The 144,179-nt window shown below is 42.2% G+C and overlaps 2 protein-coding genes, 2 long non-coding RNA genes and 7 gene segments (V, D, J or C); 7 read left to right on the forward strand and 4 right to left on the reverse strand.

Moving 5' to 3' along the window:
- Positions 1 to 583: 583 nt before the first annotated feature.
- On the reverse strand, positions 584 to 1,170 carry LOC130083256 (immunoglobulin lambda constant 7-like). The segment is given in 1 exon segment: positions 584 to 1,170. A coding segment is annotated over 1 exon segment (450 nt).
- Positions 1,171 to 3,179: 2,009 nt separating this feature from the next.
- On the forward strand, positions 3,180 to 4,054 carry LOC130083266 (immunoglobulin kappa variable 3-15-like). The segment is given in 2 exon segments: positions 3,180 to 3,266; positions 3,368 to 4,054. Coding segments are annotated over 2 exon segments (372 nt in total).
- Positions 4,055 to 32,561: 28,507 nt separating this feature from the next.
- Positions 32,562 to 38,239, forward strand: LOC130083216 (uncharacterized). The gene is made up of 8 exons (XM_056248281.1): positions 32,562 to 32,655; positions 32,768 to 32,902; positions 33,028 to 33,158; positions 33,732 to 33,868; positions 33,962 to 34,055; positions 34,614 to 34,785; positions 35,053 to 35,177; positions 35,365 to 38,239. The coding sequence occupies exons 1-8, from the start codon at positions 32,562 to 32,564 to the stop codon at positions 35,695 to 35,697; spliced, it is 1,221 nt and encodes a 406-aa protein (XP_056104256.1). The 3' UTR covers positions 35,698 to 38,239.
- A 1,870-nt stretch (positions 38,240 to 40,109) lies between these two features.
- On the forward strand, positions 40,110 to 40,855 carry LOC130083268 (Ig kappa chain V region K16-167-like). The segment is given in 2 exon segments: positions 40,110 to 40,196; positions 40,298 to 40,855. Coding segments are annotated over 2 exon segments (372 nt in total).
- A 6,497-nt stretch (positions 40,856 to 47,352) lies between these two features.
- LOC130083253 (E3 SUMO-protein ligase ZBED1-like) lies at positions 47,353 to 48,975 on the reverse strand. The gene is made up of 2 exons (XM_056248309.1): positions 48,347 to 48,975; positions 47,353 to 48,169 (listed from the first exon to the last, which is right to left on the reverse strand). The coding sequence occupies exons 1-2, from the start codon at positions 48,452 to 48,454 to the stop codon at positions 47,435 to 47,437; spliced, it is 843 nt and encodes a 280-aa protein (XP_056104284.1). The 5' UTR covers positions 48,455 to 48,975; the 3' UTR covers positions 47,353 to 47,434.
- A 10,523-nt stretch (positions 48,976 to 59,498) lies between these two features.
- Positions 59,499 to 111,136, reverse strand: LOC130083217 (immunoglobulin lambda constant 7-like). The segment is given in 3 exon segments: positions 59,499 to 60,032; positions 110,802 to 110,853; positions 111,065 to 111,136. Coding segments are annotated over 3 exon segments (441 nt in total).
- LOC130083267 (immunoglobulin kappa variable 3-11-like) lies at positions 63,426 to 64,145 on the forward strand. The segment is given in 2 exon segments: positions 63,426 to 63,512; positions 63,633 to 64,145. Coding segments are annotated over 2 exon segments (372 nt in total).
- Positions 111,137 to 111,837: 701 nt separating the features above from the next.
- LOC130083274 (immunoglobulin kappa variable 1-8-like) lies at positions 111,838 to 112,539 on the forward strand. The segment is given in 2 exon segments: positions 111,838 to 111,904; positions 112,020 to 112,539. Coding segments are annotated over 2 exon segments (375 nt in total).
- A 7,979-nt stretch (positions 112,540 to 120,518) lies between these two features.
- On the reverse strand, positions 120,519 to 121,095 carry LOC130083218 (immunoglobulin lambda constant 7-like). The segment is given in 1 exon segment: positions 120,519 to 121,095. A coding segment is annotated over 1 exon segment (381 nt).
- A 12,439-nt stretch (positions 121,096 to 133,534) lies between these two features.
- LOC130083278 (uncharacterized) lies at positions 133,535 to 133,989 on the forward strand. Its single transcript, XR_008806821.1, has 3 exons — positions 133,535 to 133,650; positions 133,759 to 133,832; positions 133,935 to 133,989. It is a non-coding gene; the product is annotated as an uncharacterized LOC130083278 (long non-coding RNA).
- A 7,352-nt stretch (positions 133,990 to 141,341) lies between these two features.
- LOC130083277 (uncharacterized) lies at positions 141,342 to 142,876 on the forward strand. Its single transcript, XR_008806820.1, has 3 exons — positions 141,342 to 141,565; positions 141,698 to 141,910; positions 142,037 to 142,876. It is a non-coding gene; the product is annotated as an uncharacterized LOC130083277 (long non-coding RNA).
- The last annotated feature ends 1,303 nt before the right edge of the window (positions 142,877 to 144,179 follow it).

Genomic DNA, 144,179 nt, shown 5'->3' on the forward strand with positions numbered 1-144,179 from the left:
TCTTCCTCTTGACTCTGCCAGTGTTTAGTCCAGGTTTGAACAATGATTTATGATTGTATTTTCAAACACTAATAACACTATATCATTACAATCAACATCAATCTTGTGTTTATGAAGAGAATGAGTCAGTGTTTTAATATGATCATCATGTTTTAGGTGTAATATATGATCCCTGTCAATCAAACTGAACACACTGCATTCAGTCACTTCAATTATTTTTATTATATATATATTTTTTTTTAAATAGCAGCACCTTCTTTTGCAGAAATGAAACTGTTGTGTTCCAGTCCAGATCATGTAACCAATCAGAGAGTGAGACTGAAAAGCCCATTTGCATTGTCAGGGTGGAGTGATTGTGATCTCTCAGAATAGAGCAGCTCTGTCTCCAGAGACCATGTTCAAACCCCAAGAGCTTTATTTGACATTTACTGCGACATCAACCTTCTGAAAAGCTCCTGCATCTTCATCTGTTAGTTGAATGATGTTGTCAGACACAAAGTGAACTTGTTGAGAAGCTTTATTGAATGTTGCAGCAAACACAGCAGATTGAAAGATCTCACAGACACACACACACACACACACACACACACTCACACACACTCTCTCAGTATGGAGTTGTAAAGCACTACAGCTGCAGCACTAGACTCATGTGAATCCTGCCTGACACAGGACACTCAGATACGGCTCATCTTCAGGAGAGAAACATCAGCACTCAGAGCTCTTGTGGAACGAGACCTCATGAGGAGCTCCATCATGTGTTACTCTGCAGACGTACAGCTCTCCCTCTTCCCAGCGTGCTTTGCTGAGGGTCAGGACGCTACTGCGGCTGTAGCGGCCGTCCTGCTGGCTCTCTGCGCTGGTCAGAACCCCCTCGGTGACCTCTGACCCGTCCAGTGTCCAGCTCACCAGCGCCCCCTGTGGAGAGTAAGAGCTGAGCAGGCAGAGCAGTGCGGCTGAGTCTCCAGAGATCTGCAGAGAAGAGGGCGGCAGCAGAGACACTGAGGGCTTCACTGTGGGACCAGCTGCAGGAGACAAACACAACACATTCACAAACACACACACAACACACTGCACTGCACATTCACAGCATTTCAACAGGACTGAAGCAGCAGACATGAGGAATGCAGGACAAATCTCCAGCATCTGATCCTTCATGCCATTCAGCTTCACTACAGTCAATATATATATATATATATATATATATATACAATATACACACTACACAATCACTATATACATTTAAATCAAATGAAACTAAAGATACTTAATTCTAGCTTTTAACTCTGAACATAAATATCTTAAATTTTATATACATGTGATACTAAACTCAAAATGTAACTCATTTTTAAAACAGAATTGAAAAACAATTGAATCATTAATACATTGTGTTTGTATTATAAAGCACTGAATTATAAGCACAACATGAGCAAAAGAGATTCGGTATCATTGACTGAACTACAGAAAGTAGCAACATTTACATTCTGATGTCAAATCTCTTTTTACATGTATGATTTCTACAATAAAAGATGAACTAAATATGAACTCGGTGTAGAAATAAATGAAGGAAAAACAAACCTGTAATAAACTGAATAAACTCATAGTGAGACACATTATGGAAAAATGTTTAGACATTTCTTTTTCTTCTGAATGTATAAACATGACAATATCATTGTTTTAGATTAAATAAGTCTACAACAATATTAGTAAAACCTTTCCTAAAAGCTTTATATATATATATTGCATTATAAAAGTATTTTAATGCAATAATTAAGCCTTGTTATACATTATAATGCATGTATGATCTCATCAATAATTGTAGCCGCAGTTTTAACACATTATAATATTATATATTCATTGATACACCTTCAAAAATGTATAATACACTAAAACACACGATAAACAACTAATTTCGGACGAAACAAGGAATTTGCAAATATTATAATGCATTTGTAACTTTGGTTACAGTTATTTATTAAAATATAAAAGGCATTAAATTCTACATTATTGATACCTTTATAATGTATCATACATAAAGGCTTCAAGTAAAGTTTGCCACAATATATAATAATCATTTTTATAAAAAAAAATGTTGTTCTTGTTTCAACTGTTAAACACTTTCTGAAATCTAAATTGTATGTTTTATTAGGTGATTAAATCGACAGACTTACCAATCACCAGTTTAGTTCCTCCACCGAATGTCCACCACAGTGATACAATCTAATGAAACGCTCGTACAAAAACCTCTATTCCACTCGAGTGAACACACTCCAGCAGAGAGAGAGAAACAACACTTCAACACACTGATATTAGAAGATCCTCAGCTCTTCTCAACACTCACTCATTCAGATTTGACTAAATGCTTTCTGATATAACACTGTTTAAAGAAATATATGTGATGAGCTGTGACCTCTGAGGTGACCTTTGACCTCTTTGATCATGGATGATGTTGTGGAGTTTCTCATAATGATGCTTCTGTTCTTCATATGCAGATCAATCATCATGATTCACAGAAAAACCTGCAGCTTCACACTTCAATCTTCAGTGAGAATCTGTTCAAATAATGACTTTATTGAATATTAGAGCCAAAGTCAATAGAAAGTGTGACAATGAAGATATAAAAGGTGTTTTGCATGTTCTACACAGTCAAGCATGTTTTCATATTCAAGGTGTGTTATAAAAGTATCTGGACTGGTTCTGAATCTCCACACAAGATCATGAAACGTGAACAAGCTCTAATATGTGTCCATCTTTAACAGCCTGTTTCTTCTCCATCTGATGATTTCAGACACACATGAGGCTTCATGATAGATGGAGTGACACCATGAACTCTGATTAGAGATTCACAATCAGTCCTGATACTTTCTGAACACACTCATGATTCATGATCTTACTTTAGTGATGGCGCTTCATCTAGTGGAAGTGTAGCAGTGATGATGGTCACATGACTGAATATGGACACAGAGATGGACGTTCATCTGCACATCCTCAGTGTCTCAGGAGTCACAATAAACATACTAAATAAAGTCATGATTGTGTAACTCTAGTGTATATGAGTTTGTTCTCAGCACAAGCTGTTGTAAATCCTGCCCACTTCTTTGCATTGTCAGCACATGCTTCAGTGCTCTGAGAGTGTTTATAGTGCTGTGAGTTTAACACTTCATGACTGAGAGCAGAACACAACACACTCTTCATCATCACACAAGACTAAACTACAACTATGAACAACATCATCATCTTCATCTGGACCATTGCACTGTTTATTCAAGGTTTGTGTAATACAGTTTTGAAATATATGAAATGTACAGCATATATTTATCATATATATGTATATAATCATATATTAATTTTCGTTTGTGTTTTCTTTTAGAGTGTAGAGGACAGTATACTGTAACTCAGAGTCCATCAATATCAGCAGTTCAACCAGGAGAAGAAGTCAGAATAAACTGTAAAACCAGCAGTGATGTGTATAGTAATAATTACTTACACTGGTACTCACAGAAACCTGGAGAAGCTCCTAAACTCCTCATATATCTGACATCAACCCGTAATACTGGAACTCACTCTAGATTCAGTGGCAGTGGATCTGGCAGTGACTTTACTCTGACCATCAGTGGAGTCCAGACTGAAGATACAGGAGATTATTACTGTCAGAGTTTTCATGTCACTAGTCAGTATTGGTTCACACAGTGATAAAGAGTCGTACAAAAACCTCTGTCAGTCAGACGTCACAGTGACTGCACTGATACAGCTGAGAGAAACTGCAGCTGCTGATGGAGGATCACAAACTACACAATATCAAACCTTTCACACACTTTATTCATTTATTATGATGTACTAAGTAAACATATAATCTTATATCCCTTACTAAACTGGACTAAAATGTGTATAAATGTGCGTGGTGCTTGTTCTTGTAAAACTTGTTGTTCTTGTAAAGCCTCTTCAATGTAATAATTGCACTTCATGCTTCACCACTAGAGGACACATCTTTATATGACTGAGTTCCTCTCTGTCAGCGAGAGAGTTTCTCTGGACACTTCAACGAGCATCTAGTAAGAGAAATCGATACTCGGTTACTAACGTAACCTCGGTTCTCTCTAGAGAGGGAACGAGTATTGCGTAAGTTTAGCTTACGCTACGGGAAAGATTCATCTTCTCGAGATATTGAAGCCAAAAAAATTATCCTTAATTTTGTATTCATTGTCAAAGTCTGGTCATTCATTCAGGTCTGGACCCGCGGACATGCGGGGTGGCGCATCTGCTCTCCTTCCTACAAGAGCTGTTGGATAAGGGAAGGTCCCCATCCACGCTCAAAGTACGTGGCGGCCGTGGCAGCGTTCGCAGAATCGACGCACGGCCAGTCTTTAGGAAGACATGAGTTGGTCATCTGTTCCTTAGAGGAGCTAGGAGGATGAACCCGCCGCGCCCCCTGTCGGTTCCCATGTGGGATCTTTCACTGGTCCTAGAGGCCCTGAAAGCTTTTCCCTTCGAACCACTGGATTCCGTGGGGTTGAAATATCTATCACTGAAAACCGTCTTTCTGACTGCACTGACGTCAGTAAAACGTGTGGGGGACCTGCATGCGCTGTCTGTCAGCGCGTCGTGTCTTGAGTTCGGGCCGAATGACTCTAAAGTCATCCTCAGACCTAGACATTAGGGGTGGAACGGTACACAGAAGTCACGGTTCGGTTCATACCTCGGTTCAGACGTCACGGTTCGGTACGATTTCGGTACAATGGAATAGCAAAACAAAAATGCAGAAGGCTTTTTTATAAATGTCTTAAGCCTTGTATTTTTATTAATAAAGGCATAGAACCAGTTTATTTGTAGTGCACTGACAGTAGTTTTATATAATTAGTTTATTAATTAAATTATTAAAAAGACGAAAAGACCTTGAGATATGTTTGGTAATTGTACCTGAATGAATTTAAAATTAATTAGCTATTTCAGATCAATATATTTGTTTTCCTTCATTTTAATTAACCCTAACTTTATTCTCATCTGAATTATAAATAATTGACTTCCGTATAAAATAATACTACCATTAAAAACTTTTGTTAACAGTTGTAGGTTACAGTTTGACAAGAGTTTAGAGTGTGACAAAAGCACAATGTTGTGTTTTATTGCGAGTGTACACAAATATAAGTAAACAATTTGCAGTTTTAATGATGTCCTGTATGAAAAAAATGACGGAGTATGTTTTTATGTTTCCACTGTTCGATCGCCCGTGCCTCTCTCTCACACACACACACACACACACACAGTTCGATCGCGCGGGATTCGCGCCCGCGCCTCTCTCTCTCTCTCTCGCACACGCGCGCACACACTGTTCGATCGCGCCTCTCTCTCTCACTCTCAAACACACACACTGTTAATCGCGCCTCTCTCTCTCTCTCTCTCTCTCTCTCTCTCTCTCTCTCTCTCTCTCTCGCACACACACACACACACACACAGTTAATCGCGCCTGTCTCTCTCTCTCTCGTGCACACACACACACACAAACACTGTTAATCGCGCCTCTTTCTCTCTCTCTCTCTCTCTCTCTCTCGCGCGCACACACACTCCAGCATTGCAATCTCTATCGCAGCCTGTTCATTGCTGCGTTCACAGTCACACCAAAAGCGAATAGAGCGAAATGTATCGCTATTTAAGAGTTTTTTTTTATTTGTACCGTGTATTCTCCGTGCAAATTCGTGCACCGAACCGTGACGCCCGTACCGTTTCGGTTCAATACGAATACATGTACCGTTCCACCCCTACTAGACATGGCTACGTTCCTAAAGTGATGGGCACTCCGTTCAGAGCGCAAGTTATCTCGTTGTCAGCTCTGCCAGCATCTGACAGCGAAAGTGATGTGAACCTCCTCTGCCCTGTCAGAGTGCTGAGGTTTTACATTACGCGCTCCGCCTTATTCAGGCGTTCGGAACAGCTGTTTGTTTCGTTCGGTGGGCGCACCAAAGGTGTCGCCTCCTCGAAACAGAGCCTGTCCAGATGGATAGTGGACGCTATAGCAGCCGCTTACGCGTCAAAAGGTCTGCAATGCCCTCTGGGCATCAGGGCTCATTCCACGAGAGGCGTGGCCTCTTCGTGGGCATGGTCCAGTGGAATTTCTATCCATGACATATGTGTAGCGGCGGGCTGGAGCTCCCCGTCTACCTCTGTCAGGTTTTATAACCTAGAAGTTCCTGCCTTGCAGGCTGAACTGTTGTCAGTTTAAAGGAGAGGTGTATTCTGCCCAGACCTCCTGCTCAGATCACTCTCACATGACTCAGCTCTCCTGGTTGAGCTGCACTAAGTAGGGTATGTGCCATGTGCCTATACAGACCGGCGCGCTGCTCTGTATTCCCTATGTGTGCGTATGTACAAGTGATGGCCCGCGTGGCTGGCCACCTTATTCTCCACCTTACAGGGTTCCCCTGAAAGTTCGGGGTCTCATGGTGGATGCTTGGCGCGCACGGCGTTGACAAAGTGTTCCCGTAGCGTAAGCTAAACTTACGCAATACGAGAGAACCTCTCGTAAGAGAACGATACTCGGTTACTAGCGTAACCTCGGTTCTCTCTAGAGAGGGAACGAGTATTGCGTAACCGGCCATGCTCGCGCCACGAGCGACTTCGCTTCAGTCGTCGAAAAACCAGGGAAGTCAGCCTACAGCCCCTTCTTTTATACGCTAAGCCACGCCCATTCTGGCGGGCTGTGACGCTATGAAGGCGCGAGCGCCCTTCATTGGGCGTGATGTCACGCGGGGCTCACTGGTAGGCTGCAGCAGATGCCAGCAGGGCAGCCAATAAGCACGCGAGATGGCCTGCTCTAGGTCTGCTAGCTGCTGCACTGCGTTGACAATGAATACAAAATTAAGGATAATTTTTTGGCTTCAATATCTCGAGAAGATGAATCTTTCCCGTAGCGTAAGCTAAACTTACGCAATACGAGAGAACCTCTTGTAAGAGAACTCACACTTCACATCAGAAGGCCTACTCTCTCATCCCTGTGTAGAAAGACACACGTACCAATGAGACGCTGAAATTAAAATGGTTAAAAGCATTTGGTTAAACAATTTACTAATCACACTGATGCACATTATGACAGAAACTCTTAACAATGTTCTAAAACCATAAATGCAGTGATTATGATACAAATTGAGAAAGAAAAAACGACCTTTGCAATGTATATTCCTGTGGTGTCTCTATAATTAAAGTCCCATCACAACAATTTAAATCAGAATCACTAGAGCAACATGAGTTTGGTTCATTTTTAAACTGATAACAGCAGACTATCTGTTAGGTCTGGATGTGATGCTTTCCATTTGAGTCACAGAAACTTTAACATTCTTACACAAATACTGTCAGAATGATGGGTTCTTGATTGGTGTCCATGTTTTTTTAAAATGATTTTTATTTTATTTTATATATATTAAAGTTCGCCACCTTCTTTAAATGTAAATGTGCAGCAGAAGTGACCTTTGGTAGAACTATTGAAGGTAAAGATTTTTTTCCTGATGAAAATAAATTCATTCATACAGTGAAATTGTTGCAGAGAAATGTTAGCTATGAGACTTTAAGGAAACAAAAATGTTCAGGTTGAGGAAGATGTTAACAAAGATAAGAAGGGATAAAGCGAATGCTTCACAAAACAAATCAAATGTTTAAGTCTCAAGGGGTGAATATTTCTCTTTGCTTTTTTGTTCTTTTTCTGTCCTCTTCATATTGTCTTTCTTCTATGGGGCTGTTAAGGGTGGGCTCTTTAAATATGAATGGGGTAGAGATGGTAATAAATTAGCAATGGTATCAGAGTTACCAGAGTTAAAATAAATGTAGTTATCTTACAAGAAACACACACTAGTTTAGATAATGAATCTGAATGGAGTAGATGGTGGGAGGGAAAAGTGGTTTAAGTCATGGGACAAATACAAGTGCTGGCATAGCCATTTTATTTTCTAAAGAAATGAATGTTAATATTTTGGTTGTCGAATAAATTGTAAAAGGAAGAATATTGCTGTTAAAAATGGAATATGAAGGATGTGTGTTTGTACTGATATATGTTTATTTACATTTCATTTATTCATTTAGCTGACGCTTTTATCCAAAGCGACTCACAATTGCTATGTCAGAGGTCGCACGCCTAGTGGAGCAACTAGGGGTTAAGTATCTTGCTCAGGGACACATTGGTGTCTCACAGTGGACTCGATCCCGTGTCTCTCACACCAAAGGCATGTGTCTTATCCACTGCGCCATCACCACCCACCACCATGTTTTTGCACCCAATAATGTACGTGAGAGTGTGAGGTATTGTTGAAAGTTAAGGAGTGCTATTCAATGTTTGTACTATCATTGGAGGTGACTGGAACTGCACTATTGATTTTATTATTAATAGAAATGGAGAAGAACCCCATCAGATAGATATTTGGAGAAGAAGAAACACAGGAATTAAACAGTATATCTGGCTCAACGCATCTAACAATAGGGTTAGTGGAGCGAGATTAGACAGATTGTATATAGGTAGAGAATGGAACAATAAAATTACAGATGTTTCAATTTTACCCGTTGGGTTTTCAGATCACCATTTGATATTATTTGCTTTGAATATGAAGAGAACTTCAAAACCAAATTATTTTTGCCATTTTAATACTAAACTATTGCAGGATGCTTTATTTTGTGAGAATTGTAATTCCCTCTGTGAGGCATATAATGGCAGTCAAAGGGAGACATCTATTTGAGTCCAAAGAAAGCTGAATTGACATAGGCTTATGCCTTTTTGCATCTGTATGTGTTTCCTCCAAATATCTCTCCAGCTCAACCTTAGATGCTTTTAATGTGCTATTCTTCTCACTGGTGAAGAACTTCTTTACGCATTTGAATGGGTCTTTATAGAAATTAGCTCTCGCACGCTCCTTCTATTATGGAAATGACAACACAGATATTTTATCCCTTATATTAAACATTAGTGGTTCACTCATTGGCTACCTCTTACAGTCTGGAGTTTGTATTGGTTAAGTTGGTGAAAATGAATTTAGTCTTTTAACTGTTATTGAAGCTAGAGTGGTCCATGCAAGCACTGGAACTGAAAGTGTTGAGTCCAATGGAGTGCTTGTCGAGACACAGACATGAAGACAGAACTGGCCAAACGAAACTACAGCCGTGGGAGAGGTTGATTGAAGGCTTATTCTAGGACGCTGTTTCCGAATCTCTAACTTGAGCTCAAGATGTTTTCAGCGTAAACCATATCTAAGCACCACTCGGTACAGTGAGATTCAAGAGATTGATCCATTGAGTGATCTGGGATCAGAAGTTAACTTCATTGTGGATGAAGGAGAGGTGACACGGTTGTGGCCAAGATCTGTGCTGTCGAAGCAACCATTTCTCTGCGCTGTCCAATATGCCAGCTTGTGTTTGATAGCAAAAACATTTCCATCGGTGTGGTAGATGTAATAAACTACAAAGTGTAGGTAGCTTTCAATCAATCTCGTGGGGAATGCTGAGGATGTGGCCCTCTCCAATACACTCATCAAAAAGTATCTGCCAAAAGAGAGTGCGCTTCATCTGCTCATGCATCAGCAGGATTTGGAGGAGCGTTTCATTGAGACTGAATTGTTCAAGGTGAAGATTCAGAACAGTAAAGTCATGGAAACTGACCAAGCTGTCGCTGCTGCAGGAACACCTGTGGAGGGAGAGACTTAAACAGGGACGTGTGCTTTGATTCAAAAGACTGAACCTTAAAGGGCTTGTTCACTCAGAAATCATACCTTCATAGGATATCCAGAAATATGGACATTTTAATACAGTTATTTGAGTTAATATTTGTTTTATTTATATTTACATTTAACTCCATGTTGTTTGAACATTTATAGAAAGTTAAATTATTGATATTTAGTTTAAAAGTTTAAAATGTAAATTTATTTAAAGAAATATATGTGATGAGCTGTGACCTCTAAGGTGACCTTTGACCTCTTTGATCATGGATGATGTTAACATTAATCAATAATTATGAATGTAGTGATAATCAGATAGGTAATCGAGCCAGCTCTGGTATGTGGAGTAAATTAACTAGATTCTAATTTACTTAGGTTCCCCTCCAGTCTTCCATTCGTGAAACAAAGGGGGCAGTGTTTTGAATTGATTAAATCATTGACTCCATTCGGAGATGCAGCGTCTTTCTCTAATGAATAAAGAAATGCTTTGTCTGTGACATGTGACCAGAAGGACATGTGACTCGAGACGAGATCGCAGAGAACAGCCCCTTAGGGTCTCCCCCTTGATTTAATCACCTCACACACAGAGCATTGTGTAATAATGTGATCACCACCACTCAAATGATTAAACTCATCAACTCAGAGGAGTACGCACACACACGAAACTCCCCGGAGGGGGAGTGAGCGAGAGTCCACCACTCCGGCAAACTCTAACTGAACTCTGCTACACACACACACGCAGAAACACTCATTCATGAACTTTTAAATGCCTACCTCTTTAAACGTATGAAGTGTTTCTCTTGTTGTGTTTTACAATCCCCATGTGACCAAATTGATGTAACTATAAACTTTTATGGTATGTAATCAGTTTGACATTCGTTTAATCACGAAAATCATGTATCTGCATTTTACTAGCCCTAGGAATGTTGCGCTTGGTATGATTGGAATCAGAGGAATCGAATAAGATCGAATCACTGACCCAAAGTGCAACATGAGGCATACTTTTATTAATACCAGTTTAGAAGTGTATTTTTACTAAATGTTATCTTCCATGCACATGACCCGGAGGGCGTGTGTTTTCGCAAACACAGAAGTTTGACAACACGCCTCCTCCCAAACGATTGGATCAGACACGCAAGAAAGGCGTGCCTCTAGCTCCTTCAAAACTCGAACGCCACAATCTGTTCGATGCAGTTTCTACGCCAGACGAGAGCTTTTTCCTGTGAGAGGTTTCTGGATCCATGGCTCCTTAGGGAGCTTTCTCCGTTTTCTTTAATCTTTCTTTCTTTTCGTCTTCGGACTTTTTCTTACGTTTAGTTTCAGTGAAATGAACGTAATCGGCAACTTCAACCTGAAGGAGACTCTTTGAATCTGCAGCGACCACGCTCGCCCAGAAGAGCTGAGAAAGCACGCACCCGCTCTTAAGGACACACACGCAAGACGCGGTTTTCCTCAGCAACACCAGGAGAACCAAAGACCTTTTTTAAGCCTTCATTCAAACTAACGCGCTTTCAACAAGTCCTCCAACCCATACGACCATTTAGGTCGTTTGTGACTACCTTCAAATACGACACATAAAAGCGTTTCCTAAATTTGCGCCCCTACCGGCAGCTGGAGATATGGAGAAATGCATTATAAACTTTGACTTTCGCCTCAATGCATTATGTTTTTTTTTTTTTATCTACCTGCTAACGTTACCAGTTTACGTCAAACTCTCCCAGCTATTCAAAGTAGTTTATTGCTAAAAAAATATATCTTTTTGATGACTTCACACGTACAGGTAGGTTTTCCATCCGTCTATAGTCCCATGTTTATGAATGAAATGATGTCGTGTTTCAAATCTGTATTTATATTTCAAGCTGTGTGACGTTCATTCAAACGGACGCCAGCATTATAAAGTTAGTTTTCATTGTGACATTCAAACATTGAAATTTGCCTGTGTTGGGAAAGGTATCATGCAAAAAGTTCACACATTTACTATGTTTTACCAGTAACTGTCAATCCGCCATGTCATGTGTAGTAAAAGCACAGTAACGTACCATGCTTCTTCCACCGTAACTGTAACCATGGTAACCACAACACTTACAATACTTTTACCACAGTAACTGTGTTTTTATTGTGTACTATTGTAGTTAAAGCACAGTAACACAACACTTAACATGTTTTTTTTAGCAGTTACTGTAGTTGTAATGTGGTATTTGTAATTAAAACACAGTAATTTACCATGATTTTACCACAGTCTGTGTTTTTACTGTCTACTATTTGTAGGTAAAGCACAGTAACCACAGCACTTGCCATGGTTTTACACAGTAACCATAGTTTTACCGTTGTGTTTGTAGTTGAAACAGTAACACAACACTTGCCATGGTTTTACCACAGTAACCATACTTTTACTGTGGTGTTTATAGTTGAAACAGTAACACAACACTTGCCATGGTTTTACCACAGTAACCATACTTTTACTGTGGTGTTTATAGTTGAAACAGTAACACAACACTTGCCATGGTTTTACCACACTAATCACAACACTGGCCATGCCTTTAATACCTTTTTGTAATGTAATTGTAATTCAATATTCTTTTTCTGTCTTGCAGTTACTTCAGATCATATACTCCTCCATCTCCATCTCCCACAACAACCTTTAATCCAACAGATCTTTTAAGAGGCCATCTCTAGCAAAAACTCACTTTCTGTCTGTGTCTGTCTCTCTCTCTCTCTCTCTCTCAGTTTTTTTTAACTGTAATTAATTTACACATATTTTTGATCTCTTTCTTTCTCTTCTTCATCATGGAATATTTAAAAAAATCAAAATTTGATCAGTTCTTTCAGAAAGCTGCTATTAACAGGGAACTTGAACTCAAAGCTCCCAGTGCTGATCTTGAAGAAGCTGCCAGGGAGGCTGAACAGGTCCTTCAAATTAGGTAATGTGAACACATTTAGTTATAGCTGATTTGCTTTAATGAATGTATCCTTATTTTATGTTTTATTAACTTTCCTTAAAGTCCTTCCTCTCAAATAATTTGGTCACGGATCATTTTTAACACACTGTCTCAACATGTATATATTTCTCTTTGTTTCAGCTGAAAAGAAAGTGCTGTCAAGGGCTTGTTAAACCTGTCTTCGTGGAGAGGGATGAATTCGGCCATCTTGTGCGTTTATGGAGAAGGAAAAAAGCTGCAAAGGCAAATGTTTCCAATTGTATATCTTTGTTGGTCTTAACCCTTAATTGAACATTACTGCAGTTACATTTTGCACAGCATTTGATGTTTCTTAAACTTTGTTTTACATACTACACTACCCCATCAGTAAGAACCCACAATAAAGCGTCATGTTGATGTAGTAATAGTTCATTCAACTGACCAAGTCAGCAAATTCATATGATATTGTGCAAGTGCACTCGTACAAAATTGACCATTGCCTCAACTCTCTTGCACATTGTAAGTAGTCGGACCGTTTATATCAGAAAGTTCATATCAAATCCATTGTACTCTTTATTAACCTTTACATATTGGCGCCGTCTCTTCTCGTACCAACAGTACATGATATCTTTCCACATGTTGATTTTTATTGACCACATCTGTTTAAGAAGCAAGAGTCTGGAAATGCTAGTTTATCAAGTTACGTGACACATCAGATCTTCCAATAACTTGTCCTAATCAGATCACTTAAACGATTAGTTCACCCAAAAATAATAAAAGTAATTACTCACCCTCACCCTCATGTTGTTCCAACCCCGTAAGACTTTCGTTCATCTTCAGAACACAAATTAAGATATTTTTGATTAAATCTGAGAGCTGTCTCACTCCTCCATAGAAGCTAAGGGATCGAAACTTGCCGGCCTAGAAAGTTAGAAAAGACAATGTTTAAAATAGTCCAAGTGACTACAGTGGCTCAACCTTGAGTTTATCCAGCGACGAGAATACTTTTTGTGCGCAAAAATAACGACTTATTTAACTCTTCATTTTCTTCTGTGTGGGCCTCTGAGTGAGTTTACGTAGTGTAACAGCGCAGCGCTTCTGTGTTGTACGTCAGAACGTAGGCTCGCTATTGGCCGATACAGGTCATGTGTGTGATGCGTGTGACGTACAACACAGAAGCGCTGCGCTGTTACACTACGTGGCTCACTCAGAGGCCCACACAGAAGAAAATGAAGAGTTGAATAAAGTCATTATTTTTGCTTGTTTTTGCGCACAAAAAGTATTCTCGTGGCTTGATAAACTTATGGTTGATTGACGAAAGTCTTACGGGGTTGGAACTTGGAACAACATGAGAGTGAGTAATTACTGACATTTTTGGGTGAATTAACCCTTTAAGTTCGTTCATAACACCAAGAACAATAACTATAATGATAACTATTTTAACATCCACAACAAACGGTTAAAGTTGGATAGATCTTGATTGGCTGTCAGTGTTTTTATAGTTCATCATGTGATTTAATAAAATTATCTTTTGTCCTTTCTTGCAGGATTTGTCACGAATTACTTAGTCCTGCTCCATCAGCTCTCTACAATATCAAACTCCATCAGCTCTCTACAATATCAAACCCAATGGCTCTTTTAAGACCCAACCCATCCAAAAGCTTTCACATCGCTCTCTGTCTTGTGTGGCACATCTGCTCTCAGCCCTTCACTCTTATTGCTAATTTCCACTCTGACCATGTCTACTTGTAATAATTTATTTTCTACAGTGAACACTCAGATTCTACTGTGAGCACTCCTGTCACCATCCCTCCCACTGTATTCTACTTGCCAACACAGAGAAAGAGGGGGGGGGGGGGGGGGAATGGTAATGTAAAAATAACCTATTTTCTTTCTTTTTAATATCATTTCCTTAATTGTTTCAACATATTGTGTATATATATATTTATTACATGGCTTGGTTGAATTCTAATGTAGAATGCGGTCTGTTGTTTCTTGAAAACAGACCGCTGCTAAGTATAACACACCGTTGCCATGAAAAACAGAGCGTTGCAATGGATTCTAACCGTAGAGACGTAGCGCTAAACGCTATTTTCTTTAGCGGAAGCAATACAATCATTTTTAAACCAATAAACTCCTTTTTAAATCAATATTTTGTGTCAAATTATTGATTTATTTGGTAGGTAGCCATGTAATAAGCGGGATAATGTCCCTTACACATTATCTCTTACATATATCATTCCAGTTCAGTTTTCTCCATCCATCTGAAATGCCAATCAAAATTACATGTTGTATACTATTCATTGTTGTTTTAAAGGGGTTTCGGTTACATATCAGTTACTTTATCAATCAGTGTTTTTTTAAGAGTTTTCTATTTTTCACTATAATTGATTACCTCAATGCAGATATTTTTTTATATAACCAACCTATTTTTATGGTTTCTTTTCTACATAGTGGCGCAAACTGGAGAAGTACCTGTGTGACAGAGGATGCTGTGCTGGGCGCTTATCTTTGTATTTAAACAGTTTGACATAAATAAACATTGGGAAATTACTACAAAATGTGTCCAATCATTATGCTTTTTTTTTTTTATTCCTATATTTATACTAGCTAATAATGGTAATGGGGTCCATTTCCTGGAAACACAGAAGTGATTAAATATTTACCTTTAATACATTGTAAATGTTATAGAAGCACTTCATTTGAATAGTAGCTGAACTTATCTTTGTTTAAGAAATACTGAATGCTTGAATAATTATCAGAGGATTAGTTTTTTGTAAGCAAATGAAACTTTTTGAATTATTTTAATACTTATTTTTCATACAGTATCCAACTGCAACATTTTTCTATTGCGTGTAATCTATTGTTGCATCGGGTTATGCAATGCAATCTGTCATTTTAGTTTTATATTTAATGGGGACAAATAAATGTTTAATTTGTCCATTCACCACAAGAACCTGGAAGATCCTGTCATAAATGACCATATATGGACAAGTAAGTGTGACGCATCTGCTCAACTGGGTTGTCATTGGCTTTGACATTTCCTTGGCACCTACAGGACTGGCTGTGGTTGGACAATCTTTAAACCCATATTACTAAACGTTTAATGTTGCAAAGTACGTTTTGCTGTTATAATTACGTCAGTAATACATAAAGTTAACAATGTTGTGTTGATTTGTTGTGAGAAATTACCCCTTTACCGAGATCCTAACCCTAACCCTAAGTATAAGTTAACTGAACTACAAACAAAGACTATTGCCAAATAGCTTATAATGATAGAGGCTCATGGGTAATGTAGTTTAAAACGTTTAATAAAGAAATAAAAAAAAAATACTATCTTTACTGAACATAGGGATATCTAATCATGGTCATTGTGCAAACCTCTAAGACATAGGTTCTCAAAGTGCGGCCCGCGGGCCAATGGCGGCCCGCCGAAACATTTCTGGCGGCCCGCGATAACATCTGTAAAACTGTTAAAACTATTGCTTTGAAAAAATGAATATCTCCGTTTAGTGGTGTTTAGCGGCATCCATAGGCATAAGCGGTAATTACATGGTCCGACCGACCGATCGCACTTGACCTCACTCCCAAGGCCACCAGGAACAGGTTGTCTACACAGGAATAGGAATCGTGGCCAACCGAAACCAGCACCACAAATCCCATTGCAATTTAAAAGGGTATGTTGACCAAGTAATCAATATTCAATGTGACTTAATAATAATCTTAACAATGTCAAGCTTATTAATAGCCGTGTTTCCATTACCTTTCAAAATGTTCGCGGGCGCGAACACTTGCATTTTCCTATCAACAGTGGAAACAACTTAAACTAGTCTATCATTTCTGGTCATACAGAAAATAATAATGCATTATTCGCAACTACTTTTATTTGTGTAAACTCATAACAAGAAAACGTGCTTTTGTAAAATAAAATAAAACAATCAGTAGCCTAGGCTACTACGCGCTTTCATGATCTCCGTGAACTGGAGCGCGAGAACTGAAACAAAATATAGCCTATGTAGGCTAAAGCTTAAAATGTGCACTTTTAAACAAACAAACTCGAATCGAAAGCAAATACCTGATTATGTAATCCGTATGAAAGGTGGATTTCTCTCTAAAAGTGCATCTGCTTAACAGCGGAGATGGAGATATGTTTTTAGCCGACACTTAGAAAACAATAGTTTATTAACCCTCTGGGGTCTGAGGTGTTCCCCTTCAGTCGCTCACGTTCGACGTGACGTCGACGTGACGACGTTAGGGGATCACTTCAGGGAGCCCTATCAACTTCGAGTATCTAAGAACAAGCCAATGAACGTTGGCGTGCGTGAACGCGTCACGCGCCCCCGCCCCGCAGCGCGGGTATAAAACAGGAAGCGGGCGCGAGCACACACTGTCTTTCATTTCGGAGCGCGAGTTTCCTGTGACTGTGTGTCTGAAGAAAACGCCTTTGAAGATTCAAGGAAGATCTCTGTTCCAGTGTTGGTGTGACGGCGCGATCAGCGGTGGCCGCGAGCAGTCCAGCTCTCAACTGCTGTTCTCACAGCACTTTTGTTTGTGTGTGTGTGTGTGTGTGTGTGTCCACACAGTGGCTACCCCTGGGCGCCTCAGCACTGTGAGAGCAATTTCCTTTTTTATTTTACTAAAAGAGCAACACAAGCGGACCCTGCGTCTTTTTCAAGATGTCATTCCGCTTGTGCGTTTCTGGATGCCGTCGTTCCCTGGCGCCAGCAGATGGTCACAATAGCTGCATCTCGTGTTTGGGCATTCAACACGCTGAGGCAGCTTTTGTGGATGGTTCATGTTCCCATTGCGGGAATATGACTATCGCAGCACTAAGGTCGAGACTCGCTTACCTCAAGGGAGGTGCAGTCCCCTCGCCTATGCCCCGATCTAGTGCTTATTCTGCCCCGCAGAATAGGCCTACTTCGGCGCATGACCAGGGTGACCTGAGGATCACCGTGAGGGCTTCCCCGCCGAGGCAATCTCCGCGGGCCCCTCACGCCTCCCATGTGCTGATGCCATCGGCGCCCCTTTGTGAACGGCTCGGTCCTTCTCCGGAACGACCAGCCCTTTCCTTTGGGGCGCCAGCTGACGATCAGATGTCGATCGCAGCATCGGAGGGGGAGCGGTCCTCTGGAGATGACGACTCGGCTGCGTTGCCCCCTTCGGGGTGTGTAGCGTTGTCCGAGCCGGATCCAGAATGGGCCGCTATGCTCTCCCGGGCCGCCGAGAAGGTCGGGCTTGCGTGGAATCCTCCACCACGTCCCGAACCTTCTCGGTTGGACGATTGGTTTCTCGGGGCGGGCCGTGCTGGTTCTCAGCGCGCCGCCCCGGTGCCTTTCTTTCCGGAGGTGCATGAGGAGCTTGCAAGGTCGTGGAAGACACCGTATAGTGCCCGAAGCCGGCCTTGTGGCTCCTCTCCCCTCGCCACCCTCGACGGCGGGGCAGCTAAGGGGTATGTGGAGATCCCCCCAGTGGAGCGGGCTGTCGCGATGCAGCTGTGTCCGGCGTCCGCCTCCTCCTGGCGGGGTAATCCGCGCCTCCCGTCCAAGGCCTGTAAGTTCTCGTCTGGTCTAACGGCGAGGGCTTACAAGGCCTGTGGACAGGCTGCTTCCGCCCTTCATGCCATGGCGCTTCTGCAGGTCCACCAGGCCCAGGCGCTCATGGACATGAACGAGGCTGGCCCTGACCCAGAGCTCCTCCGGGAGCTCCGTGTGGCAACTGACCTCGCTCTCCGGGCGACGAAGGAAACCGCACGTCCAGTCGGTCAGGCGATGTCCACCTTGGTGGTCCAGGAACGCCACCTTTGGCTCAACCTGGCGGACATGAGGGACACCGATAATTATCGGTTCCTGGATGCCCCTCTCTCCCAGGTTGGGTTATTCGGCGACGCGGTCGAGAGCTTTGCCCAGCAGTTCTCGGCCGCACAGAAGCAGACGGAGGCCATCCGACACATCCTGCCCAGGCGGACCGCTGCTGCTCCCACCCGTCCGCCGGCCACAGCTCCTCCGTCTGCTCGTCGCCGAGGTCGGCCTCCTGCAGCGTCCTCCGCTCCCGCTAAGCCCCAGCAGCAGCCATCACCCAGGCCTCGGCGTGGAGCAAGCCGCAGGAAGCCGACCCCGCCCGTCCAGGCCGCTGCCAATCCAGGAGGCAAGCGTCGGTGCAAACGACCCTGAGACGGGCGGCCCAGAGGTGGATCAAGTTGCTCTTCAGGAGATGGCGGACGAGCCACTCCTTCCCCCGGTGGAGGGCCGGGCGGAGAATCTTTTGTTTCCTTTTCTTTTTGTTCCGCCACTGACCCACGGGTCAGTGGTACCCACCTTTTCAATAAAAGAGCAATTTCTGAAACCTCTGGGCCCCAAGAGGGCGCGCTTGGCAGTCGACGACGCTATGCCTTGTCACTCCCAAGCCCCTCTTTCATCGCCAGCGGGCAGCAGTGGCTGTGTCCTGGACGCACTATCGCCTCCGCACACTCACTCTGCCCTTCGACGGAAGCAGGTACGTGTTGCACCACACCTTCAGACCCCACTTCGGGCCGCTATGCCGTCCGAGTCGGGTCCCTGCATTCCGCCGCGCTGCCCCACTCCGGGTACGTCTGTGGTGCCGTTGGTCCCGCTTGCTCGGTCTCTGGGAGCTTGGTTAACGCTTCCCAGCCCGTCTCGCTGGCTCATCCGTACCATCAGACTCGGCTATGCGATTCAGTTCGCCCGGCGCCCTCCTGCTTTCAGGGGCATCCTGTTCACCCGGGTTCTGGCGGACAGTGCCCCTGTTCTCAGGGCGGAGATTGCAGTCCTACTGGCGAAGGACGCAATCGAGCCAGTCCCTCCAGCCGATATGAAGACCGGCTTCTACAGCCCGTACTTCATTGTACCCAAGAAAGGAGGTGGGTTACGACCAATCTTGGACCTGCGCGTCCTGAATCGGTCCCTGCACAGGCTACCGTTCAAGATGCTTACGCAGAAACGCATTTTCAAGTGCATCCGTCCCCAAGATTGGTTTGCAGCGATCGACCTGAAGGACGCGTACTTTCATGTCTCGATTCTCCCTCGACACAGACCGTTTCTTCGCTTTGCGTTCGAGGGCCGGGCATATCAGTACAAAGTCTTACCCTTCGGGCTGGCCCTGTCGCCCCGTGTCTTCACGAAAGTCGCGGAGGCGGCCATTGCTCCAATGTGCGAGCGTGGTGTTCGCATTCTCAACTACCTCGACGACTGGCTTATTCTCGCCCAGTCGAGAGAGCAGTTGTGCGAACACAGGGACATGGTGCTCAGTCACCTCAGCCACCTAGGGCTTCGGGTCAACTGGGAAAAGAGCAAACTCACCCCCGGGCAGAGGATCTCTTTTCTCGGTATGGAGTTGGACTCGATCAACATGACAGCGCGCCTCACCGAGGCCCGCGTCCAGTCAGTGTTGAACTGCGTGAGTACGCTCAGACGCAGGACAGCGGTACCACTGAAACTTTTTCAGAGGCTCCTGGGGCATATGGCATCTGCAGCCGCGGTTACGCCGCTCGGATTGCTTCATATGAGACCGCTCCAACACTGGCTCCACGATCGAGTCCCGAGATGGGCGTGGCAGAGCGGCTCGTGCCGGGTTCCAGTGACCCCGCACTGTCGCCAAACTCTCAGCTTGTGGTCGGACCCTTCGTTCCTGCGGGCAGGTGTTCCCCTAGAACAAGTGTCCAGGCACTCGGTGGTCTCCACGGATGCCTCTATCACCGGCTGGGGGGCCACGTACAACGGGCATGCAGCTTCAGGTCTGTGGACGGGGCCTCAACTGCATTGGCACATCAACTGCCTCGAGTTGTTAGCAGTACATCTTGCGCTGAGCCGCTTCAAAACATCGCTACTAGGCAAGCATGTACTGGTCCGTACGGACAACACTGCGACCGTTGCGTACATCAACCGTCAGGGTGGTCTACGCTCCCGCCGCATGTCACAACTCGCCCGCCATCTCCTCCTTTGGAGTCAGAAGCATCTGAGGTCGCTTCGTGCCGTTTATATTCCGGGCCTGCTCAACCGTGCAGCCGACGAGCTCTCACGGCAGCGGGTGCTACCGGGAGAATGGCGACTCCATCCCCAGGTGGTCCAGCTGATTTTCAGGCGCTTCGGGACCGCACAGGTAGATCTGTTTGCCGCCCCGGACTCGTCTCACTGCCAGTTGTTCTATTCCCTGACCGAGGGGACCCTCGGCACGGATGCTCTGGCACACAGCTGGCCCCGGGGTCTTCGCAAGTATGCGTTTCCCCCAGTGAGCCTTCTGGCACAGACCTTGTGCAAAGTCAGGGAGGACGAGGAGCAGGTCTTGGTAGTTGCGCTGTATTGGCCCAACCGGACCTGGTTCCCGGAACTAGTGCTCCTCGCGACAGCCCCTCCCTGGCCCATCCCTCTGAGAGAGGACCTGCTCTCTCAGAGACGGGGCACCCTGTGGCACCCGCGTCCAGACCTCTGGAAGCTTCATGTCTGGTCCCTGGACGGGACGCGGAGGTTCTAGGTGACCTACCCCCAGCGGTAGTTGACACCATCACTTCCGCTAGAGCCCCCTCTACGAGGCGCCTCTATGCATTGAAGTGGAACCTATTCGTTGAATGGTGTTCTTCTCACGAGGAGAACCCCCGATCATGCTCGATCAGAGCCGTGCTTTCCTTCCTGCAAGATGGGTTGGAGCGAAGGCTGTCTCCCTCCACCCTTAAAGTGTATGTTGCCGCTATTGCCGCACATCACGACGCGGTTGATGGTAAGTCTTTGGGGAAGCATGACCTGGTCGTCAGGTTCCTGAGGGGAGCGAGGAGACTGAATCCTCCTCGCCCACTCTCTATACCCTCTTGGGATTTGTCTCTGGTCCTTTCGGCTCTTCAGAGACCACCCTTTGAGCCTCTGCAATCAGCTGAGTTAAAAATCTTGTCCTGTAAGACAATTCTCCTGGTTGCGTTGGCCTCTATCAAGAGGGTAGGGGACCTGCACGCATTTTCGGTCGACGAATCGTGCCTGGAATTCGGCCCGGATAACTCTCACGTGATCCTGAGACCCCGGCCCGGATACGTGCCCAAGGTTCCTACCACTCCCTTCCGGGACCAGGTGGTGAACCTGCAAGCGCTGCCCTCGGAGGAGGCAGACCCAGCCCTGGCTTTTCTCTGTTCCGTCCGCGCTCTGCGCTTGTACGTGGACAGAACGCAAAGCCTCAGGACCTCAGATCAGCTCTTCGTCTGTTACGGAGGCCAGCAGAAGGGAAAGGCTGTCTCCAAGCAGAGGATGGCCCACTGGATAGTGGATGCCATCGCCTTGGCTTACGAAGCCCAAGGCGTGCCTTGCCCGCCCGGGTTGAGAGCCCACTCCACAAGAAGTGTCGCTTCTTCTTGGGCGCTGGCACATGGCGCCTCGCTGACAGATATCTGTAGAGCTGCGGGCTGGGCGACACCTAACACGTTCGCTAGGTTTTATAGCCTACGTGTTGAGCCGGTTTCTTCCTGTGTGCTCGCTTCAACCAGCCGGTAACACCGAAGTTCCCGCTCTAGTGTCGGCTTGCTGCGCCACTCCCCTCCACGGAGCGGATACGTGCGCTTTTTTGCTCCAGTCGAGTTCCCCACCTAGGCGAACCCTGTGAGTTCCTCCACACCCCTTCGGCAGTCGGACGTTGCGGAGCGTCCGACGCCAGGCCTAGTGCTCGTATGCTTGTGTAACTTGTGCTAGGCTGGGTTCCGTATGTGTGATCCCTGCGGCGATCCCATATGAGTATTCTTCCACGACCAGCTCCCTGCGGTGAGCCCGTGTCTTTCCCTTGGCAGAGCTCGCTCTGCCGTCACTGTCTGGTGTAGCCTCCCCCTTCTTAGGCTGGAGCCACCCCAGTGACATTCCATATGTTGCACTGCCCTACCGGCCAGTCCATATGTGTATTCTCCACATGGTACCTCCCTTCGGGCAGGATGTGGCTCCGCAGCGTCCCTCTCCTCTGGAGGGGCACGCTTTCCCAGTGTTATCCAAGAGCTCCACTGTGTGGGTTATAATGGAACAGCAGTTGAACTCCTCTACGCAGGTCTTCCGCCCCAGCAGTTGGGGGTCTGAGAGTCTTGCGTAGGGCGCTGGATGTGGCAGCAACCGATGGCGTTTTCCATGGGATCCCCTAACGTCGTCACGTCGACGTCACGTCGAACGTGAGCGACTGAAGGGGAACGTCTCGGTTACTGATGTAACCCTCGTTCCCCGAAGGAGGGAACGGGAGACGTGACGTCCCGCCGCCACAGTTGCTGACCATCGCTGTACGGCCGTCTTTAAACTCGGCTCCTCAGTGAAAAACAGTGTGTGCTCGCGCCCGCTTCCTGTTTTATACCCGCGCTGCGGGGCGGGGGCGCGTGACGCGTTCACGCACGCCAACGTTCATTGGCTTGTTCTTAGATACTCGAAGTTGATAGGGCTCCCTGAAGTGATCCCCTAACGTCGTCACGTCGACGTCACGTCTCCCGTTCCCTCCTTCGGGGAACGAGGGTTACATCAGTAACCGAGACGTTTTCATGGTCCTTGAGATGTTTTGGCATGCTCTGACATTTCTGCTTTTTTCAGTTGCTTATAAACATATTAATGGCACAGGTTAAATTACACTCTATATAGCACACACAGGGCTACCATAATATGTGAACAACATGTTAATACATGTTTGTATTGTTGAGAGAATATTGTTTATGCGTGGTTATTGAAAAAACTAAAAAATAAAGTTTCTAATATAAGGCCACAAATAACATACTAAATATCTGTCCACAAGACTTTTGACTAGTGGATGTTGTCGCCTAGAGTTTTTGCTTCGAATTGATCTGAAAATCATTCTGCCTAATCATTCACATAAAACAATAGATTGTTTTAAATTGTGAAAAACATTTTTTTGTTTGCAAAGGCAATATCCGGATAGCGGGACGGCCCAACCCCCTCATGAATAATTAGGCAGTTCTCACCTGAGCAGACTGCATACTAATGAGCCTTTCATTCAGTGGTGTCACACAAGAAAGAATGCAAGGACAATATATATATAAATAAATAAATAAATATGTATACACACACACACACACACACATATATATATATATATATATATATATATATATATATATATATATATATATATATATATATACACTACCGTTCAAAAGTTTGGGGTCAGTGAGAATTTTATTTTTATTTTTTGGAGGAAAGAAATCAATACTTTTATTTATCAAGGAATAATTAATTTGATCGAAAGTGACAGTAAAGACATTTATAATGTTACAAAAGATTCTAACCCTAACCCTATTAATCAAAGAATCCAAAAAAAAAAAAAAAAAAAAACTATACAACTGACAGACCAACAACTGTTTCAACATTGATAATAATAATAAATGTTTCTTGAGCATCAAATCCTCATATTATACTGATTTGTGAAGGATCATTTGACACTGAAGACACTGACACTGGTGATGCTGAAAATTCAGCTTTGATCACAGGAATAAATTACACTTTACTTTATATTCACACAGAAAACAGCTGATTTACACTGGAATAATATTTAATACTATAACTGGTTTTTGTTGTATTTTTAATCAAATAAGCGCAGCCATGGTTAGCAGAAGAGAATTCTTTTAAAAGTATTTAAAATCGTACCGACCCCAAACTTTTGAACGGTAGTGTGTATATATATACAAACAATCAAAATATAAATGAAAGCCAAAAGCACATTTTTAGTCACACCTTTTAGCCATCCACATACCATTTTTAGCCATCCACCGCGGTCAAAATAAACCAGTCGCATTTCAAAGTCGTTCGCGAAACGACCGCCAGGTGGCGCAAAGGGACATTTAGCAAAACGTAAGTGGGGCTAATGTCTGTAGCCTAAGGATGAAATACTACAAGTTATGGTAATTTCCAAATAAGCCTACAACAAACATTTATAGCCTACTCCGTAATTGTTGGTCATACAGATAAGATATAATCTTTTAAAACTGTAAAAGGCTAACAATTAAAATGCCTCACTGTTTTTTCAGACGCATTTATTATCATTAGCCTATAACTCACCTATAAATCAGGCTAGATCAGACACGTACAGGCTATATGGCTCTTCTCATTCATCACTGCGGGAAAAATATAAATTCCAGGTTCTAATTTGGCCTTAGAAAACCAGTAAAATCAACATGTTTTCCATATTAATTTGTGAATATTTAAAATGTTTAATAAAGGGGCAAAAAGTCATTTAAACAAAAATCGTCTCGGTTACGGATGTAACCCTCGTTCCCTGAGTAGGGAACGGAGACGTTCTGTCGGATGACGACGAATGGGGTTTCGCTTAGAAAGCCAATCGACTTCGAGTACTACAAAACGAGCCAATGGCAAAGAAATGCCATGGGTCTGCGGAATTTGCATAACGTAACTCCGCCTCACCTCGTGGGTATTTAAGGAGAACGCTGGCAGCAAATAGGCATGTTTTCTTCGCTGAGGAGCCAAGACTGAGCTCAGGCGATCCCCGCGGTACAGCGGAAGTGGCAGGCAGACGGAACGTCTCCGTTCCCTACTCAGGGAGCGAGGGTTACATCCGTAACCGAGACGTTCCCTTTAGTTGTCACTCCGAGTTCCGTCGGATGACGACGAATGGGGATACCAGTCTAATCACGCCACTTCTCAGCTGTCTTCCAGTGCCCTGCGTAAATCTGAGATCCCTGTCATGAGACTAGCACGGACGAAGGACTCCTATTTAACACAGGAATACCAAGGTACACTGGGGAGCATATCCCAGATCTTTTAGGGAAGTATGCAATTACTGCCAACCCAGAGGGGGGGGACTTAAACAAATACACATATGACCCGAGGGATGCATATGGGGAATCACTGGGGTGTCCAGCCGCAGGTGGAATATTTCAACCCCAGGGGTGGCAAGGTGGCTTGCCGAGGGAAAGACACATGCTCAAAGAGGCTTACAGTGGAAATACACATGTGGGGGTAGCTCAGAGGAGGTACCATGCACACGGAAGGCACCTAGCCGACGCGCAGGCAATAGACACTGGCGCCAGCGTCAACAGTGCTGGAGGAGCTCAGGGCTTTCGGGGAAGCTCACCTGAGGAGAATATCGCACGTATCCAGTCCGAGGAGTGGCATGGCGAGCAAGCGAAGACACATAACGGATCCCATGTTAGCTTGAAAAAGACAGTACACGGGAGGAGACTGGCTCCACTCGGAGATTGTAAAATCTGGCGAATGTGTTAGGTGTCGCCCAGCCTGCAGCTCTGCAGATGTCTGTTAGCGAGGCGCCATGCGCTAAAGCCCAAGAGGACGCGACACTCCGGGTGGAGTGGGCGGTCACACCAAGGGGGCACGGTCGACCTTGCTGCTGGTATGCCAAAGCAATGGCGTCCAGTATCCAGTGAGACAACCTTTGCTTGGAGAGAGCCTTTCCCTTCAGCTTCCCACCATAACAGACAAAGAACTGGTCTGAGGTCCTGAAACACTGCGTTCTGTCTACATAGATGCGAAGAGCACGTACTGGACAGAGCAGTGCCAAGGCTGGGTCTGCCTCCTCCGGGGGCAGCGCTTGCAGGTTCACCACCTGGTCCCGGAAGGGAGTGGTAGGAACCTTGGGCACATATCCAGGCCGGGGTCTCAGGATCACGTGAGAGTCACCCGGCCCGAATTCCAAGCACGCTTCGTCAACGGAGAATGCGTGCAGGTCCCCTACCCTCTTGATGGAGGCCAATGCAGTCAGAAGCGCTGTCTTCATTGACAGGAAGTTAAGCTCGACTGACTGCAAAGGCTCAAAGGGAGCGCTGCGCAGGGCAGTTAAGACCACTGCGAGGTCCCAAGAGGGTACGAGAGGAGAGCGAGGAGGATTCAGTCTCCTCGCTCCCCTCAGGAACCTGATGATCAGGTCATGCTTCCCCACAGACTTACCTTCTATCGGGTCATGATGTGCTGCAATAGCGGCGACATAGACCTTGAGGGTGGAGGGAGACAGCCTTCGCTCCAACCCCTCTTGAAGAAAGGAAAGCAGGACACTGACCGAACATCTCCGGGGGTCTTCTCGGTGAGAAGAGCACCAGTTGACGAAGAGGTTCCACTTCAACGCATAGACGTGTCTCGTGGACGACGCTCTAGCGGAAGTGATGGTAGCCACCACCGCTGGTGGTAGGGTACTCAAACCTGCCTCGTCCCGTCCAGGAGCCACACGTGGAGGTTCCAAAGATCGGGACGAGGGTGCCATAGGGTGCCCCGTCCCTGAGAAAGGAGGTCCTTCCTCAGAGGAATTGGCCAAGGAGGTGCTGTCGCGAGGAGTATGAGTTCGGAGAACCAGGTCCGGGTGGGCCAGTACGGCGCGACCAGAGTGACCTGCTCCTCGTCCTCGCTGACCTTGCGCAGGAATTGCGCAAGAAGGCTCACTGGGGGAAACGCATATTTGCGGCCCTGCGGCCAGCTGTGCGCCAGTGCATCCGTGCCGAGCGTGCCCTCGGTCAGGGAATAATACAGGGCACAATGGGTCGAGTCGTGAGAGGCAAACAGATCTATCTGTGCGTCCCCGAACTGGTCCCAAATCAGCTGAACCGACTGGGGATGGAGTCGCCAATCTCCCGGGAGGGGCTGAAGCCGTGAGAGCTCGTCGGCTGCACAGTTCAGGGCTCCGGGGATATAAATGGCATGAAGCGACCTCAGATGCTTCTGACTCCATAAGAGGAGGTGGCGGGCGAGTTGCGACATACGGCGGGAGCGCAGACCACCTTGACGGTTGATGTACGCTACGGTCGCGGTATTGTCTGAACGGACTAGTACATGCTGGCCCCTGAGCACGGCTCAGAAGCGGCGCAAGGCGAGCTGTACAGCCAGCAACTCGAGGCAATTGATGTGCCATAGGCGGTGGGGTCCTGTCCAGGAGCCCGCGGCAGCACGTCCATTGCACATGGCACCCCAGCCCGTGGTAGAGGAATCTGTCGTTACGACAATATGCCGGGAAGCTCGTCCCTGTGTTCGCAAAGCTGATCTCGAGAGTGAGCTAGAATTAGCCAGTCGTCGAGGTAGTTCAGAATGCGAACCCCGTGTTCCCGGAGGGGAAAAAGGGCTGCCTCGACGACCTTCGTGAAGACGCGAGGAGACAGGGCTAGCCCGAATGGGAGAACTGCGTACTGATATGCCTGCCCCTCGAAAGCAAACCGCAGGAACGGTCTGTGTCGAGGGAGGATGGAGACATGAAAGTAGGCGTCCTTCAGGTCGATCGCTGCAAACCAATCCTGGTGCCGCACACATTCGAAAACGCGTTTGGCGGTGAGCATCTTGAACGGCAGCCTGTGAAGGGAGCGGTTCAGAACGCGCAGGTCCAGGATTGGCCGTAACCCACCGGTTTTCTTCGGGACAATGAAATACGGGCTGTAGAAGCCGGTCTTCATTTCGGCTGGAGGGACAGTCTCGATCGCACCCTTCGCCAGCAGGGTGGCAACCTCCGCTCTCATGATAGGGGCATTGCCACCGACCATAGTGGAGCGGACTCCCCTGAAGCGGGGAGGAGACCGCGCGAACTGAATCGCGTAGCCGAGCCTGATCGTTCGTGCGACCCAGCGGGACAGGTTGGGAAGCTCTAGCCAGGCTCCCAAGGACTGTACCAGCGGGGTCATGCGAACCACAGAATTCCCGTCGGTGGGGCAGCGAGGCGGTATGGCTGACCCAGACGTGGACGGCATAGCGGCCCGGTGTGGGGGTACAGCCATAGACCGCGTTCTGACAGAGGAGACCAGGGAAGGACGAACGTTCCACGGGGGTCTGCTCTACAGGCTTTGGATGGGTGCTTAGGCTCACCACGAGAAGAAGCGCTCTGAGGACACAGTTGCATCGCAACAGAGCGTTCAACCGGGGGGAGCCCAGTGTACCCACGGGCAGCGGCCTCATCGAGGGGAGGAAAGGTGGATGAAATCATCGAGCGGTCACGGGAAGACATGGGAGTCTTCCAGGACTTCGAGATTTCATCATGCACGTCCGGGAAGAAAGGTATCGGGGCCTGACGGGGACGGGGGTCCGCAGCCTGACCCAAATACCAATCATCCAGCCGCGAGCGCCAGCATGGCCGTCATCTCCGGATCAGACTCTGACACAACTGTATTCACACCCGAAGGTGGCAGCTGTGATGAGTCTTCACTTCCAGAAGATTCAGACCCACCTTGTGATGCCGCGATAGACATCGCGTCCTCCTCTGGAGCGCCAAAGGAAACCCGCGGGGCACCCGAAGATGATCCCGCCGGAATCCCCTGAGCACTCACGGGTTGCAACACTGGAGAGGGTGCGGCTGGGCACGGACTGATAGTCGGCGCTTGGTTCCAAACCGTCACCCTCAGATCACCCTGGCCACCAGCCGAAGTACTAGCTCTATTTCTAGAGTTAGTAGATCGGGGTGTGGATGAGGGGGCTCTCACTCTTGCGAGATCACTGAGTCTTGATCGTAATGTTGCGATGGTCATGTTCCCGCAGAGAGAACATGAGTCATCCACGAGCGCTGCTCTAGCGTGATCAATGCCCAAACACACTATGCAACGCTCGTGCCCATCAGAGTCGGCAACGAGTCTACCGCAACCAGAAGTGCACGGGCGAGGCATCTTTAAAAAGACGTGCCGCATGCAAGCTCTTTTGTGAGAGGAAAAGAAACTCTGACTGTGTTGAAGCGCCCGGGGAGAAACACACTCGCTGTCAAACCACAGACAGATAAGCAGGAAGTGCGCGCTCGCCGGAGATCGCCGTCACACCAACACCAGAGAATCTCGCTCGTCTTGAAGAACTGACAGTACAGGAATGGCTTGTGGAACGAAGGATCACCTTGGCTCCGAAGCGAAAACATGCCTATTTGCTGCCAGCGTTCTCCTTAAATACCCACGAGGTGAGGCGGAGTTACGCTATGCAAATTCCGCAGACCCATGGCATTTCTTTGCCATTGGCTCGTTTTGTAGTACTCGAAGTCGATTGGCTTTCTAAGCGAAACCCCATTCGTCGTCATCCGACGGAACTCGGAGTGACAACGAAAGGGAACTGAAAAAGTCTGTCGATATTTACTTTTTTGCGCAGCAGTTGGTGAAGCCAGTTCAAATTAAAATTTTGTTCAACTTTGCGTTTTAAAAAGACAACAACCGTTCATTTTTCGTTTTTCAGTTACGGGTTAAAAAAGATAGATAGTAATATGCAAATCTGCAATAATGGAAACGCGACTGACAAGCAATGATAGAAATGAATGATGATGATGACTTGTTTGGTAAGCTTCTATTTTAAAAGTTTCTTTCTCTCCCCCCCAAAATGTTCACAAGTTTTGCCAGGTTTAGCCTCAGTTATGAATTAAAATGTGTTTATTGCAACTAATGTAAACTGTAGAGATGCAACCTGGTCATTAAAATAATTTCAAATGGGATTTTCTTTTCAGTTTTTTTTTCTTCGTTTTCTCCCCCGCCACTTTGGCGGCCCTCAGTTCAATGTTGGGTTCCTAAATTGGCCCTCACCTATCAAAACTTTAAGAACCCCTGCTCTAAGACATATTTGAGAGGCAGGCTAAAATTTGGTATTTTACTATAAGCACTTTTTAAAACGCCTTTATACCACCTTTTCATATATATATATATATATATGATTTTTTAAAAAGTGAAGTCAACATCATTATGTAAACATAGCATAAGAATAGTGTTGACAATGAACAAAGACATCAATTTAAACAACCAATACACTTGTGACACTTCATTGTACAACATTGTTTTACTGAATGGCATACTGTCCAAGTACACACAGTGTGTAACTTATGGCTCAAAAGTCTTAACAAAAAATGAATGCACTGCAAAGCATCATAATGTAAAAGTTCTGGACATCAGAAATTTGAATGCTCATCCTGCTTATAGTACAGGATCCATGTTGATCTTTCCCTGGTACATCATCCTCAGTGTGCCTGAAGTGCCCATAACAATATAGCCCATGCAGTCTCTTGTGATGCATCTTTCAGCCTTTCACTTCATGTAACTGAAATTTGGCATATTTACTGTATTTGACACAGCGTCTAAGTCCTAAAACATATACAATGGTAACATTCTAGCAAATGATTGTCCCAAATGTCATTAATATGACAAATGTTCATGTCTCAATTAAAACAATCATGGTTATGTCTTATTACAAAATCTAATTGTGTATTTACCAAACACAATCCTTAATAAATAATATTCACCATATTTTGTTATCCAACACCATGTACAAAACTTTATGTCGAGATCAGGAAAATCAAAATTTTCTCGGGGGGGGGGGGGGGGGGGGGGGGGGCATGGCCCCGAAACCCCCTAGCAATATAATTTATGGGACCTGGGTATTTTGAAAACCCTGCGTACGGCCCTGATATGCAAGAGTACTAGTGATTCTATATGTACTATTGTATTCATTATATTCTATAGTCTTGCATATTCAATACTAATGCAAGACTAGTCTTACATGTCACTGTTTATAACACAGAGCGTTCATCCTTTGCTGGGATGCTTAAAAAAAATATTGGGGGCATAAATTAAGAGTCGACCCACTTTTCCAGGCACCACTACATCACTGGGTAAAACCATTGTAACTGTTGTGTTACTGTGTTTACAAATACCACAGTAAAACCACAGTCTTAAAAGCATGGCGTTGTCTTATTTAACTAAACATACCACAGTAAAACTAATTACTATGGTAAAATTTATGGGCACTGTGCTTTAACTAGCAGGATCGAGCTAATACGTTACTGTGGTAAAATAACATTCATTCAGTGGCATTCGCAACTGATTTGTAAAGATAAAAACATCAAACTACACTTACTTACACATGAATTGCCGACAGTCACAACGATACATTAAATAGATCTTTAAATACAATAAAACAGATATTGATTAAGGCGTTCAGGGTCATTCTTTTTCTTGCCGCATTTTGTTTTTATTGGTAACGACAGTCAAAGGTCATTTGATGACGACACACCCGATAAACGAGACTGTCATATATAAGACTGCTAGAGGGCGCTTCATTTTAAAACGCCACTATAGGTCGTAATACGCTGCATGTACAAACGACATATGGGGTCGTTTTTCGGAGGAGGACAGTCTCCGCGCTTTGCCCGCTCTGAAAGACCACGTGAACGCATGACGCGAGGACAGAGACACACACACATGTTTTCGCTCTCAGCCCACACAGCAAAAATTGGAGTGTTAGAATTTGAGTGTTAAACATTTCCGAGTTGATTTTAACACCCAAAGAGTAATTTTAACACATTTAGAGTAAAATGGTGGTCGGAGTTGGAGTTATTTGACAGAGTTGATCATCAGTGTTAAACCAACTCCTGTAATACACAGTTACACTCCGCCCAGTTGCGCCCGCGCACACGCACACGCAGTCGCATTTCACTTCTTCGTTCGTTGGAGAAAGTGCCGCCAATGTCCTCGTGTAGGTTTGAACGGTAAGTCAAATTAAATCAAACTTCTTAAACATTTATGATTGATGCTATGAATGCAACAGCAGCATGTACAATATGACATATAGTACGTAGCCTTAGAACATGCAGACACGTAAGTTAATAATTTAAATTAAAACGAGGACATGATGAAGGCCTACAACGTGGTCACGATTTAGTTTAGCCTAACGTTAACTGACATAAATCTAAATTGAATTATTTTATTTATAATTAGGTAACGAATTATTCATTCGTGGCCACGGTATCATCTCTCTCTCTCTCTATAACGTTATATAACGTTATATATGCATGAATACACGATATCCATTTATGATCGTGGTCATGTAACTTACTAACAGTTATACGCTCCCTCGTTTTGATTTAACTAACAAGGGATCAAAATGTTACTAGCCAAATTTTAATTAAAATAACTTAAGTGACTTTTGTGCATCCACACATTGATATATTGATGTTTAAAGTATATGTAGTGCAGTGTTCTTCATTTACTCTGATTTACATTGTCATACGCCATTGCAGTTAAAAAAAAATGCTGGTCCAGGTCAAGTACAGCGAACAACAGAAGTATGTGAAACTGGATTGTATTGAAGGACGGTTTGACTTTATGCTATTTCATCTAAAAGGTATGTTTTATTTCACTTAATTAAAATATGATACTTATTTTATATATAAATGTTGTATGATTTTTTTTACATGTAAAAAGTACATTCATTTTTATCTTCTCATCTTTTTCAGTCATAGAGAGATTTTGCTTGCCTCCGGATGCAAAAGTTTCATACAAGGATGCAACAGGGACTGAGGTCGATGCAGAAATATTCAGCGACCTCGTGGGACAAGGCAATGTGGTGCTGACCGTTTTCTCAAACGATGGTAAGTTTTATTGAATTTGAAAGGAGGAAGGTATTATCAAGCACTCTGAATAAATGTATAATAAATTAACTATTTCATGTTTCTGATCCTTTTGCTGGTCATTAAAATATTTTCTAATTCTTTAGAATTTTCAGACTACTCTTCCATATCTGAGACATCTGACTCAAGCAGCTCAAGTGCATCAACTGTAATCTTAGATGAGGTCGCTAACAAAAGACAGAGAACTGAGTATACATCTGCACTGTCTGCTAAACAGGTTAGAACAAAGCTTGATTTTTGTGCTACTCTTAAATGGTTAGTTCACCCAGAAATGAAAATTATGTCATTCATTTGTCACCCTTGTTTCATACCAAATCTGTTGACAACCCACACAACTACCAATTTATAGCTCCAGAAAGGTAGTTAAGTCCTCATTAATGTGACTTCAGTGGTTTAACCTCAATTTTATGAAGAACAAGTGCTTTTTTTACCATAATTTAACCACTTTATTTACAAAATTTTAATCTCCAACGCACGTCCTCAAGAGCACATCGTCATGTTTTGTGTTTCCACGAGTTCTTGCAAAAACGCGTGTTATAGAATAATATTTTGTAAATAAAGTGGTAAATTATGCTTTTTTGCGCACACGTCACTTCATAAAATTGAGGTTTATCCACTACAGTCTCTTGGATTACATTAATGATGTCTTAACATATCTGGGACTTGAAAGTGGTGGTGGGAGTAGACTTAGTGGCAGAATTTACCTAAATTTTTATGTGAACTATCCCTTTTAACACCCCCCTCTGAGTTTTTACAAATGTGTAAATCACCATTCTCATTTTTTTATTAGTTGGTTGAAGATGTGCTTAAATTCAAGTCTGGTGGTGAAGCAGTACTACAGGAGTATCAAGAAACAGAAACTCTTACAGATGCCACAAGAAGACACATGATAAACATTCTGGTGTCTCACATGATTGATACACATGGGTATTTGTTTTAGCGTGTTTTTTTTTTTTTACACACCAATAACTGCATTGTCATTGTGTAAATTACGATAACTAATTTTATACTTTTTCTTAGGCAACTCCCAACTAAAGCAATCAGAGAACAGTATGCTCATGGCATCGTGATGCTGTTCCCTTCCCTCAGAGATCCATATTCTAAGAGAGGCTACGTAAGTCATTGTTATGGTTTGCATGCCACTTTAATGTCCTATTTGCAATGTTATGACACAAGCTGTTTCTATGACATTGAAATTTGATTGTTTGATATTTTAATCCTAACATGACAAAGGATTAAAAAAAAAACTCTTTTTCAGGAACACTTCTATGATGCTGCAAGCAACACAGGATACATCGCCTGGCGTATGAAAACAGTCCACAGGAAGATTCGTCGAGGATCTGTGCTAGCTGACAGCCCTCTTGATGTTTCTCCAGGAGGCCCTAAATGCCAAAGGGCTACTAATTTTGAAGATCAGCTTGATGGGGATGCTTGCAAAGAGGCCATGTCTTTGCTCAACCATGCCACAGACAAGTCACAAATTTTCCAGAAAATGAGACAGACCTTTCAGCATCGCCAGAAGCTTGTTAAAGATCCAGGCTCGAGTCTTGATATCCTCTCTACCTTCCCAAGATTCATGGATACAAAAGGGCTGGTAAGTTTGCAATAACATGTTTTCAATGGCATGCAATTTGAGAGTATTGTTTATAGTTTAATATATTCTTTCTTAAAGGTGGATCAAGACTTCACTCTCCTATTTGATGCGGAGATATCTTCCAGGCTGCTTCAAAAGTGGGACACGTTCTTCAGACCAAATGTCATAAAAGAAGCCAAGCGGCTATCATCAACAGCAGAGTTGAGTCAGTTGTTGCTGTCAGCAGAAGGTGATCTTGATGAGGCAAGAAGTAAGTTGTATTTGATTTAATTGATTTGGAGCATTTAAGAAATTTGCGGTTATAGTTACTTGTATTGTTTTGATGAGAAAATTTTTAAAATGAGCAACATCTATAAGGTGGTTGTTTTTCGGATTAATTTAATTTGGAAAACAAATTTTAGGCTAAACATGAACAAAACAAATTGATGTTTATAATGCTCTCTGTTCTTAATCAAACTTAAAAAGTATTACATTTGACGTTTTTAGTTAATTAATTCATGTGAATCTTTGTCTTCAGTCTACGACCAGGAAATGGCATCCCTTCTGTTACTGATACATCTTCTTCCACCACCACCAGGAGGGCCGAAGTCTCCAAAAATCAGTGCATGTGATGCTGTTGAAAGACTTGTAATCTTTCATAAGGTAGTGGCATTTTAATAATGTGTTGTTGGTTGCTCAAAACATTGAGATTAAAATCAAGTCTTCTTTGGCATTCCCATATTTCACTATTCAATGAGTCAATGTTTGAACAATCACTTTTATAATGTTGTTTTTTCTGTGACTGCACATTATGTTTGTGTCTAATGTTCAGTGTTCATCCTAACCCTAGTCATGCTGCAGTTTGGAGGAGCACCTTCGAAACAACCAGCATCAGCACCCGTACCTCCTTGCAGTTGGACGTCAGAAAAGCAAGATTGACAGCTTCTACATCACCTTGGATAAGCATCTCATCCCATGCCAGGCAAACCGCTTCCTTGGGGCATTTGATGAACTTTTCAAGGCACATTTTGTTTTCAATTTGTCCTATGACAGTGCACTTGTGAGCTTTTACACATTCCTGCAGACAACATTGTATAACATTGATGTAGGGAAAATGAAGGAGTCACCCAGAGTCAAAGATTTGAGAGCCAGACTGCTTAACCAGACAGTAACCTTGTCTTAAAGTCTGAGCATTGTTGAGAGAATGCTGATCTGTTTTATTTGTCAGACACTGCACCACAGCAGTCAACAGTTAATTTCACATTTAAGAGGTGAACATAGTTACTATCCTGGATCTAAGTTCAAATTGATTTGTTCGCAGCAAGGTTGTAGGCATCAGTTTCAAACATATGCAGGTTTTCGTAAGCACCTTAATAATGTTCATAGCAATGTTCAGAAAATTGCTCTAACTTCAACTGTTGGATGTTCCTCGAGTGAGCCACTTGCAAGTTCATCTCGATTAGATACTTTAGACAACCAAATGAATCCCCAGCATGAATCTCCTCTTTCCAGTGTTTCCTCTGAGAACAATGATTCTGAGCTTACTAAAGATTCAACTAAAGAATTGTGTGAATCCATTGTGGCAAAATTACAAGGAAGTGGGATTTCAAACAGTTTAGTGACCTCAATTGTAGGAGATTTAGAGGAACTAACAGATACACTTCACTCACAAGCAAAGCATAACATGCTTTCTGCTTTACCTACAAGTGACCCCTACAAATTTGTGATAAATGAATCTTTTGAGAAATTAGAAAACCCGTTCACAAATCTGAATACAGAATGGAAACGAAATAAATACTTTAAAGAAAAATGGGGAGTGGTTGAACCAGTTGAGATAACGCTCGGACTGAGATATGACAGCAGACTGAATCAGAAATCTGGTACTTATGACCAAGTACCAGTTAAAGATACTTTTATTTATGTGCCAATTTTAAAAACTTTGGAATTCATGTGCAGGAATCCAGACATTTGTGATCTCCTAAGGAAAGACTGTAGATTAGAGACTGACAATATTAAAGATTTTAGCGATGGCTGTTATTTTAAAACTCACCCGTTGTTTACCATCAAGAGACATGCATTACAAATCCAAAAATACTATGATGATTTTGAAACTGCCAATCCCCTTGGCTCCAAACGTGTAATTCACAAAATTGGCTGTCTTTATTTTATTGTAAGAAACTTGCCCCCCAAATTTAATTCAGTACTGATGAACATTCATTTGTTAGCACTTTTTCACACACAAGATGTAAGTAAGTACGGTTTTAATTTCATACTGGAACCGATAATAAATGATATAAAGATACTGGAAAGCCAAGGAATAAGTCTTCCATTTTCAGATGAGCAAATTTATGGCACCATTGCACAGATAACTGGCGATAATTTAGGGATGCACTCAATTCTTGGTTTTAATGAGTCATTTAGTAGCCGTCATTTCTGTCGCCTTTGTTTAATTGAAAAGCAGGATTCTCAAACGGTATACAGTGAGGATGATCCTAAGGTGATCCTTCGTGGAAAAGAAATCTTTGAAATGCATTGCCAGTCTCTCCAGGAAAACCCGCAATTGAGGTCACTGTATGGTTTGAAAAAAAACTCTTCACTTAATACACTGAAGTATTTTCATGTTTGCGATAACTACTCGTTCGATATAATGCATGATCTTCTAGAGGGTGTGGCTCAGTACGAAACTAAATTGCTTTTTGGTTATCTCACACAAAACTTTATCTCTGAAGAGGACTTGCTTTCAAGGATTTATTCTTTTGATTATGGATTTTTAGAACGTAAAAACCGCCCCACAAAGGTTATTTTGGAGAGTGCTGGTAATAACGTTGGTTTAAATTCCATTCAGACATTATGTCTCGTGAAAAATCTCCCTCTTTTGTTTGGTGACATTGTTCCTCCAGGTAACAAACACTGGAGTTTGTTGTTATTGTTACTTCAAATAATGAACATTGTGTTTTCGCCTTGTCTCACTTTAGGCATGACAGTTTATTTGAAGCACTTGATTGCTGACCACCACAAATTATTTAAGTACTTGTACCCACATAAAAATTTAATACCCAAGCATCATTTTATGATCCATTACCCCTCTTCAATCAGGAAAATTGGTCCCTTATTATTTATGTGGTCTATGAGGTTTGAGGCCAAACACAAGATGTTCAAAGATTTTTTTAAAAATTTCAAAAACATAACAAAATCGTTGGCTAAAAGGCATCAGATGGCCATTGCTTATCATTGGGAATCCTTTACCCTCAAACATAACGAGTATGGCCCGATTAAATCATTTACCCTTAGAGATGAAAATGTGGTCAGTAATCATATACTTGAAATGATCTTGTCAAAAGATGTCTTCTCAACCAGTTGGGTTAAAGTTGATGGTGTCGAATATAGAGCTGGACTTGTTATTTGCAGTGCAATGGAAAATGAAATGCCAATCTTTTGTCAAATAAGTGATGTACTTTTGGTTGACAACCTCATTTATCTATTGGTAAACAAACTATTTACAGAGAATTTTGATGAGCATCTTCATGCATTCAGAGTACTGCGAAGTGAGGAAAGGTGTGTTATAAAAATGTCAGAGATTACATTTTGTAAGCCATTTGATATTCAAAGCTCATACAATGTTGCAGATGAAACTTTGTATATCATACCTTCTTTTGCAATGTTTTAAATCAACTTAAAATTGTACTGCAAAAGAGAATTAAAAATAAACAAGTTGATGGAAATTATTTTGTGTGCTGGAGTTTATTTAACTTTTTTGTAGGGTTTTTTTTTTTTAAACTAATTCTACTTAAAACATTAACTCTAAAAGGGATTCAGAAAAACAACACTGTTCAGTGTTATTTTAACACCTTTATAGAGTCAAAGAAGGAACTCTGGCATAGTGAACACTATGCCAGAGTTCCTTCTTTGACTCTATAAAGGTGTTAAAATAACACTGAACAGTGTTGTTTTTCTGAATCCCTTTTAGAGTTAATGTTTTAAGTAGAATTAGTTTTTAAAAAAAAAAAACCTACAAAAAAGTTAAATAAACTTTTGAGTGTGGAGAGTGTGGAGCTATATAAACTCTCAAAAAGTGTTGAAATCAACTCTGTGAGAGTTAATTCAACACTCGACTTTTTGCTGTGCACAAGAAATACCCATGCAAGTATCGTAATTCCTATCGATTTAAATGGTTTAAGATCTGTCTGCCCCATTCAGGGGATTTGATCTGTGTGTCTCTCAAGGTTGTCTGTGACTTTTGCCACAAGAAGATCTCTCCAGATCTCCTTACTCTCAATCTCTCTCTCCCTCAATCTTACTCTCTCTCTCTCTCTCTCTCTCTCTCTCTTCCCAACTCTCTCTCTCTCCCTCATTTTGTCTTCCTCTCTCATCCAATTTATTTCGTGTTTGTAATGTTTTTCGTTTTGTTTGTTTCCGGTGTATACTGTACATATATATATATATATATATATATATATATATATATATATATATATATATATATATTCTGTGTGAATTGTAGTTCAATGTATTATTAGCCCCATTATTAAAGCCATTATATTCTTGATTGCTTTCTGTCTAAAAAAGCTCATCATTTACAAGTCAATGAAATGATTGGTCTAGCTACAAAGCTTTACAATTTGTTACTATTTCAGTAACCTAAATTTTATAAACACCGGAAAATTAATGTTCACGGCCGGAACATTGATATTTCTTGGAGTTTATAAAAAGGGATAACTTTGTTGAGAAGTTGGTAAGTTAATCTTACGGCTGTTTGCTGGACAAACCGATTGTTTGATAACTAAATTAATTCCCTTAAGGTTATCTCATATAATCGATCTGTAATGAGACCATTGATATATGAATGAGGAATTATAATTCGTTATGATTTACCATTCATACATACGATCGATCTGTTTTCAATTTCGATAATTTAACTGTAACATGCAAGATATGAATCATATTCATGATTGATTATTAAAATTCCCTATAAATAATTTGAGCTAATTAAGGGACATCTCGATGTGGCTACATGAACATTTCAGATGCTTGTTGTTTAATATAGTCTCATATATGACCTGATTATGAGAACTGATGAACTTCATGCATGTGGAAAAAGTGGGAAAAATAGACATCATGAAAATATTTCCCAGATTGCAACATGTCAACATTGATTCCAAAGACCATAATGGACTATTTTTGGATTACTCTAAATATAGTAAAACATATTTATTTAGTTCTTGATTTCTCATTGTTAACATGCTTTTAAAGGTGTAGCACATGACTGTACTCATAAAGAGAGATTTCTGAGTTTGACAAATATGTTTAAAATGATCTACATTCATGATTCTCCAGACAAACCCTAGTGTCTTATCAGCCTGACAAACATAAGCACAAATATTCACAATTAATCAATATGTACAATTAATCACTAAATGGGTTCGATAACATTATCCTGAGAGTAAAATCTTCTATGTAGAGTGTATATGAGTTTGTTCTCAGCACAAGCTGTTGTAAATCCTGCCCACTTCTTTGCATTGTCAGCACATGCTTCAGTGCTCTGAGAGTGTTTATAGTGCTGTGAGTTTAACACTTCATGACTGAGAGCAGAACACAACACACTCTTCATCATCACACAAGACTAAACTACAACTATGAACAACATCATCATCTTCATCTGGACCATTGCACTGTTTATTCAAGGTTGTTACTTTTTAATATAAATATATTATGCCATTGTTGTTTTGATCATAATATACAAATATAAGGTGATTAACTAACTGACTTTCTTTTCTCTTCTCCAGAATCCAGAGGAGTGACTCTGACTCAACCTGAAGTTAAAACTGTCCACCAGAGTCAAACAGCAACAATAGAGTGTCATATGGATGTAGGACTAACCAGTAATGACTTATTCTGGTATCAGCAGAAACCTGGAGAAGCTCCTAAACTCCTGATTTATTACATAAGAAGCCTTTATACTGGAACTCCATCTAGATTCAGTGGCAGTGGATCTAACTATGGCAGTGATTTTACTCTGACCATCAGTGGAGTCCAGACTGAAGATACAGGAGATTATTACTGTCTGAGTAGGCACACCATCAACAGTCAGTATGTGTTCACACAGTGATAAAGAGTCGTACAAAAACCTCTGTCAGTCAGACGTCACAGTGACTGCACTGATACAGCTGAGAGAAACGGCAGCTGCTGATGGAGGATCACAAACTACAGAATATCAATGTTTAGCAAACTTTATAAAGACTTTTATGTGATATGAAATAAGAGTTAGTGCTGGTATTGATTATGGCAGCACTGGGATGTTTTATTGTTGGTGTTTCAGATCACAGTATGAGAGCGATGTGGAGAGAAGCAGAAACTGCAGACTTTTTATTTTTTTTAGTTAACCAGGAAGCATTGAGATACAATATCTCTTCTAGCAGAGAGTCCTGCTCAAGATAGGCAGCACAAGACAACAATTACAAAGTAGGGTAACACTTTAGAATACTGTTTCTTACTTACTGCATAACTAATAACTACTTCTTCACTACTGTTAATTACTAAGGAAGATGTGTTAACTAATCAGTATGTATTAGAATTGTATGATTGTGTTAAGTAACAGTTAGTAAATCAATAACTAATGAATTCTGTCATACCTCCTGAAGATATACTACTAATTATCTACTTATTAAGGTTAAAGAATAATAAGTAAGAAGTAACTAATGAAGTGTCATACAAAACTACATTGAGTTGTGACCTTTCTTATTCACTAATATTATTAATAGAAGTAGCAATTTTAACAAACACATATCATGTTAAAGTTAAATGTTTGCCTGTTTGGTTTTGTGAGTGTGTTCTGTAAGAAATCAACTTCAGAAAGGAACCCCACACAAATGCTTTGCCATAACTAACCTCAGATTAGTTTTTATATTTTATACAGTACTGTGTGTGTCTGTTTTCCTCAGCATAGAATGCCATTGAGTAAATTCATGTATTTGAGGCAACGACTGAGGGAAACTGAAAATATAGGGAACCCATTAATAATTAATAAAGAGCTATCAAATAATTATCCAGGAATTAGGCAACTGATAACCTGAAACATTATTCTAAAGTGAACATATAAGGAAATCAATTGTTAATTAATAAATAATTACCACATACTTCTGACTCAAATCAAACTTACTGTAAAAAAAAACACTATGAATGTTACATTCATAGAGCACATTATGATAAGTTTTGCTAATGAAATAAAAAGTTATTTGCTCATCAATATATCATATAGGTAAATGTCTGCACTTTTCTTTCTTATTAGGGCTGAAGAATGACTAAAACTGGCTAGGGGGGAAAAATCAGTGCTTTTTAGTTTTCAAGTACTTTAAAAATGAATTACCTTTGTACTTTTACTAAGGTGATTTTGAAAATGAATATGTCACCGGGTGACTAAGCCAGAACTAAAATTCGGTGCATAGTCCCCCGGGGGGAGCACTTCCGGTGTAACATCAGGCCGGTTCCGGTTTGCCGTCATGGCCGATCTAACGGGAAAACGCGGAGAAATTGTTTACAGCTGAATGAAATGAGAGTTGATTACGGTGGCGAGCGAGAGTGTGTGTTTGCAGAGGATATAAATGGAGCAGTTGAAGGAAGAGGAGACAAGGAAAAAGTGAGAAAGAAAAGCGGCGAGGTACGGGGAGTGGAGGGACTGGCCAGGGGTGGGCGGACGGGCGAGGGAGAAGATTGTCCCCGTGAGTGTGAGGACCGACATTTGTAAGGAGTTGAGTACCCAATTTCAGCTTGCTGTACAAACATTGTTAAGATCGTCTTTTATGAAGAGTTAAGTACCCAATTTCAGCTTGTTGTGCAAACATTGTGATTGAGTTGATGAAGGCATTGTGAAGATCGCCCTTTACGAAGAGTTAAGTACCCAATTCCATCTTTCTGTACTAACATTGTGATTGAGTTCATGGAGGCCGTGTGACCAATTAGAAGATCTGTCCATGTTCGCTGTTCTATTCTCATGAGGTTGAAGCTGGTGATGGGAAGGCACGTTTGTGTTCCTGAATAACCCCCCTGTGCAGCCGCCTCATCATTGCACTTTCTCCCCCCCTTCGGTTGGAACCCGAGCAGCAGTTTGGATGACCCAGGTTGAATGGAGTGAAGGCTTAAACCCACTGTGAGGTATTTGTGGAATTGCAGTGCTTACAAGTAGGGCTGCAACAACTAATCGATAAAATCGATAATAATCGATTATGAAAATAGTTGTCAACGAATGTCATTATCGATTAGTTGGTCTGCTTACGTCACGGGGAGCGTTTACTGGTGATTGGTTGAAACAGGCCAATCAGTATGCTCTCTGTCTTACACGCGCTTCATGAGGCACACACGCAAGGTCTCTCTCCCTCCGTTGCTCTGCCGCGCGCTCGCGCTACACGGTTTGGAGCACAGTCTCTTCTGTCTCGCATGCGCGCTCTTGCTTGCGTGCTCAAATCCCGGGAGTTTGAACTAATTTGCGAGCCGCTATCAATATGCGGGTGACTTCCAGAACTTCCGGGAGACTTGGGATGTCTGTATTTTGCGTCTCGAGCATCAGGTTGTGCAATCAGTTCGCTCGCAACATAAGTGATGGATTAAAATAGTGCTACCGCAGAAATATTAAATTAAAACGGTCTTTACAAAGCGAAGCACTAAATATAAAGGCAGTTAATAACAGCAGCAGTAAATTATTGTTTTTTAGTCACTGTACTCAGTGGTTTTCAGCGAATGTTTGTGCACTAATGCATCATTTTTCCTGTCTTTTTAATAAAGCCTGTTAGCTTGCTGCGTACTTCCATTACGTTCTCTTTATATAGCATTTGTCTACTATTAAGTTTTAATTGTTTTTCAAATGCGATCTACTGCGGCTCTATGTTTACACGCTTGTTTTCAGTCTTTCTATATATATTTTTTTTTTACAAATTATCCTTATAATTCAATTAATTTTAAATAAAAATTAAATGAATTATATATTTGAGATGTTTTTAGTTTATATCTTCACATCTGAACAACATGTCTGTAAATTTGTTTTAACAAAAATTGTGTTAAAACAATATGTTGGATAAATGTTTTTTTTTTTTTTACAATAATTATGGTTGTCAACTTGCCATCAGCAATTATCATTAAAAACAATGCAAATATTGATATTTGTAAAACTCAATGTGTGGCTTTTGCACTTTTTAAAGTACACTTTTACACATAAATATCCTAATTTAGGGTTTTAGGTAACACTTTATTTTACGGTGTCCTTGTTACATATGTTACATGTACTTACTGTAGTAATAACAGTAAATTATGCATAATTACATGCAACTAACCCTTAACCTAATCCTACCCTATTCCTATAGTAAGTACATGTAGTTACTTAATATTACTCTGTACTTAAATATATAATTACACTGTAACAAGGACACCTTAAAATAAAGTGTAACCGGGTTTTATTTAGTCATAATAAACAAAAAATCTAATTGAATTTTTTATCCGATTAATCGATTAATCGAAAAAATAATTGTCCGATTAATCGATTATCAAAATAAACGCTAGTTGCAGCCCTACTTACAAGTTGAAGTGTGCACGTGTGAATTGTGGAGGGATTGCTGTATACACAAGTGTGAAGAAGATTTACCCATTCCGTTCGCTCCAATTTTCCCTGGGATCGTCCAGCCCGTGTGGGGTGGGGAAGTTTATAGTCCAGCTGTCTAGATGTGTGCAGGTGCCGATTGACTCTCATCTTGAGGAAACGAGAAAGCCAGTCACTCACGCTGTCCAGGACTCACCGACCTCGAAGACCGCCACTTCCTGAGTTCCTCACGAGTCCAAAGCTCCTCTACTGCAGGTACTTCAGCTCTATTGCTGTGTTACAGGAACCGAGAAAGTCAGTCACTCACGTCGCCCAGAATTCATCGATCTCGAAGACCGCCCCTTCCTGAGTTCCTCAGGAGTCCAAAGCTCCTCTACTGCAGGTACTTCAGCTCTATTGCTGCGTTACAGGAACCGAGAAAGCCAGTCATTCACGCTGCCCAGGACTCACCGATCTCGAAGACCGCCACTTCCTGAGTTCCTCACGAGTCCAAAGCTCCCCTACTGCAGGTACTTCAGCTCTATTGCTGCGTTACAGGAACCGAGAAAGCCAGTCACTCACCTGAAGGTCCCCTTGCCTGAGCTCCCGAGTTCCACTGCCGTCTGGAAGGAGTAGGAAACGCCAGTCCTCACGTTGTATGGATTTGCTCTTCTGGAGACACTTGTAGCCCGTCTTGAGCTCCACCGTGATCCTATGGAAATAAGAGAGGTCTGTTACTTATCCACTTTGCGTCACTCACCTGAAGGTCCCCTTGCCTGAGCTCCTGAGATCCACTGCCGTCTGGAAGGAGTAGGAAACGCCAGCCCTCACGTTGTATGGAGTTGCTCTTCTGGAGACACTTGTAGCCCGTCTTGAGCTCCACCGTGATCCTATGGAAACAAGAGAGGTCTGTTACTTATCCACTTTAAGTCACTCACCTGAAGGTCCCCTTGCCTGAGCTCCTGAGATCCACTGCCGTCTGGAAGGAGTAGGAAACGCCAGCCCTCACGTTGTATGGAGTTGCTCTCCTGGAGACACTTGTAGCCCGTCTTGAGCTCCACCGTGATCCTAAGGAAACAAGAGAAGTCTGTTACTTATCCACTTTGAGTCTCTCACCTGAAGGTCCCCTTGCCTGAGCTCCTGAGATCCACTGCCGTCTGGAAGAGTGGAATGAGTTTAGCCGTCCAGGCGGACGCCCTTTTAACCCTGTTTTAATATTTAATAAAGACAAATTACTTACTCTACCTTGTGTCCAGCCTCGTGGTGTTCCTGGTGTAGCTCCTCAGAGTGGTAGTTGGTACGGGTCGTGGTTTCTCCCCACCCCCGGCCTGTGACAAATAGGCCTAATTATAATTTTACTGGAGTAATATTTTATTGTGGTATCTGTACTTTTACTCAAGTACTTGATTTGCGTACTTCATTCACCACTCCACTGCTAACATAAAACTGGATTATTGTAGTAACTACTGTGTATGACTGTTCATTAGTAGTTACTTCATAGTTATTTTTTTAACCATAATTAATAGTAGTTCTTCAGGAGGTATGACAGAATTAATTAGTTATTGATTAACTAACTGATACTTAACACAATCAATCACAATCAAGTAAGCAATAAGGTACTCGAGGCTGTGCTGTATCGTGAATAAGTCACGGCTGAAGGGCGTTGTTAGGCTCGACGCGAAGCGGAGTAACCACTTCAGCCGTGACTTATTCACCATACAGCACTTGCCTCGAGTACCTTATTGCTTTTATAAAACGGTTACCACACAATACAAATATTAAAGTAAAAAAAAATGTATTAGTGCAACTTTCATGAAGTAAAATCACTAAAAGCCTTCCTTCCGCTAGAAAAAAAATAGTCCCTGACCGTGAACAGCAAAAACGTTCCAATGTGTATTATGCAGGAAAGCTCAAATAAAAACAACACAGGAACCGCAGTGTTGCGCAGTGATAAATAGAACCGTTGGGTGAAGCGGTCATAGCCGTGTTTTATCATGAATAAATCACAGCTATTGACCAATCAGAATCAAGGATTGGAACTAACCGTTTTATAACACAACATAATAAACAAACGCAAAATACCCATATCTAAAAGACATTACAATTCCTAATCAACTAATTAAAACATATAGACCGTTCTTAAAAAAACTGACTTTGGAGACACGTGATGGCGGCATAAGGGAAAGACGTGTGTGCGGGAGTTAAGCAGAGAGTGATGGAAGCAGCACGGCGGAAAGCGGCGGAGGGCGACATTACTATGGGCAGCAAGAGGATTTCTCTCTACAATGACCTTTCTGCTGTAGTGCTGCGGAGGCGAAAGGAGTTTGCGGAGGCTAAAAAGCGTCTCAGAGATATTGGTGCACAATAGGGCTGTCAAAATTGCTCAAAAATGACGTTCGAATATTCCCTCTAAAAAACACACATATATTCAAACTATTCGAATATCTGGTTGCGCATTTTTTCAATGACGCACATTACGTCAATAACAGGACAAATGAATACAAAGAGACATAACTTCTTGTATAGGTAGTTTATTTAAATTTAAACATATTTAACAATGTATTACCTACACAAAAACAAGTAAAACAACTAATGGCAAAGACCGCAGACCTCACTCTCGCTCGTGCCTGCAATATCTAATCAGTCAGTACAGTACACTAATGTTTCTGTTTAACGTTAAATAAAATGAGGCACACAATTCCGAGAAATGTGACAACGAACTTTTACCCTGAGGTTCTTCAAAAATAGAGTGCTATTACAAACGAAAAAGGCTACTTACATTTGTCACGAACAACCAGTCATCAGCGCCAGATCTTGTCTCTCCACCCACTCGTTCCTCATCCCCGGAGTTTTGATTCTGTACACCTGTCTGCATCAGCTGTCGGCGATCTGCAATCAAGTTCACTCACCTTTATAATCGCCGTCAGTTTTCTCTGTCCTTTGTCTGGTCTCGTCTGCAAAACCCTAGACGTCCTGACTCTCGTCATATTGAGATTCTTCAGTATACGAATCTGATCCTGCAAACTCACCCGCTCTGCTGAGAGTTCTGTTCTTCATCTGAGCCGTCCATCTGTATCCGGGTTCTCCGCCTTCTGATCTCGTCCAGTTTCCCACGCCTGCTTCTGAAAGAGACTTGTATCATTCTGATTCTTCCGTGCACCGTTTATGACGGATTTAAAGAAGGATTACTCACCTGCTGTTTCTGTTTCTGTGATCAATAAATTCCTTTGTTTCACTTACCTGTTGGCATTCTTCTCATCTGTGACAACATTATTGGTGCTTGTATTAAAAAAAGGAAGAAAAAAAAACTGACTGCAATTTATTCCATTGTCTTTTTAGTGCACTGTCACCGTCGGGTCTACAGGTTATTTGCCAAAAACACAAGACAGTCCACATTTGAAGGGGCCAGTGCTGATCTCTTTTTATTTACTATATTCCCAGCGGAGGAAAAGACGCGCTCAGAGCGCACTGAGGATCCGGGGATGGAAAGATATTTCTTTGCCATCTGGGCGACGTGAGGGTATCTCCCAGAGCCCAAAGTTTTCCACCACATGAGAGGATTTTGTTGAGCAGGTATTGGAGACTCTTGTTCACACATCGACATCTCTTTTTGAAGCAGCAGACTGATGTCCTGATCTGGGCTGTATGTGCAATACGTGTCTCCGAAGAGACACCCCATAGCAGATAACGCAGTTTTCTCTGCGGGTTGCTGATCACGGGGCTGTCCGGCAGCGGCCTCACTGCCTGTGCCTCCTGTCACATTCACTTGTTTCATCTCCTCCAGTATAGCCACCTGCACCTGCCGTCTCTGCTCCACTTTCAAATGAACGAGGCGATGAAAGCGTGGATCCAGGTAACTCGCTTTGTTAAGCAGCATAATTGCGCCCTTTTCCTCTCTATAACGCTTCTCCAGATCTGTGACGATCTTTGTCTTCATCTCTGACAATGCAGGTTGTTCTATTTCGTTTGGCGTTCGCTTGTTCAGTTGAGCGAGCAGAACATGTGTTAAAGGCAGTACAGCCGACGCTGTTGGATATTTGTCAGTTGAAAGTGCTTCTGTTGCCACTTTAAATGGTTTAAGGACTTCTTGCACCTGCAATAAATAAGTAAATATAATGCGTTGACATTAGGACAGGTTTGCATTTGTCCAGCTTATTAACATTCACACAAAGTAAATTAGGGCCATCATTCTACCTATTTAAAAAATATATTAGGACAGTTTTGCATTTGTCCAGCCTATTACGGTACATATTTCATACACTATGCTCACCTTTTCCATTAGGGACCATTCGCTTGTGGTCAGCTCCATTCTTGACAGTTTTTTCTCGAAGATGACAGCAGACACAGCTGCTTGCTGCTCCGATGCCCGGCAGATCATTTCATATGTGCTGTTCCATCGCGTCGGACAGTCGTTAATCAGCTTCTCAGTTTTCAATCCCAAAAGTTGTTGTTTCTGCCGAAGGAGCTAGCTGTCGGCGGAAGATTTGCTGAAATGTGAGGCCGCCAATTTCAGCCTACTAACGGGGATTTCAATGGCTCTGACCCCGAGCCCTTTACGCACAGCCAAGTTTATTGTGTGCGCCACACATGGTATATTTACTGTTTGAAGATGTCTCTCCACTGCATTGACGTAATTAGTGGCATTGTCCGTTGTGATGGCAATCACAGATCCCCTTTCTAGGCCAAAAACTTCCAATATCTCTTGAATGCATTCGCCTACATTCTCTGCAGTGTGGCTTACCTTAAACTCTTTTGTTTTTAGCACAATGTTAAGCATTTCCCAGTCATCATTAATCCAATGGGCCGTTGCTGTAACATAGGATGCTGTCGCTAGGGATGTCCACCCGTCCGTGGTAAGAGCCACATCTTTGTCTTTGATTGCTTCCTTTATTTTGGCTGAGGTGCTGTTATACACTTCTACAATTCTATTGATGACTGTTCCACGGCAAGGAATACTGTACCTCGGCTCCATTGACTGACAGAACTCCCTGAAGCTGCCCCATCCACGACACTGATCGGTCTCATGTCCTTACAGATGAACGAAATTAATTTCTGCGTGATGGCCTCTTGTCGTGTTGCAGACAAAGAGCTTGTGGTGGGCGGTGCAAAATAAGTGTCAAGACGCTGCTGTTTAGCTGGAGTTCCACACATTATGCCATGCTCATTTGGGTGCACATTTTCGAGATGTGACCTCATGTTGCTAGTGGTCGAATGGTATGCTAACTGCATCTTGCATAGCTTGCATACAACTTTATCTCGCGGCTCCACAATTTTACCATCCACCGACCAAAATCCGAAGTACTTCCAGACATGGCTTTTTAGATTTTGGGGGGTTAAAATCACTTTCTCTGCTGCAGTCGAGTTGGGCTCTGCACTTTTTGCCATCTTCCATATAAGTCAACTTTCAGCAGTGACGCTGTGCCAGTGCGACTCAGCTGTGACCTGTTCCTGATCCCTCAGGCAGCGCGCGCACACCTCCGCTACCGCGTTTTTTCCCCCACATTCGAATATTAATTTTCACCTTCGAATTTCTGTTTTTTAAAACTATTCGAATATATATTCAAATTTAGAATATTCATTGACAGCCCTAGTGCACAATACTCCATGCTCTACCCAGCGAAGCCACAGGTGTCGTTCAACGGGATAAAGAAAACTTTCCTCTCACCGGCCGATGTTTTCTCTTTTGTGTCCAGTGTTGCAAATCAGGATTGAGAAGCATTTATCTGATATGACGCGGTGAGCTTTACAATGTGTGCTTTCACATAACTAACTTATGAAGACTGGAAGTCAGTCCCTGTTGTGTTTAAGACTTCACTTACGCTCGTATATAACCCTCTTGCATATGTTTATATTATTAATATTGGTTGAGAAAGGGATCTGCATTAAGATTTTACCACATATCTACTTGTGTGGGCTTGCTTTGGTCCCTACCATAGCTGTCAACATTTGGTTTTCAAAATCCGGGAGATTTGTGCTGGGACCGTTCGGGGGGGTTGGGGGTTGCGACTGCGCAACTGGGCAACTGGGGTATAGGTTGCCAGCAGGGCTTGACATTAACACCCGCCAACCCGCCAAATGCGGGTGGATTTTGCTCGTGGCGGGTAACACAGTCACTTCAACTAGCCACTTTGGCGGGTTGAATAATTGTAGTCTTTTCAAAAGGCATCTGAAGCGCACTGGCTGCGTGGCGTGCGCGTCTCCGCTGCGTGGTGTGTCCGTTTTTATTTCGGCTCCCATGTTAACAGGTTAGAACTTGCACACTGCCTGCGTGACGCGCGTCTCGAGCCGCGCCGAAAACGCGTGCATGCTAGAAAAAAAACCGACGCCTATTTCTCACGCGACACGCAAGCCTGTTGGAAGCGTTTCCAGGCTAAATAGAATAGGAAAATATGTCATGTTGACACGAACACATATTAATAAATGGCATTTTTATGTTTGAAAGTCCATAGGTTTTGGCAAATGCAGATATAATTTAAAAAAAATCAAATATTGCACCTGTCAATACAGAACGAAATATTCTTATAGCCTATTTTGCCGTCTATGCTGCAACGCCCGAATCCCGAGATAGCCCTCCATGTACGTTACCAGCAGACACCAGTCAGACACGTTTCTGCTGTGCAAAGACACAGAAAACGCAACGTGTAACAAAGAATTTCCCATCGGGGCTCAATAAAGTAATTCTGATTCTGATATTTAAACAGACAGTGTTTCTAATGCTAAAGGTTTTTTCAGTTTATTTTTTTATATTTTTTATTAATCTTCTACATCCATGCACCACTTTTATTATGCAATAAGAAGCTATGTCTTCATCTTAATACATGGTTTTATAGGAGCTTTAAAGGAGCTTTACACACAACCTTATCAGAGCTAATGATAATGACCTGTATTGTTATACCTAGTCTTGATTTGCGTGTGTACAGTGGTTTTACATTTAAAAGGGTTGTAAATCTAGTTCAAGTAAATTTTAGCACGCCATAGTAAACTTTAATCAGGTAATTTCACAACAACAAAAATGTGGCTAGTAAAAATGCTGTGTGGCTAGTAACTTTGGAAAACCACTAGCCACATTGGCTAGTGAGCAAAAAAGTTAATGTCAAGCCCTGGTTGCCAGGTTGAGATGACAAACGGGTTGAAATTGTATATGATGTGTGGATTGTGTGTAGGGCTGTAACGGTTTAGTACATTTTCGATACAGCAAAAAGATAGAAATCCCAGAGAAATGTCCTATTTATTAAAAGAAAAAAATATTTTTAAATAAGTTTGAGTTTTCCTACATCTTGAAACGTTCAGGTTCATCTTTGAAGGATGAACAAATAATGTTTTGGTCATCACATTAAAAATAACATTTAAATATAGGCCTATATTTATATATATATAATATTTAGATAATATTCGAGTTATGAAGTGCTGGGAAAAGATGTGTGAAGTACTTGAAAGCATTTCACTATTCCAGCCAAACTTCCATGGTTACAGTTAGTGTTACTATATTAAACCCATGGTGAATGTTGCTGATCTGTGGACTTGAAGCCTATAACTAGATCATTCACGGCACAATGTTTCTCCTGGTTTCCACGTCAGCGCTGTTTGATCTAATAGAGATCTACGGTTAATAACAGAGAAATGTGAATGCTTCTCACTAGATCTCGCAGCGATGTTATTACTCCTGTGGCGAATTCAACTGTTTTCTTCACTGGATCTCTTAGCGCTTTGTTGTAACGGTGTCGCTTGATCAAGATCAGCTCGCGCTGCACAGATGTTGCTGGTCCGAACTGATAAACGGTCCGTGAAGCACAATATAACGAGTAGCGCAGTTTCGTTCCGCTTTCATTACGTTTGCCATTTGATGTTGCGCAGCGTTGTGGTGGTTGTGCCGTCGCGCCAGCGCGGATTTTGTCGGCAGGAAAAATGGTCCAAGGAATCGTTCGGTTTGTATGCGTACCGAACCGGAAGCCTCGTACCGGAACGGTTCAATACGAATACATGTACCGTTACACCCCTAATTGTGTGAATATAATGCATTTAATACAAGATCTGGCAACTGGTCAACATTAGACAAACATATTGGTCCGATTATTCATAAAGGAGTTTGGGCCATGCAAATTACGGGAGTTTCCAGGGAGAAATAACAAACTGGGAGGGGTCTGGGAGATAGGGCTAAAAATCGGGAGAAACCCGGAAAAACGGGAGTGTTGACAGGTATGGTCCCTACCACGTTTTGTAACAGTTCTGGTAAGTGTTTATGCACCTTTTTCGGGTGTGTTTAAAGAAGGTGGCCCCCATAAAACCTGGGGGAGGTCTCCCCTCAAAAAAACTTTTATGTTATAGTTTTCTACTGTACTTTACGATCCTAAATTTTTCTTTCTTTTCTTCTTTTTCTCTTTTTTTTTACTATTGTCTTTTACTGTTTTCTTTTTTCATGTTTAGTGAGGTTTGGTTGGTTGTTATGCTAAGCACTGATCTGGTTGTGTTTTCTATTTTTATGACGTATCTTCAGGTTGTCAAAATTGCATTATTGTTCAAGGTTTAATTGCATGTTATATCAATAATCTTGATTATGTCAAATAACGAGGGGTTTGCGAGGCAAGGTTAAACGGAGAAAACCCCTATTTTTTCTCCTTGTGTTTTGAGTAGTGATGTGTCCTCCCGTATCGAGGCTTCGAAGCGTGTGTCGAGTAATCCGGGATGATTTCTGTGAAGCGCGTATCGAGGCTTGTGTCGGTGACGTATGTGGTGACGTTTGAAGCCTCGCGAGCCGCCTGTGCCACGTGACTGCTTCAGGAAGTGGTTCGCGGTTTGGCGGTCTATTTGAAATATAAGGGCCAGCAAAATGCAATAGATTCCCCCTCACATTTTGTGGACTTGGGACTTTGCGAGTTTGTTAGCGATCTATTCAAGCTTATTTTTCTTCATTCAATTCATTCAATGCTTCAGACACCAAAGCCATAGTGTCATTATAATCACACTGCACGTTTTACATTTATTGTCCACTTGATGGCACAATAGAGCAAATGAAGCACCATGAAGCTTCAGCACATGAGTGAACCAATTGGATGAAACGCTTCAATGCTTTATGAAGCTTCATCTCGCCATCACTAGTTTTGAGTCCTGTGCTGTTTCACGAGTTCACATCTAGATATAATTATTATGGTGAGGGCTATGCGTACTTGGCGTGCTGTCCGGGTGGAGGGCTCTGAACTCGGAATTTCTGCCCGAAGTGAGGAGATGGGGTGGAGGTGGGATGCTGATTAACTGTCAAGGAATCAAAGGAGTGTTATGCTGTTATTTAACTTGTCCTGAGTTGATTACTGATTGATCTCCACCTGTGCTGATTGGGTTAATCATCTGCACCTGCTCCTCCCGAACCTTGTTTATAAAACATTTCGTCGTCGTATGTACGTTGAATGTACCCCTCGTGTCGTGTCGTTCCCCCTTCGGGGTAGTTTTTGTATTTTGCTTTATTTTTATTAATAAATAACCCTTATTCCTCTGTACTTGAGTCCTCGGCTCATCTCCTCTACCCCAACCCCTGACAGAAATATCACATTTCAGCCTGTCCCTCATATATGTCATAAAGGTTTGTACAATTAACATATTTAGATATCCAGTTGTCCATTAACAATATTATTTATTTAACATTTGTTTCATTACTAAACTTTTTAAACTACATTACCAACATATCTCTGTCATTCTATCAATAGAACAGGAAACGTGATGCTGTAGTTCATTGAAATGTACAGAAATGGTTAGGGTTGGGAATTTTTCACAACATAGAGACACTTTATAGTGAACTTAATGTATAACTAACATAATAATAACACCAAAACATACTTTGTAACATGAAGCGCTGTTTTATATGGGTTAAAATATAGTCCAATGACAGCGAGTTCTGCGATGATGTCACAGCCAATGACAACCCAGCTGAACAGATCGTCACACTTACTTGCCCATTTATGGTAAATGATGACAGATCTCTTCCGGATCTGTCTCCAAGGATAGATACCTTAAATGTTTAATATTTGGGCTGTTAAACATGTATTCCTTCTATTTAAATAATAAAACTCACATATAAAAACAAAAGACTCCTGTGTGTGGTTACCATCCAAAATGAGTTCACATAATCAATGACTCAAATTTGCTTTTTTGATTAGACTAATGCATACGTTTGAAAGAGAAACTTTTTTCTAAGCAATGTCCTACAGCAGGGACAGTTATGCAGTAATTTAATTAAACAAAATTACATGTACTAAAGTGCTTTTAACATTTACAGTGTATATATGTGGCATCCCCAAGGACAAATAACACTATATGTTTTGATCTAGACTACACCACCCTGGGAATTTCATTAGTTTATTATAATGTATAATGACAAAACCCAGACACAGAAAGGGGACAAGCCTCAAACAATCAAATACAAGTACAATGTTCACAGAAAGAAAGCTGCGGCCTCTAGTTAGAGATGCCCTCGCAAAAGATACATTAAGTCCCCCTCACACACACTACACACTACACACTCACACTCACACTCACAACACAAGAGCCCCAGTGAAGTGATCAGTCACGGCACACGGAGTAGACACCACCACCAAAACAGGGAGAGGAACGATCAATTCCCTAAGCCAAAAAGGCCGCAGCTCCTAAAATAAACACTTTCTCCACACACACCACATACACGCCAAACAGAGGAGAAAAGAAAAATGGTTATACAAGCTGACAAGCAGTAAACATTAGTTGCAGCTGAAGCCTGATTGAGTAATCAGCTGGTTACCTGGCAACCAACAAGCGTTAACACACACCGAACCACACCTACAAACACACCAACAGAAATCCAAAATGAACTCACGGATCAATGAACCGTGACAGTAAAAGCCTGTGCCAGTCCTGGAGACGCCAACTGTGCATATTCTGTAAGTCTCTCTAATCAAACACACATGATTCATCTCATCAGCTCATCAGTAGAGACTCCAACACCTGAAATGTGTGTCAGATTAGAGAGACATTGTTGGGGAAACACTGATCTAGAGTTTCATGACTGAACTCCGTATATATATTTTTTTACCTGTGTGTATTTGTGTGTAAGTGTGTATGTGAGTATATTTAATGTGACTGTGCTTCGGCCATGTAAAGCCGTTCTTTAACCCTGTCAGTAAAGCTGTTTGACTCTGATGAGTCTGAGGTGAGTCTGTATCTCGTCCTGATCTCTCTTCGGTCTCGTCGTGAGCTCACAGTCTACAGCAGCTTTTGCATTCAGAGGGTGTTTTATATGATCAGCACATGCTTCACTCTGCATGTGTTTATAGCTCTATGAACTGAACATGACATGATCAAGAGCTCTTCTTCATCAACCAACAAACATGACTTTCAGCATCATCTTCCTCTTGACTCTGGCAGTGTTTAGTCCAGGTTTGAAGAATGATTTATGATTGTATTTCAAACACTAATAACACTATATAATTGACCCTTCGCTAAGCCACGCCCGAAAACCGCCACTGGCCAATCGTGGCTTAGCAACCGTAACTAGGCGCGGGAGGTCTGTCAAGCTTTCGAGCGAGGCAAACATGCCGACGCGTTGTGCGTATGGATTGTGCAAATCTGATACCCGGTATTCTAAAAGTTTGGACGGTGGGGTGGCATTTTTTCTCTTCCCGAAACCTAAAAGCCAAAGGGGAGAAATCCCGGGTGTGGATCAAGCAGTGTGGGAGACCCATTCACAACTAAATAGATAGATAGATAGATTGTTTATTTAGCCACACGACAATGCCGGTGGAATTCGTTTTCGGTACAGTATGTTTAAGCACTACATCATGTGTATGCATTACAAACAACAGATCGACAATACATTTCACAACAAGTGACAGTGCAAGATACAGTGGTTAAGTGACCGTGCATAGTGTATAGACTACTAAACTAGAGAGAAGAGTTCAGAGTCCTGATGGCTATGGGAAAAAAACTGTTTGTGAAACGTTTGGTCTTGGTAGAGAATGACCTGTAGCGCCTCCCTGAAGGAAGGAGCTGGAAGAGGTGATGAGCAGGGTGTGAGGGATCGGAGATGATTTTCTTTGCTCGCTTAACAGTCCGATGTGTATAAAGGCAATCGACTGAGGGCAATGGTTTTCCTATAATCTTGGATGCTTTGTTGACGATCTGCTGTAATTTTTTCTTTGTTTGGCGGTCTGTGCTCCCATACCATACTGTCATTGATAATGTAATGATAGATTCAATAATAGCAGAGTAGAACAGAACAAGGAGCTGATGTTTGATCCGGTATTTTTTAAGCTGCCTGAGGAAATAAAGCCTTTGCTGAGCTTTTGCAATGATGTGTTTAGTATTAGTTGTCCACTTCAGGTTATTGCTAATGTGTGTTCCTAGGAATTTAAAGGAATCAGTGATGGTGATTGGGTTACCGTTTATATGTATGGGTGTTTTGGGAGATGGCCTACGTCTAAAATCAATAATTAGTTCCTGGGTTTTGGCAGTGTTAAGCTGAAGGTCATTATTCGAACACCAGTTTACCGCTTGATCCACCACCATGCGGTACTGGGTTTCATCGTTTTCTGAGATGAGGCCTACAATGGTTGTGTCGTCCGCATACTTTATTGTTTTAACTGAAGTGTCCATGGATGCAAAATATGCTGTGTAAAGGGAAAAGAGCCAAGGGGAGAGAACACAGCCCTGAGGAGCTCCTGTACTAAGGGAGAGAGGGTGTGAGGTTATGTTATTAACCCTCACCCTCTGTGATCTATTCCACAAGAAGCTCCTTATCCAGTGGTAGATGGCTGGGTCAATGTTCATGTCCAGGAGTGTTGTGAAGAGTTTAGGTGGGCTGATAGTATTAAATGCGGAACTAAAGTCTATGAAAAGGATGCGTGTGTAGGTGTTTGGTGATTCAAGATGTTGCAAAGTATGATGGAGTGTTATGCTGATTGCATCCTCCACGGACCGGTTGGCTTGGTAGGCAAATTGATATGGGCCCATCAGCAAGGAAGTGCAAGATTTCAGGTATGCCAGAATAATCCGTTCAAATGCCTTCATTACCACCGATGTTAGGGCAATTGGTCTGAAGTCATTAAGGCAAGTGGTCTTTGAGGACTTTGGCACAGGAATAATGATGGAGCTCTTAAAGCATTGTGGGACTGAACATTGGCTTAATGAGATGTTAAAAATGGTGGAAAATACAGGCGCCAATTGCACTGCACAATGACTAAGTAAAGCAGGACTAATCTCATCCGGCCCTGCTGCTTTCCCGATCTTGAGCCTCCTAAATGTTGTTCTCACCTCATCCTCCTGGATGCAGAAGGGTGGTGTTGGAATGGGGTCGGGGGGAATGACTGATGGGGTAGGTTTCCCAAATCTTGCATAAAAGTTATTTAATATGTCTGGGAACCCTGGATCATTATTAAGAGCGGTGCTGGGGCATTTTTTGTAATCCGTCATGTCCTTAAGATTTTTCCAAATTAATCTCGAGCTGCTTGATGAAAATTGTTGCTCCAGTTTCGTTCCATAATTGCGCTTTGCTCTCCTTACTGCAGCGCGTAGTTTATATTTGGCAGTTCTATATTGACTCTTGTCTCCATTTTTGTATGCCCAGTTTTTTTCCTTACATAAGAGATGTAATTCTGTGGAGAACCATGGTTTTTTATTACCATAAAAAGTCACTGTTTTGGTGGGGATGCACATTTCCTCGCAGAACTTGACATATGACGTCACAGTATCAGTGAGTTCGTCGAGGGAGTCACAAGCTGCACTGAATATGTCCCAATCAGTGCAATCGAAACACCCTCGGAGCTTTTCAATGGCATCTGTGGACCAAGACCTGACAGATTTGGATGTTTTCTTAATGGATTTAAGTTTTTGTCTGTACTTCGGAATGAGAAGCAACACGGCATGGTCAGACCTCCCAAGTGGAGCCTCCGGGAATGCCCGGTAAGCATCTGAAACTGAGATGTAGCAGTGATCCAGTGTTTTGCTTTCTCTGCTGTGGCAGGTGACTTGTTGCTTGTAGTTTGGGAGTTCGGATGACAGGTTTGTGTGGTTGAAATCCCCTAACACGATGACAGACGTATCAGGGTTGGAGTTTTCAACAGACGAAATGTGTTGGGAGAGATCGCTAATAGCTATATTAGCGTTGGCTTGTGGTGGAACATATACGCCGATTAGTATAATCGAAGTGAATTCTCTCGGAAGGTAATATGGTCTGCATTTCAAACTGATAAATTCAAGATCAGGAGAGCAGTGACGATGAAGGATTGTTGAGTTGTTACACCAGCGCTGATTTATCATGAGAGAAATACCCCCTCCCTTAGATTTGTGAGAAAGTTTGACTGACCTGTCGGCTCTGAAGATAGTGAAACCAGGGGGGGACAGTCGACAGGATTAACAAAAAAAAAAACGCCTATTGCTTGGAAATAATGGCGGTTCTTTGTTCCTAATGCATATATTTGAACGTAAAATAAGACGATTAAAGGCAAGACGGAGGCTCACTGACATACTTTAAAATATGTTTCAGCATTGTGTTAATCGACGGCGGACGGCCTACTAACGTTAACTTTACCCCTGTATCTTTGACCCAATCCGATCGCGGCTCTCCCGGTGTTAGATTGATGGATAAACTGTTTGATTTAAATTGATTTGATATTAGATTATTTTTACATTTCACTTACTCTGCTGTGCATGAACATATCTTTTCAATTTGTGTGTTTCCCATTTGAATGGTCTGCTAAGGAGGCGGCTGCTGCTTGCGCTGGGGCCTAACGTTATAGGCTTTAGCTTCAATTTTGATGAAATTATTCTCTAATCGGTTGCATATTATGTCGTGGATATATCCCTCGAATGCATACTGCTGTCCCTTTTGTCTTGCTCTCTCAGATATTTCACTTGTTCGCCAAAAATGACTAAATATCTCCTTGGGAATGTCTGACACCGGTGCATTCACACTGTAATAGACGTGGCAGCCGTGAAAGCTTGACAGGCGTAGCAACAGTAACTAAGGAGGGCGGGGCTTAGCGAAGGGTCAATTACAATCAACATCAATCTTGTGTTTATGAAGAGAATGAGTCAGTGTTTTAATATGATCATCATGTTTTAGGTGTAATATATGATCCCTGTCAATCAAACTGAACACACTGCATTCAGTCACTTAAATTATTTTTGTTATATTTTTATTATTTAAATACCAGCACCTTCTTTTGCAGAAGTGAAACTGTTGTGTTCCAGTCCAGATCATGTAACCAATCAGAGAGTGAGACTGAAAAGCCCATTTGCATTGTCAGGGTGGAGTGATTGTGATCTCTCAGAATAGAGCAGCTCTGTCTCCAGAGACCATGTTCAAACCCCAAGAGCTTTATTTGACATTTACTGCGACACCAACCTTCTGAAAAGCTCCTGCATCTTCATCTGTTAGTTGAATGATGTTGTCAGACACAAAGTGAACTTGTTGAGAAGCTTTATTGAATGTTGCAGCAAACACAGCAGATTGAAAGATCACACACACACACACACACACACACACAGATTGAAAGATCACACACACACACACACTCTTTCAGTATGGAGTTGTAAAGCACTACAGCTGCAGCACTAGACTCATGTGAATCCTGCCTGACACAGGACACTCAGATACGGCTCATCTTCAGGAGAGAAACATCAGCACTCAGAGCTCTTGTGGAACGAGACCTCATGAGGAGCTCCATCATGTGTTACTCTGCAGACGTACAGCTCTCCCTCTTCCCAGCGTGCTTTGCTGAGGGTCAGGACGCTACTGCGGCTGTAGCGGCCGTCCTGCTGGCTCTCTGCGCTGGTCAGAACCCCCTCGGTGACCTCTGACCCGTCCAGTGTCCAGCTCACCAGCGCCCCCTGTGGAGAGTAAGAGCTGAGCAGGCAGAGCAGTGCGGCTGAGTCTCCAGAGATCTGCAGAGAAGAGGGCGGCAGCAGAGACACTGAGGGCTTCACTGTGGGACCAGCTGCAGGAGACAAACACAACACATTCACAAACACACACACAACACACTGCACTGCACATTCACAGCATTTCAACAGGACTGAAGCAGCAGACATGAGGAATGCAGGACAAATCTCCAGCATCTGATCCTTCATGCCATTCAGCTTCACTACAGTCAATATATATATATACAATATACAAACTACACAATCACTATATTCATTTAAATCAAACCTCATGAATCAAACTAAACATTGTAATACACAGAATGCTTTAATTCCAGCAATTATTAACTCTGAACATAAAAATCTTCAATTTTGAGATAATCAACTTGAAATGTAACTCAATTTCAAACAGAATTAAAACACAATTTAATTATGTTAAAACACATAAATAAATTGTGTTTGTATTATAAAGCACTGAATTATAAGCACAACATGAGCAAAAGAGATTCAGTATCATTGACTGAACTACAGAAAGTAGCAACATTTACATTCTGATGTCAAATCTCTTTTTACATGTATGATTTCTACAATAAAAGATGAACTAAATATGAACTCCGTGTAGAAATAAATGAAGGCAAAACAAACGTAATAAACTGAATAAACTCATTATGGAAATATGTTAGAATTTTTTTGTTGTTGAAAGAAATAATGCCGTTCTTCTGAATGTATAAACATGACAATATCATTGTTTTAGATGAAATAATTCTACAACAATATTAGTAAAACCTTTCCTAAAGGCTTTATATATATTGCATTTTAAAAGTATTTTTAATACATAAATTAAGCCTCGTTAAAACACATTATAATGCATGTATGATCTCATCAATAATTGTAACCGCCGTTTTAACACATAATATTATATATTCATTGTTACACCTTCAAAAATGTACAATACACTAAACACACGATAAACAAATAATTTCGGACGAAACAAGGAGTTTGCAAATATTATAATGCATTTGTAACTTTGGTTACAGTTATTTATTAAAATATATAAGGCATTAAAATCTACATTATTGATAACTTTATAATGTATCATACATAAAGGCTTCAAGTAAAGTTTGCCACAATATATAATAATCATTTTTATAAAAAATTGTTCTTCTTGTTTCAACTGTAAAACACTTTCTGAAATCTAAATTGTATTTTTTATTAGGTGATTAAATCAAACAGACTTACCGATCACCAGTTTAGTTCCTCCACCGAATGTCCACCACAGTGATACAATCTAATGAAACGCTCGTACAAAAACCTCTATTCCACTCGAGTGAACACACACTCCAGCAGAGAGAGAGAAACAACACTTCAACACACTGATATTAGAAGATCCTCAGCTCTTCTCAACACTCACTCATTCAGATTTGACTAAATGCTTTCTGATATAACACTGTTTAAAGAAATATATGTGATGAGCTGTGACCTCTGAGGTGACCTTTGACCTCTTTGATCATGGATGATGTTGTGGAGTTTCTCATAATGATGCTTCTGTTCTTCATATGCAGATCAATCATCATGATTGACAGAAAAACCTGCAGCTTCACACTTCAATCTTCAGTGAGAATCTGTTCAAATAATGACTTTATTGAATATTAGAGCCAAAGTCAATAGAAAGTGTGACAATGAAGATATAAAAGGTGTTTTGCATGTTCTACACAGTCAAGCATGTTTTCATATTCAAGGTGTGTTATAAAAGTATCTGGACTGGTTCTGAATCTCAGTGCCGATCCTGACCTCCCTGGGGCCCTAAGCTAAATTCTGCTAAGGGGCCCTCTACCTGACCCGTGAAGCCGTGAGCTATGTAAACCATTTGCCATTGCCACAGTCACACCTGACACTTCAGTTCTCCCAATACAATCCTCCCTCCTTTAAACCAAACAGTCAAAGAATAAGTACAATAATATAGAACAGAATGATATTTATTGAATAGAGTATTTTCTATAGAATATTAAGATAACAAGTGAATATTGTGTTGCAGATATCAATAATCCCTGTGAGTGATGACATCATTGAAATCAAGAATTAACTTTTGTACAAGTGAACATGTAATTCCTGATATCAGAAATAGACATTGGTAGATAAAAATGTAACTAAGGGGCCCTACTAGTAAAAAATAATCAAGAATTCACATTGCAAATAGTAAAAAAAAAAAATGAATTCTTGATATAAAAAATGCATAAACTGTGAATGAATAAAAGCTAAAATGGCTTGCCATATGTTAAAGGTTTGTTTTAGTATGCATGTTGAAGCAATTCTTGATTTATGGTTATTATTTACTGAGGGATGTGCATCCATATTGACCAGTATGTCCAGCTAATCAACATTTTAAATTCAATATAGCCTATAAATCAATAGTCAATCAATGTCAAATTGTCAATACATTGCTTTCCATCTTGCATAAGCAGTTGTTTAGAGTTTTTAACTACACATTGACTGAGACTAGATAATCAGTGTCTTGTTTTAAAAGTATGTATAATGTGTAATTTGATGAGGAGTGTCATCATTCAGGCCCAAATATTGTAGGCTACAGTATGTCTGGTCTCTCTCCACATATATTTCTGCTTGAAAAATGCGCGTTTCATTTCGTGCACGCGCATATGAACGTATGATAACACACGCGACGCGGTTATCTTTTCCGAGCCGTTGCACTTTAAAAAACACAATAGAAATGCACATAAACTTAACTTTACTTTGCTGACATCAAACTTGGAGAGGAGAGAACACAAGTTTACCTGATTGTTGTTTCCGCAATTCACTCATGTTTTTCCCCCCTCTTTTTGTGACCAGAAGGATAGTTTCGCTTCATTTTGTCATTGATGTTGTAAACATTAATTGACGCGCTATGACACGAGGGGGAGGCGGGGCCTTGAGTAATTTGCGGGGCCCTACGCAGCTTGCGTAGTGAGCGTATAGGGCGGATCGGCTCTGCTGAATCTCCACACAAGATCATGAAACGTGAACAAGCTCTAATATGTGTCCATCTTTAACAGCCTGTTTCTTCTCCATCTGATGATTTCAGACACACATGAGGCTTCATGATAGATGGAGTGACACCATGAACTCTGATTAGAGATTCACAATCAGTCCTGATACTTTCTGAACACACTCATGATTCATGATCTTACTTTAGTGATGGCGCTTCATCTAGTGGAAGTGTAGCAGTGATGATGGTCACATGACTGAATATGGACACAGAGATGGACGTTCATCTGCACATCCTCAGTGTCTCAGGAGTCACAATAAACATACTAAATAAAGTCATGATTGTGTAACTCTAGTGTATATGAGTTTGTTCTCAGCACAAGCTGTTGTAAATCCTGCCCACTTCTTTGCATTGTCAGCACATGCTTCAGTGCTCTGAGAGTGTTTATAGTGCTGTGAGTTTAACACTTCATGACTGAGAGCAGAACACAACACACTCTTCATCATCACACAAGACTAAACTACAACTATGAACAACATCATCATCTTCATCTGGACCATTGCACTGTTTATTCAAGGTTTGTGTAATACAGTTTTTACAATAAATATGAATTCTCTTAAAATGTAATATATATATTTATCATATACTGTATATCATCATATATATAATTTTCATTTTTGTTTGTGTTTTCTTTCAGAGTGTAGAGGACAGTATACTGTAACTCAGAGTCCATCAATATCAGCAGTTCAACCAGGAGAAGAAGTCAGAATAAACTGTAAAACCAGCAGTGATGTGCATGGTGGTAGTTACTTACACTGGTACTCACAGAAACCTGGAGAAGCTCCTAAACTCCTCATATATATTACATCAAACCGTTATACTGGAACTCACTCTAGATTCAGTGGCAGTGGATCTGGCAGTGATTTTACTCTGACCATCAGTGGAGTCCAGACTGAAGATACAGGAGATTATTACTGTCAGAGTTTACACATTCCCAGTCAGTATGTGTTCACACAGTGATAAAGAGTCGTACAAAAACCTCTGTCAGTCAGACGTCACAGTGACTGCACTGATACAGCTGAGAGAAACTGCAGCTGCTGATGGAGGAGCACAAACTACACAATATCAATGTCTAGTTCAAAGTTTCTAAAGACTTTAAAAATCTACATTTATCGGTAGTAACTCATTTTAATTACTCAATTTACATAGTCATTAACTGTTGCATTAGTAGTAACAAAATCATTAATTATATTTATTTATTAGTATTTTTATTTTTGTACACGTGTGTCCGCTACTTTGCCTTGCAGACTCGGCTCCGCCACACAAGCTCTGCAACAAGTGATCAGAAATCAAGAATCAAAAACTGCTCTAATAACTCTCGTTAAAATGACAACATTATGACAACAAATATATGTTTTTTTTTTATAATTATTTTCTATAGTATACTTACTCAAAACCTTTGATTGCAGCATCTAAGGCTGTGTGTGTTCATCGGTCCCTGTTACATCCAAACTAGATTTTGTTAGATCTGTCATTTATGTGATCAAAAGGCTATAAATCATAGACAAATACAATCTAAAAATTAACTTCAGTTATGTAAATCTTTATGTAAATTAGTAGAATAAGCAATTGTGTGTGTAATGTAAAGTGTTGACAAAAGCTTAGGCCAAATGGATGACATTATAGCACACACACAACACACACACGGCTATCTGGTGTGTTTTCATCTGGAAGATGTATTTTTAAGAGTTTCATCTGCCATACTGTACGTCTGTAAAATGTCCCCTGTCAAATATTAAACACACATTTAGGAAACATCTATGTTGCATTTGGTTACGAGTGAATCCGCACTTTTTTTTAAACAAACGTTTATCAGATGTTTGTACACAGTTAAAGCAATACTTTCAAGAAAACGATGTTTAACAAATCTTGAGAAGTATGTGTGCATAATGAAGCATGACTAGCTATATGAAAATGAAACGTTTTACAGCAACTTAATACATTTATATTTACATTTAGTCATTTAGCTTTTATCCAAAGCGACTTACAACTGAGGACTAAAGCAAGCGAGTCACCATGAAGAGGCAAAAACAACACAAGAATTTCTCAAAATAAAAAGTTCAGGCTCTGCTCAGAGTAGCATAAGCCAGACAAGGGAGGATTAAAGGAAAAACAAATAATTGTTATTATTTTTTTTTTTTATAAGGTTAAGTGCTCACGGAAGAGATGAGTGTTCAGCTGTGTTTTGAATGCTGTCAGGGATTCTGCTTTCCGGATGAGGGTGGGAGATCATTCCACCAGTAGCGAACCGTGAATGAGAATGGTCTGGAGAGTGATTTTGAGGCTCTCTGTGATGGGACCACGAGCCGTCGCTCATTGACCGATCGTAGGCTTCTGGTAGGGACGTAGACGCGTAGTAGTGAGTGGAAGTAGGACGGAGCTGAGCCTGTGGTCGATCTGTAAGCAAGTGTCAACGCCTTGAACTTGATGCGAGCAGCGAGTGGTAGCCAGTGCAGAGAGATGAACAGAGGAGTGACGTGGGCCCTTTTGGGCTCGTTGAAGACAAGACGAGCTGCAGCGTTCTGGATCATTTGTAGAGGTTTAGTTGCACATGATGGAAGTCCAGCCAGAAGACCATTGCAGTAATCAAGCCTAGAGATAACCAGGGCCTGGACGAGAAGTTGTGTTGCATGCTCAGTTAGGAAAGGCCTGATCTTCCTGATGTTGTGCAGTGCAAACCTGCATGATCGAGCTGTCTTTGTGATGTGGTCTGTGAAGGTCAGCTGATCATCAAAGATTACTCCTAGATTTCTGACTGACCTTGATGGGGTGAATGAGGAAGAATCTAGCTGGATAGTGAAGTCGTGCTGTAGAGACAGATTGGCAGGGAGGATGAGAAGCTCAGTCTTTGCCAGGTTGAGCTGCAGGTGATGTTCCTTCATCCATGCCGAGATGTCCGCCAGACAGGTTGAGATCCGTGCAGCTACTGTGGGATCATCTGGTTGTAATGAGAGGTAGAGCTGGGTGTCATCAGCATAGCAATGGTAAGAGAAACCATGTGCCTGTATGATGGGTCCCAGTGATGTGGTGTAAATGGAGAAGAGGAGCGGTCCAAGAACTGAACCCTGGGGAACCCCTGTGGTCAGTTGATGTGCTTTGGATACCTCACCTCTCCATGCGACCCTGAAGGACCTACCTGTGAGATAGGACTCAAACCAGTGGAGAGGAGTACCTGTGATGCCCAGTGATGAGAGGGTGGACAGAAGGATCTGATGGTTCACAGTGTCGAAGGCAGCAGACAGATCCAGGAGAATGAGAACTGATGATTTGTAAGCAGCTTTTGCGATCCGCAGGGCTTCTGTGACCGACAGTAATGCAGACTCGGTTGAATGCCCTTTCTTGAAGCCAGATTAGTTTACATCCAGCTGGTTGGGCAGAGACAGGGTGTCCCGGCCTTGTCCTAAGTCTCCTCTAGTTTATATCTGTTTTACAGTTGCTGTCTCGGCCCAGCAATTAGCACAGCAAAAGCAAATAATCAGAAAATGGGACAAATCGAAACTAGCTGTTTGGAGAGCGCTACACTTAAGTGCTTTAAAATTTAAATTGCAATACTTTTAGTAGGATGAAGTAGGAACGCGTCTAATTAAAATACAGATTTGTTTGAAGGTAAAAATTTAAAATAACCAGAGAATCGAAAATAGCCTTAAGTTGTGGCAAATAGTAAACTGAACAACTGGATATTACAGTTTTTCTCGATTGCTTAAACACATTTCTTGAAACTATGCCTCGTATTCTCAAAACAGTAAACACAAATCCATAACGTCTCACCCAATTCCCCAAACATCCTATTTTCAGGTCAAAATGAAGCTCTACACTCAAAACCATTCACTCTTGCTGAAAAACCAAACTTTTGCCCTCAGACAGGACACACAAGCCCTCAAAAATACACACACTACAACATAGTCTTACACACTGGTGCTATAAATTCAAAACTACATTTCCAAAACTGGTAAGTCATGTTGCTTGTGGTCCCCCCTCCATCCCTCCCCCCCATGTACCAACAAGAGTGTTGGTACATGCCTCCACTCAAGGATACAATATGATGAACAAGTCTAAGAATGTTCCACATATGGTTGAAATACCATCATTGGCCTAGAAAGATAACATTCTGTGAGTCAAGACTATAAAGGAGAAAGGATACCCTCCCTTCACTGTCACACTCTGCAGCCACTCTGTGTGACTGTACGACTGCTGGCCTTTTCTTGCAAGAACATAAACCTCATCAAAGACAATTGGAAATGTTTGTCTCTTATTCAGTGATAGAAATTTGTTTGCCACCACACCTCCCTGAAGGTTCTGATGATGGAGGCAACGGTGAAGCGACTCAAATTTGGCTGTACTCTTTGCCCAGCCTCCCTCATAGTCATACCATGGACAAGGACATGGCCAACTAAAGTGGCTTGAATTTCATCTGAGACTGCTTGTCTTCTTGCCCTTGCCCTTCCTCCTCCTTCTCCTCCCCCTTCTCCTCTTCCTCCTCCTCCTCTTCCTCCTCCTCTTCCTCCTCCTCCTCCTCTCCCTCCTCGACCTATTGCTTAATTTCTCTGTGGATCCATTGTTCCAAAACTCAGTAAACTGATTTTTATCTTTTATAAAATATTGTATAACCTTTTATCTATCTATTGAAGGATATGACTGATGTGTGTTCAATTTTGACTCTGAGTGTTTTCACCTGGGTAATTGTGTGCTAACTGAGCTGAAGCTGTGCTGACTTGAGTGAACAATATTGAATGCTAGTGCTTTCTAAATGACCACGTGGTGTAGGCAATGAGAAATGAAGGGATTTGTGTGTAGAGTTTTGCTGTGACAGTTCAACAAATCTGACTAATGTGTCAAAACAGGGGAATAGTGTTCATAGTTCAGTGAAATGGGTGTGCTTTTTGATAAATGGCATTATAGTTTTGAAATTTTAGTTCAAAAGCCTGGTTATAGTGTTTAAACAATCGAGAAAAACTGTAAATACCCAACAAAAGAAATGGGAAGGGGTGATTAAAAAAAATAGAACAAAATGGAAATGGGTTCACTGACAATTGTCATTTAGAGGAAGAGATTTCATAATCAACAACTTGGTTGCCTCTACATTGTGGCATAGATTATCTTGTGTAGATCCACCTGCTGGACTACTGTCCCGATTACAGGTCATTCTAGTGATTTATTTTGGGACTGTTTACACTGGGTTCCTCAAAGTGTGCTCTTTCTTCCGAAAGAAGAGGGAGGACAAGGCTTGGTGCACTAACCAAGCAGACATGCTACCTTTCGTCTGCAGTTTATTCAGAAATTTCTGACTGGTCCTGTTGATCTGGTGTGGAGGAAGATGGCAAAAACGATGTTATACACAGTAGATGCGCTTGGACTGGATGCTGCGCTGTTTCTAATGGATGCTAAACAATTACGATTGGCTGGAGTACCTCGATTTTATTGTGAACTTTTCAAAGTGTGGGGACTTTTAAATGTTTGCAGACTGGAGGAGACCAATTCTTTGTACTGGTTACTTGAAGAACCTCTAATCAAAGGAGCTCGCATGGATATTGCAAGTGAGAATGTTCTGGGACTTACGCAGATACTGTGTGCTTCTAAAACTGTGGCATTGAGGCACATAGTTAATGTGGCTGGACCTGAGATGAGTGATATAAATGCAGTAGCTACTTTGTTGGGTCAGAGGTCAAGGCGCCACACACTAACTATAGTGGTTATGTGGAAAACAAGTCTAACCAATGAAGAATTGAATTTAATAAAAGATTTTAAGAATGGAAAAGTGACTCTGGATATAAGAGACCCATTTCCAAAACTTGGGATTACACCAGACTTAAAAGAAATGTCAGGACCTTTGTTGGACCTCAACGGACTGCAAAATTTAGATCTTAATGAAGTCGAAGGGAAAGTGATGTATAAATGCTTTGTAAAAACATTTAATAAAGGAACACTAAATGGGAGGGTTGATATGGTGTGGGGGGATAAAATGTGTTTTTGTACATGCAATGCTAGCAGAGAGACATGCAGAGGTGGAAAGTAACTAATTACAACAGGGTCCTCAAGTCTCACGCATTGGCCGTGAGACACACGCAATTCAACCAGTTCACACGCTCACACGCCACACCATGTATTTCTCACGCTGAAAAGGCAATGCCAACCAAGTTGTCTTGCAAGCTTTATATAACGTTGTATACGAGGCGCAGGCACACAAAGTGAAGTTTCCTGCCGCCAGCGCGTCCGTATCTCGGCCAGATTGCGTTCGTTACTAGGCAACATAGATGCGCGAACACACGGAAGTTGACGGAACATTCTCGGCCATCGCGCGAACCATAGACATCATGGCGCGAACGTACGCACACACACGGCCACCGTACGTTCGTTACTAGGGAACCAACAATATCGCGCGAACACAGTCGTGATCATTGGTCGTGATGGAGAAGGTAAGTTGGAAGAAAGCTCGTCTAACATTTTTAGCCTAGAACATTTAATATATAGCCAATTGTATGCATTATTATTGATGCAGTCAAAAACTCTACAACTACTTTGCAACCAAGCCAGAAGCAATTGCTAAGGGAAATGTTAGTGGGTATGGGAATGAATGAAGTTTATTGAAGAATTGAATTTTATTTTAAATTATATATTATACTGTATTAATAGTCTTTCTAGTTACATTAAGGCTACATTAAGGCAGAGTGCTCTGGGTAATATTTTATATCCTGTCAAAACATACATTAATCATTGCCATTGCATTTGTATTTTTCAAAGATGTCAGGGAAAAATGCAAAAAGATTTGTTTTTCCAAACTGTTTGGAGCAATTTGTTATATTTTAGTAATTTTGAAATATAACATTAAAGAGTATATTTGATGTGATGAATTGCTCTGTCATTTATCAGATTTACCAATTGTTATAATTTTTATTTGTGCTGGTTAATTATGAACAATGGGTAAAATTGGGGGGCGGGGCTCCACTGGGGCCCCTCCCCTTGGGCTCCTCCCCTAACCGCATGTGATCTCACTCCAAGCTTTTGATAAAACTTGAGAACCCTGTTACAAATACTTTCGTTACAGTACTTGAGTACATTTTTCGATTTCTTCTACTTTCTTGAGTATAATTAAAATATGGTACTTTTACTCCTACTTGAGTAGAATAAAAATAAAGTATTCAACTTCGCTACATTTATTTTTCACCAAAAGTACAAACAATGTTCCCTCTAAGCTGCGCACATGCGCGGCCGCGCACTTCTGAAGCGGCGGCCCACAGAAAAGAATAAAATGCCACGCAGAGGACTGACGCGAAATGTGTGGGGAAATCCATTTGATTGTAGTTTAAGTGAGAAATAATTTCAGTGCTCTGGTCAACCAAGTGAAAACAGGTGAATGCAGTTTACAGGTTTCATAGAAAGAGAACGATGTGAGCGCGTGTGATTGGCAGTGAGTCGTGTGTGCGGACCCAATAGCTCAATACGAGAGGCAACGAGAAACGCATTGACATGTGAAATAAAATCACATCATCATGTTTTAAAGAAGAGTGGTTTGATTAAAGTGGTGGAAATAACGGTTGATGGACACAGAACGGTAACAATTACACACCCACCTGCGTGCAAACTCAAAATACATCATTAGTTTAAATAGATGTTTTTGTGTGTGGGGGAGTTTCAGGGATGGTTAGATTATAAAAGAGTTCACATATTCACTTTTCTTGAAAATATTTAGCTATTAGATCTATTTAAATGCTTCAGTTTGTTTTCATATTATAATAATATAATATGTAAACAAATTGAAGCATTTAAACTGATATATTATATCACTTCAAATACTTCAATTTGTTTTGTTTTTTATATTATATTATATTAGGCCTATATTTTATTATATTATAAGCCTAAATAAAGAATCTCACAAGGGTATTGTTTAGGTTATATTAGGCCTATATTTTATTATATTATAATAAGCCTAAATAAAGAATCTCACAAGGGTATTGTTTAGGGCTCATTACCATTAAAAGGTTTGAAATCCCCTGCTAAAGAAAATATTGGAAATTCATAAGCAATAAACAATCATTTAACTTTGATGGTTTAATGGTTCCTGTACACAATGTATTGACTGTACAAAAACACTTTATGGTTTTCCCAAACCATCTCAGTGCAACAGGTTACTTTTCTTTCATACTATATTCTATTATTGTAAAGAATTGAACTGTCCTGCAGAAGATTTTGTAAATGATTTTTCATAGGATTTCTCGGTAAAGACTGTACAGTTAGCAGCACTGTAAAAAAAAAAATATCAGGTAACCTAAAATGTGCTTCATTTAGTGATTTCTTAATTAACTGCTTGTTTTTCGAAAATATGATTTAATACCAATAAGTTACATCAAGGGTCAAATAAAATAGAAATGGCACATTCAAGTTAAAAGTAACAACTGAATGTTGAAACCATTGTAGGGTTGTGCAATGTCTACCAATTTGGCATCAGACGATGTGTACAGTGAAACATCGCGATGGACGATGATATCGGGAGGAGGGGCGGGGCTAACATTATAATTTTTCACTTAAGCAATAAGCCCCGCAAAGCCGTGTTTTACAGTGGATGTAGAACGGCTAAGGGGCGTAGGAGATATTTTCCTCTACATCTCATCAGCAATTTTGATGTCGGCAGCTCTGCAGCAGCTGAGCACAAGAGCGAATGTACAGTGACGTGACAGAACTGCCAGATTCACACTGTGCTTTCGCGCTGTGGCTGCGCTGAGCCAGAGACGGACGCGCTCAGCGCTTGTCATACATCACAACTATTCAGTGTTTTTAACCACATAATGTTTATATTAGGTTTCAGACATTTAAATGCATATAATTTATAGCAAAACAATACATTTATAGCTTGTAAAATACACAATGGTGTCTATGGAAGCAGCAATTACAACCCATTCAAATATATTTGCCGACGGATTTCATTCATATCAGACACACAGTGTAAGTAACTATAAAGGCCATGTATTTCGGGAGAAACTGATGAATTCACGTGCTGTGCAACATGACATCATGACTTTGCGTAAACATACACGCCACTTTCAATTCAAGTGGCGTGTTATCTATACGCATTTTGAGCTATCCGCGTGTATGTCCACGCCGAAATCTTTTGCGTGTATGTGTACGCCGTTAAATGTCCGAGCGAAACGAAGCAAAATCTATATCTACATCTGTGGAGCGATATTTCTTTTCCTAGGATGGTAGGGGAAGACTCATAAATGGTATTAACCCCAGTGACGGGTAGGTTTAGGGACGGGGTTGGGGTAGGCAGGCCCGTCGGAACAGGACAGGCAAACCAAGCAATTGCTTGGGGCCCCGAGCTGGACTGGGGCCCCAAGACAACGACTGTTTAAGAATAAAATGCAACGACAAACTGTGAGCGCCCCTTTGATAGTCAATGCAGTAAAGTCCAATGACACTGTTATCGGAATCCCCCTCAAGGGGGCCCCTCTCAGTATTCGCTGACAGCAGCCAGCCAACGTGATCTCTGCTGCCGGCAAAATATAAACCTCCTCGGGAGTTATCATGAAGCGGAATTATGCTTCAGGAAGCCAGAAAAGAAAGAAGAGAAAGGAAGAGAAGGTTAAAAAAAAATACCAGATAGTGGTAAAGTAATAAATTACACTGCATAAAAATAGCTCTACTTGTCTTGTACAAATGGTGTAATTTCTAGGCTAGCAAAAATATGTTTATGTTAGCTACCTGCCTGACGGCAAATGCTGTTGAAACGAACAGTTAGTGCACATTTTTTTTTCGAACGGACGGAATATGGTTAACGTTACATACTGTAATATGTTTTTTAATGGTTTAAGGAGTTCCAGAATCACTGTTTATCGTATTTAATGACATGACATTGCTATAGCTAATAGGTTTTGATGAAAGTGGCATAGCATAACTATTCCACCGTGATAATCTATTTACCAATGGGGGTTAGGAAAACCACACAATAAATTCTGCGCATCAAACATTAGCTTGGGATGTTTTTAAGCATTGGTAGTGAAAGCAGCATCCCTTCCCTTCTAATACCAAAATATGGAAATGCTAACATATCTTTAAGTTTTCTGTAACACTTTATAATAACAATCATTAATAGATGGTAAATTGTTAGTTATTTAATATTTAGTTAATTGTCATTTAACTGTTAGCAAACAGTCTTTTTACTTAATAAATAATTTGTAACCTTACCCTTTAAGGTAGTAGAAGCATAAACAGCTTCTACTAAAACCCATTGTTAGAACAAAACAAGTGGAAGCTGCTTTTGAATATTTCGGCGTCCATCTCTGGAACCAGCTTCCAGAAAACATTAAAAATGCTCCAACTATTACAATTTTTAAAAATAGATTAAAGACCAAGCTTTTTTCAGATGCTTTTTGTAGTTAATGCATAATGAATGCATGTGTGTATGTGTATGTATATGTGTGTATATGTATGTATATGTATGTTGGTTCATTATTTAATATTTTTGTGTATTAATCTTTTTAATGTCTTTTGCTGGTGTTTTATATATATATCATTTTAACTATTTATGCCATATTGTGTGAAGCGCATTGTATTGCTGCTATGTATGAAATGCGCTATACAAATAAAATTGCCTTGCCTTGTGTAGCAGAATGAATTAATGAATCGGATGAGTGAGGATGATTGACATTAGTGAGCACCTATCAGCGAGGAATTTCGTCTATTTAAGACCTAGTTGGCTGTAGCCTGGGATGCGTCACGTCCGGCCCCTCCCCTTCTGTTGTTGACGGTAGCTGCAGCCTGTCTTTCCCCTCCGTTTCCTTCGGCTGTCTCGGTGGGTGGATTTGGGACTGCTCACCTCTCCGTCTCCTTGTATTCCAGCTAAACGGCGGCTTATATGAACTCTGAGTATCCGTGCCTGTGAAGTGATAAGCACATTGTGTAAGCACATTGTCCCTTTTCGGATTCTTCCTCGTCTGTGGCGTTTGCTTTTTCGGCTGACGCCAATGTTTCAATTCTTCGTACATCAACTGTGGTTGATTTGTTATTGTTAAAGTTTGTTTATTAATTCTGATTTACTTTCAGGTGCTGGGGTCCCACAGGTGAAGGGTCTCTTGTGGTGGTGGTGCTACTCTGAACATTTGCCGTGTGACACGCTGGAAATGTTGTGGTGTGATCTGATGTGCACGGTGGCGTGTGTGTGTGTGCTTTCAGCTAACTAGTCTAGTGATCACTCCTCCGGTGGTGTACCTCAGCCCTGTAAGTCGGTGACGTTTTTGTTTTGTTTCGTAAGCTGTTTAAATATGAGTGAAGTGTGTTGTGTTTGATTTGCTTTTATTTTGAAACTTTGTCAGCCAAATACCTTTCTGTCCAGCCTTCAGATGCTGTACCATGGTTGCATTTTAATGTGATTTATTTCCTCGCTCTAAATTTTGTATGAATAAAGATTCTGTATTTTTGATACCCATGTTTCTGCCTACCTATTTAAGAGAGTCGAACCTGGGTGACCTAATCACAACAATTTAAGTGTCATTCCTATTTCCCCGGGTGAAATTCCCAGGGTGGCGTAGTCGAAATTTCTTGTCTAAAATCTTACCACTTATGCCACATTTGGCGTAGTCGGCAGGATCTCTATTGTGTAGTGCAAAGACCTGGGTATTGTTTCTGTTGGGTTAGTGTTTTTGGATATTTTCTTTTTCTTTCCTATCTCTTTTGCAGAAACCAGACAGCAGCAGTTTCTTTTGTGGGTTTGTGTGACGAGTAGACCCTGGGAGTTTCAAATTCCCATTTGTATTGGTAAGTGATTTCTTTTTTTCCGTGATTCGCAATCATGGACAGTGAATAGAAAAAAAAGAAAGAAAAAAAAAAGCCAGTTCGTCGCCAACTCACTGCTACGTTGTTGGACGTTTGCAGTGGAGCTATTCGCGGGGAATGGGAGGGAGTGCTGGGGGGAATGGCGACCGCTTCGTTTTCCACCAGCACTGGCAGATTCCTTTTTTTCTTTTTTTCTTTTTTTTATGAGTGCGCAGTCACCATCTTGAAAGTCGTCGGAAAACTAGTTCTTGCTGAACTGTGGGGCCACAGCTTGATTGGGGAAGGACAGGCTCGGGTGTTCTGATGGGTTAAGATTTATTTCCCTATCTTGTCATATGGATAGGTGGATTTTAAGTACCATGTGTGGTTGACATTAGCTCTATGGTATCTACTGTTACAGAGAGCTGTATTCGTAAACTTTTGAACTATGAGGGCTGGAAAGACTGCAGTCGTGTCAGTGGTTGTAGCTGCTGGCTGTTTATGGGCCTGCAATTCCTTATGATTATTCGGGATTGGACAATATGGCTCTGTTCTTTTCGGTCTGTCATTTAACCCTTGAGGCTCCTGGTTTGGTTGGATGGGCATGAGGTTCTGCTTGTATAATGGCAGCAGTGAGTTGAGACGATGATGCCTATCCATTGTTCTCTGAGATTTTAGTACGGTGATGCCTATCCACTGTTCTCTGTAAGTGACTTGAGACGATGATGCCTATCCATTGTTCTCTGAGATTTTAGTACGGTGATGCCTATCCACTGTTCTCTATAAGTGAGTTGAGACGATGATGCCCATCCATTGTTCTCTGTAAATTTTAGTACGGTGATGCCTATCCACTGTTCTCTGTAAGTGAGTTGAGACGATGATGCCTATCCATTGTTCTCTGAGATTTTAGTACGGTGATGCCTATCCACTGTTCTCTGTAAGTGAGTTGAGACGATGATGCCTATCCATTGTTCTCTGAGATTTTAGTACGGAGATGCCTATCCACTGTTCTCTGTAAGTTGAGACGATGACGCACATCCATTGTTCTCAGTAAGATTCGAGTACGATGACTTGGTGTAGGTTCTATTTTTAGTTCACCGCCGGGGCGTCGGTGCAGAAGCTGGGGGTGGATTGTAGCAGAATGAATTAATGAATCGGATGAGTGAGGATGATTGACATTAGTGAGCACCTATCAGCGAGGAATTTCGTCTATTTAAGACCTAGTTGGCTGTAGCCTGGGATGCGTCACGTCCGGCCCCTCCCCTTCTGTTGTTGACGGTAGCTGCAGCCTGTCTTTCCCCTCCGTTTCCTTCGGCTGTCTCGGTGGGTGGATTTGGGACTGCTCACCTCTCCGTCTCCTTGTATTCCAGCTAAACGGCGGCTTATATGAACTCCGAGTATCCGTGCCTGTGAAGTGATAAGCACATTGTGTAAGCACATTGTCCCTTTTCGGATTCTTCCTCGTCTGTGGCGTTTGCTTTTTCGGCTGTCGCTACAATTAATGCTACAGCCCTGTCGCTTTTCGGCGGCCATACTGCGAGAACGTTGTATCTCCCCACTAATAGAAAGGATTGTTGCTGTCTGGTTTTACCGATTTATAGTTCTGTTTTATTGTATTTAGTTTTGGGTTGACGCTTATCTCTATTGGTGTAGAGAGAAGAGAATGCAAACTGTGTTTGCGCTGTGAGTCTGTCTCCCTTTTTGTTTGACTGAGTTAATGTTTCAATTCTTCGTACATCAACTGTGGTTGATTTGTTATTGTTAAAGTTTGTTTATTAATTCTGATTTACTTTCAGGTGCTGGGGTCCCACAGGTGAAGGGTCTCTTGTGGTGGTGGTGCTACTCTGAACATTTGCCGTGTGACACGCTGGAAATGTTGTGGTGTGATCTGATGTGCACGGTGGCGTGTGTGTGTGTGCTTTCAGCTAACTAGTCTAGTGATCACTCCTCCGGTGGTGTACCTCAGCCCTGTAAGTCGGTGACGTTTTTGTTTTGTTTTGTAAGCTGTTTAAATATGAGTGAAGTGTGTTGTGTTTGATTTGCTTTTATTTTGAAACTTTGTCAGCCAAATACCTTTCTGTCCAGCCTTCAGATGCTGTACCATGGTTGCATTTTAATGTGATTTATTTCCTCGCTCTAAATTTTGTATGAATAAAGATTCTGTATTTTTGATACCCATGTTTCTGCCTACCTATTTAAGAGAGTCGAACCTGGGTGACCTAATCACAACAATTTAAGTGTCATTCCTATTTCCCCGGGTGAAATTCCCAGGGTGGCGTAGTCGAAATTTCTTGTCTAAAATCTTACCACTTATGCCACACTTGCCTTACCCATCTATAAACATTATTTAACCTGAAAAAGGCAGAGGAACATGATTTTTTCATAGCTTATGTCACTGTAATTTTTTTTTTTTTTTTTTTCACAGTATGCAACAGCAGTATTTGCACTGTAAACCTTTTTTATTCATATAAAGTGTGTGTAAGTGTGTGTGTGTGGTGTGTGTGTGGGGGGGGGGGGGTGGGGGGGGGCTTGGGGGGCCTCCATGTCCATTTTGCTTGGGGCCCCCAAATTCCTTCAAACGGCCCTGGGGGTAGGTCATATATTTATATATACATAATACAGTAATATAACGTTAAGCAAAAGGCGTTGATAAACACGCTGAAAAGCGATTATGCGTGTTGATAGCACGCCAAAAATGGAAATACGAATTGGCGTGTCATACATACGCCATTTCATGAGATCAGTCTGTGCTGTAATAAACCCAACAGACATGAATCTCTGAACTGCGGTCTGAACAAATTTATGGCGCCCATCTCGCGTTACAGATCAAAATAATTTATAAAGGTTTTTTAAACAACAAAACAAACTCACTTACAAGTATTTGAAAATCGGAATAGAATATAGTTGATGACATGGTAATCAGGTTTGTTAATATTTAGAAATAAAAGCGCTAACGTTAAATCTGTCATACATCTGTCATACTATTTTGGCTGTGGTGAATCATGCGCCAAGCATGACGCGTCACCATGGAAACATGGGGCAGTGTTGCCAGATTGGGTCGGTTGGGCGGTTTTGAATTTGATTGTGCGGGTAAAAAAGGGTTTGGGCGGGTGGTCAAAATTTGGGCTGGTTTGGGATCATTTCGGCGGTTTTCAAACATCTACATTTTAAAGTCTAATTCGTTAAAAAAAACGAAACTAAAGTGCATGTAGTCCATAAAATCAGTCATCATGACATTACTGTACACACACGCTCATGCAGAGTCAGCTGGCGTTAGTGTTGACATCACCGACGAGCACGCACTTTTAGCCAATCAGCGATCCGCAGGCAGACGCGATTGAGCGCGAGAAGTTGTAGCTGTATATTCAAGTGATCGCTAAGGCAAAGTGACATAGCCTCCTATACAAAAGAGTGTACAGTAGTGAGCAACTCTAAAAAACGCACACGTGGAAGGAGATCACTCTATGGTGAATATAACTCTGAGAGGAGAGCACAGTTGAATGACTTGAATTGAAATCAAATATGGGACGATTTCTCTCCATGTCATATGTGCACACTAGCCTAACCAAACATCTGCAACTTTACACCATCCAGACTGCACTCTACTTGTCCCTGACAGCTGCTGAAAAAGGTTTGAATCAACGATGAATCCGTTTTGACTGCTAAATTCTGCTTTAAATTTCTGCAATGTGTACTTCCGGGGGTTAAAGTCATAGGTTCATTTCTTGATTGCCGTTTTGACAGTGTCCACCTGGACAGTTTAGTCATATTGGCGAATTCTCCTTAATTATTGCCCTGTTTTGATCTGTTTTGCTGGAAAATTTATTTATTTATTATTTTATTTTATCATCGTTATGTTGTTTTAAGGAGATACAATTTGTGCTTATCAACCTTAAATGACATGGTAATGAAATTATATCACATTATTTTGGCAGTAAAATTTTGGGCGGTTTTTTCTTGTAGTGGGCGGGTTTTGGTGAGCTTTTGGGCTGGAAATCACCGTCCCAATCTGGCAACACTGCATGGGGGGGTGGGGGGGATCGCGATGCTGGCTTAACATCGTGATGTCTGTCAGCCATCACGATGGACGATGATATCGTCTATCTGCACAACCCTAAACCATTGTGTTTCTATGTATGCTGTAGAGGTCCAGTATAAAGAATATTTTTGCTCAGGTGGCGAAAAATGTCCGCCCAATAGAAAAAAGTTTTGCTCAGCAAGAAAAAAAAAATTGAGGGAACACTGAGTACAGCGTACTATGGTACTACTTTGACAAAGGTGCCGACGGAGCAACAGGGCAAGCTGACATTTGACAGACACTTTTCAAAACTACTGCGGTGGAGCCCTGCGCTTCAGCCAATAACAGTCAGATCTGAAGCGCTTCAGCCAATAACAGACAGATCTGAAGCGCTTCAGCCAATAACAGACAGATCTGAAGCGCTTCAGCCAATAACAGACAGATCTGAAGCGCTTCACCCAATAACAGACAGATCTGAAGCGCTTCGGCCAATAACAGACAGATCTGAAGCGCTTCGGCCAATAACAGTCAGATCTGAAGCTCTTCGGCCAATAACAGACAGATCTGAAGCGCTTCGGCCAATAACAGACAGATCTGAAGCGCTTCGGCCAATAACAGACAGATCTGAAGCGCTTCAGCCAATAACAGACAGATCTGAAGCGCTTCAGCCAATAACAGTCAGATCTGAAGCGCTTCAGCCAATAACAGACAGGTCTGAAGCGCTTCAGCCAATAACAGACAGATCTGAAGCGCTTCAGCCAATAACAGACAGATCTGAAGCGCTTCAGCCAATAACAGACAGGTCTGAAGCGCTTCAGCCAATAACAGACAGGTCTGAAGCGCTTCAGCCAATAACAGACAGATCTGAAGCGATCTGAAGCGCTTCAGCCAATAACAGACAGGTCTGAAGCGCTTCAGCCAATAACAGACAGGTCTGAAGCGCTTCAGCCAATAACAGACAGATCTGAAGCGCTTCAGCCAATAACAGACAGATCTGAAGCGCTTCAGCCAATAACAGACAGATCTGAAGCGCTTCAGCCAATAACAGACAGATCTGAAGCGCTTCAGCCAATAACAGACAGATCTGAAGCGCTTCAGCCAATAACAGACAGATCTGAAGCGCTTCAGCCAATAACAGACAGATCTGAAGCGCTACAGACAGATCTGAAGCGCTTCAGCCAATAACAGACAGATCTGAAGCGCTTCAGCCAATAACAGACAGATCTGAAGCGCTTCAGCCAATAACAGACAGATCTGAAGCGCTTCAGCCAATAACAGTCAGATCTGAAGCGCTTCAGCCAATAACAGACAGATCTGAAGCGCTTCAGCCAATAACAGACAGATCTGAAGCGCTTCAGCCAATAGCAGACAGATCTGAAGCGCTTCAGCCAATAACAGTCAGATCTGAAGCGCTTCAGCCAATAACAGACAGATCTGAAGCGCTTCAGCCAATAACAGACAGATCTGAAGCGCTTCGGCCAATAACAGTCAGATCTGAAGCGCTTCGGCCAATAGCAGACAGATCTGAAGCGCTTCAGCCAATAACAGACAGATCTGAAGCGCTTCAGCCAATAGCAGACAGATCTGAAGCGCTTCAGCCAATAACAGTCAGACCTGAAGCGCTTCAGCCAATAACAGACAGATCTGAAGCGCTTCGGCCAATAACAGACAGATCTGAAGCGCTTCGGCCAATAGCAGACAGATCTGAAGCGCTTCGGCCAATAACAGACACACTCAAAAAATAAACTTTGGCATGTGTTGGATTAGCAAACTGGGAGTTTGCTTAAATTACATGACTTAATTGTGTTTATCTTCATTAAATGATTCATTCTTGTCTGTAAAACGTGGTTAAAAGAATATTCAGATGAATTATAAATATTCATATCAATCAAATGAGAAGTAGATGAATCACACCAACGACCTTGTGGACTGTCAGCTATTGCGCATGCTCCACGCCCTAGACAGGCAGCTGATTGGACGAATGCATCACGTAAGGCTGGTTCCCCTGAATTTCAAAACCGACCATAATGGCGGCTCGTTCGAAATACGATCTCGTATTTTACGAAAATAGTCCATCGAAACTAGTTTCTGATAACATTTTAAGCGAGATATAGACCATACAGTTGCTGAATCTGTCTTCTTTTCAGAGCGACAAAGTTCAGTTTAAGAGATTAGAAGCCGAACCGACCGCTACTCATTTGCATTAGGTTGGCTGGATTCAACCGATTCAACTCGATCCCCTGCTTCTCCAAAGTTCCCGCGTCGCTACCAGAATGCATTGCACGGCTGCTCCCATTGAAATGAATGCTGACGGACACATGCTCATGCTGCACATCGTTTGACATCCTTCATCTACATGTAAGTATTACATATTTTTAAACATAAATTTATGTAATATAACCTGGTGAGTTATATAAATAATAGTTATTGGTCCTTGAGAGACATTTCTCAGTTTAGCTAAGTAACATTAGCTCAGTAGCTAATATTAGCTAACGTTAGTTGCCGTTAGTTTAACTGCGCATTGGTAGGTTTCAATAATTTAGCTACACCCAGGGTACATTATTTCTCGTAATTGATTTCTTGCTTCTTGAATGGCGATACATAAATAATAAAACACAAGTTTGTCAGTTGATCTTCAATTAGACACGGTGTATTGGTGTGCGGTGCGGTGTGGGGCGGGAGGGGAAGAGGGGAGTGCCAGTAATCGTAAATTAGCCATAGTGAAATGTATTTTGAACATGATTTTGAGTGGTTCATGTTAAGTTAAGGCTTGTGCAGACTACTGCGTTCACACCAAACGCGAATAAAGCGTCAAATTCGCGGCTAGTTGGACGCTTGAACATTTTGAATCAATTCGCGCGTTCAAAACGAGATCCAAAGGATTACCCTCGCCCTCACCATTTATTTTTGTTTTGATGGTAAATGGAGCCAGCCTCCAAAAGTGATTAACCTGTTCTGTGATTTTTTTTTTCTCAGACACGAACTATGTTCTTATGCACTAAAGTATGTTGGTTGTCTTTACATTAGAATAATAATGTTTCATATAATCTAGATTAGATATGGAATAAATAGCATTCAATACAAAATTAATATGTCTCATATTGAAATCAAGTTTTTATGTGATAAAATATTTGCTTTGTTGTGCATTAGAACCACACCATGCATTTAGTCATATTACAAAATAATTTATTGAGGCCAAACTTATAAATTAATTTATTGAGGCCAAACATACAAAATAACATTATAATCTGATAAACGGGCCTGTCCCCGTTTATCACGTCATTTCACCACGTGACCGCAGCAAGCAGGTTCCTGATCGGTTAACACGGCTCGAACTGCCCAAAAGTACATATTTTTCTAATTGGGCGTCAAGATGTGCATTTGCGCCAAACATGGAATGCACCAAATAAAATATGTCAGGGAGCTGTTTTGATGCGTCTTAGAATAGTTCACACATAATCACTGGGGACCGCTGCTCGATCACTGATTTACCCCTGATCACAGCCCGACGGTGACCGAGCTCGCTGACCAGCAAATCGGGCTTAAAATCGTGTAGTGTGAACTAGGCTTAAAGCAGAGATGATTTAGTAGTGTCTCTGGCTAAAGTGATTGTAGCTTTAGCGTTAAAATTAATTAAATGTAATTTTTCTCCCTTTAACCTAAGATTAAATCATAAGTATGATTGTTTCCTTGGTACCACATTTTCACTGGTCAGTTATGGAGATCATTTGGCCATTCTAAAAACTATAGATTTCATTATATCTATTTGTGTTAATATAATATTGCTTTTTTAAAAATAAATATGCTCCTGCATTAAACTGAGTAACATCTGTAATGTGTAACTAGATACTAAAATGCTTATTTGCGACATTTTAACATTTTGAAAGTTTATCATAAATGTATTAAAAAAATGTATTTCACCTTTTATTTCTACAGACAAGTGATTTAGAACAAGTTCTGTCCCGGTGTCTGTGCTCTGAGACGTGCATGTACCTCATGCAATACATGTGTCAGGATTCAGACTCGGACAAAGAGGTAAGTGATGAACATAAACTTTTCTTTATTTTAATAGTGAGAGAAACACGTAGGTTTGCAGGTGTTCAATGTTGCTCGTGCAGAGGATTTGTGGCAGGAATCCCAGGTGAGTAAATCCTCTTCATAAAGTATAGCGTGAATAGAGAGGCAAGGCAATGACGTTTCCTTTTTCCCTTTTTCAGATCGCTCGTGGGCAGACCAGATCCAAGGAGAAACTCGACGTGAGTAGATTCCTTGCAGTGCATGCAATGGCGAATTTAACCAGTTCAGTGATACTTGCTTATTTTCCCCTTTTCAGATCATCCAGAAGGGAACGTGACTCAATACAGGATCCAGGGCACAGAGAACGGAACCACGGAACGAGTCCTGGGAACATCAGAGCAAGAGCACAGAGGTTAGTATTACAGGTGAGTATACTTTACGTTCCAGACTCGAGATAACTTTGAGGAAAGCAAGTGAAACTGGTAGTGGTCCTTTCCTGTTGGAGGCTTGACAATGAGTGACTGTGAATTGGGTGCTTTTGTGCTGGTTGTGAAAGGCGTGCTGAATGGAAACAGGTGCAGGTGATTAGTACTCTGGGGAAAGTGATCGTTGCGTGGTGGTTTGTGAGGGTTCTGATTGGCTCCTGACATTACCCCCCCCTCCAGAGTCCGCGCCAGCGGACCCTGGACCTCGACGTCGTGGGGGTCTGCCTCTGGGTCGTGGTGCAGGTTTCTCGGGATGTTGGGCATGGAATTCCAGGAGCAGATTGGGATCAAGAACATCATTCCGATGCACCCAACTTCTTTCCTCTGGCCCATATCCTTCCCAGTCAATGAGGTACTCGAGTTGATTCCCTCGACGTCGAGAGTCCAAAATTTCTTTAATTAGATAGATGGACTCTGGTTCTATGGGTGGTATAGGAGGATTATCCTCTGGTTCAACCTCTGTGACTGACTGGGATACTGGTGGATGGTAAGGCTTCAGGAGGGAAACGTGAAACGTGGGATGGATACGGTATTCTGGAGGAAGTCGGAGCTGGTAAGTAACTGGATTTATTTGGCTGACAACTGGAAATGGTCCAATATACTTGGGGTTTAGTTTCTTACATGACCGGCGAAATCTGATATCTCGAGCCAAACGAGCTGTTCAGGCTGAAACTCTGGGTTGGGTCGGCGGCGTTCATCAGCGAATCGTTGTTGCCGATTGACAGCTTGCTGAATGTGGTGGTGTGTCTGATCCCAGACCTGTTCGCTTTCTTCAAACCATTTGTTAACTGCGGGGACCTCTGAGGGTTCACCGGACCATGGGAATAACGGAGGCTGATAACCCAGGATACATTGGAATGGAGTCAACTGAGTGGATGCTTGTCGAAGAGAATTTTGTGCGTATTCGGCCCAAATGAGATATCTACTCCAGATGTTTTGATTGGAGTGGCAGAATGTCCGCAAGAACCGCCCGATATCTTGGATCTTTCGTTCCGTCTGGCCGTTGGTTTGTGGGTGGTACCCTGAAGACAGACTTACTGTCACATTCATTAACGTGAAGAATGATCGCCAGACTCTAGATATGAACTGGGGCCCCCTATCGGAAACGATGTCCTCAGGAAGACCGAAATTCCGAAAGACGTGCTCCATGAGTAACTCAGCGGTGTTAAAAGCTGTTGGGAGCCCTTTCAATGGAATTAGCTTGCAGGCCTTAGAGAAGCGATCGATGGCCACTAAGATGCAGGTATTCCCCTCTGAGCTTGGAAGATCAGTGACAAAGTCTACACCGATGTGAGACCAAGGTCTATTCGGGACAGGAAGGGGTACCAGTTTACCCACAGGCAGACTTCTGGGGACCTTCGAGATGGCACACGGGATACAGCCTTGAATGAACTGTGTGATATCTGCTCTCATGCTGGACCACCAATATTTGACCTGAAGCGTAGCTAGAGTCTTGTTCACTCCTGGATGGCCAGTGGCTACCGAGGAATGAGCTGATGAAATCAAGGAGGTGCGGAATTCTTCAGGAACGTATATCTTCCCGGCGGGACATCCAGGAACTCTGGGTTGCTGATGGGGCAGTTCTTGGAGTTGTTCGTTTATCTCCCATTGGATGGGGTTCACGAAGAGGCTCTCTGGCAGGATAGTTTCGGGTTCTTCAACAGGGATTTCAGAGACATGAAGACGAGACAGTGCATCTGCTCGGGTATTCTTTGAGCCTGGGCGATAGGCAATCTTGAAGTGGAATCGTGTGAAGAATAACGCCCATCGGGCTTGGCGAGGGTTCAGACGCTTTGCATCTCTCAAGTACTGAAGATTCTTGTGGTCGGTGAGTACTAGAAACGGATGTTTTGCTCCCTCTAGCCAATGTCGCCATTCTTCTAAGGCAAGTTTTACTGCCAGAAGCTCACGATTCCCAATGTCGTAGTTGGCTTCAGCTGGAGAGAACTTCTTTGAGAAGAATGCACAGGGTAAAGGTTTAGAGGAGGACTCAGCACATTGGGATAGAATCCCTCCGACCCCGGTGGTGGATGCATCCACTTCAACCACAAATGGTCTTTCAGGATCTGGATGGTGAAGCAGCGGTGCATTGGTGAAAGCAGATTTCAGGGAATTAAAGGCATATTCCGCTTCTGAGGTCCATTTCAAGGTCTTGGGTTTTCCTTTCAACAAGGAGGTTAACGGTGAGGTGTGCTGACTATACTGGTTGATAAACCGCCTGTAGAAATTTGCAAAGCCGAGGAACCTCTGAAGCTCCTTCACTGATTTCGGAGTTGGCCATGACATGATAGCTTCTGTCTTTCGTTGATCCATCTCTACCCCCCGATCACTAAGGATGTACCCCAGGAAGTCGACAGTGGTCTGATGAAAAGTACATTTTTCCGCTTTGACGAACAAGGTGTATTCTCTGAGTCTTTGGAGGACTAATGACACATGCCGCTGATGCTCCGTTGGATCGTTGGAGTAGATCAAGATATCATCGATTTGCATTTCTTCATCTTGACTCTCGGCCGCGAAGCTCGTAGCATTTTGATGAGGAACAGGAGGATAGTAAGACTGATCGGTGTAGCAACTCTGAGATCTTTGACTCACTCTCATGGCCTGTTGCAAGAATTTCTCGAGTCCTAAAGTGTCGTCATAGATGGCCAATTGGAGGCGTAGAGCTGGATTCAATCCCCGACGAAAAACAGAAATAAGAGCTCGTTCATTCCAACCACTGTTGGATGCTAGAGTGCGGAATTCCACAGAATACTCTGATAATGATTTCTTCCCTTGCCGTAACTGTAACAGTCGTTCTCCAAACGAGGAATCCTCCACAGGTTTACCGAAAACTTCCCTGAAATGTTGCTCGAACTCTTGACTGTTTGCAACCACAGGTGATTCCTTCGTCCACAAAGACTCAGCCCACCTCAAAGCCGCTCCAGATAGTTGTTGGATGACAAATGCTACCTTTGATCGTTCAGTGGGATAGAGCTGCGCCTGCTGTTCCAGAGCGAGCGAACACTGTAACAGGAACCTATTGCAATCCTCCGCCCGGCCAGAGAATGGCGCTGGACGCGACGGTGGATTTGCAAAGCAGGTGATCGAAGAAGTGACGTTCCCGGAAGGACCCGCAGAGGATAACACCGACTGTATTGAAGGAGCGGGGGCTGGTGAGGGACTGACAGCAACGGCTGGTTGATTTGGGTCCATAATGGTCTTCACCTCTTACTGTTGTTAGGTCAAGCCTTCTGTCAGGATTCAGACTCGGACAAAGAGGTAAGTGATGAACATAAACTTTTCTTTATTTTAATAGTGAGAGAAACACGTAGGTTTGCAGGTGTTCAATGGTGCTCGTGCAGAGGATTCGTGGCAGGAATCCCAGGTGAGTAAATCCTCTTCATAAAGTATAGCGTGAATAGAGAGGCAAGGCAATGACGTTTCCTTTTTCCCTTTTTCAGATCGCTCGTGGGCAGACCAGATCCAAGGAGAAACTCGACGTGAGTAGATTCCTTGCAGTGCATGCAATGGCGAATTTAACCAGTTCAGTGATACTTGCTTATTTTCCCCTTTTCAGATCATCCAGAAGGGAACGTGACTCAATACAGGATCCAGGGCACAGAGAACGGAACCACGGAACGAGTCCTGGGAACATCAGAGCAAGAGCACAGAGGTTAGTATTACAGGTGAGTATACTTTACGTTCCAGACTCGAGATAACTTTGAGGAAAGCAAGTGAAACTGGTAGTGGTCCTTTCCTGTTGGAGGCTTGACAATGAGTGACTGTGAATTGGGTGCTTTTGTGCTGGTTGTGAAAGGCGTGCTGAATGGAAACAGGTGCAGGTGATTAGTACTCTGGGGAAAGTGATCGTTGCGTGGTGGTTTGTGAGGGTTCTGATTGGCTCCTGACAACATGGTAAGATTAATATTTTTTACACATTGTTCATCTGGTGCCACACATCAACATTTGAGAATTAGTGATTTAGCTGAAATGCAGTGTTACATATTTTTGCAAACTGACATTACTCTCATTCCATAGAGTGTGAGTCCTTTTAAATATATTTAGTAATGTGTGTGTGTGTGTGTGTGTTTTTATATATATATATATATATATATATATATATAAACACACACACACATTACCAAATATATTTAAATGGACTCACACTCTATGGACTATTATGAGTTTGTATTAAGAGCTAAATTAAGTATCAAAAGTTGAAAAGAGGACACCTTCTAACAAGGAGGCTAGCCTCCTTGTTAGAAGGTTTCCTCTTTTCAACTTTTGATACTTAATTTAGCTCTTAATACAAACTCATAATCACGATCAGTTAAAAGTCCTTTTGCATTTCAATGGAAAATCTTTCTACTCCTGATTGTAGCTTGGAAGATGTTACAGTCAAGTGCTGGCCTGAATTTGGCGTTTTTGTATTTGGAGAAATATAGTACATAAAATGCATGCTAATCTTTTTTCTTTCTTTCAGTGACTTTTATGTGGCAGTGCAAATATTGTGTGGCCAAAGAGAGTAGTAGGTACAAATTACTTAAACATTATAAACTACATCATCATTATGGGAGAGGCCAACAATATCAATGCATATATGTAAATTGTCCATGTACATTCAGGACTTGGACTGGACTCCACACACATGTCTATAAAACTCATTCATTGCAACCTACACAGACTGCTTTGAATTCAGTTACATTTAAATGTGAGGTATGTGAACGTAGCGACCTTTCTACTGAAAGAGATTTTTTTGTTCATATTGGTACACATCTGCGTAGTTGTGAGACAGTTAGTTGTGTATTTCTTGGATGCTCTTTCCAGACAAATATTTACAGTACATTTTACACACACAAAAAGAGAAAGCATCATCCTCACACACTGAAAGATTTAAAAACCAGTATAGTAAAGTTTGTGAATCCCGTCCAAGTATCAGAAGTATACTATCCCGTCCAAGTATCACACAGTACCTCTAATAGTGTGGGGTCTGGCTGTACTGCTGATGTGTCATTTGATGAAGTTGAGACAGTGACAGAAAGTGATGGCGAAGCTGTTGAAAATCTGCCAGAAGTAATTGAGCGTAAAATAGCAGCAATATTGTTAAAATTAGAACATATATTTCATATTCCAGCAAAAGGATTGGATGAGTTATTAGAGGAGTTGCATTTTTTAAGTTCAGCTAGTGTACCTGTCACAAAGTGTGCAATTGCAGACATTTTCAACAGACACAACCTCAGTATTGGTCAGACAGTTGTTGAAGAACTTGCTAATTCTGTGTGTGTTTCTCACCCTGTCATTAAAAGTTTTGAAAAGTGTGGCCCTCTTGCCACATCTTATAAAAGAAAACAATATTACAAGGTAAATTTTAGAGTTGTAGAGCCTATTGAGTACTTTTTATCTGTAGAACAAAGGAGGTTGTTTCAATATGTTCCATTATTACAGTTATTGCAGGAAATACTGAGTCACAATAAATTATTGGATAAAGTGATAGAAGAACACACAGCTCAAGAAAGTAGAGAAGCTTTGCATGGTGATCAGCGAGTTTACAGGTCTTTTCGCGATGGTGACAATTATAAAATAAATAGCTTTCTAGCAGTTGATAAGTTGAGAATTTCCATCAAACTTTATATTGACGAGTTTGAGGTTTGTAATCCTCTTGGGACTTCGCGCAAAAAGCATAAGCTTTGTGGGGTATACTGGGTCTTGGATAATTTCCCGCCTGGCTCTCATTCTGCTCTCTCATCAATTTATTTAGCTGTTCTTTGTAAAAGTGATGATTTGAGGAAATTTGGTTTTGAAGAAGTGTTGAATCCACTTTTAAAAGATCTGGTCATTTTGGAGGAACGTGGTGTGTTCATCAGTCAGCTGAATGAGTGTATCAAAGGCACTGTGAGTTGCATTGTAGCTGATAACCTTGGAGCCCATGGCCTGGCAGGTTTTGTAGAAAGTTTCTCTGGTGACTACATCTGTAGATTCTGTACAGCTAAGAAAACAGAAATTCAGTTGAAGACAGCTAGTTGTTTTGAGCTTAGAACGCGTGAACACCATGATGCACATTTGAAGTGTGCATTGGAAAAAGCAAGTGCATGTTATGGTGTTAAACGTGAATGTGTGTTGAGTAAGAATCTCTCCCATTTTCATGTTACCGCAGGCTACCCTCCAGATCTTGCCCATGATCTATTTGAGGGCATAATACCTGTGGAGCTAGCATATTGTTTTTCTCTTTTGATTTCTAAGAAGTATTTTAGTTTAGAAAAACTTAACAATTTGATCCAAACTTTCGAGTATAAATGAGCAGATAAAACAAATCGGCCTCACACAATACCACAGACTTTCTCAGTTAGAAAAAGCATTGGTGGAAACGCACACGAGAATTGGGCTCTACTTCGATTGTTGCCTCTAATCATTGGCCCACTTGTGCCAGAGGATGAACCTGCATGGCATGTTGTTTTGGATCTGAAAGACATTGTGGAGCTTGTTGTAGCCCCTGTCCACACTGCTGAGTCAATATCTTACCTTGAGTGCAAAATTGATGAACATCGCCAAAGATACCAAGAGCTTTTTCCCAACAACAATGTCCTCCCTAAACATCATTTTTTGGAGCACTATCCTGTTCTGATTCGCCTTTTTGGCCCACTTGTCCATACATGGACATTAAGATTTGAGGCAAAACATAGTGTCTTCAAACAGATTGCTCGTCATACCAACTGTTTTAAAAACATACCTCTCACACTTGCCAAAAAACATCAGCTTGTGATAGCCTCTGACTTGCACTCTCTTGACCATAAGACACCTTTGGCGGTAACAAGTGTCTCATCAGTACCAGTAGATGTTTTGCAAAGTGACATTGCAGCTGCTATTAAGCAAAGATTGCCAGATGAGAACGATGTCCACATTACAAACTCTGTTTCATACAATGGTATGAATTACAACAAGGGGATGATTCTTGTCCATGGGCAATTATTTGGTCTGCCAGAGTTAGCTGAAATTCTGCAGATTTGTATTTTGCAAGGCCAGGTACATTTTATTGTGAAAAAGTTGTCAAGTTGGTATAGAGAGCATTTTAGAGCGTTTGAACTGGACACATCACATGTAAAAGAGGTGTCTCTGATTGAGCATGGGGAACTACTTGATGACTACCCGTTAGCTGCCTATTCAGTGGGAGGCCTGCGTCTGGTTTCTCTGAAGAGACACACTAATGTGCACAGAAAATGGGAGTAATAAGGAAGGTGTAAGTATTTCCCCCCACAATTAACCCAATCATGTACCCATCATGCATAAACTCAATTATTGTAATGTTGTCTTGTTGTTGTGAGCTCCTAACGTTGTGGTTTTATTCTTGATGGTATTATTGTGCTGTTTTAATGCTGTGAAATTGTGTTGTTTTACAGTTGTTAAATCTTGTGTTAGTGTTTGTATACTACAGTGTTAGGTTTTCCTTTCGACAAAGATGTTAGACTTTCTCCTGCTAATGTCAAAAAGTAAAAAAACACACTACCGCACACTGATCTGACTTTACTACCTTTATTGTGAGCAACGCGTTTCGCCCATTGCTTTCGTGTTGCTCACAATAAAGGTAGTAAAGTCAGATCAGTGTGCGGTAGTGTGTTTTTTTACTTTTCATAGACTCATCTTGCTATCTACCAGCACCTGATTGTTGTTGCTGTACTCTGGGAATTTCTTGTTCCCTACTCTGGTACTGTTAAAGGGATAGTTCACTTTGAAATAAATGTTTTATATGTTTTAGCTTACCTCAAGGGCATCCAAGATGTAGGTGTCTTTGTGTCCACAGTATTTTCAATTTTGTTATTTTTAGGTCAAACCGTTCTTGTCTGTCAGTCATATAATGCAGGTCTATGGTCACCACCTCAAAGAGCATGCACAGAGAAGTCCAAATTAAACATGATTTAATGACTCGTAAATGTAAGTACACATTGATGGCCTAAGACACGAAACGAGCGGTTTGTGTGAGAAAACGAACAGTATTTATATCGTTTTTACCTCTTGTAAACACAGCCACGTCCAAGTGATCTGATGGCGGGGACGCCTCTGTCTGCGCAAGCGCCGGAAAGCCCCGGAAGTGATCTCCCGCGCGTGTACGTCACTCATTGTTTACACAGAGATTTCGGACGTTTTACCTTTCACTGTGAAGATCTAAACATATTTAGATATACAGGAAATCACAATGGAAGACGATTTCGGAAAGAAATTAAAATCTCTGTGTAAACAATGAGTGACGTACGCGTGTGAGAGATCACTTCCGGGGCTTTCCGGCAGAGGCGCCCGCGCCATCAGAGTACTTGGACGTGGCTGTGGTTACAAGAGGTAAAAACGATATAAATACTGTTCGTTTTCTCACACAAACCGCTCGTTTCGTGTCTTAGGCCATCAATGTGTACTTACATTTACGAGTCATTAAATCATGTTTAATTTGGACTTCTCTGTGCATGCTCTTTGAGGTGGTGACCATAGACCTGCATTATATGACTGACAGACAAGAACGGTTTGACCTAAAAATAACAAAATTGAAAATACTGTGGACACAAAGACACCTACATCTTGGATGCCCTTGAGGTAAGCTAAAACATATAAAACATTTATTTCAAAGTGAACTATCCCTTTAAGGACCTGTGCATTGTACCTATCAAATTAACATTACAAGGCATAGTTTGTCATAAAAGTTACTCTTTGTTGCATATTTAACCTTTTTTTTTTTAATGTGTGTTCAGGTCTCCACAATGAGCCATCATATGAGACTGAGGATCATTCTTGGTGAAGATGATGCCAGAAAGCTAATCCTGCCAGCAGGGTTACCAAGCTCCATGGAAGAATTTTACCAGACTATAAAAACTAGTTTTGGATTAGAGCAAGATTTTCGCCTTCAATATCAAGATTTTGATTTTGGAAAGGAGTTCATAAATCTCTCTGTGATCTCTGAAATTGATGACCAATCGACCTTAAAGGTGGTCTACTTGCAAAGTTCTTCAGAAGATGACTCAATGACGCGTCAACCTCTAGCAGTCCAGAGCCTTACTGATTCCTCATCAGTCTCCTCGGTTGACACGGATAATACAGAGCCTGCTTCATCATCAGGGTCATCGCCATCTACACGGCTGTGCATTTGGCCAACTGTCTTTACAGTCCCTCCATTCAACTATGAGTCTGAACTGCAACTGGAAACAGCTAATGCTGAATGCAATGCAAGTGGAACTTATTTGAGCCCACCACCAAAGCTGAAATCTCACATTCTGGAACGACTGTCTGAAGAGATTCTTAAGTTCAAAGCTTATCCAACTGACATTGATCTTAATGACGTTGCAGAAGCACTTGTGAAAAAGCACCCTTGTCTGAGGGAGCAAGGGTCATTCAATGGCTGTTATGGTTGGAAGATCAGCCTTAAATACAAAATGGCCAACCTCCGGTCCAAACTGAGAGGCCTAGGATGCCCTGAAGTGATGATAAATTCGCTAAAGAACAAGAACCAAGACAAGCGTTTGGCAGCGTCGAATGTGAAAAAGCCCAGACGGGCTGAAGTCAATTACTGTCCGCAGCATCCAAAAGGAGAATCCACTGAAAGTCTGGAGATGGAAAGAGTCGCACTGCTTTCAGAAATAAAAAAGAGGAACAATGAGCATATTGTGAAGTTGAAAATGGAGAAGACTTTCTCATATAGGAGGCAAGAAATCCTTAAAGGAGAGCCTTTGATTGCAGATGTCAAAAGCAGATGGCCAGCTCTGTTCACTGCGATGGAGGTGATTGCTTTTTTTAATCTCTTCACTGATAGTAATTAAACTACTAATAATTCATTGTTCCTTCTTGTTGTTGTGGTGTACTGACGGGGTTAGTAACGTGCATTAATGATTTCCAGATCGATAGGGAGTTCCATCGCATATCAACTTTACCTCTACTTTCAACATTCTGTGCTGCTCTCGACCAGTACACTACGCGCCTGATGGAGATATTTCAATGCAAAGGTGGAGCAGCTGGAAGAAAAATAAGAAATGTCATGTTGGAGATTTCCGAGGTTTGAATTAAAATGTGTTGATTTATGCTTATACCATGCAAAATAACAGTTAGAAGAGTGCTAAAATATTTATGGTAAACCTTTTGTTAGGAATCAACAAGCTCCACGTGTTGCCTTTTAAAACTGCTCTCAAAAATAAATAATATTGTCTAAATTACTTCTTATTTCCCTCAGGGCGACACAATTCATACGAGACGTGCATGTGTCACGGGCACAAATCCAGGCCCCCCCTGTGCATATACCACCTCGAGGAGTTTACCCAGGGGCACCACAGACGGACAACAAGGTAAGTAACAAAAGTTCAATTTTATTGAATTAAAATCCTATTTACTAAGACACGGGTGGGAGGACTTGATGCCACAGTCGCGACCCAACGGGTAACGAAACAGGGAAGTCGGTGCAATCGTTCGTCTTCCGTGAGGACTGGCAAGTAGCCTTTTAGGCAACGGTAAGGAGGAGGAGGGGTGTCCCACAATGGGTCTTCCTCGGAGCGGGCGATGGTACGGAGTGGGACGGTTAGTGCTACGAGGCCCCCGCAATTCCTTCCTAGAGGCGGTCGATGATGGGTATGGTGGTTCCTCTGCCGACCAGCCAGTGGTCAATACCTGCAGCAACGACAGCACGGGATTCTCACAGCAATTCCTCCTCCGAACAGACAATGGCAGACTGTGGTAAGGACCTTCGTACAGCGGCTTAACGTCGGAACAGGCTGGAGAACAGACAGCAGAAAGTGACACAGACTGTGGTAAGACACTTTTGTACAACAGCTTAACTTCAGAGCAGGCCAGCGGCTCCTCTTCAGAACAGACAGCGACAGGCGGTGGTAAGGACTCCCATACAGCAGCTTAACGTCAGAGCAGGCTGGGGGACAAACGGTAGACAATGGAACAGACTGTGGTACGACACTTTTGTTCAGCAGCTTAACTTCAGAGCAGGCCAGCGGCTCCTCCTCAGAACAGACAGCGACAGGCGGTGGTAAGGACTTTCATACAGCAACTTAACGTCAGAGCAGGCTGGGGAACAGACAGTCGACAATGGAACAGACTGTGGTAAGACACTTTTGTACAGCAGCTTAACTTCAGAGCAGGCCAGCGGCTCCTCCTCCGAACGGACAGCGACAGGTGATGGTAAGGACTTTCATACAGCAACTTAACGTCGGAGCAGGCTGGGGAACAGACAGCAGACAATGGAACAGACTGTGGTAAGACACTTTTGTACAGCAGCTTAACTTCAGAGCAGGCCAGCGGCTCCTCCTCAGAACAGACAGCGACAGGCGGTGGTAAGGACTTCCATACAGTAGCTTAACGTCAGAACAGGCTGGAGAACAGACAGCAGAAAGTGACACAGACTGTGGTAAGACACTTTTGTACAACAGCTTAACTTCAGAGCAGGCCAGCGGCTCCTCCTCAGAACAGACAGCGACAGGCGGTGGTAAGGACTTCCATACAGTAGCTTAACGTCAGAACAGGCTGGAGAACAGACAGCAGAAAGTGACACAGACTGTGGTAAGACACTTTTGTACAACAGCTTAACTTCAGAGCAGGCCAGCGGCTCCTCCTCAGAACAGACAGCGACAGGCGGTGGTAAGGACTTCCATACAGCAGCTTAACGTCAGAGCAGGCTGGGGGACAGACGGTAGACAATGGAACAGACTGTGTTACGACACTTTTGCTCAGCAGCTTAACTTCAGAGCAGGCCAGCGGCTCCTCCTCAGAACAGACAGCGACAGGCGGTGGTAAGGACTTTCCTACAGCAACTTAACGTCGGAGCAGGCTGGGGAACAGACAGCAGACAATGGAACAGACTGTGGTAAGACACTTTTGTACAGCGACTTAACTTCAGAGCAGGCCAGCGGCTCCTCCTCAGAACAGACAGCGACAGGCGGTGGTAAGGACTTTCATACGGCAACTTAACGTCGGAGCAGGCTGGGGAACAGACAGTAGACAATGGAACAGACTGTGGTAAGACACTTTTGTACAGCGACTTAACTTCAGAGCAGGCCAGCGGCTCCTCCTCAGAACAGACAGCGACAGGCGGTGGTAAGGACTTCCATACGGCAACTTAATGTCGGAGCAGGCTGGGGAACAGACAGTAGACAATGGAACAGACTGTGGTAAGACACTGTCATGCAGCAGCTTGACTTCAGAGCGGACAGTAAAGCAGACAGCAGATAGGATGGAAAAAACAGATAATGGTAAACAAATCTTCACCCCGCAGCTTCTCTTCGGAACACACAGCAACGAACTGTGGTATGGTCTTTCATACAGCAGCTTAACTTCAGAGCAGGCGATGGAGCAGACAGCAAATAGGATAGAGAAACAATTAATGGGAACAAATCTTCACTCCACAGCTTCCCTTCGGAACAGACAGCAACAGTCGATGACAATAAATCCTAACAGTAGTTCCTACACAACACCAGCTGAATCAACAATGGTTAGATGGGCCCTCCAGCTCCAACCTCGCAGACTTGCCCACTGGGGCTAACGGGTGGGAGCATAATTATACACCCACACTTGTGCACGCAATAAATCACTTCAAAGAGTCACACGTGTTCACTTCACACTAAGCACTGCAGTACACCTCAACTCACAGTGAATAAGGCTCCCACTCGCGGTCCCGGCCGGCGTCCTCTCCCATTAATGGATCTACTATACAGCACGGTGAAGATTACAATGCTGCTTGGACGATGTGGATGCTCAGCCACTCTTTAATCCTTGTCACTCTTACGTTATGAATCCATTCCTCCAGCCTCCCGAAACGCCGAACATAAAGGCTGCCTTCCCACGTTAATCCTTCCCTTTCTGTTCCTTCTCCTCCTTCATGCCAGAATGGCCTTTTTATAATCCCTGTAAAGGATTCGTGTCCCAATCGCCGTTAGCTTTCCTCCTCTCGCACAGCTGACGCTCGTCTCCTCATTTAGAAGTTACGCCCGGACGCAATACATGGGGAAAACCCCGGAACCAGCCTGGTGTCGCACCAAATCCGCTCCCACTCGGGAACATTTCCGGGAACAATAGTTCCGCTTGGTTCGTCACCCGGTGACATCCTCCCACACTATTTCGGTCTAGTCCCTAGACCGGGGAAGCCGAAGTCCAATCTCCATACCTCTCGGGGGGTTGACCCCGCGTCTCTCGTTGGGAGCGTCTAGGGGGCGAGACAGGGTCCTCTCTTCTCACATCCATATCTGGGCCCCTTGGGACCACCGCCCACCCCACCAGGGGTAGTCTCGGAGGCACCGAGGCTGCCGGAATGCCTGCCGTGGGCTTCGGGTAATTTGGGCAAGGGCGCAGTAGGTTCCGGTGCAACACCCGCTCCGGACCAACCTTCCCTTCGGGCCGAACGGTGTATACCGGTTGGTGAGGTCTTTGTTGTCGCTCCACCACGTACGGCTGCGCCTCCCACCGATCATTAAGCTTCCCTTTCCCGTGGCGCCGATTGTCCCGTATAAGTACCCGCTCTCCCGGTAACAAGGGAGCCTCTCGAGCTGTCCGGTCATACAGCCTCTTGTTCTTAGCGGCCGCCCTACCGATTTGGTCTGTGACTCGTTGGTAGGCCACGTGGAGCTGCTGATGATGCTGATTCACCCAATCCGTAAGACTCGGACGCTCTCCGGCCGCAGCCGTTCCCCAGAGCAGATCCATGGGGAGGCGCACATGTCTCCCGAACATCAGGTACGTAGGGGCATAGCCGGTAGTGCTATGCACACTGTTATTGTATGCCTGTGTCAGAGCAGGGAGGTTATCTATCCAATGGCTCTGGTGGTCTGTGTCCAGGGTTCCTAATAGGCTCAGAAGGGTCTGATTAAACCGTTCGCACCCTCCGTTGCCTTGAGGGTGGTACGGAGTGGTGTGGGTCTTCTTACACCCATAGAGCCGGCACAGTTCCTCCACAACCTTGGACTCGAAATTTGGCCCTTGATCAGAATGTAGGGTTTCCGGACATCCAAACGGTTGAAACACCGTCCTCCAGAGGGCATTCACCGTAGTGATCGCTGTTTGGTCCAGAGTTGGAATCGCCCAGGCATATTTTGTGAATAGATCCGTCACCACCAAGATATTCTGGAAACGATCAGTGGGTCGGCTCAGCGTCAGATAATCCATGGCCACAATATGTAAGGGAGCCTTAGGGCACAATGGAACCAGAGGGGCCCTCACCTCTCTCCGGGCCTTAAAGAGCGTACAGCGAGGACACCCCTGGATGAACAAGTTCACGGACGCCGACATCCCAGGCCAATAGAAACATCTCCGTAGCAGGGACACCGTCCTCTCCTGCCCTTGGTGTCCCAACTGGGCATGATAAGCTTGTAACAGCGGACGAATCTGACCTTCCGGTACTACCACCTGGAGCACAGCTTCGTGGGTTACCGGGTCCTGGACAGAGCGACAAACCACTCCATCTTTTAGGCAGAGACGCTCCCGTTGTCCCAGAAGCTTCTTCACCACCCGTGTATGAGTCCGTCTCTCTGCTGCTCCAAGAGGCATTCCCCGTTCCAGACAAGACCGCACCACCACCAGGTCGCCATCTTCCTTTTGCCGTTCTTTCCATCGCTGTGGGTCCCAGCCCCAACTAGCAGGGGTTTCCTCCGGATGAACTCCGGACGCCTCTACCACTTCTACCCTCAGTTCTTCCTCATGCTCGGCCAACCGCATCGGCGGGGGGCCACCGGTATCAAACGCCGGGAGTCTGGATAGAACGTCAGCGTTAGTATGCTCTCGGCCTGGTCGAAACTGTAGCTGGTAGTCATAATTGGCCAGCTGAGCTACCCACCGCTGTTCGACAGCCCCCAGTTTGGCCGTACGTAAGTGTACCAACGGGCTGTTATCCGTGACCACGAGTACCTGGGCTCCCCACAGGTAATCTCTAAACTTCTCACACATGGCCCATTTCATGGCCAGTAGCTCGATCTTAAAGGAACTGTAATTGGAATCGTTCCGCTCCGCGGGATGGAGGCTCCTGCTCGCATAAGCTATAACCCGTTCTATCCCCTGTTGTCGTTGGGCCAGCACTGCTCCAAGCCCGGTATTACTGGCATCCGTGTAAAGGATAAAGGGCTGGGTGAAATCCGCATAGGCCAGAATGGGGGCCTGCACTAATTCCTGCTTCAGCCGTTGAAAGGCTATTTCACATGCGGGATCCCAAGCAACAGGGGGAGATCCTCGACCACGAGGGCGTCCCGAGCCCGCGAGAAGTTGGTTCAATGGCTTGGCAGTCTTGGAGAAGTCCTTTATGAAGCGCCGATAGTACCCCACGAAACCCAGAAAAGATCTTACTTGTCGCACCGTCTTGGGTGGTTCCCAATCCTGGACAGCCGCCACTTTGTCCGGGTCCACAGAAACTCCAGCAGCACCCACGCAGTGACCCAGGTATTTCACCTCCTTTCGGAACAACTGGCACTTGTCTGGTTGTAACTTTAGACCATATTTCTCCATCGCTTGGAACGCCTGTTCCAGGTGCCGTAGGTGTGAGTCAAAATCCGGGGAATAAACGATCACATCGTCCAAATACACCAGGGTGGAATCCATCAACTGACCACTCAGACACCGCTGCATCAACCGCTGGAAGGTAGCCGGGGCGTTACAAAGCCCAAACGGCATCCGGTCCCATTCGAAGAGCCCAAAGGGGGTAGCGAACGCGGTCTTCTCCCGATCCTCCTCTTCCACCCGCACCTGCCAATACCCGCTGGCGAGATCTAAGGTGGAGTACCATGCGGCCTGTGTCAGACTGGTGAGGGAGTCCTCTATCCTCGGCAAGGGGAAGGCGTCTTTTTTTGTAACTTGGTTCAGCTTCCGATAATCCACACAGAATCTCCACGCTCCTGTTTTCTTCCGTACCAAGACGATCGGGGCAGCCCACGGGCTGCTACTCTCGCGGATAACCCCCTTCTCCAGCATCCCTCGTAACAAGGTACGGATCTCTGAATACAGAGTTGGTGGCACTGGACGGTATCGCTCTCGACTGGGTGCGGCGTCGCCTGTACAGATCGGATGCTTTACAATGTCCGTACATCCATAATCTTCGTCATGAGCAGAGAATATGTGTTGCCACTTTGCCAAGAAGTCCTGGAGTTGTTGCGCCTGGCCCTCTTCCAGACCCTCTCCTCGCAGCGACTCCCCCAGGAGATGGCCCGGCATTCCCCCTCCAATGGGGTCCATCGGCGGATCCACTCGCCCAAGGGCCACCTCGACCACCGTGGAGCTTACTTGACAAAAGCGTACTTCTCTGCTCTCCCGCACTTGGTAAGGACTCACCGAGGTGACTCGGACCAACCGCTGATGGCGGTAGAGGTTAACGGGGTATGGGTTCACATTCCGCACCCTCACGGAAACACGGCCTCGACGGGCCACCGCGAGTCCTCGAGCCACTTCAACACTTTGACAGTCCCAATGGGGCTCTACTAGGACCCAATCCTCCGGCCCATACGACCGAGCGGGTAACCGGGCCCAGACAACAGCTTCGCTCCTGGCTGGGACAGAAAGGACATATCGACAAGCCACTCGGCCAGTATCTTCCCGGTCCCCCTGAGAACTGGCCATTTGGATCCTACGACAATCAGCCACGATCCGCTCCCAGTCCCTCCTCTCTGCTATCGAAGTGGTTCGAGCTGGTCTAACACTAAACACTTCCTCCCAGCAATCCGTGAGGACATTCATGCCCAGAAGGGCTCGACGCACCCCAAGACAGTGGTCTCGTACAACCACAACCCCTTTCTGGGGTACGGTGACTCCATGAATCTTAAAATCAGTTACCAAGTATCCAACGCAGGGGATGTCCAGGCCATTCGCCCCTCTAAGAGTGAGCCACGGAGCTTCCATTCCCTGCAGTTGACGGGCATCAAAGAGTTCCTGGGCCAGACTTTCAGAAAACAAGGTGAGTTGGGAGCCAGTATCGATCAGGCAAGGGAACTCAACGCCATGCACTTGGACCTCCACAGTCGGGCAGTGCCCCACCAAACCGCCTCCAGGAACAAACAACGAAGAAGGGTCCGTCAAGGGGGTCCCGACCACTTGACCCACAGTGGCCGGTGACTCTAAAAACCCCCCTGCGAACTGCGGCGAGGGCCGCACTGTCGACTAATGTGCCCAGGCTCTCCGCAGCTGTTACATATGGGCCGCCCCTGTTCATCCCACTGGAACCTCGGACCAGTAGGCCGGGCAGGACGTCGCCCCGGCTCTCGACTCCCGTCCGAGTAAGAACGTTCCCTGGGTAAGGTCGGGGGATGGGGCCGGCCCCGGTGCAACTCCTCCAAGAGGGTTCTAGACAACTCCGTCATCTGTTCTCGGACGTCATTCATAAGCTCCGTCCGTAAGGTCTGCTTCCAATCGGAGACTTCCGAAGGTGCAGGGGCACAAATCCCACTAGCGGCCATACACACAGAAGGATCAACTGCCTCGGCATGGTCCAGCTCTAGGGCCAAGGCCTCTCGTCGCAGACCCTCGAACGTCAGTGCAGGGTCCCGGCGAAGCTGTAGGCGTAAACTCTGCCGGATGGGCCCCTCACGGAGTCCCAGGAGGAACTGATCCCGCAACAAAGTTTCTTCTTCCCCCAGGCCGTGATCACGTCGCCCCTTCAACCTAGCAAACTGCTCCCGTAGTCGCAAGGCGAAGGCCCGCAGAGTCTGTCTGGGTCCTTGTTTACAATTAAAGAACTGGGCTCTCAGGACAGCCACCGGGGTGGCGTCACCGTATTGTCCGACCAGGAAGTCGAAGATTGCTTGGGCGGTGTTACGGGTGGCTTCGGGCGCGGCTTGTACTTCCCTTTTGGCCTCGCCTTCAAGTGAATTCAACACGAATTGGGTTTTCTGCGAGGCACTCAGCCCCTGTAGTCCCGCCAGGTACTCTACCTGAGCCTTCCACTCCGTCAAACTCAATTCTGATCCTGGTCCTCCATACTTCTGGGCCCAAGGGGCACCAACAAAGACAGGTGTAACAGGAGGCCGGACTGCCGGCAAGTCTTCGTCCGCCATCATGGGCCTCTGGGCGCTCAACCCAAGGTGGAACCCTGCCGACTACGCCAAATGTCACGGGCACAAATCCAGGCCCCCCCTGTGCATATACCACCTCGAGGAGTTTACCCAGGGGCACCACAGACGGACAACAAGGTAAGTAACAAAAGTTCAATTTTATTGAATTAAAATCCTATTTACTAAGACACGGGTGGGAGGACTTGATGCCACAGTCGCGACCCAACAGGTAACGAAACAGGGAAGTCGGTGCAATCGTTCGTCTTCCGTGAGGACTGGCAAGTAGCCTTTTAGGCAACGGTAAGGAGGAGGAGGGGTGTCCCACAATGGGTCTTCCTCGGAGCGGGCGATGGTACGGAGTGGGACGGTTAGTGCTACGAGGCCTCCGCAATTCCTTCCTAGAGGCGGTCGATGATGGGTATGGTGGTTCCTCTGCCGACCAGCCAGTGGTCAATACCTGCAGCAACGACAGCACGGGATTCTCACAGCAATTCCTCCTCCGAACAGACAATGGCAGACTGTGGTAAGGACCTTCGTACAGCGGCTTAACGTCGGAACAGGCTGGAGAACAGACAGCAGAAAGTGACACAGACTGTGGTAAGACACTTTTGTACAACAGCTTAACTTCAGAGCAGGCCAGCGGCTCCTCTTCAGAACAGACAGCGACAGGCGGTGGTAAGGACTCCCATACAGCAGCTTAACGTCAGAGCAGGCTGGGGGACAAACGGTAGACAATGGAACAGACTGTGGTACGACACTTTTGTTCAGCAGCTTAACTTCAGAGCAGGCCAGCGGCTCCTCCTCAGAACAGACAGCGACAGGCGGTGGTAAGGACTTTCATACAGCAACTTAACGTCAGAGCAGGCTGGGGAACAGACAGTCGACAATGGAACAGACTGTGGTAAGACACTTTTGTACAGCAGCTTAACTTCAGAGCAGGCCAGCGGCTCCTCCTCCGAACGGACAGCGACAGGTGATGGTAAGGACTTTCATACAGCAACTTAACGTCGGAGCAGGCTGGGGAACAGACAGCAGACAATGGAACAGACTGTGGTAAGACACTTTTGTACAGCAGCTTAACTTCAGAGCAGGCCAGCGGCTCCTCCTCAGAACAGACAGCGACAGGCGGTGGTAAGGACTTCCATACAGTAGCTTAACGTCAGAACAGGCTGGAGAACAGACAGCAGAAAGTGACACAGACTGTGGTAAGACACTTTTGTACAACAGCTTAACTTCAGAGCAGGCCAGCGGCTCCTCCTCAGAACAGACAGCGACAGGCGGTGGTAAGGACTTCCATACAGTAGCTTAACGTCAGAACAGGCTGGAGAACAGACAGCAGAAAGTGACACAGACTGTGGTAAGACACTTTTGTACAACAGCTTAACTTCAGAGCAGGCCAGCGGCTCCTCCTCAGAACAGACAGCGACAGGCGGTGGTAAGGACTTCCATACAGCAGCTTAACGTCAGAGCAGGCTGGGGGACAGACGGTAGACAATGGAACAGACTGTGTTACGACACTTTTGCTCAGCAGCTTAACTTCAGAGCAGGCCAGCGGCTCCTCCTCAGAACAGACAGCGACAGGCGGTGGTAAGGACTTTCCTACAGCAACTTAACGTCGGAGCAGGCTGGGGAACAGACAGCAGACAATGGAACAGACTGTGGTAAGACACTTTTGTACAGCGACTTAACTTCAGAGCAGGCCAGCGGCTCCTCCTCAGAACAGACAGCGACAGGCGGTGGTAAGGACTTTCATACGGCAACTTAACGTCGGAGCAGGCTGGGGAACAGACAGTAGACAATGGAACAGACTGTGGTAAGACACTTTTGTACAGCGACTTAACTTCAGAGCAGGCCAGCGGCTCCTCCTCAGAACAGACAGCGACAGGCGGTGGTAAGGACTTCCATACGGCAACTTAATGTCGGAGCAGGCTGGGGAACAGACAGTAGACAATGGAACAGACTGTGGTAAGACACTCTCATGCAGCAGCTTGACTTCAGAGCGGACAGTAAAGCAGACAGCAGATAGGATGGAAAAAACAGATAATGGTAAACAAATCTTCACCCCGCAGCTTCTCTTCGGAACACACAGCAACGAACTGTGGTATGGTCTTTCATACAGCAGCTTAACTTCAGAGCAGGCGATGGAGCAGACAGCAAATAGGATAGAGAAACAATTAATGGGAACAAATCTTCACTCCACAGCTTCCCTTCGGAACAGACAGCAACAGTCGATGACAATAAATCCTAACAGTAGTTCCTACACAACACCAGCTGAATCAACAATGGTTAGATGGGCCCTCCAGCTCCAACCTCGCAGACTTGCCCACTGGGGCTAACGGGTGGGAGCATAATTATACACCCACACTTGTGCACGCAATAAATCACTTCAAAGAGTCACACGTGTTCACTTCACACTAAGCACTGCAGTACACCTCAACTCACAGTGAATAAGGCTCCCACTCGCGGTCCCGGCCGGCGTCCTCTCCCATTGATGGATCTACTATACAGCACGGTGAAGATTACAATGCTGCTTGGACGATGTGGATGCTCAGCCACTCTTTAATCCTTGTCACTCTTACGTTATGAATCCATTCCTCCAGCCTCCCGAAACGCCGAACATAAAGGCTGCCTTCCCACGTTAATCCTTCCCTTTCTGTTCCTTCTCCTCCTTCATGCCAGAATGGCCTTTTTATAATCCCTGTAAAGGATTCGTGTCCCAATCGCCGTTAGCTTTCCTCCTCTCGCACAGCTGACGCTCGTCTCCTCATTTAGAAGTTACGCCCGGACGCAATACATGGGGAAAACCCCGGAACCAGCCTGGTGTCGCACCAAATCCGCTCCCACTCGGGAACATTTCCGGGAACAATAGTTCCGCTTGGTTTGTCACCCGGTGACACATGTGTCCTCAAGTCCTTGTGCATCTACTTGAACGAAGACCACGAGAAACTTGTGAAGGAATATATGGTGAGTTACGTATCTTTGGCAAAGAAGCTGTAAACTTCTAAAAAAAGAGCACATATTTACTTGCTTGAGGGGATGAAACGATGCATCGGGAATCGGTTAAAAATCTATTTAAATGTGTTAAGATTACAAGTGGTTGAGATAAAAAAATATATATTAATGCGATCAGCCTAGGGCTTGACTCTAATGTTAGTTAACTTACAGCAGGTAACCTTCGCTGGCTTAAAGGACAACTCCGGCGCAAAATGAACCTATAGTGTAATAACACATTTGTACCGAGTTGACCGTTCTCTGGGATGTGTTTACATGATAATCGAATGTAAAGAGTTTTATCTCTAAAAACTGTTTAGCTTATAACGCTAGTATATGGTGCATCGAATACCGTAAGTAAAAAGAAATCGCTAGTTAATACCACTAACAAGGCTCAAAATAGCCTCACACTAACACTGTAGCAATAACCCTACAAGCAAACCGAAGCATTGAGAACTCTGTAAGTTTACAGACAGTTTAATAAGAAGATACTTTATAAAGACAATACACTTCGCGTACACAGGCAGGAGCCATCTTTGGAAAACAGTCTCGACCAGTCGAACCACGAACGCCGTGCTAAATGAGCTCAACTCTGACTTGGAATCTCATATGAAAGTTGCACACAAGAGCACACATCTCTTGTTTTGCACAATTTATATAAATATAGAAATATATTTTTTTTAAATTGAGAAAATTGTGAGAAAATCATATTGTGAACTTTAAATCGTGAGTTCAGCGTATCGTTACATCCCTACTTGGTATGATAAATTCAGAGAAGGTGCAGTGTGGAAAAAAAATTAGTGTTTTTTCAGAAATTACCTGATATAAACTAACTATAATTAAGTGTTTTAATTAACGTGTGTGTGTGTCTGTAAATGTATATACACATGAAATAAAATGAATATGAATGACTTCATGCACTCATAAAACATTTATCCTAAAACATCCCACAGGACACAGACCTCGAGTCCAGCACTTCCATGGAGCAAACTGTGATGGGGGTGTATGTCATTCAAAAGGAGGGTGCGTGTGCTGAAGATGACCCAGAGGACATCGGTGTCCTGGTCGAAGGTGTGAAGGTCCTTGGAAAGTTACCAAACATTGGGGATGCCTGTGCTTTGTTATTTGGACTAATATACTGTCTGAACCTGAGCTACCCACCAGACCTCAAATGCACCTTTGAAGTGATGCAGAAGATTCTCATGAATCTGGATGGCCAGAGGTTATCATTCAAGGCACAGGTCCTAAAAAACAAGCTCATGAAGTAAATTTGCTCAAAGTAGAAGTATGCCGATTTTTTTTTTTTTTTTCACAAGGACTTTAAGTGTGCTCAATGGACACAGACTGTAAACAGATGAAGCAACCAACTAGACCTCAAATGCACTTTTGAAGTGATTGTTTAAAGTAGAGGTCTTCAGGGCAGTTTTTTTTAAATTAATTTTTGCTTTGTTTTCAAAAGGACTTTTAGTTTGCTCAATGGACACAGACTGTAAACAGGTGAAGCAACCAACTAGACCTCAAATGCACTTTTGAAGTGATTGCTTAAAGTAGAGGTCTTCAATATATATGGTATATTTTTGGTAGGAATCAAAAAGCACCACGTGTTGCACTTTTGTGTTTGTACTTTTGGTGCCCCAGATGAAACTTATGTTCAGAGGTGTTCTGATACCATTTCACAGTTCCTAAAAAACAAGCTCATGAAGTAAATTTGCTCAAAGTAGAAGTATGCCGATTTTTTAATTATTTTTTTTCACAAGGACTTTAAGTGTGCTCAATGGACACTGACTGTAAACAGGTGAAGCAACCAACTAGACCTCAAATGCACTTTTGAAGTGATTGCTTAAAGTAGAGCTCTTCAAGGCAGTTTTTTTTTTATTAATTTTTGCTTTGTTTTCAAAAGGACTTTTAGTTTGCTCAATGTATGCGGACTGTAAAAACTTGAGTCATTCACAAATTCTGAGATTGTATAATGTTTATTAGTGTTGGATTGTTTAAGGATGTTTACTAGTGTTACATATTTTGATAAAATGTTTTACATGCTGCAAACTTTTAACATAAAACCCCACCAATTTTACAAGTTAAAAAATATATTTTAATAGGTTTAAGATATTTGATACTAATGTGAAAACGTGTTTGATGCAAAGGTGGAGCAGCTGAAAGAAAAATAAGAAATGTCATGTTAGAGATTTCCAAGGTTTGAATTAAAATGTGTAGCTTTATGCTTATACCATGTTTTTATATAGTAATATGTTCTTTACAAGTGGCAGGCAAAATAACAGTGAGAAGAGTACTAAAATATATATGGTATATTTTTGGTAGGAATCAAAAAGCACCACGACGTGTTGCACTTTTGTGTTTGTACTTTTGGTGCCCCAGATGAAACTTATGTTCAGAGGTGTTCTGATACCATTTTGTCTTTATATTCTAATACCCAAACCGTCATTGCTGTATGCGGCTCAGGTTTAACTTCTTGTAATACAAACAATGAATGCCTAACCTTTTATGCAGTTTGACAAGTGAGTGTAATGTGATTTTTTTTTTTTTTTTTTTACTACTTTAAAGTAGATTCTCTTTCTTTGCTAAATTACATGGTATTGGATCTGTGCATAAATTTCAGTACTTAACGATACCGCTTTTAGGCAGTATCGGAAAACGTCTCATTGTTATCTGGTAAATTGTTTCCAGTTAGTAGCCAATTGCTACAATTCAGATGTAATGCAGGCAAAATGTTGCATAAATAAAAATGTTAAATGGATTTGCATGTTGTCTTTTTGTATGCATGTTTGTTTGTACAATGTATGTGTTTGACCAATGTAGAATACACTCAAAGTAATCTCACTAAATTAACTAGGAATGATCATGTAACTCAAAAAAGATGCAAATAAGTTGAATGGAAATGTTAAAATCATGTTTAACCAACACATCTATTTTGTGTTCAACTAACATGATAAAGGTTGGTTGACTTAACTTGGTTTGTTTAGATGGAATATAGGTGGCATGATAAAATCATGTTCATCCAATGAATTATTTTTTTGAGTGCAGATCTGAAGCGCTTCGGCCAATAACTGACAGATCTGAAGCGCTTCGGCCAATAACAGACAGATCTGAAGCGCTTCGGCCAATAACTGACAGATCTGAAGCGCTTCAGCCAATAACAGACAGATCTGAAGCGCTTCGGCCAATAACTGACAGATCTGAAGCGCTTCGGCCAATAACAGACAGATCTGAAGCGCTTCGGCCAATAACAGTCAGATCTGAAGCGCTTCGGCCAATAACTGACAGATCTGAAGCGCTTCGGCCAATAACAGACAGATCTGAAGCGCTTCGGCCAATAACAGACAGATCTGAAGCGCTTCGGCCAATAACAGACAGATCTGAAGTGCTTCGGCCAATAACAGACAGATCTGAAGCGCTTCAGCCAATAACAGACAGATCTGAAGCGCTTCGGCCAATAACAGACAGATCTGAAGCGCTTTAGCCAATAACAGACAGGTCTGAAGCGCTTCAGCCAATAACTGACAGGTCTGACTCAGGTACAAAACCAATCAAAACCGCGTTCAAACCGCCCTTTGACATTCAATCACTGCTGCTCGTGTTTTGAATCAGTATCGCTAACGTTTCAATATTTCAGTGAATGTAAGTGAGCTATGCTGATATTCTGATTTTGAAGGGTTAGTTCACCCAAGAATGAAAATTAAGTCATTAATTACTCACCCCCATGCTGTACCAACCCCGTAAGACCTTGGTTCATCTTCGGAACACAAATGAAGATATTTTTGATTAAATCTGAGAGGTGGATCACTGCTCCATAGGCTGCCTAAGGGAATGAAACTTGACGGCCCAGAAAGTCATTAAAGAAAATGTTTAAATATTTCATGTGCCTACAGTGGCTCAACTATAAGTTTATCAAGCGACGAGAATACTTTTTGTGCGAAAAAAAACATAAATAACCACTTTATTTGACTATTCCATTACTTCCTTGTGGGCCTGAGACGAGAGTTGAAGAGATTTCCAGAACGCATGCGCGAGAACTGAGATGAGGACGTTCTTCTTCGACTACTTCTTGTTACCGGCTGCTCACCGCTTAGGAGTATTACCGCCACCTACCGTATAAGATGACGTGTTGGAAGCGCAAAACTTTCTGTTTACAAGCAGAGGAAGACGCGCGCTGTACATACGCTTTTCAATTCGTAAATATGTCTGCTGATTTCGACGTAGATGAAGACTTAAATTTTTTTAACCAACCGTACCTATTCGAACCAGAATACACTGACACTGAACTGCAAGAGATGGAAGAAGCTGCAACACAACCGCAGTCCCAAGCTCTTGCAAGACCGAGAGCATTGGAGAGCTGGTGGTGTAAATGCCATCAGTGCCAAGCGATGCCTACCGAACAGGAGAGCATGTGCTGTATCGATTGGGACATTGTAATGCCACAACTGGAAAATCTGGAAGACGCAGACAATGGGACAAGTGTATCTAGCTGTATAACAGAGGATCCCGGTTTTCCGCCCCTGCTAAGTCGCAGTGTTTTAGAAGTTTTTTTTTATTTGCCTAAAGTGAACTGGAAGCAACGTCCGAGACCAGAAGGACCAGGTGGCACACTATCTGTAGAGTAAGTAGGTTAGTTTAAACTAAAGTTAATACACATGATGCATAGCTTTCTACAATGCATGTTTTACTATGCTGTGTGTGTTTTGGTCAGTGGTGGAGGAAGTACTGAATCTCAGTACTTAAGTAAATGTACAAACAACCAGAGACATATTTACTTTAGTAAAAGTAGAAGTACCACAATGACAACCCTACTTAAGTTAAAAGTAAAAAGTACCTGATTTTAAATGTACTTTAAGTATTAAAAGTAAAAGTACTTGCATAACAATTTATTCTCTTAATGTCTATATTCTAATGATTAATAAAACAGTTAATTCTAACTCATTCAACCTAATACTCACATCAAGCTTACTATATACCCTTACTACATACGGTGTATATATATATATATTATGTTAAAACTGTAAACGCGATTAATTTATGGCGTAATTCTGAACCTCTTGGCTTGCCATACTAATCCTAACCACACGCATCCCACATCACTACTAAACCTACCAATGCGTTTCCTATGCATGTAAAAACTAATTTTCGCGTATAAATTGCACGATAAACACACTGCGTGCTATAAAGACGCATTTAGTGTGACCGGGTTGATATATCTATGGCAATCGAAGTATTTGTACTTCGTTACATTCCACCACTGGTTTTGGTGTGTGAGAGAGAGAGAGAGAGAGAGAGAGAGAGAGAGAGAGAGAGAGAGAGAGAGAGAGAGAGAGAGAGAGAGAGAGAGAGAGAGAGAGAGAGAGAGAGAGAGAGAAAGGAAGAAAGAAAGAGAAGACACACTTGGCAAACAATATTTGTGTGATTATGATCTATTTCCTGTTTTCAGCCAATGCAGACTGGTGGCGTACCGGGTTGTTCTAGAGTGGATACTGAAAGGTCAAAAACTTGGAAGACACAACAGAAAAGCTCTGCCGTCATGTGTTGTGCGAGCCATACGGGAAAGATATCCATCATCATCAGGAGTATATGTTGGTTTCAAGGAAGCAGAAGAAGCTTTCATGCTAATTTAAAAAAAAAAAAAGCACCACAATAGACATATTTTAAATCTGTTTTATTTTTCAATATTATTTTAAATATGTTTAACTAACTCGAGAGGGTATTGCTGCTATACATCTCTATTTAAATACAAATTTACATAAACTAATTGGCTTTTGTTTGTCAATTACAGTTTACCAAATATGTTTTTTGAAATGTTGATTAGATTGTTTTACCATATGAAGTAGCTTCTTTATGTTTTGTTATCACTGCAATAGATAATCACTTTGTTACTCTGAGATGTTTTACACATCAAACATTTGTTCTAACCAAAATAAAAGCGATTACTTAAACAAACATGTTGAGGTAGCATTTTACAAAAAGAAAAATCAAAACGTCAACAAACCTGTAATAAACTGAATAAACTCATAGTGAGACACATTATGGAAATATGTTTAGAATTTGATTTTTTTTATGAATAATGCTATTCTTATAATAACATCATTGTTTTAGATTAAATAATTATACAGAAATATCAGTAACACTTTAATTAAAGCCTTTATACATATTGCATTATAAAAGTATTTAGTGCATTACTTATATATTGTTTTACATATTATAATGCATGTATGATCTCATCAATAATTGTAACTACAGTTTTAACACATTATAATATTATATATTCATTGTCACACCTTAAGAAATTATAATACTTTAAAACTCACGACAAACAACCAATTTCAGATGAAACAAGATATTTTTAAGAATTATAATACATTTTAACTTTGGTTACAATTATTTACGAAAATACATACTGCATTATAACATACATTATGAAAACCTTTATAATGCATTATACATAAAGGCTTCAAGTAAAAGGTCACCATAATATCTAATATTCATTATTATTAATAAATGTTGTTCTTGTTTTAACTGTAAAACACTTTCTGAAATCTAAATAGTATTTTTTTAAATAGTTAATTAAAAAGACTTACATTTGATCACCAGTTTAGTTCCTCCACCGAATGTCCACCACAGTGATACAATCTAATGAAACGCTCGTACAAAAACCTCTATTCCACTCGAGTGAACACACACTCCAGCAGAGAGAGAGAAACAACACTTCAACACACTGATATTAGAAGATCCTCAGCTCTTCTCAACACTCACTCATTCAGATTTGACTAAATGCTTTCTGATATAACACTGTTTAAAGAAATATATGTGATGAGCTGTGACCTCTGAGGTGACCTTTGACCTCTTTGATCATGGATGATGTTGTGGAGTTTCTCATAATGATGCTTCTGTTCTTCATATGCAGATCAATCATCATGATTGACAGAAAAACCTGCAGCTTCACACTTCAATCTTCAGTGAGAATCTGTTCAAATAATGACTTTATTGAATATTAGAGCCAAAGTCAATAGAAAGTGTGACAATGAAGATATAAAAGGTGTTTTGCATGTTCTACACAGTCAAGCATGTTTTCATATTCAAGGTGTGTTATAAAAGTATCTGGACTGGTTCTGAATCTCCACACAAGATCATGAAACGTGAACAAGCTCTAATATGTGTCCATCTTTAACAGCCTGTTTCTTCTCCATCTGATGATTTCAGACACACATGAGGCTTCATGATAGATGGAGTGACACCATGAACTCTGATTAGAGATTCACAATCAGTCCTGATACTTTCTGAACACACTCATGATTCATGATCTTACTTTAGTGATGGCGCTTCATCTAGTGGAAGTGTAGCAGTGATGATGGTCACATGACTGAATATGGACACAGAGATGGACGTTCATCTGCACATCCTCAGTGTCTCAGGAGTCACAATAAACATACTAAATAAAGTCATGATTGTGTAACTCTAGTGTATATGAGTTTGTTCTCAGCACAAGCTGTTGTAAATCCTGCCCACTTCTTTGCATTGTCAGCACATGCTTCAGTGCTCTGAGAGTGTTTATAGTGCTGTGAGTTTAACACTTCATGACTGAGAGCAGAACACAACACACTCTTCATCATCACACAAGACTAAACTACAACAATGAACACAATCAACATCTTCATCTGGACCATTGCACTGTTTATTCAAGGTTTGTGTAATACAGTTTTTATAATGATTATTAATTATCTTAAAATGTGAAATATATCTATTAATCATTTTATATAGGCTATATCATTTTAATTTTTATTTGTGTTTTCTTTCAGAGTGTAGAGGACAGATCACTGTAACTCAGAGTCCATCAATATCAGCAGTTCAACCAGGAGAAGAAGTCAGAATAAACTGCAAAACCAGCAGTAATGTGTATGCTAACAGCTACTTACACTGGTACTCACAGAAACCTGGAGAAGCTCCTAAACTCCTCATATATGCAGCGAATCAACTCCAGTCAGGATTTCCATCTAGATTCAGTGGCAGTGGATCTGGCAGTGATTTTACTCTGACCATCAGTGGAGTCCAGACTGAAGATACAGGAGATTATTACTGTCAGAGTTATCATGCTATCAGTGGTAAAGATGTGTTCACACAGTGATAAAGAGTCGTACAAAAACCTCTGTCAGTCAGACGTCACAGTGACTGCACTGATACAGCTGAGAGAAACTGCAGCTGCTGATGGAGGATCACAAACTACACAATATCAAACCTTTCACACACTTTATTCATCTATTATGATGTAAGTAAACATGTCACATATAATCTAATATCCCTTACTAAACTGGACTAAAATGTGGATTAAATGTGAGTGGAGCTCGTTCCTGCAAAACTTTCCTCTACAATATTATCTATATTATTTACTGCCGGAAAGTCAATCTCTTTAATTTCACTTCCACACTTCTCCACTAGAGGGACACATATCTTTAACATTACTGAGTTCTGTTCACTTTCCTTTAAGACCGTGTCTGCATCTGACATCACACACTTCACTGCTATATATGAGGTGAAATACAGTATGTGACAAAAGAAGTGTGTGTGAATTCACTCATAAAAGAACAGGTAAAAAGTCCCCGGATGATCCACTACTCCCAGTAAGATTCTGAAGTGTGTTTATGATGGACACTTTACTATCCCATGAGGCCACAGGAGAGGATTTATGAACGACAGTGAAGCGACGCCACTGACACTCGTAGATCACATGATAATGACATCATGGCTAATGTAGTACGTCCAGATTACACTCATTATTACTGTTACGTGTTTAAAGATGTAAAAGGGAATGATTACATAACATTTATGTGAGACACTGTTGCTGTGTGTGGATACGAAAAAGACAACCAAGAAACATCAAAAAACGTTTATTCTCTTTGAATGAAAGTTGGAGACATGTTCATTTGAATTGAATAACAGGTTCGTTAGAGTAAAAGTAATACACAAGAAAATTAAGACAAACAAGAGTGTCGCCAAATTATTGAAATAAGCAAAACATAACTGATATCTAATTTTAACCGTACCAGCTAAACTAACTGCCACAATAAAGAAAAATAGAAACAAAACCGAGATCTTCAGCGGGTACGCCGCCTTAAATAAACTATAGGCTACTGAATAAAAAACAGAAGTACAATAGTGGCGAACACTCCACGCCTACCTAACACAACAATGATTCCTACCTCCCGTCCTATGCTTTCGCAATAGGTGGAACTCAGTGCTCCAGATGTAATCGGATTAGCTAGGCATCTCTCAAATTATCAAAAACTCAGGTCAGGCAAAAGCGTTTACTCAAATCGCCAACAATAAAGTTATAAGCGTGAATAGTGATAGTGGTTTCAACAGCGTGCTCAGAACGCGCAAGTTGGATGAGATCTGGCGAGGATCTGTCTTCATATTTGTGAATGGGCCTTTTAAAGCCGTGGCACAGCAGTGGATTGGTTGAACAGATGATGACGCCCCCACAATGACGACACGTGCCCGCAAACAGCCAATGCCCGATCACCACCTGAAAACAATGAATGGAGACACAGAACAGAAACACACACACAAATACACGTGGAACGTAACAATTACACACACTCATACTACACACACTCATACTATAAAAACATGCTTTTTATCAGTCGTGAGGTAATAAGATCTTCAGAATAAGTTTGTACTCGAGAGAGTGTGTGATTTCAGACGCAGCTCATGTGCTCGATACACTAAACACTCTGAGTTACTGTGAGCCTCAATCATAAAAGCTGTGTGTGTTCAAGCTTATGTCTCTGAGTTACAGTAGAGATTTACACGCTAATCATTTTAATTGTTTTAAGTTTGTATTTGCACAAGTTGCTGTTATTTTATCAAGCTGGAAATCTATCATGCCTTTATTGTTATATTAATGTCTAACTGTTAATATGTTACCAGATTAAGATTTTTTTGACACTACATGATATTTGTGGAAGTGTCAGTGAATTTCACATGATCGTTGATTGTTTATTATTCATTTATGTTTAAGATGGGAAATGTTTAATATCTGTAACAATTTAACAGAAGGATTGTTCATATTTATGTCTAATTTGCATAATTTGTCATAGTTTCAGACTCATACACTCATACAAACACAACTTCTCACAGACGTGAGCTGTTTTATGAGTCCAGCGTATCATTACTATTTTTGTGGATTGAACTCTTCGAGCTTTTACTCTCTAACCGAGTCAAAGACGATCTCAGCAGTTCAGAGGCTTCAGACCCTGACAGTGTTTCATTATAAACTGATGAATATGAACAAACCTCATCTCTCCATCAGTCCAACTCTTCTGACTCATTTCAGAGAATAAAGTGTCAGACAGTGAAACTCATATTTGCATCATCAGGTGATTGTGTTCCTCTGAGAATCGAGCAGCTCCATCAGCAGATGTTCAGCGTCCTCACAGGAGCTTCATGTTACTGGAATACACCACTTCTCTAGTTTCTGGAGATATACTGGGGTTACAGACCATCAAATACAGTCTGATGTTTCTGTAGAAGATTACAGAATTACTGACATTCATCTCCCTTTCATACAACATTACAAATAATGTCATTTAGCCATTTAAGTCATGAAAATCATCTCCACAGTGTCATTTCCATCACATCTCAAATGTTTTGTTGTGTTTAATAGCATTCTGTCATGGAACGTACATTTTTAATATTTTTGGAATAAACTGAACAGTTGTGTTTTTCCGTGCTAACAAAATACAGGAAAACGCCACAACAGCAAGCTATGAAGTTGCTAAATTTATTTGCTAGCACGGCAAAACTTTCTCAGACGGTGGTTTCATAAAGCAGTGCCTCAAAGTCACAGAAATAATGTGCCCGGAGAAAGTGCAGGATTTCAACAACGTGAGCTTATCCAGAAATACAGTGGTGCGGAGAATCGAGGACTTGTCAGCTAACGTGAAACTTCAGCTGAGAGACTAAGCTTGTGCTTTTGATTTTTACTCGATAGCATGCGATGAGAGCACAGATGCTACCGACACTGCGCAGCTGTTCATTTCTTTGTGGGGAGTAGATGATCATTTTTGCTGTACGGAGGAGCTGCTTGATATGATGAGCCTAAAAGGCACAACGACAGGTAGAGATGTCAGAGGCAGTTGAAAAGATTAAATGGGACAAGCTCTGTGGAGTAACAACGGATGGAGTTCCGGCCATGAAGGGCGATCGCAAATGAATGGCAATGATGGTGTACGCCAAGATAAAAGAGAGCGGAGGTGAGGCTGTTAGGATGCTCTGTATAATCCACCAAGAAGCACTGTGTGCCAAGACTGTCCAGCTGGGCGATGTGATCAGGGCCGTGCACAGACCTTTTGAGGGGCATGTGCTGAAACTGAAAAAGGGCACCCCCCTCCCTTTTTTATATCAAGATTATTTAGTAATCCTACATAAAAGGAGGAAATGGTCACATCTTCATGACAAATTCAATAAAAATAATAATAGTCTCAAAAGCTTTAGATTTTTTCACTATTAATAACAACCATAATAATAATAATATAGATAATATAGATATACAGGGTTTTAGGGCTTCTTTAAACCTAATTACAACAGCAATCTTCTGTGAGCCATGCTTGAAGATGTTTATGACTTCACTGTGATCCACTGGGATGTCCCTCTCTATGGCTATGAGGAGAAGGTCTGAGAGTCTCTCCTCTGAGCAAAGGCTTCGGAGTTGGTTCTTAATTAACCTCATTTTTAAAAAGGATCTCTCCACAGTTGCAGTTGATGGCAAAACCCTGACCAATGCTGGTCTCTTGAAGGTCTCTTATTCACTACACTTCCCATAAAATAAGCCAGCAATGAAAACAATGATAAAATAGTGTGAAAAGCACTATTGCAGTGAAAAGCATTTCTGAAGGATCATGTGACACTGAAGAGTACTGACCTGGAGTAAAGATGCTGAAAATTCAGCTTTGACCACAGAAAAAAATTACATTTTAAAATATATTCAAATAGAAAACAGTTATTTTAAATTGTAAAAAAAAAAAAAAATCACAATATTACTGTTTTTGCTTATTTTGGATCAAATAAATTAAGCCTTGGAATGAATTAAATTATGAATTACATTCTGCATGATAAAATATAAAGATTTCACAGTGATCTTCTGTAATGTTTTTTTTTTAGTTACTACTACATCATTACTGTAGTAAAACCATGTTTAACTACATTTATACATGTGAGGACGACCGGAGGGTATAGAATACTGTAGATTCAAAAATTAGATAGCGAATACGTGCATATTAACAGCCTCGAATTAACCATAATTTAATATTATTACCATAACATGATTAAATGTTAATAAATTAAGTGTATCAGCAATCATCAATCAAAGAACAAATTTCTTAGAAATATATGTTAGTTTTTTTCAACTTAGGCTACTCACCAAATTGAAGCCATTTTTATCTTTCAAAGATTTGGAGAGGGTTATACATGCTTTTATCACCACCCGCCTGGATTATTGTAATGCTTTATATATAGGAGTTAACCAGGCCTCTCTCTCTAGATTGCAAATAGTTCAGAATGCTGCCGCTCGACTCCTTACAGGAATCCGTAAACGGGAGCACATTATGCCTGTTCTTGCCTCTCTTCATTGGCTACCAGTTTGTTTTAGAATACAGTTTAAGATTTTATTGTTTGTTTTTAAATCTCTTCATGGGCAAGCTCCAGTTTACATAGATGACCTACAGATGATGCATGTTCCTCTGAGGTCATTAAGGTCTGCTGACCAACTACTCTTATCTGTTCCTAGAACAAGACTTAAAAATAGGGGAGATCGAGCATTTTCAGTCGTGGCCCCTAGGCTGTGGAATGATTTGCCTATGTGTGTCAGGGTAGCTCCCAGCCTTGACACTTTTAAATCACGACTTAAAACTCACTTTTATTCATTGGCTTTTAAACCAGCCTTAGAGTTAATTTTCTGCTTTTTGTTTTGTCTTGTCACTTGTTTAACTGTGTCTTGTGCTCTTGTCATGTGTTTATAATTTGTCTGAAACTATGTCAGTGTTCAGCACTTTGGCGAACCTCGGTTGGTTTAAATGTGCTTTACAAATAAAATTGTATTGTATTGTATGTTAGGTAGGTGACGAGGATCACTCGTGCTTTGTGTAGTTCCAGTACGAACAGCACCTGTGCTTATGATTTTCCTATGGAAACGGTGCCGGCGGCATCATTACATTTTTATCAACAGCTTACCAACTAGTTTGTTATAGGCGCTCAGTTTTTCCTGTTGTAAAATACATTTGGTCATTGCATTTTATAAAAAATGAAATGCTACTGTATGCAAAGGCTGTTTAAGTGTAGGCTATGTATTGGCTATGACTATGGCAAATGCTAGCATAGCCCTCTCTCTCAGGTCCCACATATCTTGGTCAGACATCAAATACATAAAATATGAGCTTTTATAGACAACGTGTTTAGTACTTATTCAAACAACAAGATCTTAGTTTACCCTTGCAAAACTCCGTTCAGCTGCTGTCTGCTGTGCGGCCGCTGCGGAGCTTCAGTTCATTCAGTCACGATAGAGGGGGCGGAGTTATCAGCTTTACTGACAGTTTGAGGATCGAACAAGATTTACACAAGCTCTTTTTAAGATCTTTCATTGGCTACATATTTTTAAAACAGACAGATAGACTTAAAGGGTGACCAATAGCATTAATTTATAAAAATAAAAAAAACACCACCACCAAAAAAAAGGGCACTTCAGCAAAAAGGGCATGTGCTCTGCGCAGGTTGAGCCCTACCTGTGCACGCGCCTGGATGTGATGAACACTGTTGTAAAAACTGTCAACATAATTCGAGCTAGAGGACTGTACCATGTACCACCACTGTACCACTGATGTGGATGCTGAATACGGGGATGTACTCTACCACTCTGAGGTGCGCTGGCTGAGCCGCGGCTATGTGCTGCAGCGGTTTAATACGCTGAGATCAGAAATCCATCAGTTTATGAAAGAGAAGGGCCGACCTCTTCATGAACTGAGTGACCCTCTGTGGCTGGCCGACCTGGCATTTTTAGTTGATCTTACTCATCATTAGCATGGCAAGCCAGACCCACATCAAGATGTTAGGTCTGTGAACTCGCCATTGGCATGCCTCAATCCGAGGGGCGGGATAAACGGTTGTCTTTCAAAATCCCTCTGCACGCAATAGGATAGCGCCACAACCAACCAGAGCAACGAACGGTTGTGGATGAGTGAGTCCCACGCGTTTTCCCACCAGGGTATCCAGTCGTCAAAACTCTGAACACATCTTACTTTTGTAAGAATGACTTAAGTGACGTTCTCTTAACTCCAAGTCCTCTAGAGTCGCGGCCAAAGCCGATTTGAAAGACCGATGGTCGCCAGCAGCAGCAGCTTCTTCTTTGTTTTCAAGTAGCAGTGAAATCACGCGGAACCGTCACAACTCTGCCGTCATTATGTTAAGCCCGCCCACCAACTGTACACGATCTGATTGGCCTGACTAGAGTTTGGTTTTTCGAGCTCGAAAGCCAACGGAGAGTTGCTAGACTACACTGGCTGGATAATAAATTTTGCTGCCGCTAGGGTGCGTCTAGATTTCTTGGCTAACTCATCATCTGAATACACTGAACAAGAACCTACAAGGCAAAGAACAGCTGGTGCCACACCTGTATGCGCACATGAAAGCCTTCTGTGTAAAGCTCTGCCTGTTTGAGACACAACTACGAAGCTTTAATGCTGCACAATTCCCTGCGCTGTCTGAAATCAAGTCTGCTTTTCCAAAGGCCGACCTTTCTGCTAAAAAGGAGAAATATGTGTCTGTGATTGCATCTCTCGTGACAGAATTCAACCAGCGTTTCCAAGATTTTTCTGTCATCGAAAAACAAATCAAGCTGTTCTCGACCCCCTTCCTGGTGGATGCAGAAGAAGTGGAAGAGAGTCTGCAGTTAGAACTGATTGAAATGCAATGTGATGATTCTCTGAAGAGTCAACATCAGCTTCTCTCCCTCCCTGACTTCTATCAGAGTTTGGATAGTGCCAAGTTTCCTCTGATGAGAAGCCACGCAAAAAGAATGATGAGCCTGTTCGGCTCTACATACAGATGTGAACAAACATTTTCTCTGACCAGAATGGCTGATAGCCATCTCTGTGAAGTCCTTCGTGTCTCAACCACCAAACTTTCTCCTGACATCTTCAATCCAAAGGACAGCATCACTGCTCCCACTGAGTGCAATGTTCTTCACATTATAGGTGAGTTAGAGATAGGCCACACACTGTTGCGACCCCCTGTGCCCCTGCAGGCCTGTCGTTCCAGTTATTAACCTCTTTGCAAACACACACAACTGACATTGTATTTAATTCATACCACCTAAAAATTTTTTACTTTAATAATAAACAGTTCTTTATTTATTTTAAACCCTCAACTGTTTGTTCGTGTTCCTTTTTATGTTGAGACCTTGAGTAACAAGCCAGGTCGTAAACACACAGTATTCATGTGTCAATACGTCTCCTCTAGTGTGTGCCCCGGCCCTTTGTTTTGTTTTTCTGTATTTGGCCCTCACTAAAAAAAGTTTGGACACCCCTGATTCAGAGGGTGTTTTATATGATCAGCACATGCTTCACTCTGCATGTGTTTATAGCTCTATGAACTGAACATGACATGATCAAGAGCTCTTCTTCATCAACCAACAAACATGACTTTCAGCATCATCTTCCTCTTGACTCTGCCAGTGTTTAGTCCAGGTTTGAATAATGATTTATGACACTATATCATTACAATCAACATTCATCTTGTTTTTATGAAGAGAATGAGTCAGTGTTTCAATATGACCATCATGTTTTAGGTGTAATATATGATCCCTGTCAATCAAACTGAACACACTGCATTCAGTCACTTCTGCTGTCTGGACGAGATGCTTTACATTGAGCCACAGAAACTTTTACATTCTTACACAATTACTGTCATAACGGCTGATTCTTGAGCCGTGATCATGGATTTTTTATTTTATTTTTTATAATACTTTAAAGTTTTATAAAAAACCCTAACAAACACCTTCTTTAAATGTGCAGCAGAAGTGAAACTGTTGTGTTCCAGTCCAGATCATGTAACCAATCAGAGAGTGAGACTGAAAAGCCCATTTGCATTGTCAGGGTGGAGTGATTGTGATCTCTCAGAATAGAGCAGCTCTGTCTCCAGAGACCATGTTCAAACCCCAAGAGCTTTATTTGACATTTACTGCGACATCAACCTTCTGAAAAGCTCCTGCATCTTCATCTGTTAGTTGAATGATGTTGTCAGACACAAAGTGAACTTGTTGAGAAGCTTTATTGAATGTTGCAGCAAACACAGCAGATTGAAAGATAACACACACACACACACACACACACACACACACACTCTTTCAGTATGGAGTTGTAAAGCACTACAGCTGCAGCACTAGACTCATGTGAATCCTGCCTGACACAGGACACTCAGATACGGCTCATCTTCAGGAGAGAAACATCAGCACTCAGAGCTCTTGTGGAACGAGACCTCATGAGGAGCTCCATCATGTGTTACTCTGCAGACGTACAGCTCTCCCTCTTCCCAGCGTGCTTTGCTGAGGGTCAGGACGCTACTGCGGCTGTAGCGGCCGTCCTGCTGGCTCTCTGCGCTGGTCAGAACCCCCTCGGTGACCTCTGACCCGTCCAGTGTCCAGCTCACCAGCGCCCCCTGTGGAGAGTAAGAGCTGAGCAGGCAGAGCAGTGCGGCTGAGTCTCCAGAGATCTGCAGAGAAGAGGACGGCAGCAGAGACACTGAGGGCTTCACTGTGGGACCAGCTGCAGGAGACAAACACAACACATTCACAAACACACACACAACACACTGCACTGCACTGCACATCCACAGCAGAGGAATAATGCTGCTCTAGTTTTAGATTCAATCATTATACAACAATATCACTAACACTTTATTTAAAGCTTTCATACATATTGGATTATAAAAGTATTTTAATGTATTAATTATGCACTGCTATATAAATTGAAATGCATGTATGATCTCATCAATAAGTGTAACAGCAGTTATAACATATTATCTATTCATTGATCCACCTTTATGAAGAACAACCATTGAGATGAAACAATGAAATAGCAAATATTATAATGCATTTTTAATTTGGTTAAAGTTATTTATGATAAGATATAAGATATAATACATTGTAACACATTATGAAACACTTTATAATGCATTAAAGGCTTTAATTAAAGTTTCACAACAATGTGTGAAATTAATTATCATTAATAAATGTTGTTCTTGTTTCAACTTGTTTTAAATTGTATGTTTAGGAATATTATAAGAAATAAATAGACAGACTTACTGAACACTAATTATAACTGCAGTTATAACACATTATAATATTAATATTCATTGTTAAACCTTCAAAAAATTATAATACACCAAAACTCGTGACAAACAACCATAATTTTACATGTAACAAGGAATTTGCAAATATTATTAAACATTTTAATTTTCGTTTCAGTTATTTATGAAAACATATATGACATTATAACATATGCTATTGATACCTTTATAATGCATTAAAAAGTAAAGTGTCGCCACAATATCTAATAATCATTATAATTAATAAATGTTGTTCTTGTTTCAACTGTAAAACACTTTCTGAAATCTAAATTGTATTTTTTATTAGGTGATTAAATCGACAGACTTACCGATTCTCAGTTTAGTTCCTCCACCGAATGTCCACCACAGTGATACAATCTAATGAAACGCTCGTACAAAAACCTCTATTCCACTCGAGTGAACACACACTCCAGCAGAGAGAGAGAAACAACACTTCAACACACTGATATTAGAAGATCCTCAGCTCTTCTCAACACTCACTCATTCAGATTTGACTAAATGCTTTCTGATATAACACTGTTTAAAGAAATATATGTGATGAGCTGTGACCTCTGAGGTGACCTTTGACCTCTTTGATCATGGATGATGTTGTGGAGTTTCTCATAATGATGCTTCTGTTCTTCATATGCAGATCAATCATCATGATTCACAGAAAAACCTGCAGCTTCAAATAAATGAATCAATAATTCTCAACATTTCAGATGCACATTGTTTAATATATAATGACCTGATTATGAGTCCTGATGAACTTCATGCATGTGGAAAATGTGGGAAAAATAGACATCATGATAATATTTCCCAGAGAGCAACATGTCAACATTGACTCCAAAGACCATAATGGACTTTTTTATTATGACTAAATATAGTAAAACTGATTTGTTTAGTTGTTGACTTCTCATTGTTAACATGCTTTAAAGGTGTAGCACAGAACTGTACTCCTAAATAAATAATTATGGCGTTTGACACATGACATGTTCAAAATGATCTACACTCATGATTCTCCAGTCATTTCAGTGGCCTAGAAATATCTTAATGGTCCCTCTTTATGGTGCCTATCATGTTGAGATCACATGACTGAATTCTGCTCACTATATTATCAGAAACATTCACTTGATATAAATGAAACTGCAAGACAGTGAATAGATTATTTCTACAGCGGCTCTGAAAACTGAAAATGTTTCATCCACACTGAAAGACGTCAATATAAAGACCCTAGTGCAGGGCTATTCAATTGGCGGCCCCCCAACCATCTCCATCCGGCCCGAGGGCACCCTAACCTCCCTCCTCATCTTTTCTGGTGGTGCGCAGGCTGATTTATACTTCTGCGTTGGACCTACGCCGGAGCCTCTACGCTATAGACTATGCGATTTGGTTAGATATGCGCGTGGCCGCAGTGGCGCCTGCTGCTGGATGGCTACGCACTGTGTGTGTACCATGAGCGCTCCGACTGACCTGAGATAAACGTTTTCAGTCCAAATATTTCAGCAGTTATTATGTGTGTCCCGTATTTCTGTGGACTGAACCAGCGATATTAATCATTCGTTGGTTAGATTACCATGAAATGGCCAAACGCGCTTGCATAACGGTCTGAAACGATTCGGATTCATTCGGACCGTTCTGTCTCTCAATCATCTGAAGCGGTTTCTCGGTCAGTAACAACAAATAGAGTACAAAATAGCGCCGTTTCCAGTTGTTTCACTAGTTTACTTTGAACTAGGCAGCACTGCCCAGTGGAACGGAACGCAAGCTTAAAGGAGTTGCGTATACTCCCGGTCCCGGACACTATTATTAAACAGCGTTGTGACATCCAGTGAGAGAAGCGTTTCAATCTGACACTCCTCTCTGTTACAAACCACAAATCACTCAAGGATTTTATCTAGTTTTAAATCGGATGAAACGGCCTTGACATTCCCAACACGACTGAGGAGGTAAATAGCAGAAATATGAACGAAGTTAGAAGACTATAAATCCCCTAATCACCACCCTTACAAACATTTACCATGAATGTAGTAAATTACTGGCAAGTAATTTACCATGGTTTGGGCAGAAATGTGGAATATTTATATTGAATACTATGTTATAGTCATTTATATTGCATTAGATTTATTAGGGGAGTGGAGGAATATACAATTCATTGTGTGTATAGTTTTTACCTGTTTAGGCATTTTTTATACAGTGGTAGTGAGTGAGCCATGCATGGTTTTACCTATGGTTACGAAGTCTCACTGTCAGGATATTTTAATTTAAGCCTATAATAATTATTAATAAAATCATTCTTACCAATAGTGATCTTGTATAATTCATATATTTTTACATAGCCGTAAAGAAGTTATTTATTATGGTCTAATAAATCTGCATACTGTTGAGTACCACATTTCCAAGTAAATACAATACTTTTTTTGTTTACTTCAGCTCACTTATTGATACTGTTATGTTTCAATAAAAACGCTAAACACACCGGCCCACCTCAAATTTTCGAATTAATAATCCGGCCCTCGAATGAAGCTAATTGAATAGCCCTGCCCTAGTGTCTTATCAGCCAAACATAAAATATTTCACAATTAATAAATATGTGCAATTAATGACTAAATTACGGTGACCGAGAGGAGACATGTTCGGTTCACTTATTTTTGACGTGGCCACAACATATAAACTCGTGGGAACGTGATATTAAGTCGTGGCAACGTGATAATATCTTGTGGGAACGTCATATCAAGTCGTGGCCACGAGATCATTTTGTTGAGGTAACGACATCATTATGTCGTGGCCACGCGATGCAAAGTCGTAGCCTCGAGATCATATGTTGAGGGAACGATATATCTTTCTCGTGGCCACGACTTAATATTTTGAGCAAACGACATCTATTTGTCGTGGCCACGAGTTATGTTGAGGGAGCCACAGCGGCCAATACTGTAACCGTACCATAGCTGGACTACAGCAGAGATGGAGATGACAGAAGAAATAACATTTTACTTTAAATTAGGAATGTCATATAAAGATATAGTGCGGTCTTTGGCATTAAGACATTGGAACGTTATAAGTGAAAGAATGATATTGGACGTTGGACGTTCGATATTCGCATATTTAGCGACCGTCTCAAAATTACATGTGAAATTGGCATAAACGTTTCTGACTTCAATAGCATTTTAAGACAATGACTTATAGTTATAAAACCAACTGTACATTGTTCACCCAGGTCTCATATATGATGCACACCTTTAATATTTTTGTTAAATCATATGCAAATATTGCTTTCACATACCTGACACCTAGATGAACAATGTACAGTTGGTTGTATGACTGTAAGTCAGTGTTGTAGGTTTGATTTTGAAATTGGTGTGGATGGGGACATCAATATATAAAAGTTTTGATCGAAATTATTGCTAGGGATATATCAGTGTCACTGTATATTGGTAGGGACATGTCCCTAGCGTCCCTACTAAATTCTACGCCCCTGCTGTAAGTCATTGTCTTCAAATGGTATTGAGCTTTAAATATTGTCATATTGTATATGATCCCATACAGGGCCGTCGCTAGTGGGGTGAAAGGTGGTGACAATTATAGGGGCCCCCGCTGCCCAGGGGGCCCCACAAAATCCAGCAGTTATACTATTTAGGCCCCTGTAGTATGAATAATTCTAATTTTTATATTAGTTGTATGCCTGAGATTTAAATGAAAACCACAAAAACGTGCAATTTGGGTAAATATTTTTCCAAATATCTGCTTCTCTTACCTCCATAAAAATGGTTTAGTCCGACCTAAAGTATGTATTAATTATTCAGTCAGAGTCAGTGACAAACATCAGATGGACCCAATAAAATTGTAAGTCCCGCCCCAGCTCGTGAACAGAACCAATCAGAGTCGAGGCGGCAGCCTGAAGTTAACGATGAACTTGGTGGAAGAGCAAGAGACTGACTGACTGAAAAATGTCGGGGAAAATAAAATAAATCAGGGAACCAGAAATGCCAGGAAAAGACGGAGAGGGAGGCAAGGAGAGTGGTTGTATCCCAGTCGATCAAGACGTTCTTAAAGACCGGTTATATATTGTTATTTCGCTGGGAATTAGAAAACTTCCGTCTACAGTCTGCCGTGTACAGTCATTTTTTATTATCGGTGCGCGCCGCAATCAACCGAATGATTACGTGGTCTATATTCCTGTCTTTTTACACTATTGTAACTAGAGTTTTAAAAAAATTACACGAGTCACGACGCATTGCATTATGCATCTGACCTGCCGGCTGATGATATTTAAAACATCGAGAAAACACGAATACAACACACTGCACTTGGATGAATAAATGTATTCACTTTATTTAATAATATTACCAGTTCCATATCTTTATTAAAAAATAAGTCAATGATTGGTTTTATTTTTTTTTAATTAGACTGCATTCTTGTCAATTTCTAAATGTTTACTTTTTGATTTATGAATTATAACTGATGGGGGAAAAAATATAACTTTTTAAAAATTGGTTTTATTATTATTTAACAATTTCTTGCTTTTTTGTTAGTTTTTATTAGTTGTAATTTTTTTATAAACATTTAACTTTTAAAATAAAGGTTTTACAACAACATCACCATCTTCTGTTATGTGGGCCTCCATCCCAGATAGCAAAAAATATCGGCACGGCTTCTTTTTGCCGCCGGCCCCAAACTGTCGGCTATAGGTGCGGCCCGCTGGCGGAGAAGAAACGTTTGCCGCCGAATACGTCACTCCCATTTCTTGCGAGATGCCGCCGGCGAACAGCCGCCGGGCCGCCGACTTCATTCTCTCTGGCGGTTGCCGCCGTCTAAATGAACCGCGGCCGGCTGGCGGCAAGCCGCTTTGAAATCGACCAGCCATGTCATTGGCATGAGTGGAACTGACAGCATTTTAACTTTCACATTTAAAGCGATTATAATTATTATGTGAATTATATCAAATTTTTAGGTACCAAAGTCATTATAGGGTTTATAACAGATTTGACTCAGTCTGATTCCATGATAAGGTTTAGGAAAATACATTTAAATTACGTTGAAACTCTGAAGCGATTCAGTGATAGGCCTATGTAAAATATATAGAATTATTTTATTCACTTAAGGTGACAATTCATTTCTTTGATTTATGCACAAGTGAGATGCACAAATAGTCCAAAAAGAATTCCTTTTGTAAAACTTACTTGGCAATAAATATCTTTCTGATTCTGATTAGGTTTTAAAATAAATATTTCATTCATGGTATGAACAATTTAGCAGAATAAATGGATGAAGTTAGACTTTTAACCAATGCCTGAAATCAGTGAACAGTGAAAGACATCTGCAACTTGGCCAAAAGCTTGGGTATGCTTTAGATTTTTTTTATTAATTTGCAACCATGGTAATATTTATAATAAACATGAAAATCCCTGTTTTGACCTGAAAGATAAAGTGAAATATTTAGAAATATTTTGTCTCTCTGTCACCCCAGGAAATTTCGTTTATGTCTTTCATTTTTTTACAAGTTCGATTTTTTTATTTATTTTACCTTTTACAGGTCTAAGGGATTCATTTGCAATAGCGAGTTTTGCAATCTGTACAAATGTTTAAGAAAGTATTAAAGCACAAACAGAGAAGTACCTCCACCGGCCGAGAGGGGCAGTACCTAAAAAACGGAAGCAGATTTACCAACACAACAGTGGCCACTCGTCACACGATTTCAGTATTTGGAGAGGATATCCTATCTAGTGGCTGGTGACCAAGATGGCGACCGAGTAAGTCAGTTACTGCTGAGCTCCCGCACAAAGTTTTAATTTGGTGGTATTTTAAGAAAAACTGCATTCATCTATAATCGGACTATTTCTTATGACTTTGAGAACATTCTAATGTCACCGCCTGAGAAGAAAAGAATGCACAAGAACAAGAAGAACCTCATCCCTGATACACAGCCAAATAATGCTCTGATAGCCTCGTGTCACGAGTATGCTAGCATGTCGACAGTTGAGGTATCCATGTCGGAGGATCACTTTCCCGGGCTACCGGTGACTCCATGTGATTCCCCAGCGGCAAAGAAGGCTCTCTATAGTGCAAAACACGAGCCCACATCCCAAGACAACATAGTCATTACTACCCTTTCCCAGCTTATTAAGGAGCAGGCTGACTCCATAAAAATTCTGGTGAGTGAAAACTCCAAAAAAATTGATGGAAACGCACTGAAAATTGAAGGGCTGAAGAAAACAGTGGACTTTATATGCAGCGAAGTTAAAGAAGCCCAGCAGAAAGTTAAAAATGTTGATGGCCGCCTTAAAGAGGAAGAAAAAAAAGTGGCGGCGCTTTTAACTCGCGTGTCTGAAATGGAGACTTACTCAAGAAGGTGGAACTTGAAGGTCTATGGAGTGGCCGAAAACTCTGGAGAAAACGTGAAGGAAAAGGTTACAGAGCTTTGTCGGAGTATTCTGCCAGATGACAAATTGACGCCAGCGATCGACGTTGCCCATCGCATTGGGAAAGTTACACCTGCCAACGTTCGGCCGAGACCGATCATCATCAGATTCTCCCAGAGATCCTACAGAGATGCTCTATGGAAAGCGGCAAAAAATCACCCCGTCATACGTGACAACAAACTCCGCTTTGTTGAAGATCTCACGCAACTTGTCAAGGAGGCTAGGTTGAAGTTGTGGCCTTTGGTGAATAAGGCACGTAGTGAAGGTAAATCGGCTTATTTTGTGGGAGCACGGGCTTTTGTCGATGGTAAGGAAATCACTTGAAGATCTGTGCTGATATTGGCCCGAAATCTCCGGTATAATGCTCTTAGTTTTTCTTTTTTACTACCTTGTTCTGATGCCTGATCCTTAGTTTTAATTTTTGAGGATCGTTTGGTATGCAGCTCAATATGTTCCCTGAAAGATCACACTTACCAACGTAAAATAACTTTTTACCTTTTTTTACATAAAATTTGTTGGTCTTCTTTCTATTGATGGGACGCAAAAATATGGTTTTAAATATCCACCATATAACTCTTTTTTTTTTTTTTTTTTATGTGCATCTGGTGCTCAGTATAGCATTGTTTGTTAATTGTTCCGTTGTACTTAAACCATTTCATAAGCCTTTTCTGTTCGTAAAATTTCATTGTCTATAGTGTCTTTAAACGCCAGGGGGTTAAGAAATATAACTAAGCGAAAAGCGTTATTTTTATTTGTTAAACAGCTGAACACAGATCTCTCATTTTGTCAAGAATCTCACTCAAACTCAAACGACGAAAATTTTTGGAGATCTCAGTGGGGGAACGAGTTATGGTTTTCTCACTGTTCAGAAAGATCTGCTGGAGTTTTAACATTGAAGCATAAGTATAATGGTGACATTTTACACACAGATACTGATCCAAAAGGGCATTTTATCTGCCAAGTGGTTGATTATAACAAGATTGTTTTAATCACATTCAACATTTACGGGTACAATTCTAATTTAGAAAACATCCAATTATTGGCTAATATAGAAAATAGACTCAAGTATTGGCTAACAAAATTTCCAAATGCTCACATTTTACTTGGAGGTGATTTTAATGTTTCTCTAAACTCTGAGATTGACAGATGGCCACCTGCACGTGATAATAATAGAAATGCATACTTTAAGCTTTTTATGGACAGGTTTGATTTAGTTGACATATGGAGAGTTAAATTCCCAGATGATATTTCGTTCACCTGGAGTAACAAAGACAACACTAGACTTTCTCGCATAGATTTCTGGTTAGTTTCAAAAAGTATTAAAGAGCAGGATATCTCTGTTAACATTCTTCCCTGTCCATTAAGTGATCATAAAGCAGTATTCATTTCTTTGAATTTTTTTTCAGATAATGTTTACAAAGCCAATTACTGGAAAATAAATAATTCTCTTCTTAAAGTGGAGGAGGCTAAACAGAAAATCCCACAGTTGATTAAACATTTTTTCAACAAAGCTGTGGTGGAAAATTCTTTTAGTCTTAATTGGGAGTTGTTTAAATATGAATCAGCAAAATTCTTTAGGAAGCTTGGTAGTAATCTTGCTAAAAGTAGAAAATTGGAGGAACAGAGAGTTATCACAGGCATTTCGGTAATGTCTCAAATTTCACCAGACGTCTTAACAGAGGAAGATAAATTAGAAATGCTTAATTTACAAGAGAGCCTGGATAATATATATAAAAAGAAGGCAGAAGGAGCTTTTATAAGGTCTCGGCAACGGTGGTTAGAAGAAGGGGAACAAAATTCTGCATACTTTTTCAAATTGGAAAAGTATCGCGCAAAAAGTAATACTATTAATGAATTACTAATAGGCAACTGTATAAGTGATGATCAACATGTAATATCTGATTTTTGTTCCTCGTTTTATAAAAAGCTATATACCTCAGAATATACCGACGTTGATTCTTCGATATTCCTTAATTCTCTACATAATACTCCTAAGCTCGACGAATCAGAAAGGGATCTTTGTGACCTCCCCTTATCCCTGGCAGAGGTCATTCAGTGTTTAGAACTGTTAAAAGACAACAAATCACCTGGAACAGACGGCCTATCATCTGAGTTTTATAAATTGTTTTCCCAGCAGATAGCGCCCTTCTTACTGCAGGTGTTTAATGAAAGTATATTAGCCAAAACCTTACCATGGAGCATGACTCAAGGTTTGATTACTTTACTCCCTAAACCACGCAAAGATTTACTTTATATTGATAATTGGCGTCCAATCAGCCTGTTGAATAATGATTACAAAATTTTGGCCCTTATATTTGCTAGAAGAATAAAAAAAGTATTAGATTCTATAATTGATGGAACACAATCAGGTTTTATGCCTAAGAGGCATATCTCCAACAACATTAGATTAGTTTTAGATGTAATTGACTATTCATATTTAATTTCAGAGGACAGCTTCATTTTTTTCCTAGACTTTTTTAAGGCCTTTGATACTGTCAAACATAATTTTCTTTTTCATTCACTCAAGAAGTTTGGCTTTGGGGATTTCTTTTGTGATGCAATCAAAACGTTATATAGTAATGCAAATGGCTCAATTAAACTTAAAAATGGGTCTTCTCCCAGATTTGAAATCAGACGTGGAATTCGGCAGGGATGCCCCATTTCTCCCTATCTTTTTTTACTTGCGGCTCAACTTTTGTGTGATCATATTAAAAATAGTAATTTGCAGGGCATTTCCATTGCTGGAAAAACAATTATTATTAGTCAGCTGGCAGATGACACAACACTGTTTTTAAAAGACTGCTCCCAGGTTCCTCTTGCTATTGACATAATAGAAGCCTTCAGTAAAGCCTCTGGTCTCCGCTTAAACCTTAAAAAATGTGAATTACTGCCTCTTAAAGACTGTGATGTTGAGTTAATTGCTAATATTCCTGTGAAAAACTCTATTAATTACTTGGGTATTGTGATTGATAAAAATGAATCTCAAAGAAGCAAGAATAATCTCACTCCCATTGCTGAAAAAATGAAGAAGAAATTTAACATGTGGCTATTACGTGATTTATCTTTGAAAGGCAGGATTTTACTCTCAAAGGCAGAAGGAATATCAAGAGTAACATACGCTGCTCTTTCTTTATGCATAGATCAACCAATGTGTAAATCCATAGATAAAATCCTTTATGATTTTGTTTGGAAGAATCGTAATCATTATCTGAAAAAGTCTGTTTTAATGAATGAGTACAGTAAAGGTGGCCTTAGTTTTCTTGACTTTACTACGTTAAATTACACTTTCAAAATTAAATGGATTAAGCGATACTTAGAGTGCCCAACCAATCTGTGGAATTTTATTCCCCATTATATCTTCTCTTCAGTTGGTGGACTCCAGTTCCTGTTGGTATGCACTTATAATATTGAAAAAATTCCTCTTAAACTTTCTTCGTTTCATAAACAAATGCTGCTATCTTGGTCAATGATTTACAAGCACAACTTCACTCCTCATAGGTTTTATATTTGGAACAACAGATATATTTTGTATAAAAACAAATCCTTGTTCTTTCAAAAGTGGTATGACAATAATATTTTGTCTGTAAATCAATTACTCAATCAGCATGGTCAACTCTTTAACTACAGTGAATTTCTTCATCATTTTGGTATACCTATTTCACCTAAGGACTTCTCTATCGTCTTCGATGCCATACCTTCAGCTGTCATCTCACTTTTTAAAGGTGTTAATGGTCTTGTTGATCCCCCTAAACTGGTGGATGTGAAGGAAACAGCTGTTGGAAATATATGTTTTTCACTGCTACCTAAAAGTATGAATAAGGCAGTTCGTCAACTTTTTCTACAGGAGTTTAGGTGTGCACCCGCTGCTATATCTTATTGGTCCTCATTTGTTGGAGAGATTTGTTGGGAAAAAGTTTGGCTTTTGCCTCACAAGTTTTTTTTAACCAACAAAGTTAAAGAGATCTCATTCAAAATGCTTCACAGGTTTTACCCCACTAACTTTTATCTGAAAAAAATGAAAAAAGACTTGGATATCAGCTGTACTTTTTGTGAAGAACTAAACGAAACAATGGTCCATTTATTTTGGTCTTGCCCACATACCAAAAAACTTTGGAGCGAAGTGGTTCAATTTATTGTTGTCCATATTTACCCTCAATTTGCCTTGCGGTGGGAAAATGTTTTGTTTGGTTTCACTCAACATGATAAAAATTTATGTTCCGAGTATTATGTGATAAATTTGCTTATCATTTTAACCAAATTTTATTTGCACAAGTCACAATTCTTAAAAAAGAAACCAAGCTTTCTGGTGCTTGCAGCTAATATTAAGAACTATGTTCTCTCAATATCTGAGTGTACAAACAAAAAAGCTGTTAGATCATATGACCTCTTTAAGCTTTACAAGATATTTATTTAATTTTTTTTCCTTTCTATGCTTTTTTTACGTTATATTTTGTTTTTGATAACTCCCTGGCTTATTTGTGATTTGTCTATAGACTTTTTTGATGTACAGAAGATGTTGTTTTCCTCCTGTATGTCCTATTTTAAAAAAAAAAAAAAAAAAAAAAAAAATATCCTATCTAGTCATTGACTACGATCTTTAAAGTAAGTACATTTTTCCTTTTTGTGTAACGCAATATTATGGTCATTTTTTACATTTTTAGTTCATCTTTTTCAAATATGTTCTAGTCAAGCTAGTAAGTTAGCCTGTTTACAAAGTTTGCGTCATGTTTCTGACATAGCTAATGTTAGTTAGGCTAACGTTACTTAGTTTTTTCTGGCGTTAGTTTTTTCTTTTCTTCTTTTAACTATATTTACGTATGTTTATGCAAGTGTGAGTACTACAGTATGTGGTTTAAGATAGTATTGGTCAGTCGAATAATTAACTAACTTACGTAACTAAATCCTGAAGGACAATTCTCCCGCCCACGTGGGAATGGTAACGTTAGCAACATCTTTACGACAAGAAAGACTGATCAGTATAACTTGTGTTGTTTTCTAACTAAACATAATGATGTTTTGTTTGATTCGACAACCATGCTGCTAGTCTAGTTTAACTTACAGTGTTAGCTAACACATGCTGCTTCGCCTTTTTTACTCACTGAATTCAAGCATGTTCGACATGTTGAAATGTATCTAGCTACAGTAGATCGCCAAAGCTTTACATCTAGAAAGAAAGCTTTACATCTAGAAAGTTTAACTTTTGGTGTTTTCTTACAAAAATAACTATGTGTGTGTGTGTATATATATATATATATATATATATGTGTGTATGTATATATGTGTGTATATGTATATGATTGTGTTTTTCTGAACATGGTTTTCTGTTGATCCACTTGTGAAAATGACTCGTTTTTTGAAGGGGTGAGCATTTTAATGTTATTGATTTTGCCTGGAAATTAATCAAAAAGTATACTTTATGCAAAATGTTCTTCTATTTTAGATGGTTCACATTGTTCAGTTTATCAACGAGGAGGATCTGCCATTTGCAGTGGTTCCGCAAGAGTGGCTCGGCGAGAGCATGTGCCATTGGCCCCCATTTAACCTCAGCAAAAAGACGAAGGCAACAATTTAGCCATCCTCTGCACACCTCCACACAGCACCTGGGAGAAACATCATTTTAAGTTCATGAAGGGAGCAGGTAAATGGGTCTGACTTGTGTATTTGATTTTCCTGTATTTCATCTGTGTAATTTATTTTCTGTTTATTGTGGATAACTGACTCTTTCATTCATTATTCCCTACTCTAGAATCTTGGAAGTCTCAAGAAAAAAAACTCTAGAAAGATGCATCGATTCCAGAAAACCAGGAAAATGCTGAACTGGTATGTAAAATCTATTGCTGTGATGCTGGATTTGTGATCCTGCCACTAAACTATACCATTTGTTAGATTTTCAAATTTCTGTTTCCTCTTTCTCGCAACCAGGTTTCTCCCCAGTAATCCAGACTCCACTTCACAGAGCCAAGAGTTTGAGTACAAGTAAGTGATGTTATTTGTGAAGTTTTTTTGTCTTGGAAACTATTGCTTCTATTTGAAGTCGGCATGAACCGGAAGTTACAAACGACTTTTCTCCAGTGTTGTGACCAGGGCTTGACATTAACACCCGCCAACCCGCCAAATGCGGGTGCATTTCACCCGTGGCGGGTAACACAGTCACTCTCACTAGCCACTTTGGCGTGTTGAAGATTTGTAGTCTTGTCAAAGGACATCTGACATAACAAACGAATTGCAATTTGACACTATGCCACTACCACTCCCATGAGTACCACCTGCACATAGTTTAGTGTTTGCTCATTGGTCCATTCGTGAATCCTCTTGAACGACAACACTGCAAACAAGAAGACACGCGGAGATTAAACTCGCGGACTGTGCGACGAACTGGGCTGTTTTAGTCTGCCCTTAATTATCAACTTAATGTGATGATATAGCGATCTTTTTTTAATAGCAGGAGAATCCAGACCACCGGCGTGTCTCACGCTCTCCTGCAGTGCCGCTGCGCGAGGGTGCGCGCGCCAAACGAACGATCATCACACGCGACTGGTCGCATACACACACACATCAACACAGCGTTCAGTCAGTTCGTGAGTGTGCATGGCCGGTATTAAAGCAAAAATCATCTTCATGATTAAGGGCCACGGTTTAGGCCTAACTACTAGCAGGGCTGCCCTTATGTCACGTCATATCACAACTATCTTTCCAGAGTTAATTCTATGTTTTAATAAAATTAATCATGCCATGAAAGAAAGCAGGAGATGCGCTTGTGGGAATAATCTGGAAAATAAAGACCTGTAGGCCTATACTTGTTTCAGGTGGACATATCTCCAGTTACTCAGAGCTTCATGATGATAATTATTAAGTCAGAGCTCTGAGGAAAAGCTGATGCAAAACAAACAATCCAAAGTCCTATATAGTCCTATATAGCCTATATAAAGTTGTAATCCTGGTGCCTTAATTGTGGATTTTTTCTTTAAAATTATTATTTATTCTTTGCTCGTTGTTTCTAATGCAGATAATTGTTCTACTCTGTATTGCAGTATTTACTGCTGTAAAACAAAAAACAAACAAACAATGCAGCACTTTTATTATATACAATAAGAAGCTATTTTATGTGTGTATCTTAGACAACATGTTATCAAAAAAGGAGCTTAACAACCTTATCAGAGCTAATGATAATATTAGTTCATTTTAGCACGTTTTCAGCCCCATTGTCAATTTTAATCATATAAAACGTACAACAACAAAACTGTGGCTAGTAAAAATGCTGCGTGGCTAGTCATTTTGGAAAACCACTAGCCACATTGGCTAGTGAGCAAAAAAGTTAATGTCAAGCGCTGGTTGTGACGTATTTACAAGTGAAACGGTATATTGAACGGAGGGCAGGGTTTTACTCTAACGCTCCTCTTCTCCATCTCTGCTCATAGCACGGTTTGAGGGGAGTTGCCACGCCCTCGCACCATAGCACATGACCGGAAGAGAAGAGAAGTCGTTTCGAGGGGGGAGGGAAGGGTAACGTATTTGATTAAAGATTATAAGGCTACATGAATTTTAAAAGAATAATGAAGTGCACAGATAAATCATTTATAATAAACACTCCAATATTACATGTAAAAATACGAATTGTAAAATCTTACTTCAAGAGCAGGTGAAGCAAGTTCAACAAACAATGTTGAAGACGTTTGCTTGCACTGAGCAATTAGGTACAACTTGCAAACAGCACCTGTGGTTGTCGGTTTAATTCCCACTGGGGCTACCTGTACATGTAGTAGACCTAGATATAAAGTAAAATTTAAGATTGTATACTGCATATATTACAGTCTGAATCCTTAGCCTTTCACATTTTTTATTTATTTATGAGAAGCTTCAGAGAAATGTAATTTGTAACACTTTTTTGGATTTTCAGCTTGGTGTAGGGGATAAAGCATGTTTTAGAGACATGTTCCTGAAGACCATTGTTCAAAGTAAGTTGGATATTCTTTTTAGATTTAAGTAGATGTGTATGTCCTATTGTCCTCATGCAATTCAAATTAAATGACAGATCTGTATTTTCTATATTAGCCATCCGGAAGGACCCGGCAACCCAGGATGCACTGATAAGGCGGTCCAGGTTAACGTTACGCGTTACCTGAAAGGAGCATCTGACCGTGAAGGCAGAAAAAGGCGCCGCACAGCTGAGAGGGACCCACAGCCGACCACTTAAAACTAGACTGACTACTGACACCCCAGAATCACTGACAACTGGAATCCTTTCTTTATCTTGCAGTCAGTAGAATCAAGACCCCTTAAGAAGTCAGAAGTGTCAGACTACACTCACTCACTGTGGAAATTACTTTCTTTTTTTCTTTTTCAAATAAAGCTTGTAAATCCTTGTGCCACAGGTCAGCATTGCCGTTATAATGGCCTATTCTACTCCAGAGCTTTACTATAAATTACTACCACTTATCATATTGTTAGAAATGGCTTGTAAATGTAGTTATACTTTTATTTATTTGGTGTCTTGCTCATTATTTGGTATCAAATATCCTCTTTACTTGTCATAATGTTTACTGGTAATTTTTTTTTACCCTAGAGCTGTCCTTTTTATATGAACACTTATTGTAAGTGTTGTAATTTGCTTGTAAGGCTGTTTAACCAAAATTGAATTGGAAACCTGCATGTTAGTATATTGATTTATTTATTTTTCTGTTATGTTTCAGTGATCTGAAACATCTTGTTTAAATGACAGTTACTGTACTTTGAAATGTGGAATAAAAATGCCAATTGTAAATTTGTCTGGTTTGAGCAATCATTATTCTTGATAAACTGCATGCTATAAATAAAATAAAAAATATATATAGCCAGAATAAGTGGCGGCAGAGCGCTCGAAAATAGCGTTTGCCTCCGGCGGGCCGCGGAAGGACGGCCTTCAATATAAAGGCGGCGGAACGGCGGTTGGCCCGCGGGCCGGCCGCTTAACGAAGGCGGTAGGAAGGCGGCTGCCGCTTTTAAAAAGCGGCTGCCGCCGGCGGTGCGCCGTCCAACGTGTTTGCGATGTCGCCATTCTGACGCTTCTACTGCCGCCGGAGAACCGACGGTGGTCCGCCGACTCATTGCTATCTGGGTTATTGCAATCACTTTTCGGCACGACACCAGCATTAAGGCCTACCGGATTTAAACATTATACTCAAGAATTGCATTTAGGTCTGACACTTTCCCATAGTAATGGTTATATGAAAATCACTTTAGTTTTTGGCATTAACGTACGGCTCAGCAAGTTTGCATATATAACTTATTCCCTCAGCTGAGAATATATATGTGACAATAACAAAGCTGTTTGCAAATGCAAGTTAACTCTTTATTGAGACAGATGAAGACAGTAGCAGGTCAGACGAACACAAACTCAGGATGGTAAGTGGCGCAGGGACTTTGGTAGACTACCCGGTGATGGTGCTCGGTGATCCAGTAGTAATCCAGTAATCCTCAGTGCGCGGTGAAGCAGTGCGGGAATCCAGGACGGAAAACAAACGACGAAGAACACGAAGCAAATCCACAATCCAACGAGACAGCACGGAACAGGAACACACACACACACACACACACACACCGGGGAAACCACAACGATCTGACAACATGAGACACCAGTTACTGCACATATAAAGGGACAAACAAGTGGTGACAGCTGGTGCTGTAATCAGCGGTGATCAGAGACCACGCCCACAGACATACATACACACAACAGCACGAGGACGAGAGAGACAGTGAATTCATGAACCGTGACAATAAATTGGTCATAGAGATTATCATCAGGAAAATGATTTGTGACAGGGCGGTGCGTTTTATAGCCGGTTTCAATCATAAACTCTGAACATAACCTCCTCCGAAGCAGGTTGGGTGTGCAGCATAAGTTACCATGGTGATATAGCCAGGTTTACCCTCTGGGGAACAGCGTGTTTTTGGGCCCTTTGGGATGTTTTGACATGCACTGACATTTGTGCTTTTTTCAGTTATTTATAAACATGTTAATGGCAAAGGTGTAAATTCACTCTATATAGCACAAACGGGGCTACCATGATATGTGAGCAACGTGTATGTACATGTTTGTATTTTTAAGAGAATAATGTTTATGCATGGTTATTGAAAAAAATTAAAATGAAAGTTGCTGAAATAAGACCACAAAACACATACTAAATATGTGTCCACAAGACTTTTGACTAATGGATGTTGTCGCTTCGAGTTCTGGCTTCAAAATGATGTGAAAATCATCCTGCCTAATTGTTCACATAAAGCAAAACATGAATTCATACTTTGTATGACAGTTTTTTTGTCAGAAGAGGTTTATGCGAGGGGGTGGTAATGGCCTATCAATATTAATGAGATTCAGACCAGGGGTGTGACAGACACTCCCCCAATGGCTAATGGCCCATCAAGTGAGGCAGCCTGAACAAAGAATGAGAGGAGATTCAAAGGTTTTTCAATTTGTTTTATTGTAATTCCTCTATGTGGAGAAACTAAATGTTCTAAATTTGCTCTAAGCAAATCAAATGTGAGTAAAATAAATAAATAATCAGTCGGCTATAAACAAAGCAATTGTGAAGTCATACAGGCTCATATTATATTAACACTAAGTATAAACAAAATTGAACTAACATCTGTAAAATTGTAGGTAAATATGTACTTACTCTTTCTGATTTCTGACTGTGTTGCTAAGACTAAATGCTTACTCATACGAAATTCTATCCACGGCTCGATCAAACGGTCGTCATCAGAGTCGCGCTCTTCTTCTGATGAAAATGTGGATTCTTCGTCGCTAGTATCCAGGACGAGCTGAAGAGCTTCTACACCGGTGTATCGTGCCATCTTCCTAACGCGCAGGTGAACTGAATGATGAAACTTGAAGCCTTTAATGCATTTGCTTGGGGGCGTTTGCCTGTTTTCCATAGATGGCTTAACACATTATCTTGTGAATAGCGCGCTCCGGGAGTAGGCGTGAACGAATTAAAGTGAATGAGCTCGTAATGAGCTCGACTGGAATCGCTCTATTTTCATACAGATTACAGAAGCTGAGAATATTTGTTTTTAATATAAATGACTTCATTTAAAAGATGCGATCTCTAGCTTTATGCCCGTGGGTATGTTTGCCTGTTTGACTGAATTTTCGTGGAGTTACAGATCATTTCCGAACGCGTTTCAAATTGGAGTTCGCTGACAGAGAGAGTGAAGAACTCGCATCATGTTCATTTTTCTTTATTTGGCAAAAAGCAAAACACTTTATTTTTATTGTGAGTATACAGAAAAAAAATAGAAACTGAACAGGATCGATTGATGTATAACACGAACATGAAAGATCAAAATTAACAGAGCAGTTTGAGTTTATTTTGCATTGCTAAAAAAAAAAACGAGCAAAACGCGCGGGCGCGTTTCTGGTCCCCAGAGGGTTAAGAGAGCCCCCTTTGTGACATAAACAATTCTGGCTTTTGGCTCAACATACCTAGCTAACCCATTAACCTCACTTTGTAGTACACCCTTCTGTAGTTACCACTTATTCCTTTTGAAAATCAAAATCATGAAAATGATACATATTGTACCCAGATATATTTAATTCTGTCTGGGATCGAACCTTTCAAGATTTAATATCTAGCTAGTCCATGAAAAAATAAAAGGTCCATTCCGTCCTTGGGCCGTTGGGAGTCGGACGGGGGTTGGCGGACGAGCGCGCCGGCCCCCCGAAATTTTTGGGGGGTCGGCCGACGCCGCAGGCCGACCCTCCCCGGGCGCCCGACACGCGCGGGCAGGGGCCCCGACCCCCTCTGGGGCCCGACGGGAGTGCCCCGAAGCCCGAGACCCCCCCGAGCAGTTCGGCCATCGTCCTGGGTGGGGCGCCACACCTGACCCGTCCCACTAACCCACTATTTGTCCGTTTGACCACTAGAGTGACCCGACCCCCCCCACCCCCCCCCGTCCCACTAACCCACTATTTGTCCAATAACCCACTATATTGGGGAAACGTCCCGGGACCACCCCCCCCCCCCCCCCCTCCCGGGCCAAGCCCCCGTCACACGAACCCACTATTTGTCCAATAACCCACTATATTTACCAAACGTCCCGGGACCACCCCCCCCCCCACTCCCGGGCCACGCCCCCATCCCACGAACCCACTATTTGTCCAATAACCCACTATATGGCGCAAACTTCCCGTTGACCGATCTTCTCGAAACTCTGGATTCTGATAGAGGGTGATGAGACTTAGACCTGAGTGCAAAAATGGAGGCTCTAGACCCTTCCTGACCAGAGCTATGGACATCCCACGTAGAATTTATTACATTATAAAAAATAGTGGGTTCGTGGTCAGTGGAATTATGGGATGGGACTTGGTGCTACGGACTCAGGGGAGGCCCCTGAGTGCAGTAAAATAGTTTTTATCATGATTTGGAACTTTCATTAATGTGTCCCATCCCACGTAGCATTTATCACAGTACCAAAACGTGGTTTCGAGGACACCCATTTTAATGCAAACTAAACACTGAAATGACTTGAAAATCAGTGAGATGTGTTCAGTGGAGTGTGCTTAGTACAGTAGAGGTGGTTGGGGCTGAAAAAGTAGTTTTTAATCATCTGGAAGTCCCCTTGGAGACATGGGTGACAGCCATATAACCATTGAACGCATGGGAATGTTTGTTTTTCAAGAATATCTCAAAAACCACACAGCGAAAAAATTTCAAACTCAAAGCACAGGGCTTTCAAAGCACAGGGCTTAAAATAGATAAGTGACGGTCTCCTTTTACCGAACATAGTATTAGGATCTGTCATAGTATTATTGGGTGGAAGATTTACTTCACTTTGTTTCTTGAAGAGGTTGTAACGGGACTGCGTCTGCAGAAATTAATTTGGGGGGAAAGAAGAGGAGCGCTTCAGATGCGACATTGCAGTGCAGAGTTTGTTTACATCTGTCATAGAGATTCTGTTCGCCGAGGCTGTCGTCAGGGGCCCGCACGCTGATTTCGGTGGGTGAGGTTTTGTGAGTGCAGTGCCGGTCATTCTAATCACGTGTGTTGTAGTGGAAGCACGAGTGGGGAGAGAAAGCTGCGGCCTGTGCGGCATCCGAACGAACAGACCTACGACGAAATCGCATTCCTCATTGTTGTCAACTGAGCCACATCCTCGCTGCTGCATCCAGCCCTGTATCTGAGAAGAGTGAGCATATTGAATCCATACTAACACACTGTTTAATAGTCTATCCAGAAGTCCCGCTGAGCCAGTGAACCGAGCCACATCCTCGCTGCTGCATCCAGCCCTGTATCTGAGAAGAGTGAGCATATTGAATCCATACTAACACACTGTTTAATAGTCTATGCTGAAGTCCCGCTGAGCCAGTGAACCAAGCCACATCCTCGCTGTTGCATCCAGCCCTGTATCTGAGAAAGAGTGAGCATATTGCATCCATACTAACACACTCTGTTTAACAGTCTATGCTGAGCCAGTGAACCAAGCCACATCCTCGCTGTTGCATCCAGCCCTGTATCTGAGAAAGAGTGAGCATATTGCATCCATACTAATCTGCTTGTTTACCAGTCTATGCTGAAGTCCCGCTGAGCCAGTGAACCGAGCCACATTCTCGCTGTTGCATCCAGCCCTGTATCTGAGAAGAAAGAGTGAGCATATTGAACCCATACTAACACACTCTGTTTAACAGTCTATGCTGAAGTCCCGCTGAGCAAGTGAACCGAGTCACATCCTCGCTGTTGCATCCAGCCCTGCATCTGAGAAGGAGTGAGCATATTGAATCCATACTAACACACTCTGTTTAACAGTCTATGCTGAGCCAGTGAACCAAGCCACATCCTCGCTGCTGCATCCAGCCCTGTATCTGAGAAGGAGTGAGCATATTGCATCCACACAAATCTGCTTGCTTACCAGTCTATGCTGAAGTCCCGCTGGGCCAGTGAACCGAGCCACATCCTCGCTGTTGCATCTAGCCCTGTATCTGAGAAAGAGTGAGCATATTGCATCCATCCTAATCTGCTTGTTTAAGTCTATTCTGAAGTCCCGCTGAGCCAGTGAACCGAGCCACATCCTCGCTGTTGCATCCAGCCCTGTATCTGAGAAGGAGTGAGCATATTGCATCCATACTAATCTGCTTGTTTAACGGTCTATGCTGAAGTCCCGCTGAGCCAGTGAACCGAGCCACATCCTCGCTGCTGCATCCAGCCCTGTATCTGAGAAGGAGTGAGCATATTGCATCCATCCTAATCTGCTTGTTTAACAGTCTATTCTGAAGTCCCGCTGAGCCAGTGAACCGAGCCACATCCTCGCTGCTGCATCCAGCCCTGCATCTGAGAAGGAGTGAGCATATTGAATCCATACTAACACACTCTGTTTAACAGTCTATGCTGAGCCAGTGAACCAAGCCACATCCTCGCTGTTGCATCCAGCCCTGTATCTGAGAAGGAGTGAGCATATGGCATCCATACTAATCTGCTTGTTTAACAGTCTATGCTGAAGTCCCGCTGAGCCAGTGAACCGGGCCACATCCTCGCTGCTGCATCCAGCCCTGTATCTGAGAAGGAGTGAGCATATTGCATCCACACAAATCTGCTTGCTTACCAGTCTATGCTGAAGTCCCGCTGAGCCAGTGAACCGAGCCACATACTCGCTGCTGCATCCAGCCCTGTATCTGAGAAAGAGTGAGCATATTGCATCCATCCTAATCTGCTTGTTTAACAGTCTATGCTGAAGTCCCGCTGAGCCAGTGAACCGAGCCACATCCTCGCTGCTGCATCCAGCCCTGTATCTGAGAAGGAGTGAGCATATTGCATCCACACAAATCTGCTTGCTTACCAGTCTATTCTGAAGTCCCGCTGAGCCAGTGAACCGAGCCACATCCTCGCTGCTGCATCCAGTTTTGTATCTGAGAAGAAAGAAAGGCCCACTGAGCCAGCGAAGCAAGCCACATCCTCGGTGTTGTATCCAGCTCTGCTCCCGAGCATAAAGAGGGGGCATACTGAATCTATACCAATCCACTCGGTCTGCAGTCTCGTTGGCCTAGTGAATCGAGCTCAATCCCCACTGCTGTCATCCAGGTCGGACTTGTCGACACAGGAGGAACGGTTGGCCTGTTCTCTCCCCTTGAGATTGCCTTTTAAATAAATAAACTTGAGATTATTTTTTCTACTTTGTTGTCCGTCGTCCTTGAGCTGCGGGGTAGCTCCCCAGGGGGGGAAGTTACAGTAGAAGGAGGGAGGGGAGGTCGACAAGCAAGAGCCCCCACACACACCTCCCTCCGGCCTGTGACACTCACATCAGTCACCATGCACAATCAATGGCCTCATCACGAACGGGGGTTGGGAAACGCTTAGAAAGCGGCTAGGGCCCTCAAACTCGGGGGCCCCACTCAGGGACGGGAGACGACGGCACTCGCCGAGTTTCGGGGTCCTACGACTTTCCGCCTCCCTATGGCGGCGCGTTTCGTTGGTTTGACCTTTTTGACCCCGTGACGTGTTTTTCACCCTTTCGACCCCTGAACGAGGCCCCAGGGCCACCAAACTTCTCCGCCCGCACCAGGGGGCCGCGGCGAGTCGGAAAACGGCGCCCCCTAGTCGATCGGCCCTTTCGAAGCGGCGTCCGCGAAACCACTGTGGCAAAATACATTCATTTAATGGGCGAGTGGGATTTTTATAGAAACGCCCCAGGGGACCCAAACTCTGCACGGTGAACCATGGGCCCGCCCCGAGTGACGTGCCGAAGGGGCCCGGGCCTAGGGCCTGAGAAAGTATTTTTTATCACGTTTGATCCATCTCTCTGTCTGCCATTGAAGTCAATGGCAGACACTCGGAAAAAGGCCCGTTTTCAGCCGTACGCTCGTCCCGACTTTAAACGCTTGGCGAGCGGCTAGGGCCCTCAAACTCGGGGGCCCGACTCGGGGCCACCAGACGACGGAACTCGCCGAGTTTCGGACTCCTGCGACCTTCCGTCTCCGTACGGTCGCGCGTTCCGTTGGTCTGACCTTTTTGACCCCGTGATGTGTTTTTCCACCCTTTTTCGACCTTTCGGCCCCTGAACGAGGCCCCGGGGCCACCAAACTTTTCCGCCCGCACCAGGGGGCCGTGGCGAGTCGGAAAACGTCACCCCCTAGTCGATCGGCCATCGTGAAGCGGGTTATTGGACAAATAGTGGTTTTGCGGACAACGTCCCTTTTCC

The sequence above is a fragment of the Rhinichthys klamathensis genome, unplaced genomic scaffold (assembly GCF_029890125.1).
Source record: "Rhinichthys klamathensis goyatoka isolate OS25496 unplaced genomic scaffold, OSU_Roscu_1.1 h1tg000054l_1, whole genome shotgun sequence".
Classification (NCBI taxonomy): Eukaryota; Metazoa; Chordata; class Actinopteri; order Cypriniformes; family Leuciscidae; genus Rhinichthys; species Rhinichthys klamathensis.

Coding starts and splice junctions, on each gene's coding strand:
- LOC130083216 (XM_056248281.1), top strand. CDS start 32,562: ATGCTGGTCCAGGTCAAGTACAGCGAACAACAGAAGTATGTGAAACTG. Junction 32,903..33,027: donor GACCGTTTTCTCAAACGATG/GTAAGTTTTATT, acceptor CTAATTCTTTAG/AATTTTCAGACTACTCTTCC. Junction 34,056..34,613: donor CATATTCTAAGAGAGGCTAC/GTAAGTCATTGT, acceptor TCTTTCTTAAAG/GTGGATCAAGACTTCACTCT.
- LOC130083253 (XM_056248309.1), bottom strand. CDS start 48,454: ATGATCTGCCGGGCATCGGAGCAGCAAGCAGCTGTGTCTGCTGTCATC. Junction 48,170..48,346: donor AATGGTCCCTAATGGAAAAG/GTGAGCATAGTG, acceptor TATTTATTGCAG/GTGCAAGAAGTCCTTAAACC.